The following is a 144,179-nucleotide window of genomic DNA, read 5'->3' as shown; positions in this document are numbered from 1 at the left end:
TTTTACCTTTATTTTACTAGGCAAGTCAGTTAAGAACAAATTCTTATTTTCAATGACGGCCTAGGAACAGTGGGTTAACTGCCTGTTCAGGGGCAGAACGACAGATTTGTACCTTGTCAGCTCGGGGGTTTGAACTTGCAACCTTTCGGTTACTAGTCCAATGCTCTAACCACTAGGCTACCCTGCCGCCCCATCCACATGTATTTCGATATAAACACAAACGCTATTAAGTGACAAACTATTAATATACCAGATTCACAATGGAAGCATTACAGAGAAAACCCAGTTCACAAAGCTGCTGTTGCTTTGATTATTAGATGGGTTTTGCAGCCTTGTCCAGGGATCCATCACTGAGCTTACTCTCAGGTGCTCAATTTGGCCTCTCACATTCAACAAGCCTCAGTAAATACACTAAATCCTCAACCATAGCAGCCAATGTTTTCGCACATCAAATTGCAAAACAAGGATAAAACCCATATGGAACCGTTTTGAGCAACTTTGAACTTCCAGGCCGAGGTTATTGTTCATAAACATTTTCCAGCATGTTCCAGAACAGTCTTCAGACACCTGTACAGTACATTTCAAAGAGCTATTGGCTTGTGCTAAGGACACATTTTTTCAGATCTTTGAATATTTAAGAAAATATTTGCCTTTTAGTTGAAACTCTATACAAACTATATTCAACTACCTCTAGTATTTGAAAAGTTCGTACAAAATACAACTATTTTCTTCCCAGGTCTGCAAATGTTTTGCTTGTAGCTTATCTTGTTTTGTGTGCTTGGTGGTGTTGAGTACTGGTGTGAGTTGCCTGGGTTCAAGTGTGTTGGGAGCAGTGGTCCAGATTCCTTCACACCATCATCTTCCATCCAAATCACTTATTTTGAAGCCTGTGACATTGGTCGAATTAATGGTCATTTGGTCATTTCCTTTGGTTTTTGGCTATCTACCTGCTGTAATTGCCAGTGTTACAGTAAAATAAAATTAGTCCTTTCAAGGTGAAAAATACTCATAATTAAAGGCATCACAAACTCAGCATGAGGTTAATTATAGCAAAATTACTTCTTTTTATGTTTACCATGGGTTGAGATTATCAATCTGGCATAAATTACATAATTAATTTATAGATACAAATTCAAGTAACAAAATGCAACCAAACTACTTTTCAAATTAAACATGTTGTCTATATTTCAGAAGTGACCAAGATGTAATTGACGCCAATTCAATTTAATCAACTGGTGTTTTAACATCCATGTGTTCCTACTTTCTTCTAGGAGGGTTTGGGGGGTTTGGACGCTCCTAAAAACACAAGCCTTTGATGACTGTAGAGTCCATGTTGACCCATATGCATCAGATGTTATGTGGACCCAGTCAGAGAGGATTTCATTGAAGACGTAGGGTCTGGAAGGAAACAGAACATTGGAGTGGAGTGGAGCAGAGTGGCAGGATGGGTTGTGGGTATACAGTACCGTACACCAGCCTGTGTCCTGACAGCTGCGCTCCAGTCTCTCTAATACGTGCTAATTGCATTCCCTCCTCGTCAGTAGATGAGAGGAATGTGGGTGTTATTTCTGTGTCCCTGGCTCATCAACACATTCCCCTGGATAAAAGTCAAAACACGCCTACAGAAATCAGAAAGGTGTGAAGCATGCGCTTAAACAAACAGCCAGGCCAGGGGGATTTTGGGTTATAATTTGTCTTTGTTAAAGTTTCGCTGCATGGCTGGGTGCTTAGAGCATGCTTAGATCTCAAGGGGCAATACTTGCAAATATAAGAAAAAGTTTAAATTCAAGGTTAAGTTTAAGCACCCAATTAAAATAGTTGACGTGGTTGCACGTGATCAAAGGCTACATTTTAGCTGATCCCATTACATAAGCTTGTACATTTAGCCCTATGCTAACCTCACCAGGTGGCCGTGATTATTTCCTGTAACAAATTCCGCATCAGTCTTTCAAAGATCTTAAACTTTTTCTACCCAAACCAATGGCATTTTTTTTTTAAATGTCAACTTGGCCACCAGAGAGATGCATTTCAACCTCCAAATACACGGTTTGCTTCTGTTCCTCTTCACTTGGTCTGTCTGAAGTGTAGAGTGCCAATTCTGCTTGATTATCGCATCCTTGACTAGGATACTTACTAACGTTATGTTTTCGCATATATGACAAATTCACACATTTTTACTTATCCGTTTCACATACAGGTAACTGCCAAAATAATGGAAACTCTTGTGTAAATGAGGAATACAAAGTATTTTGAAAGCAGGTGCTTCCACACAGGTGTGGTTCCTGAGTTAATTAAGGTTCCGCCCCCTTTTTTCTTTTTAATTTCACCGAAAAAGACATACTCAAATCTAACTGCCTGTAGCTCAGGACCTGAAGCAAGGATATACATATTCTTCATACCATTTGAAACTAAACACTTTGAAGTTTGTGGAAATTTGAAATTAATGTAGGAGAATATAACACATTAGATCTGGTAAAACATTTTTCTTTTACTGTACCATCATCTTTGAAATGCAAGAGAAAGGCCATAATGTATTATTCCAGCCCAGGCGCAATTTAGATGTTGGCCACTAGATGGCAGTAGTGTATGTACAACGTTTTAAACTGATCCACTGAACCATTGCATTTCTGTTCCAAATGTTGAATCAAGACTGCCCAAATGTACGTAATTTGTTTATTAATAACTTTTCATGTTCACAATTGTGCAGTCTCCTCAAACAATAGAATGTTATACTTTCACTGTTATATCTACTGTAAATTGGACAGTGCAGTTAGATTAACAAGAATTGAAGCCTTTCGGCCATTATCTGATATGTCTATGTCCTGGGAAATGTTCTTGTTACTTACAACCTCATGCTAATTGCATTAGCCTACATTAGCTCAACCGTCCCAAGGAAGGGACACCGATCCTGAAGAAGTTGTTTAACATTGGCCTGAATGTCAAGTGCAATTTAAACAACTTGATATGACATATCAAAACTAAGAAAGACAAGATACTGTTATCTGGGAGTTAATCACATTCAATATCTTTTGACTTTTGAATCTCCTTTTGTGAATTTATTGGACAGGGATATCTGATTTGACTGACCCTTTGACAGAACTAACGTTAGCTACCTTGTGCAATGCATTCCCTTTTACCAAACATTCCTCCATCTTGTTTCCTGGATCTTTCCAGGTGTTCCAAGAATGGCGCTCAGGCTTTTCTAATGGGTCAGACTTTTATCCACAATGATGATTAAGAGACAAAAGCGCTGGGTCTGTTGTTAATCACGCCGTCTTATTCCTGATAACAGCTTATTAGCTGGTTTAGCTTTGCTCTGAAAAGAGATTCCATAGGGAACCCCTGCTTAGGAAAAAGCCTTTGAAAGAGCTCTGGTGTTACAGTAAACGGTAAAGGTCCAGATCGATCACCATGGCAACTGAGAGAGATATAACGGGCATAATAACAGTCTCGCAATTGCAGTTACCTGAAATCATGCCCTACTGGTTCAGGCAACCTTATCTTAGAGAAAGACAGCGTGATCACAAGACTTTGGAGTCTTGCAGCATTTCAAAGCATGTCATCAAAGGACCAGTAAACTGGCTGTAACACCGCATTGAGACGATAAGATGGGACATGCATGACTGAACATTATGATGTAAAGGGAAACAGACAAGCATTTATTTGCAGCCTTTAGTTTCCCAATTATGAGTCCTTTGGGAAATATATTTATCTGATTCTGCGCCCGTTGGTTAAACCCAGCAACAAATGAAAATGGCATCACAGTACCAGCATGAAGTCATGAATGAGAATGCTGTTTCCCTGAGATTGCAGCACCACATGTTGACCCTCCTTTCTATCCTCGAACACTACATTGGAGCTCGTGGAACTGGTGTACAGGGTGTACTGAAAGGCTTTTATACTACACCATGCAACACACAAACTGTCCCCAATAGCAATTTGTCCAAATGAAATGCAAGTGGGATTGCTTAATATTTATTTTGAGCATGACACAAAATTAGAGGCTGGGCTCTGGTGCTGCAACAAAAAATGCTTATCCTTTTTGTAGCAGGCATTCCACTTGAGCCACTGCTCAATATTGCTCTTGTTCCCCCATGCAGTTTTCTCAAACTGACAGGACGATTGATCTCGCTGCAGCAGATGAAACCTGTCAAATGGAGGTTTTTGTACCCAATTCCCCCAGTTCAATTTCCCATGAAAATATTAGCTGAGTCATTTCTAAAGATTGTGAACAATCCAGGTCATCAAATACGGCCCCCTCAAACCTGAACATGACAAAATCTGTTACATTTCTATAGTGTATCGAGGTTTGTTCATATCAGGCCATTTAAATGGAAAATATTACAACATATGATGAATGTGAATCAATTATAACTCCGAGATGTCTGTTTTAAGTTGAGGTTAATGTAGCTATTTAAGTGCCTAAAACTCCCATGAACATGAAGACTGTTCAGAGTTTATGGGGTGGCTTTCCTGCTGCGACCTGAGAGTCAGCCAATGTGAAGGTTTGAGCTGCTCCAACTAGACAGGTGATGCGATCAGCGAGCAGTGAACCTCTCAGAGTCCCAGCCTACCTCACACAACATTGACTCCCTCCTCAACGTATCATTAGAAAGTCTCCAGGACCCCCCCCCCCCCCCCTGGGGTGTGGATAGTCAGGGTGAAAAAAGGTTGTTCCTGTCCTCTCTCTGTACTTTAAACATGATTTACACTGAATCAGAATGAAATGCTGAGGGAGAGAAAGGGGAGTAAGAAGTGCTCAATGGCATGCAGAACCCGGAGGGGCTGTGTGTATTTGGATTCATATTGGCTTTTGTGCCAGCATGGTCCCCCCCCCACCACCACCATTGTGAGCAGCTTTTCCCTGGACCTATGCCTGCTGAACAGAAGATAAAAATGGTTCTGTAAATTGAGCCGCCTCGCATAGTAAGGAGAAAGAAAGACAATCATACACAGCTGAGTTCAACAGAGTGAGGTGTGGATTCCTCTCTTCGACCTTTTGTCCTAACAGAATTTTAAAAAAGTGCCTCTCATGGTCAGTACCTGGGGGCCCGTGGGGTTGAGGGAGGGACGTAGATCAGTGTCTTTCCCGAAGAGACAATAATAGGAGCCCACTGTGCTTGTCCCTGTCCGTGCTCTTTGTGAAGGCTAACAACAGACGAAGCAAATTCACTTTCTTATCCTTCCTGCCAGTTCGTTCTCAGAGGCCTCATGTTGATTTCTTTAGGACATATGTGGCCGTAACAGAGATAAGTAATAACCTACGGAGTACATAGAAACCATTTAAATAGCGTGTGAAAATATGCATTTTCTAGAGAGGTAACCTACAAATATGCCATATAAGGGTTACATAATGTAAGCTCTAGAAAATAATGGAATTACATAACACCTTATATAAGGTGATCTTCTGTACATCTCTTAATGTGGTATCATCAACACAGGAACCCAATAGCTTGTATATATTATGTTTGATTCTCTCTGACTGTGAGAACTGGATATTTCATCAGCTGCCCCTCTTCCATAAGGGTCCACATGCTGTGTGGCCAGATCAAGTGCAGATTGTTCAGCATGATGAACTGCAGGGGCAAAGCTGGATCACACAAATGTGTTTTACAAGTCACTTCAAGTATTCACCTTTCTGTTTTTATTGTCATATTATAAATTCTTTCAACATTGCTTGAGAGATACATTCAGCTTCTTGGCCAGCATGGGTGTATCTTTATATCAATAAACCTTTGGAACTTGTTTAACCAGATGGGTAAAATAAACAAGCATGTCCATTATACCCATATTTTTATAGAGCATTTGTAATTATAACAGAAAACGATGAATAAGAAATGAGTCATTATTACAACACTGCTGTTACATAGTTACTACCATGTTATAAACATCACTGGTCCATTACCCATCAGCATTACCCATCAGCATTATCACCGTGGGCACATTTAGCTTTTTCTAAGTCTCCAGTCCACTAGGTGCCTGTGTCAGGGAGGCATGCAGACTTCCCTGGTAGTTTATAAAGTGATCCCAGTGCTCAGGGGAGTGGCAGTGTGGTCATGCCTCCCTCACTTCCCCCGGCTCAGTCAGCAGTTTCCAGGCCTGTGTATGTTTAGCTTCCACCAGAGGTGTCCCGATTGTTTACTCACAACCATGTGCTGACAAATAGACGTGGCTCTGGACACAATTATGGGCGATTTGTTGCATTTTATTGTGAACAGATTGGATTTTTGTCAACGGATCAACCCCCGGAACAATGTATACTGTATATCTTGGGGAGAAAGCCCTGTGCACTTCAGAAAATAAAGGAGTGAAAAAGTCTCCATATGAAATGACCCAATAAGTAATATCCTATTTGAGTGTTTATTACCTGTTTGAGGGATTGCCAGATGTACTCATTATGATAAGTACCTACAGTACACGCTCAGAAGAAAGTGTACAGTTAGGGTAGAGTATTGTACCCTGGGGTACATTAATCTCAAATGGTACTGTTCGGTACCTTTTAGGCTACTTGTGAGGTTAATCTAGTATAACGGTACATTTTCGTACCCAATATTTTGAATGTAAAAGTATAATCATCACACACTCTCAAAACCCAAGTCCATCATTATAATATTTCCCAGCATGCTCTTTTGCAGGTAGAGTTTTAGAATGGTTTGTTTCATTATGTGTGTTTTTGAGTGCACATTGATTGATGACACAAATATAAATAACTTATATAAATTTTCTGAACTAATCCAATGTGTTAGTAATTAGACTTATTGCACCTGTTACTGAGATAGTTTCTTCCCATTTAGTAGTCTCATTTATACATTTTCCCTAGTTTGGCAGTCATTCTAAATACAGGCTGTGGGTGATTAAAAACTCACATTTTTGGATATCCTAACTCTGGCTGGATTCCAATAGAAATTACATATCACTTTGCAAGCCAGCATAATGTGACTTGCCCGATGTGGCCTGCAAACCAGGAGTTGCTTACCGTTGTGTTGGGGTAAAACTAGGCTGTTAAAGGATGGCCTTATGATATATGTAATGTATTGCATTAAATAGTTTACTTTCAATGATAAAATATTCACTTAGGTTCCCACTTGGTGAAGGTTACAGGACTGAAAGCAACTGAACCATGTCTCCATCACTAACAAACACAATCATGGGTGGTACTGGTAACTCTAAAAGTCACTTGAACGGCATCCTGGGAAATATGCAAATACAACTTTACACCTGACAGTGTTAAAACTACACCCCAAAAACCTTTTTAGAGGTAAATTTTTCCACTTAAAAGGAACAAACGGTACCCTAAAAAGTCAAATTTGTACATTTTCTAAAGTATTATTTTGTACCTGTGGACTACATGTAAGAAAGGTATTATCTCATCCCCTAAGGTACACTATTGGCTATTTTAAGGTACGAACTGCAAGGGTACAACTAAAGGTACAATGGGTGTACCTTACAGGGTACCACTACATTGATAAGCATTTGTACAGTACCATTTTAAGTACAATTCTGAAGTTTTTTTTGAGAGTGTACTTGTCATAGGGATACAGACAATCTGCCTTGCAGTGGACCTACTGTAAGCCACACTGACTTTGATATTTTGTCTGTTCTACCAGCCACGACTCTCATTTTTCCCACTCTTCAAGTTCTCTTCAAGCGGGCGGAATTGAGTGTGTGGCACGCTGTTTGATGGGATTTACTGTGAAGTGCAGGTGTCATTGCGCTGGGAACTGAGTGGTACCATTGTGAGATAAACAATGGCGTGGAAAGCTTGGGAACTGCTGCTCTGCTTTTTTCTCCACTATTGTTCCTCCTCAGGATGTCCTTCAGGAAAATTACAGAGGTCAAACAAATGACTGTATTACTGGCTGCAAGAAATGTGAATGGGGGGACAAGGGCGGGTGGGGAGGAAGTACTCAACTTCAGAATCTGATGTTCCTGGAAGACTCCAGGACGACATGCCTTTCCAATGTATGTGTCTCTACACTCTTAGAAAAAAAGGGTATATCTATAAACTAAAATGGTTCTTCAGCTGTCCCTATAGGAGAAACATTTAAAGAACCCTTTTTGGTTCCAGGTAGAACTCTTTTGGGTTCCATGAAGAACCCTTTCCACAGAGGGTTCTACATGGAGCCCAAAAGGGTTCTACCTGAAACCAAAAAGGGTTCTGATATGGGGACAGCCGAAGAACCCTTTTGGAACCCTTTTTCTACGTGTTGATGTGTCCATGCGTATATGCGTGTGTGACTGAACTTTCAGTACATTATATTAGGACAAAACACACAACACAAACTTATGTCAGGTTTAAATCCCACATCACAAAACAAACACAAAACAAATACATTAATTGGCTCAATACTTTCTTGGTAATTCTGTGCATAGTGTGACTTACTTAATGTAGCCAAATTTGCTGTACACAATGTGGCCCAACTTTACTGTATCCACAGGGCATACACAGCAGAGCTAGGGTAGAATAACAAAGCCTCCACACAGTAATCAATGCAGTCACTGGGCTGGAAGATGTGATGTCCACTGTCTGGAGCCAGCCACAAATTACCCAGTCTACATTAAGCTTCTGTGAGTCCTTATGAGCCATGTTATTCCTACACTGTTAATATACAGCCAGACGCTGAGTACACACATTGTTTGTTTAGCCACCTTGAATAAAATCCTAGCAGAGTAAATCTCCTCTCTGTCTTTACAGACATTGGAATCCACCCAGCACAGACTAGGCCTGATGGAATACCAACTCCAGGCAAGACAGTACAGCACAACACACAGATATAAATGACTGTGAAGGGCACAATAAACTTTTTCTTTACACTGAACATGGAGTCTCTAAATATGGACAAGGTCTAATCTCAAGATCTTATTTTCCCACACTGATCACCTCTTTACAATGAAAGCCCCCTGTGGCGTCTGCCACTCAGCATATCAGCAACAATCTCATTGCTGAAAAGAAAACATCTGCCCACTGTGCTGTTCGTTCCCTATTTGTTCTTAGTAGTTATGCCTTTCAACAGTCACAGCTATTAATAATCAGGAATTGGATGTGCCTGATGCAAGGAGTATGGAAGGCAATTGCAGGAATTGACCCGTGTCTGTGTTTACAGTTCTTAAAGCAAGGCAAGGGGGAGCTCATGCAGCAAATAAGGCCAAACAATCCCCCCCAGCAACAAGTCCTCCATGTCTCATTGACAAAGACTTGAAAGGTCAAAGTTCAAATGCTCCATCTACCCGAGTCCAAAATTGTAATTAAGAAAAGCTAGCTAAAACAACATCTGTTTCAGATAATGGCTGATACTCCAGACTGTAGAACATCATGGTCTCATCAATTGTTTGTCCTGCAGTTTGTTAAAGTAGGTGTGTTTGTAGTGTTACACAAATATTACTTTTTTGATTCGATTTATATAAAAAGTGACGCTAACCCCCTGAATTCTGACATATTTGGCTGTGAGTAATAGTTATCTAAATTGTACTCACATGAAGTCATATTAGTTTGTTTTCACTTGGGGTGGAGATGGCTTGAAACGTTAACACTCATAGCTTTAGGCCAAGTCTGAAATAGCCATAAATGAATCAACAATCTGTCCATAATAAAGTGTTGCTCTGCCTTCTTGACAACACCGTCAACAAGGTAGGTTCTACAGGCCCTAGTTTTGTCGCACCTGGACTACTGTTCAGTCGTGTGGTCAGGTGCCACAAAGAAGGACTTAGGAAAATTGCAACTGGCTCCGAATAGGGCAGCACGGCCAGCCCTTAAATGTACACGGAGAGCTAGCATTAATGATATGCATGTCAATCTCTCATGGCTCAAAGTAGAGGAGAGATTGACTTCATCACTACTTGTTTTTGTAAGAGCTGAATGCACCAAGTTGTCTGTTTAACACACAGCTCGGACACCCATGCATACCTCACAAGACATGCCACATTCCCATTCCCCAAGTTACTACATGGAACTCTACTCCACATCAGATAACTGATGCAAGCAGTAGAATCAGATTTTAAAAAATGGATAAAAATATACCTTATGGAACTGAGGGGACTGTTAAGAGACACACACAGGTACAGACACATGCATACGCACATGGTGCTAGCACACGCACTCTACACACACATACAGTGCATTTGGAAAGTATTCAGACCAGTTGACTTTTTACACATTTTTTCCCTCATCAATCAACACACGATACCCCATTTGACCCCCAAAAATTGCTACTTAATTTGGAAAAAAATGGATAAAGACATTTACATAAGTGTTCAGACCCTTAATTAGGGATAGCCCCCATTATTTAAATTTTCACCTAAATTACATACCCAAATCTAACTGCCTGTAGCTCAGGCCCTGAAACAAGGATATTCATATTCTTGGTACCATTTGAAAGGAAACACTTTGAACTTTGTGGAAATGTGAATTGAATGTAGGAGAATATAATTTCAATAGATCTGGTAGAAGAAAATACAAAGAAAAAAAACACCGTTTTTTTTCTAGCACCATCTTTGAAATGCCACAGAAAGGTCCCAGTTCCAGCCATCATCTTGTTGTAATTCCGATGGCAGTAGTGTATGTGCAAGGTTTCAGACGGGTAACTTGAAGTACGAGCGAACTAAATGACATTTAGTACAAATCGTGAAGGAGACATTTGCATTCATATTACATTTTTCTGCAAGAATATTGTAAAATCTGTATACTTGGACTTTGATTTAGCTTTTCCAGTATTAGTAGCCATATTATAAGTTCAACATTTGCAAAACAACCAGTTTTCATAACTTCATAACTCTGAATATTCGTATAATATTTGTCCAAAAGGAAAAGGCATGCTGTCGTACAAGGTTAGTAGTTACATTTTACACCAGATACAGGGTTTACGGACAAGCCCAGCTTATTGGCTATCTAGCTAGCTTTGTTTGACCCCAATTGGTGCTTATTTGACAAAGTTAGAGTAGTTCAAGTGAAGACCTCCCTCGTCATCGGTGTGCCATGAAGACGTCACTCTCTGATCAAATATGGTGTCCTAAAAGGATATACTACACCCCTAATGATATAGTGAAGTCTGGTTACATTCTAGGATCTCTAAGGAATACATATGAACATGATTTGACTGGTTGAAACAACGTTTGGGTTAGATTTTCACAGATTCCTATCTTTGCAAATACAAAATCAATCGTGCATGCTATATGGAGCTTTTAAGGATCCGAAAAATGATTTTTATCTAACGAAATGACACTTCATGTTATCTCTGTGACCCTTTGGATGATAAATCAGAGAAAGATTTCAGAATGTAAGTACATATTTCAACTTCATAGATGAATTTATCAAACCTATCGCGGTGAAAAAAAGTGTTTTGTTGTTAGGAGCTCTCCTCAAACAATAGCATGGCATTTTTTTCTGCAGTATTAGCTACTGTAAATTGGACAATGCAGTTATATTAACAAGAATTTAAGCTTTTAGCTGATATAAGATACTTATATGTACCGACATTTGTTGTTTCTCTAAAATCTGCGATCGTGACACAAGGCGCTGCATGATTTACAACTGTCTCTTTGACGGGATGCCTATCCCTAAGGTTATTAACAATTGTTAACTCAGTACTTTGTTGAGGCACCTTTGGTAGCGATTACAGCCTCAACTTTTCTTGGGGATGACGCTACAAGCTTGGCACACCTATATTTGGGGAGCTTCTCCCATTTTTCTCTGCAGATCCTCTGAAGCTCTGTCAGGTTTGATGGGGAGCGTCGCCGCACAACTATTTTCAGATCTCGCCAGAGATGTTAGATCGGGTTCAAGTCTGGGCTCAGGCTGGGCCACTCAAGGACATTCAGAGACCTTTTCCGAAGCCACTCCTGCATTGTCTTGGCAGTGTGCTTAGGGTCATTGTCCTGTTGGAAGGTGAGCCATTGTCCCGGTCCGAGGTCCTGAGCACTCTGGAGCAGATTTTCATCAAGGATCTCTCTGTACTTTGCTATGTTCATCTTTCCCTCGATCCTGAGTAGTCTCCCAGTCCCGGATGCTGAAAAACATCCGGGATAGTAGGGATAGTGCCAGGTTTCCTCCAGATGTGATGCTTGACATTCAGGCCAAAGACTTCAATCTCAAGTTTCATCAGACCAGAGAATCTTTTGTTTCTCATGGTCTGAGAGTATTTAGGTGCCTTTTGGCAAACTCCAAGCGGGCTGTCCTGTGCCTTTTACTGAGGAGTGGCTTCCGTCTGGTCACTCAACCATAAATCCCTGATTGGTGGAGTGATACAGAGAAGGTTGTCGTTTTGGAAGGTTCTCCCATCTCCACAGAGGAACTCTGGAGCTCTATCAGAGTGACCATTGGGTTCTTGGTCACGTCCCTGACCAATGCCCTTCTCCCCCGATTGCTCTGTGTCGAGGCCAGCTCTTGGAAGAGTCTTGGTGGATCCAAACTTCTTCCATTTAAGAGTGATGGAGGCCACTGTGGGGACCTTCAATGCTGTAGCAATCTTTTAGTATCCTTCCCCAGATACAGTGAAGGAAAAAAGTATTTGATCCCCTACTGATTTTGTGCGTTTTCCCACTGACAAAGAAATGATCAGTCTATAATTTTAATGGTAGGTTTATTTGAACAGTGAGAGACAGAATAACAACAAAAAATGCAGAAAAACGCATGTCAAAAATGTTATAAATTGATTTGCATTTTTAATGAGGGAAATAAGTATTTGACCCCCTCTCAATCACAAAGATTTCTGGCTACCAGTTGTCTTTTATACAGGTAACGAGCTGAGATTAGGAGCACACTCTTAAAGGGAGTGCTCCTAATCTCAGTTTGTTTACCTGTATAAAAGACACCTGTCCACAGAATCAATCAGATTCCAAACTCTCCACCATGGCCAAGACCAAAGAGTTCTCCAAGGATGTCAGGGACAAGATTGTAGACCTACACAAGGCTGGAATGGGCTACAAGACCATGGCCAAGCAGCTTGGTGAGAAGGTGACAACAGTTGGTGTGATTATTCGCAAATGGAAGAAACACAAAAGAACTGTCAATCTACCTTGGCCTGGGTCTCCATGCAAGATCTCACCTCGTGTAGTTGCAATTATCATGAGAACGGTGAGGAATCAGCCCAGAACTACACGGGAGGATATTGTCAATGATCTCAAGGCTGCTGGGACCATAGTCAACAAGAAAACAATTGGTAACACACTACGCCATGAAGGACTGAAATCCTGCAGCGCCCGCAAGGTCCCCCTGCTCAAGAAAGCACATACACATGCCTGTCTGAAGTTTGCCAATGAACATCTGAATGATTCAGAGGACAACTGGGTGAAAGTGTTGTGGTCAGATGAGACCAAAATGGAGCTCTTTGGCATCAACTCATGTTTGGAAGAGGAGGAATGCTGCCTATGACCCCAAGAACACCATCCCCACCGTGAAACATGGAGGGGGAAACATTATGCTTTGGGGGGGGGTTTCTGCTAAGGGGACAGGGCAACTTCACCGCATCAAAGGGACGATGGACGGGGCCATGTACCATCAAATCTTGGGTGAAAACCTCCTTCCCTCAGCCAGGGCATTGAAAATGGGTCGTGGATCGGTATTCCAGCATGACAATGACCCAAAACACACGACCAAGGCAAGAAAGTAGTGGCACAAGAAGAAGCACATTAAGGTCCTGGAGTGGCCTAGCCAGTCTCCAGACCTTAATCCCATAGAAAATCTGTGGAGGGAGCTGAAGGTTCGAGTTGCCAAACGTCAGCCTCGAAACCTTAATGACTTGGAGAATATCTGCAAAGAGGAGTGGGACAAAATTCCTCCTGAGATGTGTGCAAACCTGGTGGCCAACTACAAGAAACGTCTGACCTCTGTGATTGCCAACAAGGGTTTTGCCACCAAGTACTAAGTCATGTTTTGCAGAGGGGTCAAATACTTATTTCCCTCATTAAAATGCAAATCAATTTATAACATTTTTGACATGTGTTTTTCTGGATTTTTGTTGTTGTTATTCTGTCTCCCACTGTTCAAATAAACATACCATTAAAATGATAGACTGATCATTTCTTTGTCAGTGGGCAAACGTACAAAATCAGCAGGGGATCAAATACTTTTTTCCCTCACTGTACATGCCTCGACACAATCCTGTCTCTGAGCTCTACAGACAATTCATTCCACCTCATGGCTTGGTTTTTGCTCTGACATGCACTGTCAACTGTGGGACCTTATATTGACAGCTGTGTGCTTTTCCAAATCATGTCCAATGAGTTTAATTTACCACAGCTAGACTCCAATCAAGTTGTAGAAAGATTTCAAAAATGATCAATGGAAACAGGATACACCTGATCTCAATGTTTAGTCTCATAGCAAAGAGTCTGAATACTTATGTAAATAAGGTATTTCTGTTTTAATGTTGTATACATTCTCAAAAATGTCTAAGAAACTGTTTTCACTTTGTCATTATGTGGTATTGTGTGTAGATTGATGAGGAAAAACATTAATTTAATCAATTTTACAGTACGGCTGTAACGTAACACAGTGTTGATTTTTTGAGGGGTATTTTATTAGGATCCCCATTAGCTGTTGCAAAAGCAGCAGCTTCTCTTCCTGGGGTTCCACACAAAACATGAAACATGACATAATATAGAACATTAATAGACAAGAACAGCTCAAGGACAGAACTACATAAAAATGTTTTTGCCTACATATCAATAAATACACACAAACTCTCTACTGTAGGCGTTGGGCAGTGAGGTGTTGCTTTATCTGTTTTTTTAAACCAGGTTTGCTCTCTATTTGAGCAACATGAAGTTCCATGCAATAATGGCTCTATATAATACTGTATGCTTTCATGGATTTATTCTGGATATGGGGACTGTGAAAAGACCTCTGTCGGCATGTGTCTTGGGGTAAGTGTGTGTGTCAGAGCTGTATGTAAGTTGACTATGTAAACAATTTGGGATTTTCAACACATTGTTTCTTATAAAGAGAAGTGATGCAGTCAGTCTCTCCTCTACTCTTAGCCAAGAGAGACTGGCATGCATAGTATATATCAGCCCTTTGATTAAAATGAAGAGCGAGATGTGTCTGGGCCAGCTGCAGCTTAACTAGGTCTTTCCTTGCAGCACTGGACCACACGACTGGATAATAATCAAAATTAGACAAACTAGTCGCTGCAGAACTTGATTTATGGAGTGCGGAATCAAAAAAGCAGAGCATCTCTTTACTACGGAGAGACCTCTCTCAGCTTTACAACGGCTGAATATATATGTTTGACCATGACCCGACTGAGTCCGAACGCTCCTCAGGGACAACAACACCAGGCGCCAGAACATCGAAGCTGTAAAACATGAAATAACCAAATAAAAATGGAAGACTTTGCACAACATCAATTCACCTCCGAAGTTTGTAGAACATATACAGTGGGGCTAAAAAGTATTTAGTCAGCCACCAATTGTGCAAGTTCTCCCACTTAAAAAGATGAGAGAGGCCTGTAATTTTCATCATAGGTACACTTCAACTATGACAGACAAAATGAGAAAAAAAAATCCAGAAAATCACATTGTAGGATTTTTTATGAATTTATTTGCAAATTATGGTGGAAAATAAGTATTTGGTCACCTACAAACAAGCAAGAATTCTGGCTCTCACAGACCTGCAACTTCTTCTTTAAGAGGCTCCTCTGTCCTCCACTCGTTACCTGTATTAATGGCACCAGTTTGAACTTGTTATCAATATAAAAGACACCTGTCCACAACCTCAAACAGTCACACTCCAAACTCCACTATGGCCAAGACCAAAGAGCTGTCAAAGGGCACCAGAAACAAAATTGTAGACCTGCACCAGGCTGGGAAGACTGAATCTGCAATAGGTAAGCAGCTTGGTTTGAAGAAATCAACTGTGGGAGCAATTATTAGGAAATGGAAGACATACAAGACCACTCATAATCTCCCTTGATCTGGGGCTCCACACAAGATCTCACACCGTGGGGTCAAAATGATCACAAGAACGGTGAGCAAAAATCCCAGAACCACACGGGGGGACCTAGTGAATGACCTGCAGAGAGCTGGGACCAAAGTAACAAAGCCTACCATCAGTAACACACTACGCCGACAGGGACTCAAATCCTGCAGTGCCAGACGTGTCCCCCTGCTTATGCCAGTACATGTCCAGGACCGTCTGAAGTTTGAGAGCATTTGGATGATCCAGAAGAAGATTGGGAGAATGTCATATGGTCAGATGAAACCAAAATATAACTTTTTGGTAAAAACTCAACTGGTCGTGTTTGGAGGACAAAGAATGCTGAGTTGCATCCAAAGAACACCATACCTACTGTGAAGCATGGGGGTGGAAACATCATACTTTGGGGCTGTTTTTCTGCAAAGGGACCAGGATGACTGATCCGTGTAAAGGAAAGAATGAATGGGGCCATGTATCGTGAGACTTTGAGTCAAAGCCTCCTTCCATCAGCAAGGACATTGAAGATGAAACGTGGCTGGGTCTTTCAGCATGACAATGATCCCAAACACACCGCCCGGGCAACGAAGGAGTGGCTTCGTAAGAAGCATTTCAAGGTCCTGGAGTGGCCTAGCCAGTCTCCAGAACTCAACCCCATAGAAAATCTTTGGAGGGAGTTGAAAGTGCGTGTTGCCCAGCAACAGCCCCAAAACATCACTGATCTGGAGAAGATCTGCATGGAGGAATGGGGCAAAATACCAGCAACTGTGTGTGAAAACCTTGTGAAGACTTACAGAAAACGTTTGACCTCTGTCATTGCCAGTATTGAGATAAACTTTTGTTATTGACCAAATACTTATTTTCCACCATAATTTGCAAATAAATTCATTAAAAATCCTAAAATTTGATTTTCTGGATTTTTTTCCCTAGTTTTGTCTGTCATAGTTGAAGTGTACCTATGATGAAAATTACAGGCCTCTCTCATCTTGTTAAGTGGGAGAACTTGCACAATTGGTGGCTGACTAAATACTTTTTTGCCCCACTGTATATATATATATATATATATATATATATATATATATATATATATATACAGTTGAAGTCGGAAGTTTACAAAAACTTAGGTTGGAGTCATTAAAACTTGTTTTTCAACCACTCCACAAATGTCTTGTTAACAAACTATAGTTTTAGCAAGTCGGTTAGGACATCTACTGTCTGCATGACACAAGCCATTTTTCCAACAATTGTTTACAGACAGATTATTTCACTTATAATTCACTGTATCACAGTTCCCGTGGGTCAGAATTTTACATACACCAAGTTGACTGTGTTCCAGAAAAGAATGTCATGGCTTTAGAAGCTTCTGATAGGCTAATTGACATCATTTGAGTCAATTGGAGGTGTACCTGTGGATGTATTTCAAGGCCTACCTTCAAACTCAGTGCCTCTTTGCTTGACATCATGGGGAAATCAAAAGAAATCAGCCAAGACCTCAGAAAACAATTGTAGACCTCCACAAGTCTGGTTCATCGTTGGGAGCAATTTCCAAATGCCTGAAGGTACCATGTTCACCTGTACGAACAATAGTACGCAAGTATAAACACCATGGGACCACGCAGCCGTCATACCGCTCAGGAAGGAGACGCATCCTGTCTCCTAGAGATGAACGTACTTTGGTGCTAATAGTGAAAATCAATCCCAGAACAACAGCAAAGGACCTTGTGAAGATGCTGGAGGAAACAGGTACACAAGTATCTATATCCACAGTAAAACGAGTCCTATTGTTACGGTAAATTAGTGATGAGGTGTGGAGTCAGGCGCAGAGAGCAAAAGATGTGGGAAAAATCACGCTTTAATGTCCCGGAAACATAACATGAACACAAGTAGGAAAACAAATGATCAGAAATATAAACGGACAGCGTGAAACCCAAAATCAAACAAAAAACACTCAAACAACAAAACAGACTAACAAGCCCGCACGAAACAGAAGCGGGCTGAACAAGCTATATATAACCCCACCCTAACAACCAAACAAGAAACAGGTGATACCAATTAGACAAAACCAAAGGAACACAGAACAACGGATCGATGATAGCTAGTAGACCGGCGACGACGACCGCCGAGCGCCACCCGAACAAGAAGTCGAGTCACCCTCGGTAATATTCGTGACAGTACCCCCCCCCCCCCCCTGACGCGCAGCTCTCGCAGCGTGCCGACGCTGGCCTCGGGGACAACCCGGGGGCCGAGGTGCCGGGCGATCCGGACGGAGGCGATGAAACTCTCTCAACATAGATGGATCTAGAATATCCCTCACCGGAACCCAGCACCTCTCCTCCGGACCGTACCCCTCCCAGTCAACGAGGTACTGCAAGCCCCTCACCCGGCGTCTCGAGTCCAGAATAGCTCGTATCGTGTATGCCGGGGACCTCTCGATGTCCAGAGGGGGCGGAGGAACCTCCGGCACCTCACCTTCCTGCATGGGACCAGCTACCACCGGCCTGAGAAGAGACACATGAAACGAGGGGGTTAATACGATAATACGAAGGAAGTAATAATCGATAACAAACCTCGTTTATTCTCCTCAGGACTTTAAATGGCCCTATACACTGCGGACCCAGCTTCCGGCAGGGCAAGCGGAGGGGCAGGTTTCGGGTCGAGAGCCAGACCCTGTCCCCAGGTGCAAACACGGGGGGCCTCACTGCGGTGACGGTCAGCGTTCTTCTTCTGCCTTACACTCGCTTGGCGTAATGACTCTTGGACAGCCCTCCAGGTCTCCTTAGAGCGCTGCACCCACTCCTCCACCGCAGGAGCCTCAGTCTGGCTCTGATGCCACGGTGCCAGGACTGGCTGGTACCCCAACACGCACTCAAATGGTGACATGTTGGTAGAGGAGTGGCTTAGTGAGTTCTGGGCTATTTCTGCCCAGGGAATATATCTCGCCCACTCCCCTGGCCGGTCCTGGCAATACGACTGCAGAAACCTACCCACCTCCTGGTTCGCCCTCCAAACACGGGAGATAAACTGGGGGCCCCGATCAGAAACTATATCCTCGGGCACCCCGTAGTGCCGGAAGACATGGGTGAAAAGAGCTTCCGCAGTCTGTAGGGCCGTAGGGAGACCGGGCAATGGGATAAGACGGCAGGACTTAGAGAACCGATCCACAACGACCAGGATCATTGTGTTACCCTGAGAGGGGGGAAGGTCAGTAAGAAAATCCACCGATAGATGGGTCCACGGCCGTTGTGGAACGGGAAGAGGTTGTAATTTACCTCTTGGCAGGTGTCTGAGCGCACACCGAACAGGAGGAGACATAGAATCGCACATCCCTCATCAAAGTGGGCCACCAGTACTTCCTCTGAAGACCTCGCGCTGTCCTAAAAATACCTGGGTGACCCGACGAGGGTAGACAATGAGCCCATCGAATCAATTTATCACGAACAGCAAGCGGCACGTACCTACGACCCTCCGGACACTGTGGAGGCGCAGGTTCCTCCCTTAGCGCCCGCTCGATGTCCTCGTCCACATCCCATACTACTGGTGCCACCAGCTTAGCTGCCGGAATGATGGGAGTAGGATCGATGGACCTGTCCTCAGTGTCATAGAGTCTGGACAGCGCGTCGGCCTTAGTGTTGAGGGAACCTGGTATATACGAGATAGTGAAACGAAATCTGGTGAAAAACATGGCCCACCATGCCTGACGAGGATTCAGTCTCTTCGCTGATCGGATATACTCCAGGTTACGGTGGTCAGTCCAGATAAGGAAAGGGTGCTTAGCCCCCTCAAGCCAGTGTCTCCACACCTTCAGGGCCTTAACCATAGCCAACAACTCCTTATCCCCCACATCATAATTCCGCTCCGCTGGCCCGAGTTTCTTCGAAAAAAAAGCACAGGGGCGGAGCTTCGGTGGCGCACCCGAACGCTGTGAGAGCACCGCTCCAACCCCAGCCTCGGATGCGTCCACCTCTACTATAAACGCCAAAGAAGGGTCCGGATGCGCCAACACCGGCGCCTCAGTAAACATCGCCTTCAACTTTTGAAAAGCTCCGTTCGCCTCTGCTGACCACTGTAAACGCACCGGCCCCCCCTTCAGCAGTGAGGTAATAGGGGCAGCTACCTGACCAAAACCCCGGATAAGCCTCCGGTAGTAATTGGCAAACCCCAAGAACCGCTGCACCTCCTTTACCGTGGTCGGAGTCGGCCAATTACGCACGGCCACCCTCCATTACCAACCCAGAGCTGGAAAACTCACATTTCTCCGCCTTCACATACAGGTCATGCTCCAGCAGTCGTCTAAGAACCTTGCGCACCAGAGAAACTTGTGCAGTGCGTGTAGCGGAGTAGATCAAAATATCGTCAATATACACCACTACACCCTGTCCGTGCAGGTCTCTGAGAATCTCATCCACGAAGGATTGAAATATAGCTGGAGCATTCTTTAAACCGTATGGCATGACGAGGTACTCATAATGGCCAGAAGTAGTGCTAAATGCAGTTTTCCACTCATCTCCATCCCGAATACGCACCAGATTATAAGCACTCCTGAGATCCAGTTTAGTGAAGAACTGCGCTCCGTGAAATGATTCCACTGCCGTAGCAATGGAATTTAGACCTCTATAATCAATACACGGACGTAAACCACCATCTTTTTTCTTCACAAAAAAGAAACTCGAAGAGACAGGTGACATGGAGGGCCGAATGTACCCCTGTCCCAGAGCCTCTGTGATATAATTTTCCATAGCCACCGTCTCCTCCTGGGACAAAGGATACACATGACTCCTGGGGAGTGCAGCGTTACCCGGGAGGTTTATCACGCAATCCCCCTGCCTATGGGGTGGTAATTGGGTCGCCTTCTTTTTACTGAAAACGATAGCCAAATCGTTATACTCAGCTGGAATGCGCACGGTGGAAACCTGGTCTGGACTCTCCATCGTTGTCGCACCGATGGAAACCCCTACACACCTGCCTGAACACTCATCAGACCACCCCTGTAGAGTTTCCTGTTTCCACGAAATCGTAGGATTATGAATAGCTAGCCAGGGAATACCCAGTACTACTGGAAACGCAGGTGAATCGATAAGGAACAAACTAATTCGCTCCTTGTGATTCCCCTGCGTAATCATCTCCAACGAAATTGTGGCTTTCCTCACCAGCCCTGACCCTAATGGTCGACTATCTAAAGAGTGCACGGCAAAAGGGGGGTCTACTTTTACTAACGGAATCCTCAACCTCTGAGCGAGTCCGCAATCTATAAAGTTTCCAGCTGCGCCTGAATCTACCAGTGCCTTATGCTGGAGAGAAGGAGAATAATTAAGGAAACAAATTAATAGGAACATGTGACCAACAGGAAACTCTGGGAGAGTGTGGTGCTTACTCACCTGGGGTGACCGAGGAGTGTTCTGCCTGCCTTCTCGATTCCCAGATTAATTCCTCCAGCACCGACCAGACGTGTGCCCTCTCCGGCCACAACTGGTACAGGAGGAGCTTCCTCCTCCGATCTCCCTAGACGCGGTCCCTCCTAGCTCCATCGGGATAGGAGCAGGAGGGTCAGGAGGTAGAACTGACAGGACCCTTTCAGAACGTCCGCGAGCAGCTAGCAGATGGTCCAACCGGATCGACAGGTCTATCAGTCCATCCAGGCTAAGTGTAGTATCCCTACAGGCCAGCTCCCTATGGACGTCCTCTCTCAGGCTACATCTGTAATGGTCTATCAGGGCCCTGTCGTTCCACCCTGCTCCAGCGGCCAAGGTCCGGAACTCCAGCGCGAAGTCCTGCGCGCTCCTCATCCCCTGTCTGAGATGGAACAATCTCTCACCCGCCGCTCGACCTTCTGGAGGGTGATCGAACACGGCCCTGAAACGGTGGGTGAACTCCGGGTAATTGTCCTTCGCTGAGTCGGGCCCGTTCCAGACCGCATTAGCCCACTCCAGGGCTCTACCGGTAAGGCATGTGATGAGAACCCACACTCTTTCCTCCTCCGAGGGAGCCGGCCGAACGGTGGCCAGGTAGAGGTCTAGTTGAAGCAGGAATCCCTGGCACCCCGTCGCTGCTCCATCGTACTCCCTCGGAGGCGTAATGCGCAGAGCGCTGGAACCGGATCCAGATGGGGGAGATGGTAGAGTTGCTGGTGGGAGGGTCGGTGGGGTAGTAGGGAGACCATTCCTCTCCCAACGATCCATCCTCTCCATCATCTGATCCATCGCTGATCCTAGGCGATGGAGGATAGACGTGTGATGAAGGACTCTTTCCTCCATATTGGGAAGAGGAGTGGTCGCTGCTCCTGCTGACTCCATATCGTGGTGCGGGCTTCTGTTACGGTAAATGAGTGATGAGGTGTGGAGTCAGGTGCAGAGAGCATAAGATGTGGGAAAAAACACGCTTTAATGTCCCGGAAACATAACATGAACATAAGTAGGAAAACAAATGATCAGAAATATAAACGGACAGCGTGAAACCCAAAATCAAACAAAAAACACTCAAACAACAAAACAGACTAACAAGCCCGCACGAAACAGAAGCGGGCTGAACAAGCTATATATAACCCCACCCTAACAACCAAACAAGAAACAGGTGATACCAATCAGACAAAACCAAAGGAACACAGAACAACGGATCGATGATAGCTAGTAGACCGGCGACGACGACCGCCGAGCGCCACCCGAACAAGAAGGGGAGTCATCCTCGGTAATATTCGTGACACCTATATTGACATGACCTGAAATGCCACTCAGCAAGGAAGAAGCCACTGCTCCAAAACCGCCATAAAAAAGACAGACTACGGTTTGCAACTGCACATGGGACAAAGATTGTACTTTTTGGAGTAAGGTCCTCTGGTCTGAACAAAAATATAACTATTCGGCCATAATGACCATTGTTATGTTTGGAGGAAAAAGAGAGAGGAGGCTTGCAAGCCGAAGAACACCATCCCAACCGTGAAGCACGGGGGTGGCATCATCATGTTGTGGGGCTGCTTTGCTGCAGGAGGGAATGATGCACTTTACGTGGATATATTGAAGCAACATCTCAAGACATCAGTCAGGAAGTTAAAGCTTGGTCGCAAATGGGTCTTCCAAATGGACAATGACCCGCAAACACACTTCCAAAGTTGTGGCAAAATGGCTTAAGGACAACAAAGTCAAGGTATTGGAGTGGCCATCACAAAGCCCTGACCTCAAACCTATAGAAAATGTGTGGGCAGAACTGAAAATGCATGTGTGAGCAAGGAGGCCTACAAACCAGACTCAGTTACACCAGCTCTGTCACCCAACTCATTGTGGGAAGCTTGTGGAAGGCTTCCTGAAACATTTGACCCAAGTTAAACAATAAAAGGCAATGCTACCAAATACGAATTGAGTGTATGTAAACTTCTGACCCACTGGGAATGTGATGAAAGAAATAAAAGCTGAAATAAATCATTCCCTCTACTATTATTCTGACATTTCACATTCTTAAAATAAAGTGGTGATCCTAACTGACATAAAACAGGGAATTTTTACTTGGATTAAATGTCAGGAATTGTGAAAAACTGGGTTTAAATGTATTTGGCTAAGGTGTATGTAAACTTCCAATTTCAACTGTATATCTATCTATCTATCTATCTATCTATCTATCTATCTATCTATCTATCTATCTATCTATATATGGTGGAAATCTATCTATGTCCTTAATCGGTGTAAAGGAGGAAATGTAGCTTACTTGTTGAGCAAAATCAAAGCTGTAGTAAATCCTGACATCTTTGCTTGCTGGTTCAGTAGGGCCCCCCAGAGACAACTGCAGGGTCTTGACAGGTGGTCTTGCAGTCAGAGACCGTCTTCTGGTTGACAGACCGCTCACTCTGAACAAACAGGACATGCTGCTCTTGCTTCTTCAGCTTGGCTGACTTAACAACTTCTAGCAGATAGGCAGATCTGAAGACCTGATAGTTGTTCCTCTGGCACTGCCAGCACAGGTCTGTCCTGGGCTTAGTTCTTGAGGTGTGGGGCAGCATTTTTCTCCACAGATGCCTGAATGAAGACAGCCAAACTACACGTAACTCTGGAAAATACAGAAATAATGTGAGATCAATTAAAGTAGGACCAATCATGTTGGAGATAAATTAAATAATCAAAACATGTATTATGTATTTAACCTTCATTTAACTAGGCAAGTCAGTTAAGAACAAATTCTTATTTACAATGACAGCCTACCAAAAGGCAAAAGGCCTCCTGTGGGGACAGGGGACTGTGATTACAAATTAAAAACAAAACAAAGGTGTAGGACAAAACACACATCACAACAAGAAAGACACCACAACACTACATAACGAGAGCATAGCTTGGCAGCAACACATGAAAACACAGCATGGTAGCAACATAGTAGCAAAACAATATTGCAGCAGCACAACATGGTACTGTAACAGCACAAAACAAGGTTCAAACATTATTGGGCACAGATAACAACACAAAGAGCAAGAAGGTAGAGACAAAAATACATACATAGCGCGAAGCAGCTACAACTGTCAGTAAGCGTGTCCATGATTGAGTCTTTGAATGAAGAGATGGAGATAAAATGGTACAGTTTGAGTGTTTTTTGCAGCTCATTCCAGTTGCTCGCTGCAGTGAACTGAAAAGAGGAGCGACCCAGGGATGTGTGTGCTTTGAGAACCTTTAACAGAATGTGACTGGCAGAACAGGTGTTGTATGTGGAGGATGAGGGCTGCAGTAGATATCTCAGATAAGCGAGAGTGAGGCCCAAGATGGTTTTATAAATAAGTATCAACCAGTGGGTCTTGCGACGATTATACAGCAATGTCCAGTTTACAGAGTAGTATAGAGTCCAGTGATGTGTCCTATAAGAAGTATTGGTGGAAAACCCGATTGGTGAATGGTAAAGAACATGGGGCGACAGGTAGCCTAGTGGTTAGAGGGTTGAACAGAGTATATTTAATGCCAGTGACAGGTCATTGGTACAAAATGGTAAAGAGTAGAGGGCTTAGAGAGCTGCCCTGCGGTACACCACACTTTACATGTTTGACATTAGAGAAGCTGCCACTAAAGAAAACCCTTTGAGTTCTATTAGATAGATGGCTCTGAATCCACGATATAGGAAGAGGTTGAAAAGCCATAAAACACATGTTTTCAACAACAGGTTATGGTTAAAAGCGTCAAAGGCTGCACTGAAATGTAACAGTACAGCTCCCACAATTGTATTATTATCCATTTCTTTCATCAGCCATTTGTGTCATTACAATACATGTTGAGTGCCCTTCTAAAAAAGCATGCTGAAAGTCTGTTGTTAATTTGTTAACAGAGAAATAGCATTGTATTTGGACAAACACAATTCTTTCCAACAGTTTGCTAAGAGCTGGAAGCAAGCTTATACTGTAGGTTTGTTGTTAGAACCAGTAAATGCTCCTTTAACACTCTTTGGTACCGGAATTACTTTGGCTTCCCTCCAAGCCTGAGGACAAAGACTTTCCTCTAGGCTCAGATTAAAGATATGACAGATATGCCTATAGACTCAGCTACCATCCTCAGTAGCGTTCCATCTAAGTTGTCAATGCCTGGAGGTTTGTCATTATTGATCGTTAACAATCATTTTTCCACCTCTCCCACACTAACTTTACAAAATTCAAACTTGCAATGCTTTTCTTTCATTATTTGTTTTTCATGCATGAATAAGATGGCTCACTGTTCATTGTTGGCATTTCCTACCTAAGTTTGCACACTTAGGGGATCCCTACAAAATACAAATCCTACATACCTCTGCAAACCTGTGAACTTTCCTCCACATCTAAATGTGATGAGTTTGAGGCATATTTCAGAGACAAGATAACCAACATTAGGCTGGGTATCAATCAAGCAAGACCTTGATGATATGTGCCTTATCCTACCATGCAAAGGCACTATGGATTTATTTTCCCTGTTTGACAAAGACATGCTCAGGAACCGTATATCACAACTTAAACCTTCTACCTGCCTTCTCGATCCTATCCCCACCACCTTTTTCAAAACAGTTTTTAATTGCATATCTGTAACGGCTGTTGGTGGAAGAAGGTGAGGACCAAGGTGCAGCGTGGTACGTGTTCATCTTTATTAACAGTTCTGTCTGGTGCAGAAAGACAAAAAACAGAAAACAACTACCCACAAAACTCATGTGGGAAAAAGTTACCTAAGTATGGTTCTCAATCAGAGACAACGATAGACAGCTGCCTCTGATTGAGAACCACAAGGCCAAACAACAAAGAAATACAAAACATAGAAAATGAACATAGAATGCCCACCCTAGTCACACCCTGGCCTAACCAAAATAGAGAATAAAAGCCTCTCTATGGCCAGGGCGTGACAATATCTGCAAGCTCTTGTCAAACACTCTCTGTTCACATGTACTTTTACTAAAAACTGATATGGTGAAACCCCTTCTGAACAAAAGTCATCTAGATTTTTCAGCTTTTAGCCATTTTTGGCATATCTCCAACCTTCCATTCTTAAGGAAAATTCTGGAGAAATTGGTGTTCAAACAGCGAAATTATTTTTTAAGTGCCAACTGTATTTTTTTTCCTTTCCAGTCTGGTTTTCATGCCCACCACAGCACAGAGATAGCCTTAGTTAAAGTGGTAAATGAGAGCCAACACAGCTGCCAAACAGATCTTAGATTTAAGTGCTGCATTTGACACTGTTGACTGTGATGTCCTTCAGGACAGACTGGAGAGGTAGGTTGGCCTCTCTGGTCCAGTTCTAATTTGGTTTAGGACCTATTTAAATGGTTGAAGGTTTTTTGTCAGCCTTGGTGAACATAACTCAGAGATCAGAGAAAACACACATTATATGTGGCATTCATCAAGGTTCAATTTTGGGTCTGGTACTGTTCAGTTTATATAGGTTACCCCCTGGCAGCGTTATCAGAAAGCACAGCATTGATTTTCACTGCTCCGCAGACGATACACACCTTTGCATTTCTGTGTCACCAGGGGATTTTAGCTCCACATATAAATGAATAGACTGTATTAGTGATTTAAATACTTGGATGGCTCATAACTACCTCCAGCTAAATCAAGACAAGAACGAGGTACTTTTTGTTCGAACCAAAGCACACAGAAAGAATCTAGCCACACATTTTAATTCACAGCAATAAAGATTTTAAATTCTGGCCTAAATTTTGAATCACACATTAGGAATGTGACCAAAATAGTTTTTTTTTACACCTGAGGAGCATTGCCAAGGTACGGCCCTTTCTCTCTCAGGCTGATATAGAGAGACTTATCCAAGCTTTATTACATGCAGGCTTTGAATACTGTAATGCTCTCCTGTCTGGTCTACCCAAGAAAGCCATTGGTCAACTGCAAAACATACAGAATGCCTCTCAGTTCCTCTGGCACTATCCTTCTTCAGGATTGGTGGGTCCCCTACGGGACGGTTGAGCTAATGTAGGCTAATGCGATTAGCATGAGGTTGTAACAAGAACATTTCCCAGGGCATAGACATATCTGATATTGGCAGAAAGCTTAAATTCTTGTTAATCTAACTAACCAATTTACAGTCGCTATTTCAGTGAAAGAATAACATGCTATTGTTTGAGGAGAGTGCACAGTTTTGAATATGAACAGTTATTAATAAACAAATTAAGCACATTTGGGCAGTCTTTATAGAAAGGTTTGAACAGAAATGCAATGGTTCCTTGGATCAGACTGAAACTTTGCACACACACTGCTGCTATCTAGTGGCCAAAATCTAAAATGCACCTGGGCTGGAATAATACATTATGGCCTTTCTCTTGCATTTTAAAGATGATGGTACAAAAAAACAGTTGTTTATCTTTTACTAGATCTAATGTGTTATATTCTCCTACATTCCTTTAACATTTCCACAAACTTCAAAGTGTTTCATTTCAAATGGTACCAAGAATATGCATATCCTTGCTTCAGGGCCTGAGCTACAGGCAGTTTGATTTGGGTATGTCATTTTAGGCAAAAATTGAAAAAAAAGCATAGGACCAAGAGGCATGGAGAGGCAGCCTTTAGTTATTATGCCCCCAGCCTCTGGATTAGCCTGCCAGAGAACCTGAGGGTTGAAACTGTGGACATATTTAAGAAATGTATTTTTAGATGTTATTTTCCTTAGAGTGCTTTTTAGTTGTTCCGATTGTGTCATTCTTTTGTTTTTTATCTAATGATTGTGATTGTTGTGTTATTTCAGTTTTTTTTAAATTGCATTGCATTCCATGTCTGAAATGTGCTGTATAAATAAAGTGTGATTTGATTTGATTAATGACATGCTATACTTAGTGTGTTGATGCTCAGAAAATCTCAAGTCAAAGGTCATGCAAACAAACACAGTAACTTGCAGTGAGTGGTCAAATGAAAATACAGCCAAACTCCAAAGAGACAGGCAACATTTTCCCAACATTTTCCCATTTCAGTTAGAAAATACCCAGCTAAAAACATTAAAAAGCTAAATAGACATGACAATTAGTTAAGTCCCATATACCGCCTCTGTCCATACAGCCAGCTGAGTTCTCAGTACATCGCGCAGACAGGAATAAAGACCTCTCCGGGAAGAAGAAAGGCGGGGGTGTATGTTTCATGATTAACTATTCGTGGTGTAATTGTGATAACATACAGAAACTCAAGCCCTTTTGTTCACCCAACCTAAAATACCTCACAATCAAATGCAGACCATATTATCTCCCAAGATATTTTTCTTCAGTTATAGTCATACCACGACGACCCTCATGGAACTACACTGGACATTTTGCAAACTGGAAACCACATATCCTGAAGCCACATTTATTGTAGTAGGGGATTTCATTTTTAAATATTTTTTATATAACCTTTATTTAACTAGGCAAGTCAGTTAAGAACAAATTCTTATTTACAATGAAGGCCTACCCCGGCCAAACCCTAACCCGGGACGACTCTGGGCCGTCTTGCACCCGGACAAGCTAAACAAGAAAGCAAAGGTAACTGAACTAAATGACTATCGCTCCGTAGCACTCACTTCTGTATCATTAGGTGCTTTGAGAGGCTATTTAAGGATCATATCACCTCTACCTTACCTTACCTGACACCCTAGACCCACTTCAATTTGCATAGCGCCCCAATAGATCTACAGACGATGGCAATTGCCATCGCACTGCACACTGCCCTATCCCATCTGGACAAGAGGAATACCTATAGTATGTAAGAATGTTGTTCATTGACTATAGTTCAGCCTTCAACACCATAGTACCCTCCAAGATCATCATTAGGCTCGGGGCCCTGGGTCTGAACCCCGCCCTGTGCAACTATGTCCTGGACTTCCTGACGTGCCGCCCCCAGGTGGTGAAGGTAGCAAACAACACCTCCACTTCTCTGATCCTCAACACAGGGTCCCCACAAGGGTGCATGCTCAGCCCCCTCCTGTACTCCCTGTTCACCCATGTCTGCGTGGCCACGCATGCCTCCAACTCAATCATCAAGTTTGCAAAGAATACAACAGTTGTAGGCCTGATAACCAACAATGACGAGACCGCCTACAGGGAGGAGGTGAGGGCCCTGGCGGAGTGGTGCCAGGAAAATAACCTCTCCCTCAATGTCAACAAAACGAAGGAACTGATCGTGGACTTTAGGAAATAGCAGAGAGAGAGCATGCCCCTATCCACATTGATGGGACCCCAGTGGAGAAAGTGAAATGCTTCAAGTTCCTCGCCATACACATCAACAACGATCTGAAATGGTCCACCCACACAGACAGTGTGGTGAAGAAGGCACAACAGTGTGGCTTCAACCTCAGGAGGCTGAAGAAATCCAGCTTAGTCCCTAAGACCCTCAAAAACCTTTACAGATGTATAATTGAGAGCACTGCCCGCAACCGCAGGGCTCTCCAGGAGGTGGTGCGGTCTTCCCAATGCATCACTGGGGCCACACTGCCTGCCCTCCAGGACAGCACCCGATGTCACAGGAAAGCCAAAAAGATCATCAAGGACATCAATCACCCGAGCCACTGCCTTTTCACCCCGCTACCATCCAGAAGGCGAGGTCAGTACATGTGCATCAAAGTTGGGACCGAGAGACTGAAAAACAGCTTCTGTCTCATGGCCAGACTGTTAAATAGCCATCACTAGCCAGCTACCACCCGGTTACACATCCCTGCACCTTAGAGGCTGCTGCCCTATGTACATAGACATGGAATCACTGGTCACTTTAATAATGGAACACTAGTGACTTTAATAATGTTTACATGGTGCTTTACTAATTTCATATGTATATACTGGGTTCTATTCTACTGTATTTTAGCCAATGCCACTCCGACATTACTCGTCCTAATATTTATATATTTCTTAACTCCCTTCTTTTACTTTATATGAATTGTTAGATATTACTGCACTGTTGGAGCTAGGAACACAAGCATTTTGCTACACCCGCAATAACGTCTGCTAAATATATGTATGTGACCATTTGATTTGATAACGCCAACCTTTTCCTGTAAATTGTCACAACACAAGTCACTGAAAATTGCCATTCAGAAGGATGATGAGAGCACTTGTTGACATCTCCCATCCTCAGGGTATGTTTAAGCTGAGCTCTGTGACTCTGTTTGTGTCTGCTAGCTGTCAGTAATAACACAGCGAAATCAGCTGTGGGTGGCCATGATACTCTCCAGAGAACTAGTTTGATGTGAATCACCCTCCTCAGACTCAAACCAACAATTACCACAATACCTGCACATGACACGTCATTTGAAATGTTAGTACAAAACACTTATTACTGTCATGATGAGGATCATTATTCTCTGGCCCTCTAAGTAAGGTCTGAGAGTCAGGAAAGCAAAGTGTATGGTATTTACCAAATCACTGAGACAAAACCCAGTTCACAAATCGTATAAATAGCTAATCTAAAGCATATGGATAATCTAGGGCCTTTATCATAAGATACAATTATGCTGCAGAAGATATAAATGCCACAAATAATAGACCAGGAGACATTAAGAGAAGGGGGGCGGATTATAAAGTATTCTCATTTGAATGCAGAAGTGGACATAGCAAACCAAAAACCTCACAGAAGATCAACGACAACCAGAAAAGAACACGTTCAGCCAATGCCACTAATTGTCACTTTATAGCATCAAGAAGTGAAGGGCACTTTCAAAGAGGTCAAAAATTATCTCTCATGATTAGGGGCAGACGTTCTGGAGTTCTTCCTGACTATATGAGCTGACCAGGATGGGCCTAAGCTATTGGCTATGTGCTCAGGTTACATGTTTTGTGGACAGGCCAAACTCCTGTCCCTACTCATGATAGAACAATAGATGGTGTTCAAAATAAGTATGTGGTTGCGTAATGTCGTTTCATATTACTGGGAATGGCAGATCTGTTCCTCGGTATCCCCCCCCCCCCGGTGATGTGGCCAACAGGCATCAAGGATATGAGATAACAAGGAGAAAGGTGAATCAACATGATTAACACTGACCTCAGTCATTCTGTTACGACCTGATAGGGTGGGATCCGCCCGTCTGCTGTTTTATCACTGTGAAAACAGGTATCCTACCGCTGCGCGGTCTGTTTAATAAACATAGACGGATATTGCACCCTTTTACTTTGAGTGTTACGTCTCTCCATCAGTCTCTATCAGTCCAAAGCAGCTCAGAATGAGATGAAATGCACTAATAGCTTATTTGGGCTGTAAATCAACCGGTTATCCAACCTAACAATGTAGCATAACCAGATCAAATCACTTCAGATGTGTTTACTAGGCCTGTAAAACCACTTTTGGCAGCCAGCGATGTGTTTTGTAGCAATTTTCTCACTTAATGTCATCTTATGATTGCGAAAACAATTGGACTTTATGCGTAATTGTGTGGACTGGTGACAACATTGTGCTTTTAGGTAATTGCATTACTATCTAGCACAATACATGTCACCACCATTGCAGTAACTCTATGAGGGCTGAGACATTCTGTCCATTACTAAATTGGACAATGTCATTTTTCTGTTGAAAGTGAACACTAATAGTAACTAATTTCCTTTAGATATTATCAGGAGGGGAGAGCAATGTTGCTCTCTCTGGGTCACAACTCTCCCAACATTCCTGGCTATTACATACATCCCTGGGAGGCCACTCACAAGGACACCTCTATGGAATATGACCACTGTTACAGCATACGGATGTATATTTAAAACAAATGAAATATGAATGGGATTTGGGATGTTTCATAGTTCCACTGTGGGTCAACATAGTCCAGAGCTGATGCTTAGGACTCTGAAGTGGTTACAGTAGCGCACAGAGACTATTCCTGTCTGATACACAGACTGTGAATGTACTTATACAATGTATCATCTCATGAAATCCTTTGCCAGATTTCATATTTTTTTCTGTCCAAGAAAAGAAAGAGAAGAGTGGTAGCTATGAAAAGAGCAAAGTGGGGTGGTAGTTCTGAAAAGAGCAAAGTGAGGTGGTAGCTCCGCAGCCTGTAAACATACTAGACATGACAGTCATTTGTCTATTTCCTGCAGCTCTGGTCGTGACTGAGTGGTGACGTACGTGACATATGTCTGTGAAAGCCTCTAGCGAGTGTGCAGAGTCCGTCAGCAGCCTTACAGCTGTGTGCTTCAGCACCGTCTTCTTCCCTTTGCAAGTTTAAATTCCAAGTGGACGTTTGGAATCGGAATGATCTGTCTCCCTCACAGAGCCTTGAGTACTAAGACAGAGCTTTGGTGTGTGTGTGTCTGTGTGTGTGAGCGCTTCTGCATGTCTGCGTGTGTGTGTGTAACTCCCTGAATCTCTGCACGTTGCTCCTTTGTCCCCAATGTGCCTCAGCATTCAGGGTTTTATTCAAGTAGCCCCACTTCCGCCAGTGACATGGCTGTGGGAAGAAAAATAACCGTGGGCCTAGCTAAGGCCATGTGATAAGCTCCCTGTCATTGAGGAATTGGAGAGGTCAGGACAGCTTTTTCTGGGGGGGAAAAAATGTTTGTTTACTGTTTTAAAGCCATCAAGGCCAAGCGAAGCACTTTTTACACATTCTGTTTCCCCACCCGAAAAGGTTTCTGTTTTTGGCTTCTTTTAATAAGTCGTGGAAATGTAATTAAAATATTTGTTTGGCCGCTCCAGATTTAAATGAAAGCGACCAGTGTTTTTTATGACAACTTTTTCTCACCATAAAGTTTGGGAGTCATGACTAATTACTTGTTGAGTTCTTGAAAACAAAAATACAGGCCTACTGTACATGTCCTCAGTAGTCTCTTTCCTTCTATGTCACACAGGTCAGTTACCAAGTAACAGAGGTGTTACTTTATCATACATGTTAGTGATTTGATTAACTGAAGAAAGCGTAAGAATACTAATCCTAATAATAATATATACTGAGCGTACAAAACATTAAGAACACCTTCCTAATATTGAGTCCAAAGGCACTTAAATCTTTTGTTTCGTGACGTTTGTACGTCCCACAACAACCCAGTCATACTGTAGGATCGCACAACATTTGGTTAGGGTGAGTCAGTTTATAAACAACTACATTTAACTGTGTGGGTGAATGGGCAGTTCAGCACAAAATATTTAATGACTGGTTTTCTGCAACGTAAGTACATGGAAACCACACTGAATGGGGCCAGAAAAAAACTAAAACACGCTAGGGAGAGGGGAACATCTCTTTTCAGACACAACGACAACAGGCACCCATTGCTTTTCTATTCCTCACAGTCTCTCTTATTAAATAAAACTAAATACGTTAGTTCTACCAACTTATTGCTGCATCCATTCACAATCGTACCCCTTAGTAACTGTTGTCAACACCTTAATGTAAATCATGTGTTGCCCCTATGATCTCGCTAGAGGTGGCCGCTGCTATGCTCAAAGACGTCACAGCGGGAATGTCACAAGCTGAAGCCAAGCAGGGCCAGGCAGGGGAGAGGCCAGTACCCTCAGCCAACAGTCAAGTGTTAGTGCATTGAAGGGATGTGTGTAGTAGTCCCCCTTCCAGTGCCTGGCTGACTTTTATAATGGTTGTGAAATGGGCTCTTACGTACAGTATGTGTTGACAAGCTGTAAACTGAAATCATTCCCCCTTTCCAGGTCCAGTCGGACTCAAACTCTGTCTCAGTGTGACTGTGGCTTTATTAACATTCCACTTAAGTTCTGTGACAGCGGTTTTATTAAACTGCCACCCATTACTGCCGGAGGCGGCAGCTAAGCAGACTGAGCAATAGAGTTGCAGAGTCACTCACTATGCATGCAACATGGCTAAGTCTTGTTGTGTAGCAACAGCTACTTTAGTGTCCGATGGGAACGAACAATGACTTACAGTCACAGCCACATATTGGTGAGCCCGACCCCATCTCCACCAGTGGGAATGGGGACATACAGTACATGCTGCTACAGTACGGGGTCACAGACACACATCAGGGTGAGCCCCGGTCCCTGCTCCTCTTCCTGTTGATGCGCTGCTGCGCTCGCCGAACCCTCTGCTTCCCACGTTGACACAAATACACAAGGCCCACATGACATCCTGTGTGGAAGCGCCAAACAACAATGGACACTTACATCAAGTCATAGGCCTCTGTCCCTCATTAACAGTGACATGAAATTGTACACCAAGGTTCAAGCCGAACGTCTTGAAACCATTTTACCCAAACTAGTTCATCCTCATCAAACAGGCTTTGTCCAACAGAGATTGGAGTCAGACATTTGGAAACCCAAATAAAATTATTTTAAACAATGAATTCATCAACTTTCTGACATAATTTATTTATTTATTTATTTTACCTTTATTTAACCAGGCAAGTCAGTTAAGAACAAATTCTTATTTTCAATGATGGCCTGGGAACAGTGGGTTAACTGCCTGTTCAGGGGCAGAACGACAGATTTGTACCTTGTCAGCTCGGGGGTTTGAACTCACAACCTTCCGGTTACTGTTCCAACGCTCTAACCACTAGGCTACCCTGCCGCCCCAATTAAAAGGGGCGGCATTAAAATTCAATTCAATTGAATTATGAAGGTTTATTATCCTTTCATGACCTTAAACTATATGTATAATTCACCTGGTTCGTCATTAATTTTTTAAAATTAAGTTAAGAACCACTCTGTCCAGTAATGGAGTCCCATGGAGCCAACCACTCCCATTCCATTCAGTCATTGAGTTTTTAAGGAGCCAGAACACAAGTGGAGGCTTTGTATCCAATCTATGTCAAAAACTACTAGAAGCCCACCTTAAAGACTACAAACAAAATACTGATTGGAAAAGAGTCTGAAACACTGTCCAAATGTCCTCCAAAATCTGAATAATCAATTAATACACTACAAATGTGTGGAAACGCTTCCAATTTAAACTAGCTTCTATTCCAAATTGTCTGTTGTGTTCTCAAGGAAATATTGGAAGCTTCATGCACATGATGTGGGACTGCCCCAGTGTGAAGACCTCCTGGTCACATGATGTGGGACTGCCCCAGTGTGAAGACCTCCTGGTCACATGTTGTGGGACTGCCCCAGTGTGAAGACCTCCTGGTCACATGATGTGGGACTGCCCCAGTGTGAAGACCTCCTGGTCACATGATGTGGGACTGCCCCAGTGTGAAGACCTCCTGGTCACATGATGTGGGACTGCCCCAGTGTGAAGACCTCCTGGTCACATGATGTGGGACTGCCCCAGTGTGAAGACCTTTTTGTCACAGGTTGCCAGGTCTGTGTCGAGCACAGTTGGTGCTGCCATTTCCTACCGCCCCAATATTATTGTTGAACGATGACTCTTCACTGACTCACAGTACCTCCGAAATGAGTGTAGTTGCCTGGACTGACTTCGGTAAAACAAATGTCAGTGACCAGATGGAAGCCTTCACATAAGCTTAGCATTACTCAATGGCTACAAAAAGTCCTTGTTGTTCTTTCACTAGAGCCCATAGCTCATGTGAACAGCGCCAAGGAAACAACATTAGATGCATAGAGCAGTCGAAAAGATTGAACGCTTATTGTGAGTTATTCTAATGTAATCATGTTTGAATTCATCAATTGTATTTTAAATATCTGTATTGAATATCGATGTATGCAGGCTGATTCTATTCATGTGTGCCTCGGTCCCACAAACAATTTAACAAACATAAGGGGGGGGGGGAGTGGGAGAGGTGGGGAGCGACAGAGGGGGGAATAGGAATGGGTTTCACCTACTGAGAAGGGGGAGGGGAAGGGGAGATGGGACAGAGAGGAGAAATACGTTTTTTAAAATTGAATTTCCTTTTTTTTTTACTGTTTTTCTTTACTTTATATACATGTACTTTTTAAATATTATTGCCTGTCTGTGACGTGGTCACAAAAAAAGACGGGAACTGATTCCAATAACACTTCTGACATTGCTGACCGGGTTTACTCTCTAGTACTGTAGCTCTATGCATTATATGGAGAGTTATTGCAGACTGGGGTGTGGAATCTGGATGTATATAATCACATAACTTCAACTCATAAAAATACACATGGCTTCCAGTACCTGAATTGTAAAGCAGTTGATTCACTATGACAACATTTAATGACTCATTGAATAGTATTGCATGTATGCCATATCTGAGAATCCTATGCAATACATGGCACCATTGGAGCTATTTTCATACCTCCATGAAATGCATCATGGACTAGATGATCTAACAGTGTTTGGAAAACAGGCTACATCCTGGTAATCATAACCCCCTCAAAGCTTCACAGTTACCACATTGCACAATCATCCAACAGTGTTTTAAATAACAGTGTTGGAACCTGAACAGTTATGGTTCGGCAGGCATTAGACTTTCTCCGAAGCAATTAAATATTTCTCCCAGACTTGCCAAGATTAACAGACTTGTACTTCATTAGTTTATGGTGGCTGACTTTTTTTCTCTCAGCTCTGCAGATGTAGTGTCTCGGCAGTACGTATGAAACTCTTAATGGTGCGGATGATGGTCTCAAGACAGGAACTGATGAGACTTGGAAACGAAATAGTTGTTTATTTGAAAATACCAATTTTTCAAAATACTTGAGGTAGTCGAATATAGTTTATATAGTTTCAACTAAAAGGCAACTATTTAAACTAAAAGGCAACTAATTTGAATACCTCAGAAAACCAAATACTGTTTGACGGTATTTGAATATATGCATTCTTGAAGAAAAAAAAATGTATTTGATTGCTGCTAAACATTTAATGAAGAACCAGAAACTACAACAGTTAGTTGAATTAGTCTAAATATATGATCATAAGCACATGGTTTGGAGGGCTCTTGAGTTTATTTAATTTTTTACAGGGACAGTGCACATTAATCAACGTTTCAGTAAAAGTGCCGGTTTTAGCCAGCCGGCTAATTTTCAACCGCAGTCACTGGGCAGGTTATCTTAGATATGAATGTTAATATAGATTTTAGTCTATAATTAAATACATGAGGGACATGGAATCACCTCAAAATTAGAATAGACCTTAGGGCCTCCCAAGTGGCGTGTTCTAAGGTACTGCATCACATTGCTAGCTGTGCCACTAGAGCTTCTGGGTTCGAGTCCAAGCTCTGTCGCAGTCGGCCGCAACTGGGAGACCCATGGGGTGGTGCACAACTGGTCCGGCTTAGGGGAGGGTTTGGCCGGCAGGGATGTCCTTAACACATCGCGCACTAGCAACTGCTGTGGCGTGCCGGGCGCAGTGCACACTGAGACGGTCGCCATGTGTACGGTGTTTCCTCTGACACATTGCTTCTGGGTTAAGTGGGCATTGTGTCAAGAAGCAGTGCGGCTTGGCTTGGCTTGGTTGGGTTGGGTTATGTTTTGGAGGACGCACGGCTCTCGACCTTCGCCTCTCCCGAATCCATATGGGAGTTGCAGCGATGAGACAAGACTGTAACTACCAATTGGGGAGAAAAAGTCTGTAAAAAATTCCAATAGACCACTGTTGCAGCTTCAAAATTACTAACAAATATATTTTCATAATGAGTGAGACATAAGGTAATCCAGTAACAGCTGGCATCATGTGTAGTAACTTTGATTATTACAACATTATTACAACGGCAACATTGTTGTTACATAGGATTTTGTATTTTTTTTATCGAATTGCATAATAATGGAGTTATTACATAAGTGGAATAGGAACAGTCACTATTCCTCTTGTGTATAGTAGTTACAAAAAAACACAGCTCATTGCTATGCAATTAAAATGAAATTGTCAAGGTATTATGTAACAACATGCTAATAAAATGTTGCTCCAAAAGTAATTACAGTTTTATTACACAGGAACAAGAACAGTTTAATGGTAAGTGTTGGTTAATTGGTTTGACTTGATTATGTACCCCTGCACAATGGATATTCAGGAGAATGGACATTTAAAACATGTTCAGATAGAAATGTATTGTGGAGATCCAATGTGGCTGTCAGATAGATTGGAATATTATAGGAGATTGTGTGTGCTCTATTCGTTATATTTATATCTTCAAAATGCAGTTCCAGATACAGCCCTGCCATTAGTTGAAGGCAGCCAATCCAATAGTTTCAGAAAAGTAGTCACTTCCTGAGATTGGTATTCAAATATTCTTTTGAGTAGTTGCCTTAGATCTGTATTCAAATAGTTTTAAAAAGTAGTTACTTTCTGAGATCTGTACTCAAATAGTTGTAGTCACCTCCAACGTAACTATTTGTTCCTCCCAAAAGAATGCTACCTTCCACAAAAAGACAAGCAAAAAGACAAGCAAACAGCAGACTCGTGCTTATTGGTCAAGGCTCAGCACGTTTGCGGAAGATCTTTTCTTCAACTATTTCCATTCAGCATCTTGTTTGTTGACAGTGTGTTGTTTTTCTAATTAAGGTCACAGTCAAAGGAACATGGATAGGTGTGGTGGGGAGTTGGAGGGGGATTGGGTACTGTACCTAATTTCTTCTGACTGGTCAAGCAGGGGGACTGTACAGCTACTGTCTGCTGCCGGCCCTGTTCCTCCTTCACTACACTGGGTCAGCACTCAGCATCTGTAACCATACATTCCCTTTCAAATTAGACAGGACACCACCAGTATGGGAACAATGTGCCCGAGCCATCAGCAGAAAGGCCTTTGTGGTAATAACTGTTGAAGGCCCCGATCCAGCAAGAAGCGTGGTTATGAGAGGGCTTAGCCCTGAGACCCCTGTGGAAAAAACAGCTGTTTTCGCTGATCTACCCTCTCTTCCGACTCTCTTCTCCCTCTCTTCTTCCCTCTCTTCTCTATCAGACCAGTCAGCTGTTGCTGCTGCTGCATGTGGTGACCACACAATGTCAACAGAGCCAACTTTGTCAAGAAGAATCCCAATTCAAGCGTTCTAGGATAGTATGCTTGTAGAGATGGAGCTCAGTTAGTTTGAATTTGTCCTAGTTTTCAACTTCCTATCACTGTATAGTTTACTCTGAGTTTCCGTAATCATTCCTACATGTATTAGATTGATGAATAGCCACAAACAGTAGTACATCACTTCAACAGTCCTGAATAGGATTACAACTCAACAGACAAACATCTTAACTTATTTACATGCAGCACAGGTCTATGTTTAACTTTCTGTCTTCTTTCTACTATCAAATATTTTCCCAAAGGACATTTGACTCCTTAGAATTGCCTGTCGGACGAGGGACTTTTTTCTCCAATTAAAATGGATGTGACACTTTTCGGTGTGAAGTCAACCATTTCTCCTCTTTACAAAGGAGCTTTTAAAAAGACATTAATACAGTCAGCAGCTCAGGAAGCGTCTATTATAACACAGGAGAGTTATGCCAGTTTGTTTTAAAGAGGGATGAAGCTCCTTCACCCTCACTACCCATATCCCCCTCTTCCTCCCACCACTCGCTTTCAGAATTGCTTAGTGTCTACCAAGCTGTTTCTTTTAAAAGAGCGGCAGAGGCCTCTTTTGTTTTCATGAAAAACTTCAGCATGACTGGGCCATTTATTGTGTTAAACTAATAAAGTTTTATGGGAGTGAAATAACAATGTGTAATCTCAGTGTTGTGAGTTATATCCTCTGGTTAATAATGCAGTCACTGAGCTCTATTGTGTTCTGTGGCTAATTGTTTTGACTCCTGGTATCTATTTGGAATGCTGTATAGTTTCTGATACATAACTGAATCAGTTGCTTGTCCTGAGACGCTGCCTGTTTTATATAACATAGTGTCTGCTAGCTAGCCTCTCATAGAAGTATGACAAATGATATCTTCAAGGATGACACTTTTTACATCCTGATGACAAATCATTTATTGTTAATTCATGTGGTAAATGTATTCTTATCGAGAACCTCTTGTTCTCCAGTGTGTCTCTTTCTCCAGTGTGTGTGTGAGTCAATGAGAGCAGGTGCGTGCATGTGTGTGCTATCCACCTCTCAGCTCCCAGCAGAGAGAGAGAAGGGGGGTGGTGAGCGTGGTCTCTGCAGCTCTCCGAATCTCTCGGGTTTGAACCGGAGCCTCCTATTAAAGTGACCAATTACAGAGGAGAGCTAACACCATGCTGTCTATACTCAGGCTAGCAGCCTTTTATGGGTTCCTCTCTTCAGGCCGCCAGCTTGGCCCTGCTTGTGAGGAGCAATCGAACAAACACCCCACTATGTAGCGTTATAAAAGCTGCACTATTGGACGGCGCTTCTAAGCAATAAAAAGAACAAGGTGCTTTGCTTTCTGAAATCCTACACATCTTCTGAAGTCCATGCCAAAACGAGAACAGCGTCATGTGGAGTTGAAAAACACCTTAGCTGCTGCAGCAGGACACTTATGAAGTAAAACAATTAACAGTACCCGCTTGAGCCATACTTGTTCTCTCAGAGGAATTAAACTATAGCTGTTCTTATCATCTCGAAGACGAATCCTTCCTTTCTCTATGTCTTGGGTGACAACATCTTCATTTGGCATGTCAGCGTAAGCCTGTGTTGTCCCTCCATTCTCCCGGAGTGATTAGCTGCATGACGTTTATGATGCTCAGCCAGGCCCTACATAAGCTGTGCCTCTATATTTCTCACGTAAAACAACGGCATTGTGTACGCCCTATCAAGTTTTCTGCAGTGTCCGTTTTTGTCTCAGCACGTTATTGATTGTCCTGCAGCCACGCTAGCCGAAGGTAGTTAAAAATACCCCAGTGAACCAAATGAGGTGCAATTTGTTTGTTACTCTTCAAGCTTGTAAAGTGGAACCATGTGAAGCAGACTTATATCTCAAAAGACCTTGCAAGTAATTGGAAATCTCAATTTCTAGTTACCACATTTCAAACATAATTACAAGTTGCAGGAATAGTTTATTTTGTCTGATGTGGTCTCTGCCTTTTCTTTCCTCTGTTTAAGGCTTTTAAACCAGCATCAATAACTTTGTTTTTTCTTGGCTTTTTTAGGCCAAACAATGCCCTGATATAAAATGAAGCCAGAGAGAGCCAAACTTAATACTACATGTAACCTTAATTTCTTGATTGTGGATATTACATTCAATCTCCTCCAGAGGACTTGTGGGCCTTAAGTTATTTTATTCTAAGGTTACAACGGGTAAAGTACTTTATCTTGTATTAATTCTCAGAATCACAAGAACGCAGCCAAGTTGGAATCCATTCAACATCAAAGCTTTTCTCTTTCCCCCTGGACAGGCGCAGGTGCCTTCTGGGAATAATTAAGTGCTTCACAATAAAAGTCTTAAAGGGGTATTGTCAGTAATAATGAGGATATCATTTCAGAATGATAACCTAGGCTACATGCAGTGGTGGAAAAAGTACTCAATTCTCATACTTTAGTAAAAGTGAAAGTCACCCAGTAAAATACTACTTGAGTAAAAGTCTAAAAGTATTTGGTTTTAAATGTACTTAAGTATCAAAAGTAAATTAAACTTCTAAAGTGTACTTACCGTAATAAGTATCAAAAGTAAAAGTAAAAGTATTAACCATTTCAAATTCCATATATAAAGCAAACCAGACGGGACAATTTTCTTGTTTTTTTTATTGACGGAGAGCCAGGGACACAGTCCAACACTCAGGCATTTACAAAGGAAGCATTTGTGTTTAGTGAGTCCGCCAGATCAGAGGCAGTAGAAATGACCAGGGATGTTCTCTTGATAAGTGTGTGATTTTGACCATTTTCATGTCAATATGTAACGAGTACTTTTGGGTGTCAGGGAAAATGTATGGAGTAAAAAGTACATTATTTTCTTTGGGAATGTAGTGAAGTAAAAGTAATAGTTGGCAAAAATATAAATAGTGAAGTAAAGAACAGATACCAAAAAAACTGCTTGAGTAGTACTTTAAAGTATTTTTACTTAAGTACTTTACACCGCTGGCTACACGTTTCAATGTAGGTTTCCCCTCAACTTCCGCAGATAAGATTATTTTTTAGGAATATACAAATGTTTTCTGAGATGAATCCATTGCATTATCTAGTTTACTGTTAACGTATTCTACACAAATCCTCAGTAAGTGCGAAAGCTAGGTGATAATAACATATTTTGAACATAAACCATTCACTTTCTCTCTCAGAGAGGTCACAGAGGTCTGATGTTATCTTAGCTAAAATTGCATGGGAGTGTGGTCAGGTGGTCAGCTGTGGAGAAAGCCTAGTTCCATGCTATAATTACAAGTTGGCGGGATGGAGGGATGAGTTATCTTCCCTGATTTGCCTCTTCTTCAACCTCAGACTCTTTTTTTTCCTCCACAAGGAAGATTTGACATAATTAGGATAACACCTTCTGGTTCAAGCTCTTTTAATGGTTGCGACATAACATTTTACAAGACCCTGGGACGACTTGTTTAAGGTCTGTGTGAGGCAAAGGGCGATAGAGTGTACTAGGTGGGGCTCTCTTGGAGCCATACAGGGACATACTTATGTCAAGTGGGCTCTCTGCTCCTGACTTGAAAAAAATGACCTTAATCCTCTTTTCTGCTTTTTTAAAAACGTGTGTAAAAACACTGTGACCATTCCTCAACTCACGATGTTTGGCGAAGTTAAGTCACATACTCTCCTCAAATCTTCATTTGCATGTTATTCCATAATGCTTCTCAGTGAACACTATCCAAATAGGACCTGTTGTGTCGTTGCACGTAGAAGAGCTCCCTGTGTATTTTAGCTTTCAAAATCTTTCCAGCATCAATTACGAAAGGTTCCATAATGCCTGTGGTCTGTTTCCAAATTACCTTTTAACTAATTATAAAATATCTCTTTGCACTGGCAAGTGTGATGCCAGTCTAAATATTACTATTAAAAATGGAAAACACTCAAGGTCATCCTTGAAATTAATGGTAGATTAGAGATCTCTTTCAGTAGGAATGCAGGTGGTATGGTAGAGCTCCATAGTACAGTATGCACCTACCAAGTAAGGGAGATGGAAGTTCCATACTTGGCCATACTTGGCCAGCCTCCAGGCTAAGGTGAACACGTTAGTTCCATGCAGGAGATATTTCAGTTTTCTCCTCTTTAGAACAGTTATTATTTTATGATCTGTTCTTATGAGTCCACAATACAAATATCACAGAATGCCTCCACGTGTTTTTCCAGGCTGCAATTACAGTCTGGCGTTCCAGCATGTTCATTTGAGTCATCATGAATGACAATGAAGGGTTACATCTGTTAGCTAATCATTTGCATGAATCTGAAATCAGACAGCTCTGTCTTGGCCAAACTTGATCAGAAATTGCAATGAGCATCCATTTACAGTGTCTTCGAAACGTGTTTTCCCATCAAAAAAGTTGTATGTCCCTCTATTCTGAGCAAAGCAACGTTGCTAATGTAGCACTCTTCAGATGGGTCTCCTTTTTTTTTACGTGTGGAAATAAACCCATCTGACAGACTGATGGATAGCTTGTATGTCTTTAGAGGAAGCTCTTTGAAAAACCAGTAACATTGGGAGAGAGCTTCATGGACACAATAGCCAAGAGCAATTAGTGTTGACGGGATCATTTCTTTGTTTCTGCGTCATGCTGACAGCACCCAGTGGAAACAAAAAAACAACTATTTTAAACATGATTCTGAACTCTTAAGAGAGACTGAAGATGTGTACCTCACATAACCAGCGAGCATGAGGTATTGTGGGACAGAGATAGGCATCACCCCAGTGAAAGGAACAAACTGCCACGGTAAGTGTTATTCTCTCACAGCCGTGCAGTTGGCAGGCTGAGTCTGATTTCTCAGAAGCATTCCCATTTTTAGAGTCCCAGCACCACGCTCAAGTATTCAAATGAGCTCAAATACAACAGACGCCTTATAACAAGAATATGTTTAGTGTAGAAACAGTATGACCACTTTTTACTTGGCGAGGCAGTATTCTAGTTTGCATTAATGGGTCTTTACCTCACCCTTCTTAATACCAGGTTGGCAGGGACAAAATGAGGACGTCAGATCTATTGGTTGTCTGCAACATTACCAAAGATTACACATAATAAGAGCTTGGATGGATTAGGCAATCAGGGCCTGATTGCTTTGACCAATCATGAGAGTTACTGTGCTGTTTGATGTGCTGACCAAAAAGCCTGCCTTCTCATGATAGTGGTGTTAAACAATGTTCAACTGATGCAGTAGTCCCAAAATCAGCTGATGCATAAGTGGCTCGGACAAATTATATGTAAGAACAAAAGATAAATATCTCACAAGGCATACAGGTTGAATTACAGAGTTATTTAAGACCTCTGTAGTGTTTTTGTGATGTGGCCCGAACACCTTTTTTTTTTTTTTTTTCAGTCAGCAAATAGTTTAGAATGTTTAAGCCATCGCTTGTGGAAGTAATGTATGAGATATGCAGTTTCTCAACTCTAACCAGCTAATTAAAAGTGTCACATTATAAAGCTGTGGGTTTCTGTCCGCAACAGAAAAACACCAGAGGAACACAGCCAAAACGCACTGCCACACAAAGTGCTATGGATTCAATAAAGACAATGTGACTGGAAACAGACATCTGGGCCCGTATCCACAAAGTCTCTCAGAAAAGGTCCTAGAAATCCTGATAAAACTTGTTTTAAGACAACAACACCACCAAAAAACAGCTCAGAGAAGTTTTAGGAAGTCACTCCTCTAACAAACTCTGAGCGAGGAGTAAAATCAACTCCTAAATGTTTATCTCAGCTGGTAATCATGGCAGTTTGAGGTACCGTATTGCTGTCTGTCTCTCCGACATTTGCAATATTTTTCAATATTCAAATTCTATCTCCAGCTGTCCCATAGTAATAAATGTGTTGGGAGTCGGGACAAGACAGACAGGCAGGCAGCGTTTCTCAGACAGTCTAAATCATGAATCAGCTGGCATCATGTTTATGGATATATACAAAGAAATGTAAATTAAAAGGAAACTAAGTGCAGATAGTTTGCAGTCTTTCCAGCTTCAGTTTGAGGTGATTGTGTTAGCTGTGCTGTTGGCTAGCAACTCTGAACAACAGTGTCCTGAAGAGAGCACATGTTCTATCCAAGCAAAATCGCACCTCATTAGCTCATTGTTATGGATGTGCGCAAATAAATCTCACTAGAAAACAGCTTAAACAAACGCAGCTACTGTTGTTATTCTGGCTGCACTATTTGACTTGATTGTAAGTTAGCCACAGTTGGCTAGCTAGCAAGCAAGGGATAAGAGCGTCCATAGATACAGAACAAAAAGACTGAACGACTGGGTCGCGTCTCTGGCAACCGAACCGACAGAACGAACGACCAACCAGTTTGGGTAACTACCCTAGATTTGTGTTGGAACTATATCTTGTGGAAGGATGAAATAGTATGAATATATTCATCAAAATAAAGTTTTTAATGAAAATATGTCAATATGTTGGTAACCCGTTGCATAAAAGTGATAATACCCTCAGAGCCTGTGTTTGGCAGATATATTGGCACAGTGAGACTTCGTCTCGGGCATTATCACTTAATTAGGCATATCATGTGAAGTAGCCTTCACGTAAAATAATTGTCAAAAGTACAAAAGATACTGTTGCATGTGGGTCTAAATTATTTATGAATGAATCATACAGAAATATCAAAATATTTTTTCAACAATTCAAAAGCAATTGCCTGTCTATTATGAGGGAACCTCTGATTCGCTGCATTTTTTCTATTAGCGAGACATGAGGTGTCCAAAATACCTGGTGACTAGGTGTTACTCTTATGAGTAAAGAGGCTTCATGCATAGCTTTTAATTTTTCACATAAGAGTAGGTGTAAAATGTCTCTATTCTCAGGATTTATGGCCAATTTTCGATACTGCCCCTGGTTAAAATCTTTAAGAGTCTATTGATGCACCCATAAGTCAATCTAAGTAACATAATAAAAAAATCCCCATCAAAATCTGTCAATTTAAGCTATAGATATAATCTGTTTTTTTTGCATGGGCTGAGTCTCAATCCAGCACATATGTCTGTGTTGGTCTTTTGCATCTGCGGTGGAAGGTGGAAGGTGTTTGTTCGAACATGTGACATCCCAAAAATAGGTCTTCTCACAAAAATGTCTGTAGCATCCAAACGATGACCACTCTATGGGAAAGGGGAGACTCAAACATGATGGTGTTCTCCATTCTGCTCCACAACCCCCACAAGTGTCACGGGACTCGCCTGAAGTCAGTAACGCAGATGTGCCAACTTCTGTTTCTAGCATCCGACCCGTTTGAGCAAGTGTCATGGGACTCGTCTAAAGGGACTCGTCTAAAGGTAGCCCATCCCAGAGTAAGTGAACAAAGTTGAATGCTTGCGCACCGCTCCTGCGCTCCTCACTTGCTAAAAAACGCATCCTCGCTCACAAAAAAAAAAAAAAAAAAAAAAAATGCAGCTCCAAATTCACTCCATTCATTAAAATCACAACACCCGTCTATTTTTGTCACGACCTGGACCTACCATTTGGTTTTGAAGTATTGAAACCAAACTATATCATTTGAGTGAAATGTATTTTAATAAACATGAAAAGGTGAACATAAGTGCTCATCATTTCAAATAGGCTACATGTCATATTAAACAGCATATAAACACTCTAAATGTCACGTTAGTTAGAATAAATATCGGACCAGGCTGCAGCACGATATGGTTTGCACATAATTTGTTAAAGTGAAAACTTAGAACAAAACAAATAAACAAACAAACAAACAACGACGACCCGTGCCAACAGAGATGCTACGTGCACTAACTCAAAACAATATCCCATAAACACAGGTGAGAAAAACAGCTACTTAAATATGATCCCCAATTAGAGACAACGATTACCAGCTGCCTCTAATTGGGAATCATACTCAAACAGCAACGTAGAAAAACAAACCTAGAACCCCACATAGAAATAATAAACTAGACTAACCCCTAGTCACGTCCTGACCTACTCTACCATAGAAAATAAAGTCTCTCTATGGTCAGGACGTGACACTAAATAGGTCAGGAGCCAAACAGGGAGCCTAAGAAGAAACTCAAATTAATTATTTAGGCTGTATTATTTAAATTATTTCAAGGCTATAGTCTACAAAGAAAGACATTGTGAAGCATTTGCAAGTGTGACACACAAGGCTGGTAGGGAGTCAGGAGCATTAAACGCTCAGGATTTAAACAACATTTCGTTGTATTAAGTTATTGTAGTCTATAAATTGTGCATATAGGCTGTGACTTACTTAGAATTAAATTTAAATTAAACAAAAAATGCTTTTTAGGCTCAGTCTATAGTGCCTTTGAATTCATTTTTAGAAACACGAGTTTGGCCAGTCTGTGGCTGAAGGCTCATGAGATGGTCCCTGGAGAGCACCATTTTGGCCACTCTTGCTTGGCTGGGCAGGGATGCAGAGTTTTATATATGTAGGTAGGCCTAAAGGTTTTTAGACAAAATAACCCAATCAAAACGGAAAGCTCCTTGAATGCTGGAATATGCCATGACTATTGGGGCAAAATCAATCATTATATAGATAATATAACATAAATGAATGAAACTTTTAAGAGATCAGATTTTTTGTTCATAAATACCTTGCAACAATGACACACATAATTAGCTACCCACCTCATTCCTTTCTTTTAGCATGTGCATGTACACTGAACAAAAATATGAATGCAACATGCAACAATTTCAAAGATTTTATTGAGTTACAGTTCATATAAGGAAATCAGTCAATTGAATAAATTCATTAGGCCCTAATCTATGGATTTCACATAACTGGGAATACAGATATGCATCTGTTGGTCACAGATACCTTAAAAAAGTTGCTGGATATTGGCGGGAACTGCAACACACTGTCATAAAGCAGACATGTCACTCACACAACGGCATACACGTTGTCTGCTATCTGCCCGGTACAGTTGAAAGCGGGATTCATTCGTGAAGAACACACTTCTTCAGTGTGCCAGTTGGCCATGGAAGGTGAGCATTTACCCACTGAAATTGGTTACGACGCCGAACTGGAGTCAGGTCAAGACCCTAGTAAGATCGATGAGCGTACAGATAAGCCTCCCTAAGATGGTTTCTAACAGCTTGCGCAGAAAATATTTGGTTGAGCAAACCCAGAGTTTGCTGTTCAGGTAGTTGGTTTCAGACGATCCAGCAGGTGAAGAAGTTGGATGTGGAGGTCCTGGGCTGGCGTGGTTACATGTGGTCTGAGATTGTGAGCCCCGTTGTACCTACTGCCAAGTTCTCTAAAACAATGTTTTGGTAAATAAATTGAATGTTAATTTTGATAAATTAACATTCAATGCTCTGGTAACAGCTCTGGTGGACATTATTGCAGTCTGTGGCATTGTGTGTGACAAAGCTGCACATTTTAGAGTGTCCTTTAATTCTCCCCAGTACAAGGTGCACCTGTGTAATGATCATACTGTTTAATCGGCTTCTTGATATGCCACACCTGTCACGTTTTCTTGGCAAAGAAAAAATGGTCATTAACAGGGATGTTAACAAATTTATGCACAAACTTCGAGAGAAATAAGCGTTTAATGCGTATGGAAAATGTCTGGGATCTCATGAAACACGGACCAACACTTTACGTGTTGTGTTCATATTTTTGTTTTAGTGTAGTAATAAGTACACCATCATGCTTTTGGGACGTGCGTCTTTTCAGATTCCACAATGATTCTTTGGTGGTGGACACAACATCATCGCACTCCCTCTCGTGCTCTTGGTCCACATCTTTGTAAGTTACCTTGATTTTGCACCTGTGTGTATTATCAGTTTCTTAATGAAAATATTTAGCGAACTCCATGACAGTAGCTAAAGCAAGGGACTATTAGCAGCACACAAATAGACTACAAATTCATGCCCGGAGCTCGTGAAGTGAGCACTACTGGAGCAAAATTGGAGCGGGCCAGAAGGCAGACGCGCCAGCCTTTGGGAATCTAGCTCCACGCTCCAGTCAAATTGGGCACGATAAGCTCCTCGCTCCTCTCTGCTCACATATGCTGGCCCATACAAACCAATGGAAGTATGGAGGTCATTTTGTGACAAACAAAAATAAGGTGTTACATACATGTAAAAAAAAATATATATAAAAAAATACAGTACCAGTTAAAAGTTTGGACACACCTACTCATTCAAGGGTGTCTATTTGAAGAATTTGTTTAAAACTTTTTTGGTTACTACATGATTCCATATGTGTTATTTCACAGTATTAATGTCTTCACTATTATTCTACAATGTAGAAAATATTTTAAAAAATAAAGAAAAACCCTGGAATGAGTAGGTGTGTCCAAACTTGAGACTGGTACTGTATACATATATACAGTGCATTCAGAAAGTATTCAGACCTCTTCACTTTTTTCACATTTTATTACGTTACGGCCTGATTCTCTGGTCTGATGAAACCAAGATTAAACTCTTTAGCCTGAATGCTAAGCGTCACGGCCTGAAGAAACCTTTCCCTACGGTAAAGCATGTTGGTGGCAGCATCATGCTATGAGGATGTTTTTCAGCAACTGGAACTGGGAGACTTGTCAGGATTGAGGGAAAGATGAATAGAGCAAAGTACAGCTAGATCCATGATGAAAACCTGCTCCAAAGTGCTCAGGACCTCAGACTGGGGTGAACGTTCATTTCCCAACAGGACAACAACCCTAAGCACACAGCCTTGACAACGCAGGAGTGGCTTCGGGACAAGTCTCTGAATGTCCTTGAGTGGCCCAGCCAGAGCCCGGACTTGAACCCGATCGAACATCTCTGGAGAGACCTGAAAGAAGCTGTGCAGCGACGTTCCCCATCCAATCTGACAGAGTTATTGAGTATCTGCAGAGAATAATGGGAGAAACTCCCCAAATACAGGTGTGACAAACTTGTAGTGTCATCCCCGAGAAGACAAGAGGCTGTAATCGCTGCCAAAGGTGCTTCAACAAAGTACTGAGTAAGGGTCTGAATACTTATGTAAATGTGATATTTCCATTTTTTGTTTTTATACAGTTGCAAAAGAAAAACTTAAGCAATTTTAGAATAAGGCTTTAAAGTAACAAAATATGGAAAAATGAAGGGGTCTGAATACTCTCCCAGCATCCCGGAGTCGCCTCTTCACTGTTGACATTGAGACTGGTGTTTTGCGGGTACTATTTAATAAAGCTGCTAGTTGAGGACTTGTGAGGCATCTGTTTCTCAAACTAGACACTCCAATGTACTTGTCCTCTTGCTCAGTTGTGCACCGGGGAATCCCACTCCTCTTTCTATTCTGGTTAGAGCCAGGTTGCGCTGTTCTGTGAAGGGAGTAGCACACAGCGCTGTACGAGATCTTCAGTTTCTTGGCAATTTCTCGCATAAAATAGCCTTCATTTCTCAGAACAAGAATAGACTGACGAGTTTCAGAAGAAAGGGCTTTGTTTCTGGCCATTTTGAGCCTGTAATCGAACCCACAAGTGCTGATGCTCTAGACACTCAACTAGTCTTCAGAAGGCCAGTTTTATTGCTTCTTTAATCAGGACAACAGTTTTCAGCTCTGTGCTAACATAATTGCAAAAGGGTTTTCTAATGATCAATTAGCCTTTTAAAATGATAAACTTGGATTAGCTAACACAACGTACAATTGGAACACAGGAGTAATAGTTGCTGATATTGGGCCTCTGTATACCTACGTAGATATTCCATTAAAAAATCAGCCGTTTCCAGCTACAATAGTCATTTACAACATTATCAATGCCTACACTGTATTTCTGATCAATTTGATGTTACTTTAATGAACAAAAAATGTGCTTTTCTTTCAAACCCAGGATTTTCTTAATGGTGTTGTTGGGTCCATGGGCCACTGCCGAAGCAACCGGGGATGCCTCAGCTGCCTCATCAGGCTTCCATGCCTCAGCTGGCTCGAGAACCTAGGTTTGGCTCGTCAGGCTTCCATTGCCAAAGCTACCGGAGATGCTTCAGCTAGCTCGTCAGGCTTTCAAGCCTCAGCTGGCTCGACAGGTTCTCAAGCCTCTGTTGGCTCATCAGGCTTCCATTGGTGAAGCTCCTAGGGATGTCTCAGCCGATTAGTCAGGTTCTCAAGCCTCGGTTGGCTCATCAGGCTTCCAGTGGTGAAGCTCCTAGGGATGTCTCAGCCGATTAGTCAGGTTCTCAAGCCTCGGTTGGCTCATCAGGCTTCCATTGGTGAAGCTCCTAGGGATGTCTCAGCCGATTAGTCAGGTTCTCAAGCCTCAGTCGGCTCGTCAGGCTCCCGTGCCTCAGCCGGCTCGACAGTTTCCCGTGCCTCAGCAGAGCAACCGGCACGCTCCTGGGCCCCAGGACCATCCCTCTGGTCGGCGTCCTGCGGCTTGAGCAGCATGTCAGGGAGGGGGTACTGTCACGCCTACTCCCGCTCCCCCTCTCTGGCGCTCATTGTCGCCAGTTTTCTCATTATTACGCACACCTATCACCATCGTTATGCGCACCTGCTCCTCATGAGACTCACCTGGACTCAATCACCTTCCTGATTACCTCCCCTAAATCTGTCACTCCTTTTGGTTCTTTCCTCAGGCGTAATTGATTCTGTTTCAGTTCCTGTGTTTGTCTGTATGTTGGCCGATTAGGCCTGGCTCGCAGTCGGCGTTCCAATTAATCCCAAAGGTATTGGATGGTGTTGAGGTCAGGGCTCTGTGCAGGCCAGTCAAGTTCTTCCGCACCAATCTCGACGAAGCATTTCTGTATCGACCTTACTTTGTGCACGGGGGCATTGGCTCGGAAGAAATTCATTTGACTAGAAAATGACGTTCACCGGCACACAGCCACAAACACAACACTCCAGACTTTTGAACAGGTGGAAACAAATACCCTCCTGTTGGAATTACATGGTAAAAAAGAATTTGATGATAGAAACAGATGCTTGATAGCTGAAATATTTTCAGTCAGGGAAAATTGTCCTGTAAATGACATAAAGTAGTTATTCTCAACAGATTACTGTCACAACTGTTCCTAAAAAAAGGGATTTCAATCAACAAAGCTCACAATCCAGGATCTCTTGGCTGAGAGTTGAGGAAAGACTGACTGCATCGCTTCTTGTTTTAATAACAAACAATCATGTGTTTTATTTGCATAGTCAACTTACACACAGCACTGACACACACGCCACCAGACGTCTTTTCACAGTCCCCAGGTCCAGAACAAATTCAAGGAAACGTACAGTATTATACAGAGCTGTGATTGCATGTAACTCCCTTCCATCTCATATAGCACTAGTTAACAGCAAACCTGGTTTAATAAAACAAATATAGCAACACCTCACAATGCCTTTCCCCATGTGACCTACTTTTTGTGCGTATGTACTGACATGTATGTGTAACTGATAGATACACACACTACATGTTCATGTTCTTAAATGTATGTAAATTGTAAAGTCTTTGGCCTATAATGCCTTTTTCGTTGTGTCAGACTCCGGTAAGATTTGCTGTTGCCATTGGCTTTGGCTAATGAATCTCCAATCCCTTTCCATTCCTAATGGGGATCCATTATATATTTATTTTCCAAGTTAATCACCAACCATCTATCTCCACCATACTGTGGGAGATCAAATCAAATGGATACCAAATGCTGTCACGACTGCAGTTTGGTAAAAGCCAGACAATTGCCTTTTACTAAACTCCATTAAGCTCTTATTTTCCCATTGTAATCTTCTGAAAAGGACACATCAGTTTGACAGCCTTCATCATAGTTAAATGAAGAGACCTTTTTTTCTGCTGTGTGATGCTGCAACAGTCCTAGCTGCTCTTTAGCTTTAGTCCTGCTAAACACAACAGCTGTCCTCTGGAGCCCCAATCCCCAAGCCTGCACATTGAGCCTGGGCTTGGATCCATGTGACCCACTAAGAACTTAACACCAGCCAGCCTGCAGGCCCAGGCCCTCAGCTGAGGCTTCAGGGGGAGAAGAGAGGACAGGGAGGCGGAGAGGACAGAAATCTGCATCCAGATGCACCTCGACCTGGGCCAAGACAAGTTCACAACTTTGGATGCACTTTGTGTCATGAAAGAGCTGCCAGCTGAGGTAAAAGAGGCAGTCTATCACTACTTTGAGGACAATACAGTGCCACTGACACGGCCTGCAACGAAAACATGCGGTCTCTCCTTCACTGCAGCCGAGGTGAGTAAGACATTTAAACGTGTTAACCCTCGCAAGGCTGCAGGCCCAGACGGCATCCCCAGCCGCGCCCTCAGAGCATGCGCAGACCAGCTGGCCGGTGTGTTTACGGACATATTCAATCAATCCCTATACCAGTCTGCTGTTCCCACATGCTTCAAGAGGGCCACCATTGTTCCTGTTCCCAAGAAAGCTAAGGTAACTGAGCTAAACGACTACCGCCCCGTAGCACTCACTTCCGTCATCATGAAGTGCTTTGAGAGACTAGTCAAAGACCATATCACCTCCACCCTACCTGACACCCTAGACCCACTCCAATTTGCTTACCGCCCAAATAGGTCCACAGACGATGCAATCTCAACCACACTGCACACTGCCCTAACCCACCTGGACAAGAGGAATACCTATGTGAGAATGCTGTTCATCGACTACAGCTCGGCATTCAACACCATAGTACCCTCCAAGCTAGTCATCAAGCTCGAGACCCTGGGTCTCGACCCCGCCCTGTGCAACTGGGTACTGGACTTCCTGACGGGCCGCCCCAGGTGGTGAGGGTAGGCAACAACATCTCCTCCCCGCTGATCCTCAACACGGGGCCCCACAAGGGTGCGTTCTGAGCCCTCTCCTGTACTCCCTGTTCACCCACGACTGCGTGGCCACGCACGCCCAACTCAATCATCAAGTTTGCGGACGACACAACAGTGGTAGGCTTGATTACCAACAACGACGAGACGGCCTACAGGGAGGAGGTGAGGGCCCTCGGAGTGTGGTGTCAGGAAAATAACCTCACACTCAACGTCAACAAAACTAAGGAGATGATTGTGGACTTCAGGAAACAGCAGAGGGAACACCCCCTATCCACATCGATGGAACAGTAGTGGAGAGGGTAGCAAGTTTTAAGTTCCTCGGCATACACATCACAGACAAACTGAATTGGTCCACTCACACTGACAGCGTCGTGAAGAAGGCGCAGCAGCGCCTCTTCAACCTCAGGAGGCTGAAGAAATTCGGCTTGTCACCAAAAGCACTCACAAACTTCTACAGGTGCACAATCGAGAGCATCCTGGCGGGCTGTATCACCGCCTGGTACGGCAACTGCTCCGCCCTCAACCGTAAGGCTCTCCAGAGGGTAGTGAGGTCTGCACAACGCATCACCGGGGGCAAACTACCTGCCCTCCAGGACACCTACACCACCCGATGTTACAGGAAGGCCATAAAGATCATCAAGGACATCAACCACCCGAACCACTGCCTGTTCACCCCGCTATCATCCAGAAGGCGAGGTCAGTACAGGTGCATCAAAGCTGGGACTGAGAGACTGAAAAACAGCTTCTATCTCAAGGCTATCAGACTGTTAAACAGCCACCATTGAGTGGCTGCTGCCAACACACTGTCATTGACACTGACCCAACTCCAGCCACTTTAATAATGGGAATTGATGGGAAATGATGTAAATATATCACTAGCCACTTTAAACAATGCTACCTTATATAATGTTACTTACCCTACATTATTCATCTCATATGCATACGTATATACTGTACTCTACATCATCGACTGCATCCTTATGTAATACATGTATCACTAGCCACTTTAACTATGCCACTTTGTTTACTTTGTCTACATACTCATCTCATATGTATATACTGTACTCGATACCATCTACTGTATGCTGCTCTGTACCATCACTCACTCATATATCCTTATGTACATATTCTTTATCCCCTTACACTGTGTATAAGACAGTAGTTTTTAGAATTGTTAGTTAGATTACTTGTTGGTTATCACTGCATTGTCGGAACTAGAAGCACAAGCATTTCGCTACACTCGCATTAACATCTGCTAACCATGTGTATGTGACAAATAAAATTTGATTTGATTTGATTTGATTTGATGATTTTATTAGAGGCGATTTGGTTCCAGAGGCATTTTGGAACTTGGTAGTGAGTGTTGCAACCGAGGACCGTTGATTTTTACACGTTACGCGCTTCAGCACTCGGCAGTCTCGTTCTGGGAGCTTGTGTGGCCTACCACTTCACGGCTGAGCCGTTGTTGTTCCTAGATATTTCCGCTTCACAATAACAGCACTTGCAGTTGAGCTCTAGCAGGGCAGAAATTTGATGAACTGACTTGTTGGAAAGGGGACATCCTATGACAGTGCCACGTTGAAAGACATTGAGCTCTTCTGTGAGGACATTCTACTGCCAATGTTTGTCTATGGAGATTTCATGGCTGTGTTCTTCATTTTATGTGTTCTTCATTTCACGATGAAGAATACAAACAGCGCAAGAGCTGTTACTTACAGTAGGCAGTGCTATGCAGGGGCCCTTTTAAAAGACTCCTTTAGAGCTCTATTCTTCTGGTGATGGATGATGCAATCTCAGACACTCTTGCTGGGTTTTCTTCCTCTCACGGAGACTTGGTAACTCAATTGACGAGGAGCCGACATGCCTTCACATAGGCTGGCCACTAATTTAAAGCCACATAAACTTTCCACCAGACTTAATAAACTGAGCTCACTTACACACTCCTCAGTAGCAGACGGGAGGTGAACCAGTCTGACACAGCACTATGTCACCATTCCTACAGCAGATGGGTCTATACGGAGGGTACAAAACATTAGGAGCACCTGCTCTTTCCATGGCGGATTTAGACTGTTCTGAACGCAAAACGGGCTGCAACTAAATATTAGGCATGGTGTCCTTAGTGTTTTGTACACACAGTGTATATCATACAGTCATGTTTTGGATGGGCCCGAGCCCTTTTTGGTATGGTGAAAATGTCTTTACACATTACACCCTGATAAAATGTCCACTCAACCCTCCTAAAATGTTGACTTACCTGAGAAAGCGAAAAGGTTAGGGATTGGTGTATGCTCTACCTTACTCTACCTTGAAATGTGAAACTCAGCTAGGGCCTGTGGTGAGGGAGACAGGGGTGCTGGAGGGTATCCTCTTGTGGCATAGCCACACTGTCCCTGGCTGGCCCACTGTCCACGGGCCAAGCACACCCAGCAGGTGATACTGGTAGCTACTGTTTATGAAGCTGTTTTGTGGGCAGTAAAACCCAAGAAGAGGGTTATTAAGCCCTGTCTTATGTCTGAGAGTAATTACAGCATATAAATGTTCAACTGCTTTCATTTTCATTACTTATTGCTGAGCCCAGCAAAAAAATATATATTGTTGGACAAACATACCTGGTATGTAAATTACTGAATGGCTGTCCTCCATCTATATTGACTCAACTGACTGTCTGATACAGTTCCAATGTGGGAGATTGCTAGAGGTTCAATAAGGTTTTCCAAACGAATAATGAATGGTACTGAACCAGGATACTGTGACTGGGTGACACTGTTGCCCCCCAAAAAAACATGAAAGAATTTGTTTGGAAGAGACTTGGCCAAGCCCGCCTGACTGACTTCCTCTGAAATACCGTGGGAACATAATGGTGGGAACGTTCAAACTGAAAAGGTGAAAATAATCATTTCCTCAATAATTATGTTTAGGCAAAACAAACCCAATACATAGAATGACATGATGCTTTGGCAGCATAACATACGATTTTATAATCATGGAGTAAGCTATGTCTGGGTTCAAGTTCATGAACATAACATCATTTTATTGAAAACTAATGTTGTGGGCAAAGAATGGGCTTTAGTCTTCTTGAAAATCAAAAGAACGCCACATTTCAAGGTTTCATGTGAGATTTGAATTTCAGGTCTTTAAGAGAAGTGTACGTGGTTGGTAGTGTCATCCTATTTTCCACAGACACAGTGTTTCTGTTCTGATTAAGTCCAGATCAGTCTATGTACTCATTTTTGCTGTATTGCTCTGGTAATGAATTATCATAATGCTCTCTTCTAATAATTATTATTATTATTTATTTTGTGTCACTTTCAGGAAAGTTGTCTTGCATCTCAACAAACAACAGCACAGCATCACCAACAGGGTCATAAATACAGACATACATCACAAGTAATATCTACAACAGACAACACAGACGACGGCAAGAACAATTCAGTTCGTAAAATCTAGGAAGTACAAATCTGAAGTTAATAATGAAAAGATGTGCAGGTCTTTCCTCTAGACTAGACCTAAAGGCTATCAGAACATTGTGAGAAGAGTGTTTGCGCATACAGGAAGGAAGGATATAACATTTGATGAAAGGGACAGCGAGCCAAATGAAACACTTGTCTGATTTGCTATGGTTACCGTTCTTCACACTTTTCTATTGCCTGTGGACTATATTGGTACAAAGGGTTGCAGACATCAAGAGCTTAGTGCACTCACCTCTAGTACGAGAAGGGATGAACTCAGTCTCCTGGAGTGCACTTGGAGTGCACTTTCTGTCCATTAGCTTAGTTAAATGGTACTTAATCTTACTCTCACATTACTACCATAACTCATTTTCCAAACTATTTCAAAGTATACATGCATGTATGTACTACAGCTGAAGTAATTGTTGACCATAACAATGACTGTAGCTTAAAAGATGTGGTCATGCCCTAATTTATATCCACTTCTCTAGATGAGATGAGCTCATTGCTTCTGCTCTGCATTTTTTAAATCAACCCATAGAAATGATAATTGCTGGTTAAATACATACGGTACTTTTGGACTCAAAGGTGTTTCTTTTAAAACCTTCATAAAAGCATACAGAGCTTGGCAGTGCATTTAAGTATGTGTCCAACTCTTTGTTGCCAACATCCCAAAGACTGACAGCAAGGCATTCGGAGGCGTGCGAAGCAGAGGTGGGGTTGCGTAGGGAAAAAATTCCTGATCTGGGCTCATGCGGGGAAAATTTGAAAAAGCAAAACACGTTTAGTTGCGCATGTGGGAGGGTGTCTCTGCAGTTGTGCGCCATTTTGTCTTTCCATTAAACACATTGAGACTAAATACTTGCATTCCTTAGGTCTGTCACTTTACATGCTACTGTCAAGGGCAATGAGAGCTCATGTCCGTGAAGTACAAATCCTGAATGTGTGCCTGGGTACACAGCTCCCTTGTTAGTAAATAGACTTTGAATGGGCCTTCCCTTGAGTAAGGGCTTGGTTTTATTTGTCAGCATCATTTTGAATCAGCATTTTCAGATGATTAGTTCTGGCAGTGGGATTGGGTTGGAACGTTAGACATTTGCCAATATACTTTGGGTGAGGAAGGATCTCTCTCTCTCTCTGGCTGTACTCAGTCAAAGTGAAGGATTTGAAGTCTCTGCTGAATCCTGGAGTTAGGTGCATTGCTTGCAGTGGTACCTACTCCTCTGTCCCCAATCCCTGTAAATATTAGCCATTACATCCAGGTCTAATCCAGTGCATATGCTTGGAGATAATGGGGGTCGCCAAGGTAACACCTCATTAGCTTCACTTCAAAATAACAGAATAATTAACAGATTAGACCTACACTACCGGTCAAAAGTTTTAGAACACCTCCTCATTCAATTGTTTTTCTTTATTTTTACTATTTTCTACATTGGAGAATAATAGTGAAGACAGCAAAACTATGAAATAACACAGATGGAATAATGTAGTAACCAAAAAAGTAATTTGACCATGAAGGCCTGGTTCACACAGTCTCCCCTGAACAGTTGACGTTGAGATGTGTCTGTTACTTGAACTCTGTAAAGCATTTGTTTGGGCTGCAATTTCTGAGGCTGGTAACTCTAATGAACTTATCCTCTGCAGAAGAGGTAATTCTAGGTCTTTCATTCCTGTGGCAGTCCTCATGAGAGCCAATTTCATCATAGCGATGATTATTGCGACTGCACTTGAAGAAACTTTAAAAGTTCTTAAAATGTTCCGTATTGACTGACCTTCATGTCAGTAATGATGGACTGTTGTTTTTCTTTGCTTATTTGAGCTGTTCTTGCCATAATATGGACATGGCCTTTAACCAAAATGGTGCTATCTTCTGTATACCCCCCTACCTTGTCACAACACAACTGATTGGCTCAAACGCATTAAGATGGAAAACAAATCCACAAATTAACTTTTAAGAAGGTACACCTGTTAATTGAAATGCATTCCAGGTGACTACCTCATGAAGCTGGTTGAGAGAATGCCAAGCGTGTACAAAGCTGTCATCAAGGCAAAGGGTGTTTACTTTAAAGAATCTCAAATATAAAATAATATTTTGATTTGTTTGACACCTTTTTGGTTACTACATGATTCCATATGTGTTATTTCATAGTTTTGATGTCTTCATTATTATTCTACGATGTCGAAAATAGTAAAAATAAAGAAAAACCCTTGAAGGATTAGGTGTTCTAAAACTTTTGACCGGTAATGTATCTAAACTTTTATTGTTATGGCAGGACACAAATCCTCAATTATTTTCACTGTGTGATTGACCTGATTGAGATTAGATTTGGGAAGATGGCTGGCCAAGAGAAAGCAATGTCTTGGATATGGCTACCAGACTACCATGGGTAGTAATAGGGTGGCAAAGTCCATTCTGCAAGAGGTTGTGCCATTTCCAAGCCTCTTCAAAGGGTTCTCTGTGAGTTGATTACTAATTAGCGTCTTGTCGGTTGAACATGTTTGTTGTTTTTGTTGTTGTTTGTGCCTGGCTCGGTTGCTGAAGGCATTTGCCTTGCTTGGCCTTCTCATCGTGCAGTACGTGTTTAGCTCTAGTTCATCCAGTACCTTCATACATTTCTAGAACTCTCTTTCCATATCTCTCGACCCAACCCACTTGGCACAGACGTCCATTCAACGTCTATTCCACTTTGGTCCAACGTCATTTCACTGATATTACATGGAAACAACGTTGATTCAACCAACTTGTACCATGTGGCAAGTTTTTTGTTGTACTTCCATTTAGTAATTCCACTGCAAGATGCTGTGGAAAACATGACAAGTTATTGTCTAACAATCCTTCATAAAACATTTGATATTTGTTGATGTTTTAGTACACAAAACATGCCATAAGGTCATTGTATGTGCAGTGTTTTGGAAAATAGCTATGAGTTCATTTAAGAACATAAACCAAACGGATTATCACATTAGTCCTGAGTACAATTACCATTTGTCTAGGATGATGGAGAGGGAATATGTCGGTATCTCTGATGTTTGGAGATCTCATCACTAGAACTGCCCCAAGGTAGTGGCACTAGCATCTTACATTTTTTAGTCCTCTGTTTTCAATGCCATTTAATCCTGTTCATTTGTGCTGCGTCCTCCTTCCTTCCCTCTTGAACATAATAGTTTGTTCCACATTTGGGCCTTTTGTGTTCTGTCCAAAACCACTTGGGATTGGCTCCTTTCTATCAGAGCGTGAACATTTTGAGAGTCTCTTTTTTTATTGAACAAAGGATGTTGAGGGTTCCAAAAAAACTGTCTGGATGGTGTGCAGGAACTAGCAGGATCAACATCCTCTGTCTTCTTTCATGTTGCTTTGCAAAACCTGTCCAGTCCCCATTGTTGGAAAGCACACATACCCTCCACTTCCTGTTCAATTTCCACAGTGGCCTGTCTCCTCCTTTTCTACATGAGTTGCTTACGCTCTTTCCCTCTCTTTTCATTCTGCTTCATCCAGCTAAATACCCACGTCCCCAGTTGTGCAGGCTTGTATGCTAATAGAAAAGCAGTATGCTCTGCGTGACTCATTATTAGTTGCAAAGATATTGCCCCGGTAAATCTACTACAACTACAATCGCTTGAGAGGCAAGACAGTAGCCTCTCATCTTTACATTTCATCTTCATTACATCTTCAACATAACCAACACCTCATGTACATAGCCTTATATTGCGTAATAGCTTGCCAATGAAAACAAGTTCAGTGTTGACATTGGTGGATGTGTTCTTCAACTTGTTTGTTGATTGCATCCACAGCTTTAAAGTGGTGCTATGTTATACTCAGCATGTTGTATTGGCCTCTGAAAGTCATTTGTAGCCTACAGTCCTCACTAATCTACTGAATCTAGTTAGCCCTTTCCTGCAGTCAATGACCAAAAGCGCTATATTTGGCCTCATGGATGGAATGTTATTCATATTTTTAATAATTTCATAGTTAATACATCATTTTTTTTAAATGTTCGACAAAAATCCAGTGTTTCTATGTTAAACAGTTTTGTTATATTTCAGTCTTCAGTGATGTATGTAAAGTGTAATATTGGGATGCAAACTCAAAATGTAATACATTTCAAGTCTATATCTGACATTGTACGGGTGTCTTCTTTTTTTAAAGCCCATAACCATGTGTGCGTGGTGTATACTTTTGTTTCAAAGTAGATTTTACCTAATTTTACCTAAGTATCCTTTTTCCCTAATTCTCCTTTTTCATTTTAGTTCTCCTAACCTTTTACGTAAGTTATCCTAACCTTTGTTGTTAGTTCTCCCAACCACCAACCTAAATTGTCCCCATTTTTCTTCTTTGTTGTTATGATGCAACAAGAAACCTGGTCTCAGAGAAATATGTACAATACTATACGTCCTCCAAGATGTATGATAAATCACTTCATCCAATTCATATGCTATTCTCGAACGGGTAAGACGTATGATAATATAGGTTTTCTAATTATTGGGATATTATATGACCGCTATTACCTTCATAATGTAACTTAACGTAACATAATACAGTATTACATACTAACTGGAGGTAGCAAATTTACAGACCAAATCCTACAAATTTGCCCTGAGACCAAGTTGATCTACCATGTTATGGAAAACTCCAAAGAGTAATATGAAAACAAATATACATGTCAGAGGGTTTAAGGGTTTGCATTCTTGGTGTGATTGCAAAGTGTCTATGAATTGTATCTTGTGATATAGGCTACTGTGGCGATGAATACTTGGGCAAACTAAGGACTGTAGTCATTTGGGTGAAGGTAAGCTTTAGCTATTGCTAAGCGCTAGGGCAAATCCAGATTTAGCTTAAACACCGGACTTAACTGGTTCTGATTATCAATCATAACAGAATAATAATCAGAAGAAGAAAAAAATTCCTAAAGGAGATTTGGATCCGTTTACAGTGAGTAACAGTTTCCACTGGGCAGTCTGTTCTGCTCTGTACTCCTCCTACTGTCTAAAGCCATCTCACTTGCTTTGGGATTAAGAATTATATGTTACTACCAACTGGTCTTGTTTCATTTCATTTGCATGAGAGGCCAGGTGGTATACAGTATGTACTGTAGGGTCTTAATTTTGTTACGCAAGTGAGAGGTTGACTTTGGGCCTGACCCAGTGACTCTCCAAGCCATTAATCACACATTACCTCTGGTTATTTCACTCTGTTCCCTCAGCGAGAGCAAGCGTATAACTGCTTACAGACCTCTCCCGGTGAAATTATTGCTATGGCGAATATGTACAGCATTGCCAAAAGAATCTTGTGCTTCAATGTGAAAGTGATTCAATCTCAAGCATATTAGGTATGTGAAATATAATGTAGAACACGCCATTCCTGGCTTGATTTTGGAGATTTGGATCTTTCCATGGAAAACCAGGACCCAACTGGCTAAATATAGACTAACCAGCATTGCCTATGTACCAACCATGCTACATTGTTAGCGACTGCTGATGTGGAAGTGTTAAGAAAATGTGCAGAACAGTATTTAGTGAGATGTGGAAATACTTTGTGTGTGCCAGGAAAATTAGCTATGGTCTTTTTATGCATGCTACATACTGTACTTTATCATGACCTTTCAAAGAACAAAAAGCTGTCAAATGGTAAAATGTTTACGATATCCCATCCATCTAAATCCAAATACAGTATCTTGATTCATGGGCAGTGGCTTGAACTGGCTTCTAATACTTAGGTTAACTTGGACACCTTTCATGTTACCCTTAGCCACTGTACTGGCGCCGCGGTGAATAGCAGTTGTTTTACATGTGTTTTTTTTTACGCTGACCTTAACTTTTTTTGTACATAACGTCTCCGCCATAAATTCCTACGACCGAAAACAGCTTCTGGACATCAGAACAGCGATCTCTAACCTCAATTTGGATTACAGTTTCTACTTCAACAAGGCGTCAGCTCTGGACGATCTGCTTACTCTGGACCAGGCCCTAATCCCCGGGACTCGAAAGAGAAAGCGACAGCGGAAGAGAGGCAGGCGAGCAGGCATCCTGACTTGACTACGCTGGTGAGCAAAGAAGACGCTTCTACCCTCCGTTCTATTGGCAAACGTACAGTCACTAGAGAACAAACTGGACGCGCTCCGTTCAAGACTATCCTATCAACGGAACCTGAAGAACTGTAATATTCGATGTTTCTCAGAGTCGTGGCTGAACAAGGACATGGATAATATACATCTCGCTGGTTTTTCCATGCATCGTCGAGACCGGTCGGCAATGTTCCCTCTAAACTGCACACGGGCGCACAGCTCCCCCGGGACTGCCATGCAGAAGAAATATAAGCCAGTGCAGGGAAGCACGAGATAGAACTTCACTCAAATGTATAGTTTTCCCCTTTAGCTAACACTATCAACATTTCCCTTTACTGTGGGAATTGTGATCAAATCAACACAATATTAGCCACTTTCAATGGATCATACTGAAACAAAACGAACTCTGCAACACTTAGTATGCAAACTAACTATGCAAGAGGTTTTGTAGAAGGCCGAGCGCATCGGAATAGGATTCTATTGCATTGACAGGTACGACTCAGGCCTTTAGTCAACACAGACCGGTGCGCTATAACCAATCAGAGACGGATATGTAAATAGACCATTGCCATATATGGATTTGTGCCATTCACTTTGACCTGGACTGTTTTACAGCATGACCTGTTGTGATTAGATGCATTTGTTTTGAGATCAAAGGGAGAGCTACACGTAGCCACATGTGCACATTTGTTCATATCCTTTGCTAGTTAGTGAGTTATTAGCCCAGTTATAGCAAATTTGTAGTCAGCAATGTGGGAGTGATTGCTTCCTACAAAACCACAAAACATACATTTCTAGCCATCTTTTTAAAGTGAGTCAGGTAAAGATGATTTTTTTCTTAAAAGGGCAGTGGTGTATTTTGAGACAGGTTTGAATAAGCTAAGTAGCAAATAGGCAGAGGGAAGCATAATTTGTCCGATTTTCTGTAATAATGGCATTGGAATAATAATGAATTGTATTTTGTAAAGTGGTTTCTTGCATCAAACAACACAACAAAATGTTCAGTCACCTCATTGTCGGAAGGACAAGTGGATAAACAAGTTCATGTCAAGACCTGCATTTTTTTTTTTTATCTAAAGTAATTAGACTTACATTGAACACCACACATGGTAGGCCTACATTATGATCAAATAGCCACAGTAGCCTTCTTAGCCACAGTTAAAACACAAAATAAAAAATGATAACGCACGCTGGAAGTTGCACAGACCTGAATTCAGCTGACCTGAAATGTTCTCAGTGCCCGAAAACCTTTTAGGTGAACATTACGGGTCAGTAGGCTTTGGTAAGATGGAGTGGGGAGAGGTGGGTCTCTCTGTTAAAAAAAAGCTGGTGCACGATCTATAATGTTAAGTCTCAAGTTTTTGCTTGCCTGAGTTAGAATACCTCATGATACAATGCAGACCATACTATTTACCAAGAGAGTTTTCCTCTATATTTTCCATAGCTGTCTATCACAAACTGATGCTGGCACTAAGACTGCACTTAATGAGCTGCATAGAGCCATAAGCAAACAGGAACACGCACGTCCAGAGGCGGCGCTTTCGGTGATCAATGATTCATACAAGGCTTGTTCTCACCCTTCCTGACGGGCAACCCCCAGGTGGTAAGGGTAGGCAACAACACATCTGCCACACTGACCCTCAACACTTTGTCCCCTCCTGTACTCCCTGTTCACCCACGACTGTGTGGCCGTGCACGACTCCAACACCATCGTTAAGTTTGCCGATAACACAACGGTGGTATACCTGATCACCGACGACGATGTGACAGACTAAAGGAAAGATGTCAGTGACCAGGCAGCGTGGTGCCAGGACAACACCCTCTCCCTCAACGTCAGCAAGAGAAAGCTGATCGTGGACTACAGGAACAGGATGGCGGAGCATGCCCCATCCACATCAACAGGGCTGCAGTGGAGTGGGTAGAGAGCTTCAAGTTCCTCGGGTTCTACATCACTAAGGAATGAACATGGTCCACACACACCAACACAGTTGTGAAGGCACAACAATGTTGTTTCCCCCTCAGGAGGCTGAACAGATTTGGAATGGGCCCTCAGATCCCCAAAATGTTCTACAGCTGCACCATTGAGAGCATCCTGGCTGGCTGCATCACCACTTGGTATGGCAACTGCTTGGCCTCCGACCGCAAGGCGCTACAGAGGGTAGTGCGAACGGCCCAGTACATCACTGGAGCCGAGCTTCTTGCCATCCTGGACCTCTATACCAGGCGGTGTCAGAGGAAGGCCTTAAAAACGGTCAAAGACAACAGCCACCCAAGTTATAGACTGTTCTCTCAGCTACCACACTGCGAGCGGTACCGATGCACTAAGTCTGTAACCAACAGGACCCTGACCAGCTTCTACACCCAAGCCATAAGACTGCTAAACAGTTAACCAAATAGCTACCTGGACCATCTGCATTGACCCTTTTGGCACACTTTTGTGTAAGGACAGACGCTAGGAGATGAGAAGCAAGTACAGGGACTGAACATTTCATAAACAAAGGACATGAAACAGAACACGGACAGTGTCTGGACAGGGGAAACAAAACAACATTAATGCAGACACGGGAAGAAACTGAGGAAGTGACAGATATAGGGGAGGCAATCAGTAAAGTAATAAAGTCCAGGTGAGTCCCATGAAGCGCTGATGCGATGGTGACAAGTATGCGTAATGATGGGCCTCCTGGCGCCCTCGAGCGCCAGGGAGGGGGAGCGGGAGCAGGCGTGACACTTTTGACTTATCACATAAGCTGCTGTTACTGTTTATTATCTATCCTGTTGTCTAGCAATTTTACCCCTACTTATATGTACATGTCTATCTCAATTACCTTGTACCCCTGCACATCGACTTGGTACTGGTACCCTGTGTATATAACTAAGTTATCGTTACTCATTGTGTATTTATTTCTCATGTTATTACTTTTCTTTTCTTCTCTATGCATTGTTTGGAAGGGCCTGTAAGCATTTCACGGATAGTCCACACTTCTTGTTTACCAAGCATGTGACAAATAAAATTAGATTAGATTTGATTTTGATTTGATTCCAGCTACCTGAGAGACCCTGTTTTTGTGCTCAGTGCTTCTTCTCTGCATCTCTCTCTGCCTTAGGCTCAAGTTGTGTGGGACAAGGAAGCTCATTAACCATGTACCTCATATGCTGCTCACAGACTTCAAAAGCAAAAATGTCTGGGACACAGCTTAGCTTTCTGCAATCTGTGGTTTAATGTGCCTTGAAATAAAGGCATAATAAAAATATGAATGTGTTGTTCTCTCTCTGTGTGTGTGTGTGTGTGTGTGTGTGTGTGTGTGTGTGTGTGTGTGTGTGTGTGTGTGTGTGTGTGTGTGTGTGTGTGTGTGTGTGTGTGTGTGTGTGTGTGTGTGTGTGTGTGTGTGAAAATGTTAATAAAAAAAGAATGCATTAAGTTTAATGAAGTGATGTCTTATGGCTGATATTGTGGTAAGAACCCCTAAGAATGCTTTTAGCTTTCAGTGTCTGGTAACTTTTCAACAATTATTCAACTCTTCTATTTAAGTCACTTCATAAAAAAATGAACTAATAAAAACACATAGTTCAGATACAGAACTGTTTAACTTTGTGTGTCCTTTTCCGTGGGAGGAAACCCTGGGGGCACATGCTCCTATGCTCTGGGACACCACATTTCAGCACATACATCCTGCTATGGCTCCGCTTATGCTGGACGCTTCCAGGGCAGATCCCCAATAGAATGGGCATGGTGTTGTGTGCTTGTCTAACTGACAGTAAAAGTGCATTAGCACAAACCTACTTTGACTCAGTGCATTTCCCCGTGTTCATTAGACATGATTGGAGCAGCTTTCCCGTGTTTAATAAAACCACAGTGCTCTGTTTGGGGGCCTCCGTCCGGCAGAGGAAAGATTTGAAGAAAATGTATTGGGTATGAATCCAATTTGTAACCACAAAGAAAGCTGAGACCATTTGAGATCTGCTACTCTTGCCATTTAAAATTGAAAGCATCCTATTGTTTTCCTTTCCTTATGCTTATATAAACACACATCACTCACTGTGGATCTACCAATTAAAGAAGATCTGCGATTACAGTACACAGGTAGCACATACAGTGACTATGATATCTCCCACATTTTCTCACATACATGTGGAATGGTTGGGTTTTATCCAGCCTGGGTTTATGCTCTCCGTGCTCGGTTTGAGTCTGATGAAAGACCTGCTTGAAGGGATGAAACATGATGTTCTGTTTCACCTATAATCCCTGCAACTGCCAGTCAGCAGCAGGTGGGATGTTTCCACGCTGTGATTTTGAAAGAGTTGCATGTCGAAGTTTGTTAGCTGACCCAATAATGGTGACTGTAAAGTAAATAGGGTCAAGTCTGTGTTGTGTCCACAGCTTTGTCCTAACAAGAGATGGGAAACTGAAGGCATGTAAAAAATAAAATAAAAATACAAACATAGGTCAGTTAAAAAATGAATGCTATACTGTCTAGTCGGTCCATAATTATTGGCACCATTGATAAAGATGAGCAAAAATATTGATACAAATAATGAGCTGTATTGTGCGCAACCATTTTAAAAATTATTTTACACTAATACAATTGCTCAGAGAAAGAGATTTTGTTGAACAAATAATGCAACATCTTAAAAAAGAAAGGGGTCACAATTATTGGCACACCGTTTTCTATACTCCAGAACCCTCTCCTTTGCCTTTTTCGAAGGGATCTTAAAACCATAACCCGACAGTATCGGTCCCGAGACCCCAGCAAAAATTGTATTTTCATTTATCTGACTTTCATTTATCTGCATGTCCAGCTCTTCTATTTAGCCTCACAATGAAGTGTTTTACCATTTTCTTTTCAGGACAACCAGGGCTACAAGTAGAATATGAAACAACTTGACATAAACAATCAAATAATGTCTGCCAAAGCAAAAACCTGATAAAAAAAGGAATTTCTAGGTCTGCTGTAAGTACAGAAATGGTTTGATCAGTGGGTAAATTAATATACAACTAGTCAATGACAACTGTGTGGAGTTTGTAGTTTGTGACAACAACTATGTGAGATTAATACAGTATTATAGGGATTTCATATGACGATCTTCGATGTAGAATAATCATTTATCTTCTAACGACTCTTGTGTAGCTTGGAAACAGAGGAAAACATACAGTACGTGTATTCGTGGGATTCTCAGCTTTTCATAGATAGCTTTTAATAGTTTGTAGCTCAAACCATTCAAACTGTACAGATGATTTTGTAAAAAGACCCTGCCACAGGCCCCTTTGGGATACGTCCTTATCTCGCAAACACCGCTTTAGTTATGCCCCCATTAATCACACAGACTAAGGCAGAGGCAACCAGGTTTTTGGCAAAAAAATGTCCTAGCACTGGGTAGAGTTCATGATGCCCTTGACCTTAACAAGGGCCCCAGGACCAGTGGAAGCAAAATATCCCCATAACGTCAAAGATTCATCACCGTATTTTACCGTAGGAATGGGGTACTTTTCTACATATGCTTCTGTTTGTTAACGTCACCGGTGTGTGTGGCCAAAGAGCTCTATTTTCATGTCATCTGATCATAGCACAGGTTCCGATCTAAGTGGTGGATTTGGCATAGAAAAACAGAAGCATATGCAGAAAAGTACCTCATACCCAGGGTAAAAAATGGTGGTGGATCTTTGATGTTATGGGCATATTTTGCTTGCAATATGCAACATAGCTCAGTATTTGTATTATATATTTCATACAGGTTTTTTGGGACATTTTTATCAAAGGTTGCCAATAATTATAGACCTGGCTATATCTACCATATACAGTACAGTAGATAGTTTATCTCACTTTTGATGTGTTGTGCTACCCATTCATCTGTAGTTTTGCAAGCTGTCTTTCCTTTAGAGGACAAGGGAATGGCTAATCTGTCAAAGATGCCTAATAAAACTCATTTCCACCCTACTGACATGATAAAAGGAACAAATAACTTTTAAAAGCTTATTTTGTGACGTGAAATATCACGTGAGGTCTACACCAGGCACCAGCTGTTTCTACTAGCTTTACTACAAGTATGTATTGGTAGCACCGCCCTGGCCTTGTGGTCTGAACGGTTGAACAGGCGGTGGAAATGTAACTCAGACATTGAGGTTTACAGTAGTCTGTGAAGAAAATAAAGCTTAAAGCGCTGTAAAGCGCTCTAAAGTGCTGTAAAGCTGTTCTCATTTGAATCCTTGTTGTCTAAAAAGAAGCAATGAAACATACATAAACACAGTCAAATGTTGTGCAGTTACAATCCCAGGACTTTATTTGACATTAGTCAAGTATGCATGTGGTTAGCATCTGCACCAGAGAGTCAGAAGTTGTCGTACTATAGTTTTCCATCACCTTCTGAATGCTTTCAAATGTGCTAGGACTACTGTTTGAAATGTGAAAATGCTGTGATTTAGTTTTGCTAATTTTGTTTTACGTTTGAACTATTTCTGCCATTTAGTACTCAACAGTAATGTTTTTGCTTTTAAACAGAGAATACAGATGGTTGAAACACATTTAAGATAATTTTATCTTAATTGAGTAAACTGCTGCTCTGTTACTTTTCAAACTCTGGCAACAGTTCTTAATTGGTATCTACTGTTATGTAAATACGTTATGTAATAAATATTTTTCTTTTAAATGGTGTGTTTCAACTGTTTTTGTGTCTTACAGTGACATCTTGTTTAAAAGTCCTGATAAAAAGTCATTGTTAAATTAAAAATGTAGATTAATTAGCATTGGATCAAAGTTGAGCTTTTCTATTCGGCTCCAGCCACATGTGGTCTGCAGACTGGATCCAAACATGTGGTTTTATTTAGCTTTGTGGAAAGGTTAAATAGGAAACTTGGATAACAGAAAAAAGTGCTGAGTCTTTGCATATTATGAAGTTTTCAAAGTCTCCAAGGCATTCTCACTACATATACTATATAGTACTTATCATTCTCTTAATATCGAGCAGGAGATCATATATGATTATTTGGGGGGGGGGGGGGGTTGTTACCTATGATAGAAGAAAGGCTACTGTTGTCTCAACAAATGTATCTTTTAACCATGATATCTATTTAATACCTATTTTTAAGGCACTTAGGTTCTGGTGGCCCAATGAGTCTGGACTATAGACATTGACTGAATCAAGAAGAGGAAAGGCAGAATGAGGTGCATATGATGACAGACTTGTAAAGAAAGAAAAAATCTTTATTGGTTAAAATTGCCTTTCACAGATATAATTAATGAGTTTTTTGTTTCTTGCTCTCATGCACTTACACACTGTACAACAGTGGATTTCCATGGAATGACATTATCTGACCCCATTATTAAACAAATGTACACCGAAGTGTGTCTTGTATTCTGAATGGAGGCCCTTTGCTTTAGCCTTTTGAGATTATTGAAACCAGCGGTCACAAAAACAAGCCCTGTCTGAATGTATGTACTGTAGTGATTTCTGCCTGGTGTAGTAACATGAATTAGTAACTTACATATCAGAAAACACTTGCCCCTTTTTTTGCCTCATATTACACCGTAGTCAAGATCTCAGTGCAAACACCATCGCAGCTGAATAACCCATGAAACTCTCTGTTGACGTACCGAAATACCATGATGCAGAATTGGGAGAGAAGAAAAAAACACAGAAAACATGAAAATGTCCAATTGAAATCCCATCTACAAGTGTTTGGTAGTTGTGGAGCTACATTGGCATATACCTTTTAATATATTTGACTAAATATTAGTCTAGCTCTATAAGCAGTCTTCTAAAAACTCACATTGGTGAAACAGTTAGCTTGAATTACAGTACTAAAAATCTATCTCTCAAGCAGCAATGATTACATTGAGTTAAAAAAAAAAGGTAAAAGACAAATGATCATTCTACTGCCCTCCTCTACCATCCTACAGGAAAGAAAAGAAAAAGCAGACGTACACTTTAAAATGAGAACAAAAATAAAGGCTTTCTTTCAAAGATGCTTCGAGACCCAAATGTAGCAATAAGAAACTGTTGCTCTGTATTTCTCTTACAACAACTTGAGTCCACAGTCTGAAAGCAACCTCTTACCCACAAAACCCAAAACAACAAGTATCAAATAAAACAACCGACACCACATAAATTCAAAGTTTATCAGGAAATGACAGTCCACGATAATAAAAGCAACCTCTTATTTGTTGAGAAAATTGTAATCTATTAATCATTTTTTATTATTATCAATAAATATGCAGGTGGGTGTAGTGACTTTATATCATTTATATGGATATGACCTTGGATAGTAGTACATTTTTATCTAGTGGTGGATGTACTGTTACTAATAAATAAATATGAATTCATGAAACTGAGCATCCTTCTTACAATCCTGTTTCACAAGACCGACTTGGAAGTCATACAGAAGACGAGTGTGACGGAGACATACAAGCCAAATGTTTTCAAACTACTTGCAAAGCATGGAAAAAGACACATTGCTATTATATTGAAGTGCAATCTTTCTAAACGGAATGTAACTGTGTGAGGCCATATAATGATAAGTAATACATCGCCAAGGCATATTCTTCTAAAGTGAAACATTGGCACAGTTATCAGAACAGGGTCACATGCCCACTAGATGTTTTTGTTGTTAAAGCTTGTTAGCTCCACTAGTTTCAAAGTCATCAATAAATGTATAGTACCTCCAACAGTGTAAGTATTTTAATGTCTCTTTATTGACTCTCTAGTTAGGACAGTGAATGGGCTATGCCCCACCCTGCCCCGCCCCGCCCCCCTTGTACTCTCTGTTCTCTGGCACCAAGGCCACCGACAGGGGGGGCTGGGGAGGGGCTAGACATCTAGATCGTCTGGCCTTGGCCGACTGCTCATGCGACTGCTGGCTCGACTGCAGGGCCTGGGGTCCATCAGGGCCAACGGCTGCAGCTCGTGCCCTGGGGTCAGTTTCTTACTCTCCTGGGTGTCGTCAGGGAAGTCAAAGGCCTGTGCATGGGAGTTGGAGATGGTGCTGCCATTATGGCCCAGGCGGTTCTGCTCCGTGCTGTAGTTGGCCCAGTTTTGCTCGTTGGCTTGCTTGTTGTAGTTGCGAACAGAGTTGGTTCTCTCCCCAGTGGCCAGCTTGTACCCCGGGGGTGACATGGGTGACAAGGGGGCAGTGGGAGAAGAACAGCCATTATAGTAGGCATACTTAGTGGTGGACAGATCCTTGGGAGTGGGGCTTAATGTCCCAGTGCCAGGGTAGTGGACGGGCGGTTGTTTCCCCTTCACGCGGTCTTTGATCCTCTTGAACGTCACGTAGAAGAGCTCAATGACATTCAGAACCAGGGAGACCAGAGAGACCACCAGCATGAAGATGATGAAGACGGTTTTCTCAGTGGGTCGGGAGAGGAAACAGTCTACTCTGTGGGGGCAGGGGGACCTCTCACAGGTGTAGACAGCAGCCAAGCTGAAGCCGTAAATGTACCACTGTATGACCAGGAAGCCCACCTCAAAGATGGACTTAAAGAAAATGCTGACGATGTAGGTTCTCAAGAGGGCTCCCTTCATCTTAACCTTCCCATGCTCCTCCAGCCCATGCTTGAGCTTTTTTAACTCAATCTTCTTCAGAGGTACGTCCACATCGCCTCCGTCGTTCTGGATGGTTTTCAGCCCTTCCTCTTTGCGGTTAATCTTCTGCTCTATTCGCAACAGGTAGAACACATGGGCAAGGTAGAGAAGAGTCGGCGTCGAGACAAAGATAATCTGTAGCACCCAGAACCGTACATGTGATATAGGAAAGGATTTGTCGTAACACACATTCTCACAACCAGGTTGCTGGGTGTTGCACTTGAAGGCGGACTGCTCGTCCCCCCAGGCAGACTCCACAGCGGTTCCCAGCACCAGGATCCTGAAGATGAAGAGGACAGAGAGCCACACCTTCCCTCCAGCCGTGGAGTAAGCCTGAACCTTGTCCAGTAGCCTCCCCAAAGCACTCCAGTCACCCATGATGGAGTTTTAGCTGCAATTAGACAGAAAATAATGAATATATTGTGTTCAAACATATTCCTATATACAGTAAACATGGTTATATAGCACTATATCTCAAGTTACATTTGTGAATCGGATCAAATCAAATTGTGTTTGTCACATGCGCCGAATACAGTGAAATGCTTACTTACAAGCCCTGAACCAATGATGCAGTTTTAAGAAAATACAACAACAACAACAAACAGTTTTTTAAAAAGTAAGAGGCAAGAAAAACAAATCATTAAAAAGCAGCAGTAAATAACAACAGCGGGGCTATATACAGGGGGTACCGGTACAGAGTCAATGTGTCAAATAAATCTCAATGCTTGAGGAAAATGTGTCTTGCGAGTCTTGCGATGGCTGTAGTGACGCACAGAACAAATCCAATTGCCGGAAAAGACCTGAACAAGACCAATGTCAACGACCACATTTCACTATGCTTAATGAATCGTCAATCCAGAAAGCCAATTTAAAGGCTATTGTCTTCCTATTGGAAGTCATGCGAGGAGAATCCCATTGTGTGTTCCTACCAGTGTTGATGGAACTTCTTAAAATACTGAGTAAGTGAACAGTGTAATCGTAGATGATTAGGGCCCAGATTGGTGAAACACAAGCGCAGACACTGGTTTCCCCTTCATCCGGAGGGTATGAAAACATGCGCTGGGGACCTGTTTCTCAGCAAACCATCGTTTGTTAACAACTGTAATAAACATGAAACAACGTCGAAATAAGAGACGCCGACCAAATTAAAAGATGTCAAATAGCATGTATGTCAGCATTTGCCCATGTTAAATTGTGCCGTACTGTGTAATCTAAGGATTGCTATGCAAATTACCCCCCAGTCTCAAAGAAATGTATGGCAGTTTTAGACACAGTTACTGTTCCGCACCTAACACATGTAATTTACTAGTCAGCGGAGAAAATAACTACACGATCTTCATAATAGATGTGTCATTTTTATCCTCATTAACTATCATCCTCAGTAGATATCATTCCCAAAATCTGGTAGAAACTCTACCTGTGCAGCCTATGAAGAAAGTGGACAGTGTACTAAGGCACGATACTGTAGCTCTCTGCTCTCAGTGCAAGCCTAAGACTGGGGACCAACAGCTCTCCTGCTGGGGAGTGTCTGGAACACGCTCTCTCTGAGCCTCGGAGTCTAGAGCACAGGGCCCAGGTTCATTGTATGCATATTTAGTGACCTGCCTAGCTCGGCTACAAAGACCCAATTCTTAATGATACTAATGACACTGCACGTCAGATGGGAATCACGTTCGTAAACGTGAGTACCATCCGAATAAAGATTCTGAAAGATGTCAGTAAACAAATAAAGTCCCTGGAATGACTGCACAATAAACAACCATGGATGAGGAGAAGCCATCTGTTGAAGGGTGTACCAACAGCATGTTTTCACTTAGCTAATACTGTACTGCATACTGTGCAGGATGCCTACAGTATCTATAGTGGAAAATAACCAAGGACTGCTTCTTACTCAACAATGATGGTACCATGATAAAAATTTAAAAAACATTTAAAAAATGTTTCACTGAGTCGTTTATAGGCCTATTTAATATCACAGTACCATTTGGAAACTTGAATAATAATTTTAAAAAACAGGTCCATGTAGACATTGCTGGTCTACAGTAAGAACCCCACTGATGCCATCATCCCCCCGAGATCTCTGATCTTGAATTTATGTTATTACGGCAATGTAACGAGAAGTTGGGCGAATAAAGAAATGTGTAAGGTTGTAAGCACATCAGCTCAACTTCAAGATTCCCTTAGATTGGAACTGTGCTCTCGAGATGCAAGGAAGACCTTTAAAGATCTGAGTTGTCCAACTTGATCACACTTCACGAGGATATTCTATAAGGCCAAGGGGAAAATATCAATGAAGCATGTCAATATGCTTGGTTACGATGTAGCTGGTTTTAAAACAAATCAATCCCCAGTTTACAGTTTATAAGCTGTTCAGTTAAAGTCCTCTATAAAGCTTGTAAAAAAATATATATCATTCCATGCTGCTTTGAGTAATTTGCCTCGGGTTACTCGTTTATCTTAAAAGCACTAAACAGACGAAATTGGTAGAAAATAAAACAGCAAAAGAAATAGATGGATCATTTAAACTTTTCATTGTTAAACACAGAAAAAACGAAATGTTTTATAAAGGATATATTATGGACCATACTATAGCAGATAGCCTATAGAAATACAATGCGTCTGAATTGGCACAGTGTGTCTGGATTCTGAGCGCAAATTAGTTTCTCCGCATAACTTCTGACAGTGACAAAAATATATATAGATACTCATTTTTACCTCTTCATGTCAATAATAGCAGTTGATATACCGCAAAGCTTACCTGGAAAGTTACTGAGAAGTCAGAAGAGAGCCCTTAGGGACTTTCTCCGTCACTTCTTGAAAACAGTCACCGCTATCTTGAAATCCAAGTTTGGGACCACGGAGAATCTGAGACTGACTTGTCAAACTTTCCTTGCTTATAACAGTCCACATACGGGCTGGGGGAGAGAGAAAAAAAATAAACGATGGAGAGAAAAGTTTGGAGTCAGTCACCTGACCCCTACGTCAAGACTTAGACATCCCTATGCTCGGTTTCTGTACTTTTCTTCTACTGAAATGTAATTGTGCAATAGAAAAATGAACCTTTTTTTTTAACAAAGATTAATAGCACCTTTTTCAGACCAGTATGAGTTTACCAAGATCAAGTCTACAGCCTATACTAAAGCGTTCTATATTAGGTCATGTGGGCAAACCTGTAAACGAGTAGCCTAGTTGTGGAATAGGCTATGTTTTAATGGGTTAAAATAATTCATATTAATCGCATGTAGATCAAAACATGTTTGATAATCTTGTTTTTCATAATTTCTTAAGCCATGCTATGTTGTTGTCCTAGGTCTCCCTTTACGTAGTGTTGTGTTGTCTCTCTTGCGTTTTGTGCTATATTTATATGTAATGTATTTCTAATCCCAGCCCCCCATTCTGGCAGGAGGCCTTTTGGTAGGCCTTAATTGTAAATAATAATTTGTTCTTAACTGACTTGTCTTGTTAAATAAAGGTTCAATAAAAATGACGGACCGAAAGTGTCATGAAAGGTAACTTGTGTTGCGTGTGCTTATGTACAAAGATCTAGACCTATAGATAAGACTATAACAGATAGCCTATACTGCAGATCAGCAGTGCTGTTCACGTCATCTCAATCACCAAGTTTATGCTGCCATCTAGTGTATGCTCTGGGAATGAGCGGCTGTGTGGTGTTTTTCTCATTTCCGTTTACAGTATACATAGCTTGCCAAACATTTGTCATCACACTGTCAGCATAGAAATGAACTGTAATATGAACAAACACATACTCAATTCACTGGAATGTAACTTTACACTTTTTATATTTCTTGTAGGCCACTCATTACAGTATGCCACTTCACAGAGCAGAACGCCATCAAGTGAAATCTATTGGAAGCCTAACAACTGTTTTTCTCTTCCTCCAACAGTTGAGCTTCGCTCTGGACTCTGTGTAGTAATGAGTGAGTGATCTTTATGTCCATCCATGTTACCGTGCCATGCTGATTCTGGATTGTAGAGGGTGGCTGTGTTCTCAGATGAGTTGATATGCAGTGGGCACTGTTTCTTGGCTCCACATTTTACTCTGGTGAAAATCAAATAAAACACCTCGACCACATTCAAAAGCAGAGACACACTGGCCACAACAAGCATGACTATTATGAAAATGGTCTTCTCTGTAGGACGGCACATGAAGCATTCAGCATCCAGTTTGGAACAGGGCTCTTGTTGACATTGGAAGAAGGATTTCCTGACAAACCCGTATAAGTAGTACTGTCCCGCAATAAAAGCGAGCTCTAACACTATCTTAAAGAGCAATTGGGTCATGTAGCTACGCAGCAGTATTCCCTTGATTTTGATTTCCCCCCTGTCATCTGTGTATTTGGGCTTCTTCAACGTGCCATTATCTTCTTTGGCTGTGCAGTATGGCTCTCAGCTTGTTCTCCTGGCTGATGACATGCATGGCATGGCCCAGGTACAGAAGAGTTGGAGTGGAGATGAAGATGATCTGCATGACCCAGAAACGGATGTGTGATATGGGGAAGATCCAGTCGTAGCAGACATTTTCACAACCAGGTTCTTCGTTGTTGCAGTAGAAATCAGACTGTTCATCGCCCCACACACTGTCGGCTCCAGCACCCAGCACCCAGAACCAGGATCCTGAAGCTAAACAGGACACTTATCCATATCTTCCCAATCACTGTTGAGTGGGACTGCACCTTGTCCAGTAATTTAAAAGATATGACCAGTCCCCCATTGCGGCTTATTAGTATCTATGGAATAAGAAAAGGAGTAGTCTAATTACATTTTATTCAGGAATCCCTTCATAGAGAAATAGTGAAATCCTACTAAGATTATACTTCGACTTTGATCGTAGACTAGTGAGCTGTCAACCCGACTGGAGAAGTACAATAGTTTCATAGGACAATTTTAAAATTAAGTTAAAATAATTTCTAATCAAAATCTATGATAGTTTACTATATATTTCTATTGATATCTACATTTACATGAGATACTGTATTATCCTCAGTTTGTACAAAACTGATTTACTCACCAGTTTTGTTGCTCAGGTCAGAAATACATTTTCATCAACAAGCCGGAGGCGAGGAATAATGTTTGTGCCCATGGATTAGGATATTGAAAGACTGAAAGGGTAGTCCATTCTTATAAACCTGATGGGTTTGATCAGCCTGACTCACAGTCACACTGCATGCTTGTTGTCACACTTTGTCACGACTTCCGCCGAAGTCGGTCCCTCTCCTTGTTCGGGCGGCGTTCGGCGTTCGACGTCACCGGTCTTCTAGCCATAGCCGATCCACCTTTCATTTTCCTTTTGTTTTGTCTTGTTTTCCCACACACCTGGTATTCATTCCCTCATTACATGTCGTGTATTTAACCCTCTGTTCCCCCCATGTCTGTGTGTGTAATTGTTTATTGTCAGGTTGGCACTCTTCCAGCTGGTTTGCGCCAGGTTCTATTTTAAACCCGTGCTTTTGACAGCCTGTACTTTATACCTTGTTATTTTTGTACTCAGTGATGCCTCACCTGTTCTGAGGGCATTTGTTTTTGTGACCCGGTTGCCTTCTATTAATATATTGCCTCAGTAAAGTGCCTTGTCCACTCATCTCTGCTCTCCTGCGCCTGACTTCCAATGCACCAGCTACACCCACACCTTGACACACTTTTACACCAATCAGACTTCACTTATGGATTTGACCCATGCAACAATGGACACCTTGAAAAGTGGATGATGCTCCACCCTCACCTCATGTTAACTTCAGCACAAAGAAGATCTGAACATGTGAGATCCAAACACACTCTGTGGAGTCATTCAACCCTCTCTGACTGTGCTGTCTGCAGAAAGTTAATGATTCTTACCGGATGTTTGTCTTATCTGAATGTTTGTGTCAGTACTTGAAATGGGCTGTACACAGCTGAGATCCTCCATGAGCAAACGCATCTGTTGATGTTAGGCATCTTTGAAAAGTACAGTTGCCTACTCTCTACAGTAGGTAAGAACCAAATACCATGGATCGTGGTGGATAACATCCATGAATCCACCATGGCCTTTTGGATTTACAGACATTTGATTACTTCACAGGGATGAGACATTGGGAATTGACTGACCAATGATGACATATTTAGTTGAAAAGGCAGTTCAGAGGAAGAGCATGAGTTCCGCCTTCCTTGGTTGAAACATTTGTAAAGAGGAATGAAAGTCGTGCAGGGTGTCAGTGAGTATGGGGGTGGACGGTGTTGACATCATAATGATACAAACAGATGTCAAACTGTAAGAGGAGACAATCCAATTCATCTAGAGAGTTCAGTAGAAAATGACTGGTGTGAGGAGACGGTGCTCACCTCTGAGGTGAGAAAGCTGCTTTGGTTTAACAGTTGTATTCAGCGGGTACTGTATCCTTTAGTTTACACGGCAGCAAAACATGTACATTTGTAATAACACAATTATTATCACGTTTTCATGTTTTATTTCTAAATCTTCCCTTTGACCATTTAGCCAAACTTCAATCATGGAGGACTGGTCCTTTCTTGCCTCCCTGTTGGACAAAGTACAATCCCACTCTACGGTTCTCGGGAAAGTTTAACTGACTGTCCTGTTTGTGTTTAGACTGCTGGTATGGGTGGCAGTGATCGACAAAGTATGGGGAAATGAACTATCCTATATGGTCTGCAAAACACTTTCATCGGGCTGTAAGAGTTTGTGCTAAGACCGGGCTTTCCCCATCTCCCACATCTGCTTCTGGGTCCTTCAGATCGTCTTCATCTCCACCACCACTCGCGTTTACCTGGCTCATGTCAGACACGTCATCCGCATGGAGAGCAAACTAAGATACCAAGTCACCACGAATTACACTAACGACAAGGGGAAAGTTCACATAAAGGGGACCTTGCTTGTCAGTAACATGTCCCATGTGTTTTTTAAAGATTCTATTTGAGGTTGGATTCATAGTGGGTCAGTGTTCCCTGTATGGCTTCGTGTTGCCCAGATTAAATACAGTGGATACCTATGTAAGGGAGACCGTGTAGAGTGCTTCATGTCACGGCCAACTGAGAGCGCTGTCTTTATCATCTTACTGCAGGTGATAGCTTGGGTCTCTTTGCCCCTCAATGTGGTCGAGATGTTCTACCTGATTGGGTCAAAGGTTAGGCAGGGGCGTATTACAAACACAGTTTGATAAAGATGCATTTTGCTAGATGTCCGGTTGAATCACTGTCTGTCTTCGTAATTTGTTTTCTCATGTATAGATATCCATGCTGATGAAAGCCATGCAGTGTAGACCTCACAACTATAACAGTGATCTCTGACTCTGTTGTGTAACACTGATTGAATGTATTGCATAGATATCTGTGTTACATTTGTGTTACACCCTTTTATGCGTATGCAGGCAACACTGGGATGTTGTAATGAATAATGAGAAATTGCTGAGTTGTGACTTAAATATCTCATATGTCTAGGAATGTTAGAGGAGATTAGATGCATAGGCTACCGACATCTGGGTTAACAGCGGCAGGTAGCCTAGTGGTTAATAGCGTTGGGCAAGTAACTGAAAGGACGCTGGTTTGAATCCCTTAGTCGACTAGGTGAAAAATCTGCCTATGTGCATTTGAGCAAGGCACTTAACCCTAAATGTTCCTTTAATTCGCTTTGGATAAGACCGTCTGCTAAATTATTAAAATGTGACTGAATTCATTTTTTGTTGTTGTGCGTTTCTTGATTGTTCTGTGAATCATGAAATAGTGCTGTGCATTTTCAAATAAATACATCTGCCAACTTCTTTGGACCCATGTGTGGCAGTGCGCAAGGGGAGAGGTTACAGGTACCCTCGCGGGTACTAAGATGGCTGCGCATGATGCCAAACTTGAGCCTGCATGCAACAGAGAGGTATGGTTCTCGGAGGGAGTGAGCAGCAGGTTTGTTGAGAGGAGGTCGAGATATCCAGGGCAGCGGGGCTATTGAAAGTATGCATTCAGAGCCCAATCTACCGATCAAGAAAATGTTAACATGGGCTGATTGACTGACTCTCAGGGAGTGACATATAACAATGGGAAAACTGTTGATGCACTACCAAGTTTAGACATTGCACCGGTGTTCTACTGTTTTAACTCTCAACAGCAAGTTGAGACCGCGATTGATTTTTGTTGGAGGGGGATTGCAGAGATCCAGACATCGGTGTCCTCATATGTAGCTACGGCCCTGGCAGCAACTGAGGCCACAGCAAAGGTAAAAGGGATCTACCGTACAAAATCAAATGTTGGAAGATCTTTAGTGGGCCACCCTCTAGCAATGTAATAACTCATGAGTGGGTCGAGGATGTAAAAGGTGTTCGCGTTATATCACAGCTACCCAGTCGGTGGATTTATTTTTCTTTTTTTTATTTGGAAGGGTGACAGGTAGCCTAGTGGTTAGAGCATTGGTCCAGCAACTGAAAGGTTGCTGGATTAAATCCCTGAGCTGACAAGGTAAAAATATGTCATTCTGCCCCTGAACAAGGCTATTAAAACCCACTGTTCCCCGGTAGGCCGTCTTTGTGAAATAAGAATTTGTTCTTAACTGGCTTGCCTAGTTAAATAAACAAGAGATAAAATACAGACCTTCTAGTGTTTGTTCTAACCCAGAGAGTAGGTTGGAGGTTAGCTGTCTGTGATCCCAAGACCTTTGAAGATGAGTATAATACACTCAGAAATGTATTTCCTGAAAATGTTAAAGATAAAGCATTATGTAGAGACTTAAAGAAAATGATTAGACCAAGTCCTAACCCATCTTCTTCCTTAGATGTACAGCCCTTCACTGGGTTAACAAGGGAACTTCTCAGGGAAAATCTAAATCACATCATGAGGTGTAGGATCCAGTTGATTGTGAAACCACATTGGTTATGAATCAGACAGACCCAATACTAGTACAGCTACTTGAAGCTGTTCAAACTCATCATAAAAGACTTGTGGATGACGTGGCTAACCAACCAATTTGTTTAAAATGTTAATGTTCTAGCCACATAGCCAGGTGTTGTAACCAGAATGTGAACCCCAACCTAGCAAGGGGGCAGGAGCCAAACCATGCCAGCTCGGCCGAGGGCCACGTGTCGGTTGTGGAAAACCGACACGGTGTAAGATACAAACTGTTTGATTGATACAGGTTCCACGGGGTGCATGATCACAGAGAGTTTCTTTAAAGAAACCTACACCTTGAAGCTGACGGTGTAGGTCTGCTGTCAGATTGTGGTTGGCTTGTGCTGAAGCAGAAAAGGGTCTAGACATCCCTTATGTAGTCAACCTAGAGTTGGATGTAGTGGTAATGGGTAAAACCCTTTCAAAACACAAATAATTGTATTTGATATATTTTCTCCCCAATTTCGTGACATCCCCAATTGGTAGATACAATCTTGTCCCGTACGGACTCTGGAGAGGTGAAGGTCGAGAGCCATGCGTCCTCCGAAACATGACCCTGCCAAGCCGCACTGCTTCTTGACACACTGCTCACTTAACCCGGAAGCCAGCTGCACCAACGTGTCGGAAAAAAACTGTATACAACTGGCGACCATGTCAGCATACATGTGCCTGGCCCGCCACAAGGAGTTGCTAGAGCGCAATGGGACAAGGACATCCCAGGCGGCCAACCCCTCCCCTAAACCGGACGAAGCTGGGCCAATTGTGCGCCGCATTAAGGCTCTCCCGGTCGCGGCCGGCTGCAACATCGAACCCGGGTCTGTAGTGACGCCTCAAACACTGCAATACAATGCCTTAGACTGCTAGCCATTTCGGGGGGCCGAAACAGGGAATTCTGTCATGCCTGCTCCCACCTGCTTCATGTGTATTTTTTTCCCGGATGCCTGCGACACGGGACTAGGGGCCCAGGTACACAATAGAGAGGAGCAAAAAATAAAATAACAAAATAAATAAATAAAACATCAACAATATGACCATACATATTTGTGTGCGTCACATTAAGCTACTGAGCTTGAGCGGGAGGTTTGTTGAGAGGCAGCCTCATGTACAGGCCGGTGGGTTTATTTAAAGTGTGCATTCAGAGCCTCAGATCCTATCACAGTTTTAATTTATTCCCAGTATTTATTGAGATCTATTCCTGTATCGTGGTATGACCCAGTAGCTTATTTGCATCATAGTCTTATATCCTAGTAGCACCCTCAAGTTCAACACTATGTGCCCTGTCTTTGTATCGCTCGTTCTTTTTGTTAACAATTATGAATTATTGTGTAATTCAGAGTTTGAGTAGATTTACCCATGCAGCACGGCAGGTGTAAAAGATTCATCTGGAGTTCATTGTGCTTTATGCAACTAGCTCTCACAGTCTCACGTTAGAATTAAACGTTCGTCCATGTTTCTCAAATGTAAAATATTGAAGTTGTTGAAAATGTAACATTTCTAAGTGTTTAATGTTAAGTTTAGACATTAATTCCTAAAGGTTAGGCATTAAAGCCGAATGGTTAAGGTAAGGGTTAAGGTTTGGGATAGGCTTAAAACAAAAATCTCAAAAACATCTTTCTATCGCTGGCTTTCAACTTGCAACCTTTGGAATCAGAGGCAGATGTGTACACCGATCCACCATCCCCAATGCCCTTGCAAATCCGAAATCTACTTGAAGGTAACAGCGCTCACTGTTGCCCCTAGTGTTTCCACATCATCTCCCGACTCTCAAGCAAACTTTCACTGAATAGTACAGACAGAGGATTCACTTGTATTGAAAATCTAACAGATGACGTACTTATACTTGCGTCTTATAAAATTAAACCAAAATTGACTTGTAATATACTGTACATTCCTGCAGATATACATACAGCGTGTAGTCTACAGCCTCATTGCACACACATTTGCTATAGTCCATTATCACCATGAAGATTTTGTTGCACCTCTTGACCGAAAAAGACTATGCTATATTTACAGCTCATATTTTGGTCTGAGTCAATCAAATCAGTGATACAGTATACACATCATAGTCTAGTTTTGCTGCACAATTTACTTTTTTATATGCTGTGCCTACAGTATATTGACAGGAGAAAATATTATGTTATAAAACATCACACCAGTCACCTGTTTATAGTTATTTAAATGTTTTCCTCACCTTATAACGTAAAATACACTCTAGGCAAAGCTCACATTTTTTACATTTTATTTACAACCACATAAAATAAATACAAAAATCAAACTGACATATTTACAAATATTGAAAGTCACAAATATTTTCTGGATTTTGTTTTGGTCACTTCGGTCAGTGTGGTTTCAATAACCCAAACAATGTATGATGAATCACATTATATTAAGATGATCACATGATCACAAAAAGCCAATTCGAGGACCGTCTCACTGAGGAGCGACAAGACTGCATTGCATTTGATTTCCTTCTAGTGCTCACCATGAACAAATACAACATGTTGGCTTGGTTTACCAGAGGACAATAAATCAAGCTCAAAGTTTCAGTCCTGTTACACCTACTGCATCGTATTTACCCATACTTATAGAATCAAGCCAAGCCTAACAATATTTTTTAGACACTGCATTATTTTAGGACTGAACAGTTTCAGTGTCATCCTTTCTCTGCCACTGAATAGCTGAGTGGTGATCAATGATTTCAGGCAGTACTGCCCCCATCCAGACAGCTGTGCATTGCGATGGCTGGGACTTTTTGGGCTCGTCTTCTTGAGCCAGAGCCACACTTAGAGCATATCAAATAAAATATCTCCACCACATTCAGCAGCAGAGATACGCAAGCCACCACCAGCATGAAGATGATGAAGATGGTCTTCTCTGTTGGTCGTGACATGAAACATTCTACAGTGAACGGACAAGGAGCTCTGCTGCATTCAATTTTGGGGTCCAGAATAAACCCATACAAGTAATACTGACCCACTATAAACGCTATCTCAAGCAGAATCCTGAAGAATATATTGACTGTGTAACTAGCCAGCAATTCACCTTTGATTTTGACATGACCCTTCTCATCAGAATACTTAGGCATTTTCCCCATCTCATTGCCTGCCTGACTCAGCCATTGCCTCAGTTTGTTCTCCTTGTGGATGACGTGCATGACATGTCCCAGGTACACCAACGTTGGGGTGGAGACGAAGATGATCTGAAGGACCCAGAAGCGGATGTGGGAGATGGGGAAGGCGTGATCGTAGCACACGTTCTTACAGCCGGGCTGTTTGGTATTGCAAATCATATTGGACTGCTCATCGCCCCACACCTTCTCCGCCCCTGCTCCGAGGACCATGATCCTGAAGATAAACAGGACGGTCATCCAAACCTTTCCAATGACCGTGAAGTGCGACTGCACCTTGTCCAGCAGCGACGACAGGAATCCCCACTCTCCCATTTTTTTGCTGATAGCTCTGGCTAGAAAGACATAGAAAAAAACCCATAAATGTATACGTTTGGGAAAACAAAGCGAAAGGTTCAGTTACACTATTGGCAACATTCTGACAAATGATTGGAAATCTATGTTGAGAATGAATGGAAAAAAATACCAGAGTGGATGAACAGAGAGCAGTCTGTGTTACGGAGAGAAGAACACCAGCTGTTTATGGGATGGTAAGGCTATTTCTTTGAGTAAAGTAAGCTATAAAACACATTGCCTAAATGGAGAGATTCCACATGCTGTCTGTTATCAAGAGATTAAGTGTATTCTAAGTCAAAATCTGATGTATAATATTTGAGCATCAGACATTATAATTCAGTTTTTCAATAGGAAAATATATAATGTTTTTTTAAAAATATATATGCAGTACATTACAGTCAGACCCAACATTATTGGTACCCTTGATAAATGCACACTCTATAAAATGAATAATACAAATGCTAAGCTACAGTATATTGTAATATTATTTTTTTTATACTGAATTGCTCAGAGATTTTGTTTAAACAAGTCATTTAAAAAATCTAATAAAAGATACTGGTCAAAATGACTGGCAACCCTGTTTTCAATAGCTTTCAATACCTCACCTTGTGAGGATAATGGCACCAAACATGTCCTGGTACTTGGTAAAGGGCCCAAGGACCAGTGGGAGACAAAATAGCCCCATAACATCAAAGATCCACCACCAACATATTTGATGTTAGGGGGCTATTTCACTTCCACTGGTCCTGGGGCCATTGTTAATAAGGTCATACGCATCATGAACTTTACCCAGTACCAGGACATTTTAGACCTGGTTGCCTCTGCAAAGAGGCTAAAACGGACAAAGGTGCATCTTCCAGCAAGACAATAACCTCAAGCAAACATCAAAATCCACAAAGAAATGGTTCATTGACAACAAAATCATCTCAGCCTCCGGACTTGAACCCCGTTGAAAACCTGTGGTTTGAATTGAAGAGGGGATCCCAAAAGCACAGACGAAGGATATCAAGGATCTGGATTCTGTATGGAGGAATGGTCTAAGATACCTCCCAATGTGATCTCTAATTTAAATCTCTAAACTACTGTATATCTCTTTCTCTGAGCAATTGTCATAGAATAAAATCATTTCTATATTTGTTTGAGAATACAATATAGCTCAGTATTTCATACTCCCTTTTCTTGCTCATCTTTATCAAGGGTGCCAATAATGATGGGCCCGACTGTACATTCTGTTGTGAGTATCTTTTTTTTTTTACAAATTATTTCAATTTATTTGTATGATATGCGTGTAAAATGTCCCAAATACCACAAAATCAATATTTCAATAAAAACTCAAACTTTTGTTTCTAGGTTAATTAAAGATATGTTTAAGCCTAGGTTGTCCCTCTTACAATGGTTCAAGCGTATCCAGAAATCATTTTGTTTTTGGTGATATTAGATTAACAAAATAGTTCATTAAATATGTCTTACCTTTATACAGACACCTTCTGGGCAGAACACAATATCCACCAGTTGTAAGTGGTAAATGTTCAAATGCTACGCACTGCTACTAGTTTACCTTGAACTTCAGTTTTGTCGAATTACACAATTGTCTTGTCGTGCGAGCTGACACGTTGTGCATGGAAATGATACATCTTCTGTTTAGAATTATGTGTTCCTGGGAATGATTGTACAAGTTAATAATTGGCAAAACAATGATAAGGTACATTTTAATGTTGAGTCATTTTGTATTTCCAAAATGAGTCAGTAATAACCATGAAATGGCATTGTAATCTAAGCCATAGCCTTTGCTAATGATTCTCATTGACAATGTGGGTGGTCCAGGTCTAGGTAGGCAAAGGGTAATATAAGTTCATGAAATCTGACATCAATATTTTGGGGGAGGGGGAGAGGGGTTTCTTTGGATAGTTTTCAGAGTATACTGTATGAAATTGTATTTTTGTTGTTGACAATTCTCTCTCAGAATATGTGTCATGATTGACATTAATAGAGTTCTGGCAAAAAATAAGGATACTTATTTTATTATACTATAGCTATAAGCCCCTTTATTATGAGGGTTGGAGGATGTGCCATTCTTCATTTTCAAGTTGTGCCTATAGCAATATTTTCATATGCAGTCTTGCATTCCTAGAACATTTATCTGGATTGGTATTTTGGCAAAGTTCTGGTATAATAATAAGACACTTTATTTTGAGGGTTGGGAGACATACAGATGTAGGATCTTATTTTGAGCCAGTTTACTACAGCAGGAAAATAATCCTGCAGCAACAGGAAATGTGAATTATTAGGTGGATTATAATTAATGGATTTTTTGTAGGGGTTGATAAACCTTAAATACACTACAGCAAGTAAATAGTGATCAAATTAAGATCTTATTCTTCAGTGATGTTCATTTAAAAGCAATATTTCCATAAATGCTGTCCTAAGAGACTCAACTATTCATGTGTATTATTGTAACATGTTTCAGTGATTGTTTGATGAGTTTTCAGTCTCTAAGGTTCATGCAACCACCATTAATACAAACATTTAAAACATGTTTTTTTTTTACAATATATTTTATTTATTCCTTCAAAAAAATAAACACTGCATATCTAGATTGTATTGTAGGATAGACAATATCTCAGTTGTTAACATTCATCAGGCAATATACAAATAATTTCAAGACCCCAGGTGGTAGGGATTTTGGCAATGAGGCCCTTTATCAACTTCTCCATGCTAGCAGATACCCATAGACTTCCAGTCATTGTGCTAACGCTAGTTAGCATGGGCTCACTAAACCTCTAACTTCCTTCATACTGGACATGGAGACATAGAAATAGTATCCACAAATTAATCTGACTGGGGAAATAGATTTACAAAATCCCAAAGCTTCCTATGACAGAAAATGTTACATAGAACATACCATTGGGATATAATAACTGAATTGCATTTCTATTCAAGGTGTATTGGCATTGAACAGTAAACATTCAACATCAATACATAAAATACACTAACTACTAGTGCACTGCATTTAAATCAATAAACATAAGAAAGCAAAACAGGTAGTGTATTCATTCAGATTTTCAACAATACAAAAGATCAAGATACAATCATGGCTAATTAACTTTCAAGTGTCTTAGTGGTCACCTAGCAACCTTTTCTCTTGTGTGGCTCCATCCAGACTACCCCCTAAACTCTGCCCACTCTCAAACCCCAGGTTCATCTTGTTCTGTCTCAGTGGGTCCATCTCAGTATCCACGCGACCAGACCACCCAGAGGAGTGGAGGGTGGCGGGGTTCGCTGCTGACGTAGTGTGATGAGTGCGCCCCTTGGAGCCGCCACATCTCACTCTTGTGTAAAGCAGATAGAACACCTCAATCACATTCAGAGCCAGAGACACACAGGCCACCACCAGCATGAAGATGATGAAGATGGTCTTCTCTGTGGGACGAGACATGTAGCATTCTACAGTATAGGGACAGGGAGATTTGGAGCAAGGGAACATGGGAACCATGACAAACCCATACAGGTAGTACTGGCCAACAATAAAAGCGATCTCTAGAATGATCTTAAAGAATAGCTGGGTCATGTAACTGCCCAACAAATCTCCCCTAATTCTGACCTTCCCTGCTTCATCTGTGTATTTGGGCTTCTTCAACGTGCCATTATCTTCTTGGCTGTGCAGTATGGCTCTCAGCTTGTTCTCCTGGCTGATGACATGCATGGCATGGCCCAGGTACAGAAGAGTTGGAGTGGAGATGAAGATGATCTGCATGACCCAGAAACGGATGTGTGATATGGGGAAGATCCAGTCGTAGCAGACATTTTCACAACCAGGTTGTTGCGTATTGCATATGAAACCAGATTGTTCATCGCCCCACACGCTCTCCGCTCCAGCACCCAGAACCATGATTCTGAACAGGAACAGGACACTCATCCATATCTTTCCAATGACCGTTGAGTGGGACTGCACCTTGTCCAGTAACGTGGAAAGAAAACCCCAGTCTCCCATGTTTTCTGATGTTCAATGGCTTTCTGAAAAGGAGAAGAAAATAACCAGTTAATTAATTTGACAGGAGAAGGCCCATCTTATTAATGAGTCAGGTTGTCAATGTTTTCCACTTCTCTTGTTATCCTTAATCATTAATTTGATTTTTGGGGCACGCACACAATGGCATCAAGACCACGTTCCTAAAACTGATATCCCTCTATCATTAAGACAATACAATATATATATATATATATATTACAACATTGTATGTAATAACCCTTCTGTATTAAAAGATAACCCTCGTTCAAAAACAAACTTAAAATGTAAGCAGTTCGTCACATAATGAAAAGCAACAAAAACGCACATGACAGGCTAGATCATAGTTTATGTCTAGTATGTATTGATTATGAGGAAAAGTTGATGTATGCCTTATTTACTATTAATAATATGTTCATATTTTATGATATTGCATGGTAATCAGTACACCCCAAACACCTTACATACTGAACAGTCTACTACTATAATAACTTAAATAAAAATGAATTCGATCCAAAAGAATTACAGAACAAACTACTACTTGATTTTCTTTAAAAAATTACTCAAAGGATAGGAAAATGTGAAGTGAAAAAAGTTGCCTCCTACCTGGTTCTGACTCTATGGAGAATATACCTCTTAGACCAACTGATCACTAACATGAGTTGAACCTTGAGTTTTGGAGGATGGTGGTAAGGATTGCGTCAGGTTCCTTGTCAATTTTAAAAGTTAACCTGTAAAGGACTAACAGGAAGAGCCATATATAATGACTGACAGAAAGATACACACCCACAACAATAAGAAGCATGCACTCAACAGACTTAACAGGAACACATCTAAAGAAATAATATTGTATTGTAATGAATTGATAACACAGAGCCCGGAGTTGTTCCTAAAATAGGCATCATGGTGTCCAAAACATTCAAACCAAACACAATACGAGCCAGAATAATTTCCTCTTAAAATAATCATTTATTCAATCAAGATTATAGTGTTATATGAATGACATCTACATATACATGCAATGTCACAACCAATAATACAAATCCCAAAGAAATATTTAGAAAATTAAGAAATGCATCTAATATAAAGAAACATATTTATATTAGACAATATATTTCCTGTGGTACAAGCTCAAACATGAATCCTTTATCACATAAAAACACGATGAATTTGTTACTTAATGTTTAGGAGAAATATATATGGCTGTAGACTGGCATACGAATCATTGAGTCAACATTACAAGCAGGCTTTGTGAAAAAGAATGTGTACAAAAGCTGACACCTTAGATGTGGACTTCCCCCATGTTAGCAGTGTTTTCCTCAGAAGCCACACTTTTCGTCACCCCACTGCCCAGCTTCCTCCCCTGCAGCTCCAACTCCAGATTGACCCAGTTCTGGATCATCTGGTCTTTGTTCTCAAAGGCCTTCCTCTCCAGGACAGGGGTGACCGGGGTCACCGTGTAGTCCTGCCGCCTGTCCAGACACTCTTTGACCGATTTGACAAACAGGTAAAAGAGCTCAATGAGGTTGAGGAGTAGAGACACACAGGCTACCACCAGCATAAACCAGATGAAGACGGTTTTCTCTGTGGGTCTGGACAGGAAACAGTCCACCTTGTGAGGGCAGGGGAAGCGAGCACAGATAAAGCGGGCCTGGAGGGTGAAGCCATACAGGTAGTACTGTCCCACGATGAACCCCACCTCTAGAAGGATCTTCACCAGTACGTGCAGTACATAACTGCGTAACAGACGGCCACGCAGGTTAATCTTTCCATTGTCGTTGCTGTACTTGGGGACTTTGTAGCCCTTCTTCAGGAAGTTATTGGCCTGCTCATCCTGTGCTTGCTTCTTCATCTTCTCCCGGACTTTCTTCTCTACGTGGATGATGTGGAGGACATGGCCCAGGTACACCAGGGTTGGGGTGGAAACGGAGATGATCTGAAGCACCCAGAAGCGGACGTGTGAGATGGGGAAGGCGTGGTCATAACAGACGTTCTCACATCCCGGCTGGTCTGTGTTACAGACGAAGTCTGACTGCTCGTCCCCCCACACCTTCTCTGCCCCGGACCCAAGGACCAGGATCCTGAAGACAAACAGGACCGTTAGCCAGATCTTCCCTATGACCGTGGAGTGGGACTGCACTTTGTCCAGCAGCCGGCCCAGCAAGTCCCATTCACCCATTTCGATCAGTTAGACAGTTTGCTGTGGAAAAACATATCATTGATTTATCACATGGTGGATTACTGTTATGACTACAACTGTCAAATGTTTTTAATGTTTTAAGCAATGTTTTAGAGAATAAATAGATCTCATAACAGCATGAAGTAAACTGTACTAATTAAAATGTATCAATGATTTGTCAATCAAGGACCTTCTTTATCGGTTAATTTGAACCATTGAGTACATTGATAAGTGAAGGCCCTTGAGGCCCAGATATCAGGAGCCATTACAATAACAGACCTTTGCAATCTGGTGGGAACCAAGGACCTGACCTTGTTAAACCCCCAAACATTGATTGCTTTATTCAGGAGGCACAAGACATTACAATTATTTCCTGCCTTTCCATTGCAGTTTCCTGTGCCACAATTTAATTCAGGGTCATTTACTGAACGCATACTCAAAATGTAATCTTTGCCGATCAACATTTTCTGAGGAAAAACCTCTCACTGCAGATAGTTTTTCATCAAAGATGTACGCGTAGTCTAAGTATTGTTAAACAGATATGTCCACATGTTATAAATACTATAATTATAGGCTATGTCATTACTTTTTAGTCATGGTCAGCAAATCTCATCAACCCTTACAAAATATCCCTTTAATGTAAATTTCAATTGATTAACCTCACTGTCTATGCATTATGACTGTCTAGTATAGTATTACCAATCAGAGGCAATGCACTTTGAGACCTTTGCATTTTTGTAATAAAACAAGAGACCATTACATCTCACTTTCTAATGTCATGAATGCAATTTGCGTAATAATCATAAGTCAATTGCTTGTTTTTTCAACTTACCAACAGACAAGACTTGCAGAAAGTTTGGAGCTCTCAGTCTCTCAGGAGGGTGATGTCAGAGTGAAGCTGAGAATCCTCTCAACCTTCCCCTCTTATGGAGGCACCATCCAAACCACAACAAAGACTACATATCCCACCTCTTAGTCATGACACCATTCAATGACCTGTGGTAGTGTTGTTGCCCAAGGTGAAACCATAAAATGATCATTTAGGTTCATATGATATCTACCGTATGGCTATACCATACATAGAGGCAGGGTATGCCAATATCTGAGAAATTAAGCTTTAAAAAAAAAAGTGAGACAGTGCCAACCTGCAACAAGATTGAATTGACTACAGATCAAATATTGATTTTCATACACAATATGCATTTTGTGTGTCTAATAATTAGACATTTTGCCATTTCTTTGTCAGTTGTTACTTTCCAATTCTTCCATCAATTGTGTTTTGTTTTTAACAGCAGACTTTTCTTCACGTGTCCTTGTGAGGATTACAGACAATGACTGACCACATTTTTTCTAAATAATATTCCATATGTCAAGATGGTTGATCTTTCTAAATATAAATGATTTACAAAACTATCTTATCTTTGTTGTTAAAAACATAGATATGTTATGTTCAAAAATGAAACCCTGATCAAGTACATCAAAAAATAGTTATCTAGTAAGGACCATCTTTATTGAGATACATTTTTTTATTATGCTATGCATAACATATACATATTCACCAAGCATCGACTACATGAAAAGTAATTCACGAGCACACAAGTTGTTTCTGCAATCATATCACCAATAATTATAATCACAGCACATCACTAAATAAAAAAGAACCCATTTCAAAATCTATTCTCAAGTATACTGTCAGTTGTACCAAAACAACTCTTTACATAGGAATGCCAGTTAAACACCTCAGTGATCACAGTTGGTCAAATAAACCTCAAATCACTGCAAAAAAATATCTCCATCGCCTCCCATATCTGTGCATTTCACGGACGTCATCAACATCATTTGGGCACTACACTCCTGGAAATTCTTTAGTATTATTATAAACTATGAATAAATATCATTTTGTTATGCAATTCAAGATACAATCATTACACAAACTAATTCACTCACTAGTGTAATATCATCTGTATGATGACTGTATGACTACCAGCAAGGCATAACTTTGTTGTCATGAGTTCAGTGGCTGGAGTTCTGTTTCTGGAGAACTTTCAGCATGAGCTTGTGAGCATACGTGACCCCAAGACCCAAATCCATTCGGGCATTGACTGCACAAGTCGAAACTGGAAAAGAGAACACCAACAAGAGAGTCATGGTTAGTCGATAGTTTAAAATGGACTATGGCTACTAAATGTCTATCCCTCAACTCTACCAAGACCCATTTTAAAGCAGCACTGATCTGTGTACCTGCAGTGTATGAGGCCAATAGCCTGTGGTTCTGTGTGAGATGCCCAGGGTGGAGATGGCATGACGGGCATACACGTCTGACTGCGGTATTAGCCACCCGCCTGCTGATGCTCCATGGGGCGCCACTTGGAAAGGTACCAGACTTTGCACAAAGACTCCCTGACGACCATATTCATGGTGCAGAGCACGGGAAAAGTTGTCAAGGTAAGCCTGAGAGAAAAAAAGAGAATAATCACAGCCATTTCAGTACAACAAAACAGTAGGCCACAACACATTTAAAAACATCACACACACACACACCTAATATGGTGTATGTGTGTGTGTAGAATCTGACCGTAGACGCAGAGAGAGCAGCTTTGCTTGGAGAGGGTCTATAACATGCCCCAGAAGAGATGTTCACTACTGCTCCACGTCTCCTCTCTACCATGCCAGGTAGAACCAGGCGCGTCATCAGTGTGGTGGCAGCAATATTTCTGTTGATTACGTCCCATAACAGGTCTTCAGACAGGCCAGCAAAGTTTGGCGAGTTGCGAAGGGAGTCATCCACACAGTTAACTAGAAAGCCTATGTCTTTATCCCGCAATGCATCTTTGACAGGCTTGCAAGCTGCATGGCCCTGACTGAAGTCTGCCACAAGCACCATTGTATCCACTCTGTGAGTCTCAGATATGGCCTTGGCTGTGTCACTGACACTGGCACCCTCTTGGCTTATCAGGATGATGCAGATGCCCTGCCTGGCAAGCTCCTCTGCATAGGCTTTCCCTATGGCCTCTGAAGCACCTGCAATACATGGGCATAGAAGACATGATGAGAACCACAACATAAAAACCCTTTATGTGAACTGTGGAATTATTCTCTGTCTATTCTATTGCATTTACCGTACCATAAATGACAGCCCATTCACCAAAACGGCGGCCAAGGCGCGTGCTTGGCATCAGTCGAGGAAGGAAATGCACCCTGACAAAGCTGTAGCAGTCCCGCACGAGGATGACAGCTTTGCTGGCTGTATACAGAGCACCCACAACGGCTAGGGTTTCCACACATGAATTGCATGACCGAGCAATTTCTTTGTACAAAAGCTCAAAACTGTCAACAGCAGCCATAGCAGTCACGGGTTGATATTTAGCTAGCTAAACTAAAAAAAAACTACAGACAATGGTTTCCAATCCTAGCCAATCTGTACTACTTATGTACCTCAATAAGCCAGCTAACGCTTTTCTGATTATATACTTGACTTGATACTTAGTACAATTGTGTCTCGTATCTAGGTAAATAGCAGTTCTGACAGGTGCAAACTTGAGCTCGTTTGGCTTTTGACAGACGCTCCTTTCCCGGAAGGGTTTGTAAACATGGGGACCATGTGACACCTAACACAGGAACGGGATTTAAAGGCACAGTAACAAGCATAACGTCTGAAACCCTTTTACAAGTTGTAGCTGTAATTTATTGCATATTATCATTGTCAATATTAACTTCATAAATATTCAAACATCCTTAAACATCCTCCACCATTGGTGTTTGTTTTGCAACCCTTTTCTCAGCATCATCTTTGCCTGTGACCTTCATCTGCTTTGAATATCCCACAATGCACGAGTGTGAGCTAGCTACCTGTTTCCATAGAGACAGTGGTCGAGCCAAGCTGCAGCAGGTTCGAAATGTTTACAAACTATTCAACTAGCTAACGTTAGCTAGCTATAATGACTAAATACGCTGTACCATATGTAGCTAGTAAGTCTTACACCGTTTATTACAATGTGATACATTTGCAATGGTTTGGGGAAATGTTGAACGAAGTTAGGTCATGCAAAGGACTTTATCTCATTTCCTTCGTAGCTAGCAAGCTAACGTTAGCTACCGTCGTTAGCAAACTATGTTAGCGCCCTAATTGCAGAAATGTCAACAAACACCATCAACTAGCTACATAGCAATACAATGCGTGTACGGGTTTTTAATACAATTACATCGCTTGTCTAACTAGCTAGTTATCGCATTGAAGAAGTGCTGTAGTAGCTAGCTAGATAACAAAGTTGGCACATTCTAATCTGAATTCTGCAGATAACGTTACAGTATTTCTGCAGAGACGAGTGAATCCACATCAAGACCATGTCTCAGTTCTCAGCTGAGGCTGAGGCTGAACTTCAGTCTCTGTTGAGGCAACTTCTAAAAAGCATCAAAGACAGAATCTCTGGTGCACCATCCATTGAATGTGCAGAGGAAATCTTGCTTCATCTGGAGGAGACAGACAAGAACTTCCATAAGTATTCAGAAATAAATTGCTTTCTCGATTGTTCCCATCAAATCTGTAGTAATGTGTGTCCATTTTCATATCATTCTTGTTTATTATTGGTCTCTTTTTTTTAGTTATGAATTTGTTAAGTACCTGCGGCAGTATGTGGAAAGCTCTCTGGGAGCAGTCATCGAGGAGGAGACAGAGAGCTGTGCCCGAGGAGAGGGATATGCTGTTGGGTCTGTTCAGGACACCTTGGTCCATGCTGTTACAAGGAAGACTAGAGAATCTGGAGAGTATGTATGGTGTCTCTTTCCAGTGTCCATTAAGCATTCCCAGTGAAGACGAGATGACTAACATGACTCGCCACTTATTTCACAGAATATTCCACCGCTTACAGGGGGAGTCTGTATGTGCTTGTATGCTTCACAACGAATACAATCTTGAAGCAGGAGTGTAGACTAGATATGGCATTGCATTCACCCATCACATTTACTTTCTCATGTGTAGATACAAGCAAATGATGCAGACATTGAAGAACACGATGATGGTAGTCGTTGAATCCTTGATTAATAAATTTGAAGAGGACCAACTGAGAAAGGAGGAGATGCACAGGGAGAGCCAACATCAGCAGTCAAACAGCCATTACACAGACAACTGCTCTGACAGTGATTCATCCTTCAATCAGGTAATGGCATGTAAAATAAATAGCCTACAAGTCACTTTTGATGCCCTAATTGAATTTGGTCTGCAACTTTGTGGTCTGCTACTCAGCATTGCTATATAAACGCATGATGTGTTTTCGTTTGTGCTGGCAGAGTTCATATTGATTTATAGGGGGTTTAATCTAGGCCGGGACAAAGTGAGGATCCACCCAACTATCCACTGAATGGCTTTTTATACACTATCAGAACAGTATCATTATACCTTATTAACATATTTATTTTGGTTTGGATAAGTAATACTATTAAACGTGTAAATCATTACGTTATAGGCTACATTTGTTTGTGTTGCCTCTGAGTTGCGTTTGTAATCAGTGTAATTTATGCTGTCTAATTTTAGTTTACCAAGCTCAAAAAAGGGAATGTACAGTAATTACACATTAACTACAGTTGCAAATGCTTCCATGTTTCCATACAGAGTTATGCATTTATCAAACAAGAACAGCTGCAAGTTCTAGCTGAAAAGCTTGACCCTAGTAGGCCTAAAGAGGTAAAAGGATTTCAATATGATTTCTATCCTGTATAATTTGCTAGGTTATTACTAGCGGCAGAGATTTAATTGATTGGAGCCAATGTTGTGTGGTCCCTCAGAGTGAAAGTGATGTGTTGTGCAGGTGCGCTGGGAGGCCCTGCAGGCTCTGTGCTGTGCCCCGCCCTCGGATGTGCTAAGCTGTGAGAGTTGGAGTGGCCTGCGCAGGAACCTCTCTGCTGCCTTGGCTGACCCAGACCCTGACCTCAGTGTAAGTCACTGAATAATGCTCACAGAAAGGTTGGCTCCTATGAGTGCAGATAACATGTTCTCAGAGAGATGCCTGTCTTGTGACATTTTGAAAATCATATTAAAGAGCCAACAAAGGAGAATGAATACTGTCATCCTTGTTTTGCTTATACAAGGAAAAGAGCTGGCCAGCTTAGTTTGGCAACTGATGATTTCTAATATATTAACTCAAAGTAAAGTAAGCCTATAGTATAGTTACACATTGTCGGTATTTCTTGTAGGCATACTTAGAGTAGACATTTTAAACCTCAGATGAATACAAGGTCCATAAATAGAAAAGGATACTCTGATATGGGAATTCACCCCCTAGGGAACTTGTGGTCAACTTTCGTTGTTTTCAGTCTGATGAACATTTGTCACAGTGAAATTGCAACAATTCACATTTGTATGAGTCCTATTTCCCAAAGGTTGTCTGTTTCTCTCCTCAGATTTCTCAGTATTATTTTGTTTACTCTCTACTCAGGATAAGGTCCTGCGCTTTTTTGCAAAAACATTCTCCTGTTCGCCACTGAATGTAACAAGGGAGATCTACACCAGTTTAGGTAATTAATTTGTTTTTTCCCATATATGTTTCTGAAATGTATTGTTTAAAAAAAAATCAAAGTCTGATGTGGATAATACATATTTTGCCTTCTGATAAATAGCCAAAAGTCTGGAGTCTGACTTCCTGTACCATAAATTGAGCCTCCCTACTGGATCAGCGGGGATTGATGTAAACAGACAGGACATTACCCGTCTCCTAAAACAAGTATGCACCCTCTCTAATGGGATACTTTCATGGCAGTTATACCTATATGAAAATTATGTCATTATTATACTTTTTTTTTGTTTTTTTGCTAGATGCGATTAATGAATGATTTTCAGAAGGAAGTAACAACCTTTTGGATTCGGCACCCAGAGAAGTGAGATGTTTGTTCTATTTTATGAAGTGATCCAAATGAATAGTTTAATCTAGAATTAGATTTAGTGTCTTCTTTCTGTCACTAGGTACATGGAGGAGATAATAGAGAGTACTTTCTCCCTCCTGTCCATAAACCCTGAACACGGGTTAGAGACACAAGGGTCAGAGAAAGCCTTGAAGCCCATGCACCTCATTGCCTTACTGGATATCAAAGCCACCTGGTTTAAGAAGTGGATGGTGAGCACAATATTAACCTTCTTTAAACACCACAAAAAAAAACAATCCCCCCCCCATAAGTAGTCAAACCAATTGTCAGTGCTGAGTGAATATGATGTCATTCCTGTCTCTTCCAGCATGGTTACTACAGCAGGACCGTGGTCTTTAGGCTCCTGGAGAGGAAGTACAAGTCTCTGGTGAGTGAGTGATGACTCATCTTTATGGTTCTGTGACAGTGAGGGTGGTGGTGACGCGATTGATGACGAGCTGATGATTGTCTCTGATTGTCCTCCTTCGTGATGATATATTTGTTTCTAGTTTTATTAAGATTAAAGTCTAGATTGCCTTTATAGCTATTGTCTTGCAGTATACAGTTGATGAATGTTGAAGACATTAAACTTTCTATATATCTAGTTATATTGTATTCGCAGGTAGAGTGCTGGAAAATGTATTACCCTCAAACAAATGATTTACTTTACAGGTCTTCAGTTGTATTTTTTCAGTGTTTTCAACATTCCTTTGATGATTGTAATGAGCGCTGTTCTATCCCAGATTGTGGCAGCTCTTCAGCAGTGCATTCATTATTATGACTCCTGTGACCCAGTCAGAGATGAGACGGCTGAGGTCATCCACTCTATGGAGCACCAGCACATCGGTAAATTAAACTTTCATCTACACTGGTATTTCTCCATTCTATTCAAATTATATTGTAACCAAGATCTACTGTAGCACAACACCAATAACCAACATGTAGACCTATTTTGTACACTGCTCAAAAAAAGAAAGGGAACACTAAAATAACACATCCTAGATCTGAATGAATGAAATATTCTTATAAAAAAAAAAAACTTTACATAGTTGAATGTGCTGACAACAAAATCACACAAAAACGATCAATGGAAAACAAATGTATCAACCCATGGAGGTCTGGATTTGGAGTCACACTCAAAATTAAAGTGGAAAACCACACTACAGGCTGATCCAACTTTGATGTAATGTCCTTAAAACAAGTCAAAATTAGGCTCAGTAGTGTGTGTGGCCTCCACGTGACTGTATGACCTCCCTACAACGCCTGGGCATGCTCCTGATGAGGTGACGGATGATCTCCTGAGGGATCTCCTCCCAGACCTGGACTAAAGCATCCGCCAACTCCTGGACAGTCTGTGGTGGATGGAGTGAGACATGATGTCCCAGATGTGCTCAATTGGATTCAGGTCTGGGGAACGGGCGGGCCAGTCCATAGCATCAATGCCTTCCTCTTGCAGGAACTGCTGACACACTCCAGCCACATGAGGTCTAGCATTGTCTTGCATTAGGAGGAACCCAGGGCCAACCACACCAGCATATGGTCTCACAAGGGGTCCGAGGATCTCATCTCGGTACCTAATAGCAGTCAGTCTACCTCTGGCGAGCACATGGAGGGCTGTGCGGCTCCCCAAAGAAATGCCACCCCACACCATGACTGACCCACCGCCAAACCGGTCATGCTGGAGGATGTTGCAGGCAGCAGAACGTTCTCCACGGCATCACCTGACTGTCACGTCTGTCACATGTGCTCAGTGTGAACCTGCTTTCATCTGTGAAGAGCACAGGGCGCCAGTGGCGAAATTGCCAATCTTGGTGTTCTCTGGCAAATGAAAAACGTCCTGCACGGTGTTGGGCTGTAAGCACCTGTGGACGTCGGGCCCTCATACCACCCTCATGGAGTCTGTTTCTGACCGTTTGAGCAGACACATGCACATTTGTGGCCTGCTGGAGGTCATTTTGCAGGGCTCTGGCAGTGCTCCTCCTGCTCCTCCTTGCACAAAGGCGGAGGTAGCGGTACTGCTGCTGGGTTGTTGCCCTCCTACGGCCTCCTCCACGTCTCCTGATGTACTGTTCCCTTTATTTTTTTGAGCAGTGTATTTGGTTGTTGGAGAACATTTCTAATTATTACACAGGACATTTTAATCATTAGAGGCTAATAGCTTTTTTCTGTGGCTTTTCACCTGCTGTACATCCCTTGAGAACTCAATGCAGGCGCCAGGCCCTCCCTCCCAGCTCGCCTCCACCTCTCCCTATTCACCTGGTTCACACGCCTCCTTATCCCACTGAGTGTGGGGTGTTTAGATGCTGAATAAGTCAAGTCTTGTTGAGGCGGCCCGTATCTGCAGTTATCAGACACCCGGTGGTTTGTTTTCCTCTGTCTGTGGTCTTACAGTCTGTCCTCCTCCTCTCCAGGCCCGATGGCTCTGCTGCTATCTATCTATCGCCAGGGCCGAGGAGGGCTCCCATGCTTTGAAAGAGATTACCACTGTGTATACTGTGTAGTCTGGGGAAGAGCAGAGGAGTTGCATAGTGAAATACTGTTAGGGATGGTGGGGATGGAGGAAATCACTGACTGGCCAAGCTCAGGGAGTAGAATAGCAAATTGTCTATAACATCAGCCAGAGTATATTCAAGTCTGGTCTTTTGAGTCTTGAGAAGCCCAGATTATGTATGACCATGTGAAATGTATTCATCATTTGGTCCATGATACAAAGAATGACTTGTGTGAACTGGAGCTCACCTGTAATGAATATGTAGGGAGTCAGTAAGCAGGTGTAGAAAGAGAGTTTAATAATAAGACAAGGCAGGTGAACAAACCAGGAGTAGTGTACTGAACGTGAAAACAAACCAATTCTGCCTGATGACTGAGGCTACTGAAAGCTAAATAAAGGGAAGGTAATCAAGGTGATGAAGAAGTCCAGGTGTGGGTAATGATGGGGAGGTGGGGGTAATGATCGGGAGTAGGTGTGGGTAATGATGGGGAGCAGGTGTGGGTAATGATGGGGTGCAGGTGTGGGTAGTGATGGGGAGTGGGTGTGGGTAATGATGGGGAGCGGGTGTGGGTGATAATGGGGAGGGTGTGTAATGTTGGGGAGCAGGTGTGGGTAATGATGGGGTGCGGGTGTGGGTAATATTGGGGAGCGGGTGTGGATAATGATGGGGATCGGGTGTGGATAATGATGGGGAGTGGGTGTGGGTAATGATGGGGAGCGGGTGTGGGTAATGATGGGGAGCGGGTGTGGGTAATGATGGAGAGCGGGTGTGGGTAATGATGGAGAGCAGGTGTGGAAATGATGGAGAGCGGGTGTGGGTAATGATGGAGAGCGGGTGTGGGTAATGATGGGGTGCGGGTGTGGGTAATATTGGGGAGCGGGTGTGGGTAATGATGGGGAGCATGTGGGTAATGATGGGGAGCATGTGGTAATGATGGAGCGGGTGTGGGTAATGATGGGGAGCGGGTGTGGGTAATGATGAGGAGCGGGTGTGGGTAATGATGGAGAGCGGGTGTGGGTAATGATGGAGAGCGGGTGTGGAAATGATGGAGAGCGGGTGTGGGTAATGATGGAGAGCGGGTGTGGGTAATGATGGAGCGGGTGTGGGTAATGATGGAGAGCAGGTGTGGAAATGATGGAGAGCGGGTGTGGGTAATGATGGAGAGCGGGTGTGGGTAATGATGGAGAGCGGGTGTGGGTAATGATGGAGAGCGGTTGTGGGTAATGATGGAGAGCGGGTGTGGGTAATGATGGGGAGTGGGTGTAGGTAATGATGGGGAGTGGGTGTGGGTAATGATGGGGAGCGGGTGTGGGTAATGATCGGGAGCAGGTGTGGGTAATGATGGGGAGCGTGTGTGGGTAATGATGGGGAGCATGTGGGTAATGATGGAGAGCGGGTGTGGATAATGATGGGGAGCGGGTGTGGGTAATGATGAGGAGCGGGTGTGGGTAATGATGGAGAGCGGGTGTGGGTAATGATGGAGAGCGGGTGTGGAAATGATGGAGAGCGGGTGTGGGTAATGATGGAGAGCGGGTGTGGGTAATGATGGGGTGCGGGTGTGGGTAATATTGGGGAGTGGGTGTGGATAATGATGGAGCGGGTGTGGGTAATGATGGGGAGCATGTGGGTAATGATGGAGAGCGGGTGTGGATAATGATGGAGCGGGTGTGGGTAATGATGGGGAGCGGGTGTGGGTAATGATGGAGAGCGGGTGTGGGTAATGATGGAGAGCGGGTGTGGAAATGATGGAGAGCGGGTGTGGGTAATGATGGAGAGCGGGTGTGGATAATGATGGAGCGGGTGTGGGTAATGATGGGGAGCGGGTGTGGGTAATGATGAGGAGCGGGTGTGGGTAATGATGGAGAGCGGGTGTGGCTAATGATGGAGAGCGGGTGTGGAAATGATGGAGAGCGGGTGTGGGTAATGATGGAGAGCGGGTGTGGGTAATGATGGAGAGCGGGTGTGGGTAATGATGGAGAGCAGGTGTGGAAATGATGGAGAGCGGGTGTGGGTAATGATGGAGAGCGGGTGTGGGTAATGATGGAGAGCGGGTGTGGGTAATGATGGAGAGCGGTTGTGGGTAATGATGGAGAGCGGGTGTGGGTAATGATGGGGAGTGGGTGTAGGTAATGATGGGGAGTGGGTGTGGGTAATGATGGGGAGCGGGTGTGGGTAATGATGGGGAATGATCAGGTGTGGTAATGATCGGGAGCAGGTGTGGGTAATGATGGGGAGCGTGTGTGGGTAATGATGGGGAGCATGTGGGTAATGATGGAGAGCGGGTGTGGATAATGATGGAGCGGGTGTGGGTAATGATGGGGAGCGGGTGTGGGTAATGATGAGGAGCGGGTGTGGGTAATGATGGAGAGCGGGTGTGGGTAATGATGGAGAGCGGGTGTGGGTAATGATGGATGGCGGGTGTGGGTAATATGATGGATAATGATGGAGCGGGTGTGGGTAATGATGGGGAGCGGGTGTGGGTAATGATGGAGAGCGGTGTGGGTATTGATGGAGAGCGGGTGTGGGTAATGATGGAGAGCGGGTGTGGAAAGGATGGAGAGCGGGTGTGGGTAATGATGGAGAGCGGGTGTGAGTAATGATGGAGAGCGGGTGTGGGTAATGATGGAGAGCGGGTGTGGAAAGGATGGAGAGCGGGTGTGGGTAATGATGGAGAGCGGGTGTGGGTAATGATGGAGAGCGGGTGTGGGTAATGATGGAGAGCGGGTGTGGGTAATGATGGAGAGCGGGTGTGGGTAATGATGGTTGCCAGGACCGGTGATTAGTAGACCTGCGACGTCAAGCCCTGGAGATGGGGAGCGGGTGTAGGCGGGACAACACCATGATTGTGCTAAACAACTAATTGTAAGCTATGTAGGAGGTAATTAGGTAAGGGAGACTGTGGTTATGGAAGTGCAGAAATGATTTAAGCATCCCTTAGGCTTTTTGAAAAAAACTTTTCCTAAGCCTGTATTCTATTTCAGACTAGCTTCTCTCTCCTCTCCCAATGCTATATCCACGGAGACCTAAGAATGGCCCACTATTTCTCTCCTGAATACAGTGCCGTTGATATTTCCTACAGCCTCATGTATAGAATGGAAGGCCTAATAAAAAAGATGCCTAATGTCTCTCTCCCTTATAGTTCTCCTTAAAACAGAGCGTGCCTCGTGTTGTCTTCTGTGGGGCAGCTCTGCCATAGAGTGAGGCTGCGTTCTTGACCTTGCATTGGATGAACACAGATAAACTGACCCTGTTGTCAGTGATTGTACAAAAGGCTTTTTTTGTCCCTTGTTTGAACCTGTATTATCAGCACTGCCCGTAAGTGTTTTTTTGTTTCAGCATATGCTAAAAGATAGGTTAGGTTGGTGAAGAAATTGTATTATGTTTCATATCAAATTACATCAGCATGCTATTTGTTACATGTCGTGAATGGAGTTTCACCTGAATAAATGTTAAAGGAGTTTAGACAGCATGTTATCTCTTTTGTTCCCACTGTTGAAGCATAATCTTGTTTCTGTCCAGGCACTGCTCAAAGGACTCTCTACACTACCAAGGAGCTGGAATATATGTATTTCGTTCACTCATTATGTGTGCTTGGAAGGCTTCTCATGTACACTAATGGGAGAAAGCTCTTTCCCGTCACAGTGTGGAAACGCAAAGGTATGAACAGAAGTGAATACTTTTTTTTAAACTGGAAAAAAAAGCGTAGTTTGACAGTTTTTTCACAGAAGTTGCATTGACCCCCATCCTGGAGGAAGAGCTGTTGCATTACTCTCGGTTGCCACCCTAACTGTCTGATACATGTGTCATTTTCTTACAGATCCAGTCAGTCTGACAGACTTGGTTGTCATTCTGATTAGCATCATGTACCAACACCCCAAGCCTCCTCACAGTGACTCATCACATGCAGGTGTGGTTCACGTTGCCTCTCCCATCCCTTGACTCACTATCCAGCCTTCTTTTACACATGCTTCTCACCCTCTCATTAAGATGATGACTTAACTATGCAATAAGGTGCAACAACAGATGAGTTGTTCCACGGAATCAAATCAAATTTATTTATATAGCCCTTCGTACATCAGCTGATATCTCAAAGTGCTGTACAGAAACCCAGCCTTAAACCCCAAACAGCAAGCAATGCAGGTGTAGAAGCACCTTTTTGAATGAGTGCCTTTTGCATCCCTATGATATTTTAAGTAGAAATATTGCATTTAAAAGATAGTTATATTAATGGACGTGCCCTTTAATATAGACCACATGGAAAATTCAATACATCAGATTTTTATAATGACTGAAGTCTGGTTAAAGTCCCAAAATGCAGCATTTTGATATGTCCCCCGGTGCACCCTTTGTGACTTCTAGGAATACTTTTTTCCCCCCACCTTCATCGGCCCTAGTTCTTTTGCTGCTTTGACAGAGTCATTTCTGAGTAGTATTATTTATTTCGTCGTTCACGTCTGTCTGTCCCTCATTTTAAGGTCAACCCTGTTACGTGAACTGAACTTTTTCTATGATACAGACTGACCGGGTGAATCCAGGTGAAAGCTACGATCCCTTTTTGATGTCACCTGTTAAATCCACTACAATCAATGTAGATGAAGTGGAGGAGACGGGATATAGAATCATTTTTAAGCATTGAGACATGGATTGTGTATGAGTGCCATTCGGAGGGTGAATGGGCAAGACAAAATATTTAAGTGCCTTTGAACAGGGTATGGTAGTAGGTGCCAGGCACAACTCAATATTAGGAAGGTGTCCTTAATGTTTTGTACACTCATTGTATATTATCTGTCGGTGACACCAACACCCATTTTATTGCCCCTTCACTTTCATGAGTAACACTACAATACCTTTACCCCAGTTAAATGATCAATAGTAATGTACCTTCCCTGTCTAACAGCATGTCCTTTGCCAGTGCTCCACAGCTAAAGCCACAAACTATAGCTTAAAATAAACATATCTTTCATGGTCTTTGTTCAAATAATGATTACTCATACTTAGGAATTTTCGTTCCTGTGTCGTAAAATCTTAAACTGAGCTGTCCCGTGTGTTTGTGTGGGTGGGTGTATGTGCATGTCTGCATGTGTGTCGTTGCAATTGTGTTTCTAGACACTCTCTCTCCCACCACTCTTGTAATGGAGTTGCTGAGGACCCTGGGTGACCGCACAGAGTGTGCAGTAGAGTGCCTTTACCAAACCCCTGTCATAGAGACACTGCTGGCACCCATCATCACCCTGCTCAAAGGAAAACAGGTCAGTATAAAGCAGGTCAGCATAAAACAGGTCAGTATAAAGCAGGTCAGCATAAAACAGGTCAGTATAAAGCAGGTCAGCATAAAGCAGGTCAGTATAAAGCAGGTCAGCATAAAACAGGTCAGTATAAAGAAGGTCAGCATAAAGCAGGTCAGTATAAAGCAGGTCAGCATAAAGCAGGTCAGTATAAAACAGGTCAGTATAAAGCAGGTCAGCATAAAACAGGTCAGTATAAAGCAGGTTAGTATAAAGCAGGTCAGTATAAAGCAGGTCAGTATAAAGCAGATCAGCATAAAGCAGGTCAGTATAAAACAGGTCAGCATTATACAGGTCAGTATAAAGCAGATCAGCATAAAACAGGTCAGTATAAAACAGGTCGGCATAAAGCATGTCAGTATAAAGCAGGTCAGCATAAAACAGGTCAGTATAAAGCAGGTCAGTATAAAGCAGATCAGCATAAAGCAGGTCAGTATAAAACAGGTCAGTATAAAGCAGGTCAGTATAAAACAGGTCAGCTTAAAGCAGGTCAGTATAAAGCAGGTCAGTATAAAGCAGATCAGCATAAAGCAGGTCAGTATAAAACAGGTCAGCATTATACAGGTCAGTATAAAGCAGATCAGCATAAAACAGGTCAGTATAAAACAGGTCGGCATAAAGCAGGTCAGTATAAACAGGTCAGTATAAAACAGGTCAGCGTAAAGCAGGTCAGTATAAAACGGGTCAGCGTAAAGCTGGTCAGCGTAAAGCAGGTCAGCATAAAGCAGATCAGCATAAAACAGGTCAGTATAAAACGGGTCAGCGTAAAGCAGGTCAGCGTAAAGCAGGTCAGTATAAAGCAGATCAGCATAAAACAGGTCAGTATAAAACAGGTCGGCATAAAGCAGGTCAGTATAAACAGGTCAGTATAAAACAGGTCAGCGTAAAGCAGGTCAGTATAAAACGGGTCAGCTTAAAGCAGGTCAGCATAAAGCAAGTCAGCGTAAAGCTGGTCAGCGTAAAGCAGGTCAGCATAAAGCATCTGTTGCATTTTAGGTTACTTGGTACAGTATCACTAAATAACTACACTAAAATAATACAATCTCTCAGCTCTAATGGTTATAAACCTGTATTTATTCAATATATGTAATGCAGTGTAAGCTGGGGTAAATCCAAGTGTTTATTTATACAATATTTCAGTTCTATATACAAATGAATGAACCAACATCCCCAGCATGATGTTTATTAGTATTGTAGAAATGTGTTGATGGTATGTGGTAAGTTAGTTACATTTGCACTGTATGAGTTGTCTGTGTTATTTTGTATTAATTCCGCAATGTGCCCAAAGCCATTTCAATTAAGTGTTTTGTGTCACAGGCTAAATTAAACTCCCCAGAAACTACATTGATTCATATAGCAGACACTCTCGCAAGAATTGCCACCACTGAGCGAGGATTATCACTTTTCTTATATGAAAGAAATCTAGTTTCTGGTGAGGGGGAAGGGTAAGTAAAAACTTATTTTATACACAGGGTACTTATTCATTCTTTATTATTATGAATATTGAACTTTCAGCATCTTAAGTGTACTAAAAAAGTACAACGTTTTTTCTCGTGTACTTACAGAGCACAACAATTTATGTTGGATTGTTAATCCTTATACATCAAACATTTGAATGGTATACCAGTATGAGTGACGGCTCATGTAATCGATCAGGGTGTTTTATTTGTGGTCTAGTATTTCAGCTGCCCATGTAATCGTTCAGTTCACCCAGAGGCTCCTGGCTAAAGAGCTGCCATTGTTACGGAATGCAGAGACATCCTATGGCGTGAGCGGGGCCTTCATCTTCGTGTGTCGGCAGATGTACAACACATGTGAAGGACTGCAGGTGCTCAGGCCCTATGGCCTGCATGAGTGCATCGCTGCAGCTTGGAAAAAGGTATGTTTTTACTCTACCGAAAAGGAAGCAATTTTCCATCATACTAATCAATTCTAAATGTATTGGTCGCGTACACAGTTTGGCAGATGTTATAGTTGGTGCAGCGAAATGCTTATGTTACTAGCTCCTAACAATGCAGTAAAATGTCAAACAGGTACACAAATAATCAATTAAAAATGGAAAGAACAAGAAATCAAGAAATAATGGAACAAATCCAATTAACAACCCAAATAGCACTTTAACAGTAATCCTGATGCAATCTATACGTATCTATCTGTACTCCATCTGTACTCCAGCACAGGATTTGAAATGATACAATGACTATGAGGTTAAAGTGCAGACTGTCAGCTTTAGTTACTGCACTTTTTGTACATACAGTGGTTCTTCCTTTAAAAGTTGCTGCATACTGCAGCACAGCTTGCGGGGTGCCGCAGAATTCTATGGCACGTTATTTAAATGTCAGCCGTTGTTGCCAGAATGATGCAATTTACCACAATCTGCCACCATCTACCACAAATGGTCACGGCATAAGCTCAAAAGGGAGAACCACTGTAGTAGTCCCACCGTTTTAGGGGACCAAAAGTATTGGGACAAAAGTACTTCCACTGAGATGTAACATCACTGAGACTCAACTTGTGTTGAGCCATTAAACACTGAGTGTACAAAACATTAAGGACATCTGCTCTTTCCATGCCATAGACTGACCAGGTGAATTCAGGTGAAAGATATGATCCCTTATTGATGTCACCTGTTAAATCCACTTCAATCAGTGTAGATGAAGGGGAGAAGGCAGGTTAAAGAAGGATTGTTAAGCCTTGAGACAATTGAGACATGGATTGTGTATATGTGTCATTCAGAGGGTGAATTGTCAAGACTAAATATTTAAGTGCCATAGAATGGGTTATGGTAGTAGGTGCCTGGCGCACACATTTGAGTGAGTCAAGAACTGCCGCGCTGCTGGGATTTTGACACTCAAAAGTGTCCCATGTGTTTCACGAATGGTCCAACACCCGAAAGACATCCAGCCAACTTGACACAACGGTGTGAAGCATTGTAGTCAACATGGGCTAACATCCCTGTGGAACGCTTTCGACAGCTTGTAGAGTCCATGACCCAGACGAATTGAGGCTGTTTTGAGTGCAACTCAATATTAGGAAGTTGTTCCTAATGTTTTGTACACTCAATGTATACTATATATATATCTTATATATATATATATATATATATATATATATATATATATATATATATATAAGATTACATAAGCAAGATCTTTAACTTATCCTAAGACACTCCCAGTGTATCAGCAGTTTTACTAGTTTGATTACTCATTTGCCAGCAAGCAGGTATGATATGCTGTTTGCTTTTATGAGCCATTGTCTACGCCTTTATCAATAGGAATTCTAAGTAATCCTTATCCCACATTCATATACCAAACTCCACCCTCCTAAAATGTTCTCATAAACATAACATGTGAAATACAGTATTAACTGTTGTACTTGGTGGGGGGGAAGACATCAGAAAAATACTCTTTTACCAGTTGAGTCAAATGTCAGAAAGTTAAAGTACCTGCAGCCCTATAAAATATTTGGAGTCATTAAATGACCAAGGATGTTGGAGGTTACCGAAAACCATACTTTATGATGGACTTATTTTGTATTTTGTTGATCTGTAAACCTCCAGCATCCGTGGTGTCTTAAAAATCTAACAAAATTGTATTTGTCACATGCTCCGAATACAACAGGTGTAGGCTTGACCATGAAATGCTTTCTTACGAGCCCTTCCAATGATGCAGAGATTTGTAATAAAAAGACAAATAGTAATACAAGAGGAATAAAATACACAAGAATGGAGCAATATACAGGGAGTACAATTACCAGATCAATGTGCAGAGAGATGTATGAGGTAGATACTGTACTTTATCTATATGAAGGCAGGGTAAAGAGACTAGGCATCAGGATAGATAATAATAAGAGTAAACTAAATAACAGAGTAGCGTCAGTATATGATGAGAGTAAAAGTGTGTGTGAATGTGTGTTGATGTTGTGTCCATATGTGTGTGTGTATGTGTGTCGAAGGTAAGCGTGTGTTTGCGTATGTTGGGTATGTGTGTGGGTTTTCTGTGAGTGTAGTTGTGTGTGTGTGTGTGTGTGTGTGTGTATATGTGTGTGTAGTCTTGTGAGTGCGCATAGAGTCAGTGCAAGAGAGGGTCAGTGCCTATAGTCCAGGTAACCATTAGGTAACTATTTAGCTGTCTTATGGCTTGGGGGTAGAAATGGTCTCGGAGCTTGTTGGTCCGAGAGCTAATGCTCCAGTACCGTTTGCCGGACGGTAGCTGAGTGAACAGTCTGTGGCTGGAGACTTCAGCAATTTTAATGGCCTTCCTCTGACACGTCCTGAATGGCAGCTGTCCGCAACACCCTCTGTAGCGCTTTGCGGTCGAGGGTGGTGCATTTGCCAAACCAAGCGGTGATGCAACCAGTCAAGATGCTCTCCATGGTGCGACTTTTTGAGGATCTTTGGGCCCATGACATATCTGACCCCTCCTTGTAGGCTGTCTCATCGTCGTCGGTGATCAGGCCTACCACCGGAGTGTCGTCAGCATACTTGATGATGGTGTTGGAGTCGTGGGTGGCTACACAGTCGAGGGTGAACAGGGAGTACAGGAGGGGACACCCTTGAGGGTCCCCCATGTTGAGGGTCAGCGTGGCGGAGGTGTTGTTGCCTACCCTCACCACCGAACAGTTACAGAGGGTGGTGTTCAGTCCCAGGGTCCACAGCTTGGTGATGGACAATGATGTTGAACGCTGAGCTGTAGTTTATGAACAGCATTTTCAAATAGTTATTTCCCCTTTTGTCCAGGTGGGAGAGGGCAGTGTGAAGTGCAACTGAGATTGTGTCATCTGTGGATCTGCTGGGCGGTATGCTAATTGGAGTGGGTCCAAGGTGCCTGGGATGATGGTGTGATGTGTCTCATGACCAGCCTTTCAAAGCACTTCATAATGACAGCTGTGAGAGCTACGGGGCGATAGTCATTTAGGCAGGTTACCTTGGAATTCTTGGGAACAGAGACAATGGTGGTCAGCTTGAAACATGTTGGGATTACACACTTGCCAGCTGGTCTGTGCATGCTTTGAGAACGCGTCCTGGTGTTCCGTCTGGCGGCCTTGCGAGTGTTAACCAATTCTCAATTAGAGCTTGTCAACTACCCTCACAAACCCCAGAACAAAACTTTGCCTTCACAATAGCACCTCCACAAACCAAATTTCATGAAAGTTTAAACAAAACCATATTGTCTAAGGCCATTGTTTTGTGATGGGTGTTGCGTATCAGGCAGGCAGCTACAGGAGACAGAGAACTTTCTACACTGCTAATAATGGATCCCTGTGAGCCCTGTGCCTCTATGGAGGAAGGTATAAAGACTGGAGGAATGAGATGCAGAGCCTCTAACATGACTGCTGAACTCCTCATTATTGAAGTTCAGGAGAGAAAAACAAAGGCTCAAGCTGAAGGTTTCTTTTCTCTCTCACAGACAAGCTCCCTGTCAGAAAGAGTTCCCACCCCGGTTCCCGGAGCCATCCCCGGCACGTCCTCTCAGGAGCTGCAGAATGTGTAAGTTTCTTTGTGTCTCCCCCTGCAGGCAAACAGCATCTATTATAATTATGTTGTGATTTTATTTTCAGTCACCCCTCTAGCATGTTGTTAGGAAGGATAAATAAGATGGAAAATAATGAGTCTTCCCATCAATCATTCCTTCTGCTGTCTGTTCACACAGAGTGGTTTGGGAGGAGACTTTGCTGGACAACCTGCTGAACTTCGCTGCCACACCGAAAGGCCTGCTGCTCCTCCAGCAGACTGGAGCCATCAATGAGTGTGTCACCTACATGTTCTCCAGGTTTACCAAGAAACTACAGGTATGGAGAGAAAACACCATGGTAGGGATGAATAGGCTAAATTGAGTCCACTACCCTACTTAGTATTTATAACGCCCAGCTATATACAGTATACAGTTGAAGTCGGAAGTTTACATACACCTTAGCCAACTTTATTTCAACTCAGTTTTTCACAATTCCTGACATTTAATCCTAGTAAAAATTCCCTGTGTTAGGTCAGTTATGATGACCACTTTATTTTAAGATTGTGAAATGTCAGAATAAGAGTAGGGAGAATTATTTATTTCAGCATTTATTTCCACATTCACAGTGGGTCAGAAGTATACATACACTCAATTAGTATTTGGTAGTATTGCCTTTAAATTGTTTAACTTGGGTCAAACATTTCAGGTAGCCTTCCACAAACTTCCCACAATAAGTTGGGTAATTTTCCTGTCTCATGATGCATATTTTGTGAAGTGAACCAGTCCCTCCTGCAGCAATGCACCCCCACAACATGATGCTGCCACCCCCGTGCTTCACGGTTGGGATGGTGTTCTTCGGCTTGCAAGCCTCCCCCTTTTTCCTCCAAACATAACGATGGTCATTATGGCCAAACAGTTCTATTTTTGTTTCATCAAACCAGAGGACATTTCTCCAAAAAGTACGATCTTTGTCCTCATGTGCAGTTGCAAACCGTAGTTTGGCTTTTTTATGGCAGTTTTGGAGCAGTGGCTTCTTCCTTGCTGAGTGGCCTTTCAGGTAATGTCGATATAGGACTCGTTTTACTGTGGATATAGATACTTTTGTACCTGTTTCCTCCCGCATCTTCACAAGGTCCTTTGCTGTTGTTCTGGGATTGATTTGCAGTTTTCGCACCGAATTACGTTCATCTCTAGGAGACATAACGCGTCTCCTTCCTGAGCGGTATGACGGCTGCGTGGTCCCATGGAGTTTATACTTGCATACTATTGTTTGTACAGATGAACGTGGTACCTTCAGGCATTTGTAAATTGCTCCCAAGGATGATTTCTTTAGATTTTTCCATGTCAAGCAAAGAGGCTCTGAGTTTGAAGGTAGGCCTTGAAATACATCCACTGGTACTCCTCCAATTGACTCAAATGATGTCAGTTAGCCTATCAGAAGCTTCTAAAGCCATGACATCATTTTCTGGAATTTTCCAAGCTGTTTAAAGGCACAATCAACTTAGTGTGTTCTGACCCACTGGAATTGTGATACAGTGAATTATAAGTGAAATAATCTGTCTGTAAACAATTGTTGGAAAAATGACTTGTGTCATGCACAAAGTAGATCTCCTAACCGACTTGCCAAAACTAGTTTGTTAACAAGAAATTTGTGGAGTGGTTGAAAAACGAGTTTTAATGACTCCAACCTAAGTGTATGTAAACTTCTGACTTCAACTGTACATATGCTGGTACCGACACTGAATTTGAAGTATTAATGTCTTTTTATGTAGCCTTACTGCCCAATGTATACATCATGTACTGCAAACGTGGGCACAAGTCCCTGCTGATTTAATTGACTAGAATTGTTAACATGCACTTCCTAATTACCTTCCTTGTTTTGCGTACATTTTGCTCCAGATTGTAATTAAGCTAATCTATTTTTAATTTGCGCCATTGTTTTGTAATTAGTTAAGAATCTTTACACATGAAATCACTTTGTATTTACATTTATAAATGTTTTAAATCTTGCATTTCAGATTTGAGTCCTATCTGTAGTTAATGCTCATTACTTTGATTCATCATTCAATTCTGTAGGTCTTTCTTGCGTTTTCCACTTGTTGTTTTACTTTCATCTTTATTTTCGATCAATTGTTTGAGCTAGTGATTTACATCAAATCAATTAACAGAAATACGGTGTATTTATTTCGATAACCCAGAGGATAGAACCATGCCTCTGGCCTAACTAATGTGTTCCCATTTTCAGAATAAACTAATATTCTTCACACAAAGACATGCACACACATACACTTTTTTGATTATGCAAGATAGTAAATAGCTTTTGGCTAATAGCAATCATGGGCTATTCTCAAATCTGTGAAAACGCTTTCCTCCAGGTCAGCCGATGTGAGAAGTTTGGCTACGGTGTGATGGTAACACAGGTAGCAGCAACAGCCCCCGGTGTGGTGGCTTTACACAGTTCTGGTACAGTAATACTACTAGTAAAACAGAGCATGTTGTTATACAGTGTTAACACATGAGTTACCCCTCAGTATGTCCTGGCAGGTTTTGTGCAGGCCTTAGTGTTGGAGATATGGTCGGTTCTGGAGTGTGGGAGAGAGGATGTGAGGGTCGTTCACCCCAAGTCCACCCCCATGGACCCCATTGACAGGAGCTGTCTGAAGGTAAATTATTTTGCTCAGATCTTTACAGTGCCGTGTGCTTCAACGTCCATGGTTTCCTCATGCAGCCTCCTGAGGATAATCAGTAGGACAACTCAGCCTTGGTATTCACAGTCAGCCTTTCTTGGTCATCAGGTCAGAGAGAGGACTTACTACAGAGAGTGCTCATGAACAGGATGGATGGTTTATTTTAGTGAGCAGTGCTCTGATTGACATTGGTGTTATGACTGTGGGCCCTGTTCTGTTAGCTATTCATGGTGGGTGGGTCAAAGGTTGAGTGGTAGGTCTATACCATATTCAGACAGGATAGGAACCAGAATGACAAGAAAGACAATTATGTTTTTGTTTTGCTGCCATTTATCCCCTAAATTAAATAACGGGATCTAACAGATAATAGCCTAGCTCTTGTTTTCGGGTGTTTTATTTCAATACGGTCTTTTATATTCACCAATCTACAGGAAGTAATCTACTCAGGTATTCACAGTTGGTGTTCATCAGTTTGAGATGATCTAGCAATATGTCAGTCCTCTGATACACCTCCGCAATACACACTGTCTGGAGCACATGTGAATGTAATTGTCATCCCTTTGATCCTTTTTTATTGAAATGCAGTATAGATCTTTAGACTTACAACGTTCCAAGTTCCATTTTCAGCAACAACAAAAAAGCTCTTAGAATAAATGGAATGTAGGAAAGAAACAACAAAAATTGCTGCACCCCAACCTTGTCATAAACCCAAACTCATTTCATCTTGACCTTAGCTTTTCAGAACAACCAAATGATGTATGACTGTATGACTGTTTGATGTATGATGTATGACTGTTTTGACCCCACCCCTTCCCTTCCCCCCCAGTCGTTCCTGTCCTTGGTCAACCTGCTGTCCTCCCCCATGCAGTGTGGGAGCTCCTGGGACAGCAGCCTCTGCCCAACAAGGCTGAGTACAACCTAAGGGAGATGCCCACATCCATTACAGTCAGTCCCGACCCACACCCTACCAGGAGAATGCTGGACTTGACATACACTTGTATCTGTTTCCTATGTTGGATATGGTTTTAACATCAGTTTGTTCGGATTATGCTACCCATAAATAAAATGTATTTGCTTCAGATATTTGAAAATGTGAAATATAACAATATACAGACAATGTCAAAGATAAGGTAGTACCAAAAGGTGAATAAATGAAGATTGTTCACTCGGGCCATTTAAAACATTGGAAAACAATGGTCAGTTCCGGTCTGCTTAACGGGGTGGTTCTCTCATAGACACCAATGCAGTAGCAGCTGGGTCTGGTCTGCTTAGTTTATTGAATGTAATGTAACCAGAAAAAAATGAGGGAGTGGGGTGTGTCGCTTTCTCTTCTGTCTCTGGTAGAACTTTTTCATGTGGTTGCAGTTCCAGGTTTTGCCATAGGAGGCCACACTTACATAGGTTGTGTGCAAACGCGGCTATTGTAACATAGTCCTACATGTGTACTTCTACAGACATAGCCCAATCAATAACTACTGCACACGACCAGGATGTAGGTAGAAATGTAATTATCAACCTTTCACATCATCACAATCTTTTCAGCATTTTCACTCTGTGTTGTACCTCTTTGCCACAGGATTTGATTGATAGGCTGATTGCTGTGAACTCAGATGTGAAAATTCATTCACTGTTCAACTACGAGCAATCTCACACGTTTGGCCTGAGGTAAGATCAATACTGTTCTCTGATCTTTCTTTCAGAATGAATGGGTGGTGGGAGCACAAAGGCACAGCAGTGCATGCATTGTGTGGTTTATCATCTGATTGGCCTGATTAGGCTGATCAATATGAGATTGACTCTTTGCTTTATGCTATTTTTATGCGACATCGACTGTCTGAATAATTCCATTGTATAAAAAGAGCTTTTCTCAGAATTGACTCGTATGTTTTCTTAGTTGAATTAAGGCTGTGTTACTGAGTCACTATTTTAGACACAGAGAAAGCAAATTAATATAACACTAAATCATTTGCTACAGATTAGACCCCACGACTGTTAAAGCTACCACAAAGGATATTCCTATTTTTGATAAGTCATTTTTTTCATTCTAAACATGATTTGATGTGAGTGTTTTGTTTTGTTTATATCGCTCACATCTTTTGTGAACTCTTCGGGAAAATAATCTTCCATCAACCTAGTGATGTATATGGATTGGAAAGGGCAATGTATTCCACGTTGACTTCAAACAAACACCAGGCTGCCTCAGTGTTATCACGGCTGGCTGGTTCTTTCACTTTTACACACTTCTAGTGGTTATAGACTTGTCACTGGATGACCTCTGCCTCACTATCTGTCTCTCTGAGGAGAGGTCATCATTACTGAGCCACTGTCCCTCCTCACATCCTCATTTCACCCAACAACTGTCACAGCCGCCTGTGTGTCACTGGACTGGCTGGCAGGATATCACAGGGAGGACCTGTCAGAGTGACGTGTACGGTGTCCATAGGACAGTCTAGACATGTCTAGTCTCTGACAGCACAGCACAGTGTAGATGTAGCAGCTGCTATGTGTTTATGGGTGAGTAAACCAGTTTTCTAGTGGAGGAAGAGTGGATAAATAATGCACAGCACTGTGAGTACAGACCACCTGATAACCATTTCTCAATGCCGAGGGGCTGTATTTATTCTCTGGCATGGAAGTAGCTCTTGGAAATGAGGAAAGTATTTTTTGTTCCACTTCCAAGCTGCCTTACTCACTCAGGCTTGACTGGGTGTTAGCTCACCCACTGTTTTTTAGGGTTTCTCCACGTTAATTGTCCTTGGAACTGAACACAACATCCTCATCTTGGAAAGAACTGTAGATATAGGTTAGATGTTGACCTGCATGCTAAACAATGAAGGATGACTTGGGAAACGGACAGCCTTCAGGACCAAAGTCATTCTGTCTTCCAATGGACGTCAAACTGAATGACTGAAGGTGCCCATCAAACTGAGGGCATGATGACAGTTGACAGCAGCACAGAAATGAATCATCTTGCTTTGACAGAATGCTCTATCACAGCCACAACTCACACCTCTCCTTGCTTAACCAGATCACATCCCTGTGTACCTCATCTCAAAGGGTTGTCTCTAGATTGTTCTCTTACAAACACCTTATTGTTTTTTAACACATTGCCCCTGAATTTTTCACTACTTTAGACTTATTTTCTCTCTGCTGTTTTGAATGTTCTGTATTTTTCTGCCAGGGGGACACACACTGGTTTTGAAGTTAAAGTGAATCCTTAGCGATGGCCGCCCCAGTCAAAAGGAGGGCAAGTCAGTGTTGGTGTTTCAGGGAGCTTGGCGGAAACTGCAGATGAAAGAGCCTGAGCTACATTCTCTTAGGAGGGCCCCACTCAGCTCCACCAAATATGCAAAATGGATCAATTAGGAGACTCTTGTTTTTGAAGAGGATGGCTTCCTGTTGACAAAACGCTGTGGCTGTGTAATTTGCTTGAACGGTTTTATTCAGTGTTCATTTCACAAGTGTCTCAGTAACACGTTGGCTCCCATTTTTCATGCTTAAAATAATGATAATGAATTGCCCTCACGCTGCACTCCTTATCAGAGCCTGTAATGATATGAACAAAGATGGAGCTCCTTACTCCCTGAATGCAGAACAAGCATTTATAATGTTTACTGCCTCCTGGCTGGCTTCTACACAATCTTTCACTTGTAGTTAATGATTTGACTGGTGGGATTATTTCTGCTCAAGGACTGGATCTTTTTTCCTGTTTACAAGAACTTGCATTCCTGCAGTTTGGTGTCTGTGTTGAAAGAATTATATCTAGAATTGCTCTGAGGGTCCCAAGATTGTTTTGGTCTTGAGTTAAAGAGCAGGCTGCAATGGAAGAACCATTTTGGTTGAGTGCAGCTTCCGTACAGTATGTTGTGTTTGCTGCCCAAATTCTGTTCAGTAGGATTGTGTCACTGTCACTGTAAAAGGACCAGGCTGATATGAACTGACTGCTAGGTAGGAAATCCCTTCATTATAGCCATTAGAGAGGGACATCTCTGTCACTTAACAATATAACCCAAGGTTGTCATATTTTACTGCTCACTTCCACCTGCCTGTTTTATTTCCCAGCTATGTTCTCCAAAAGTACACAATGTCTCCATCACATCGCTCCTGCATCCGCTTTCATGATTTATTACTCTCACAACTGCTGCATTAATGTTGAAATCTATTTCCACAACTCAGTTAGGGATTCTTTCTCCCTATTATGCAAAGCCCTCTGGCTTGGTCCTCTGCGGAGTCTGTTAATATACAAGGCAATAAGGCAGGCTAGCAGAAACAAATGATAGCTTTCATAAGACCTGGGAAAAAGACAACATGCTGTCCGTTGTAGGTGTGTAAGCAGTAGGCAGCTAGACCCAATGGGTTGTCAGAGCAAGCACCCAATGGGTTGTCAGAGCAACATTTGGTTGTGGCTGAGTCATTTTAAAACAATTACGTCTGTACGATCTGTAATTCTATGTCCTTGAGAAGTAAAAATGTGTTTATCTATGTATTTTGGTGTACTTTCAGATTACTTAGTGTGATGTGCTGCAACCTAGACTCCCTCCTTCTTCTGGAGTCACAGTACAACATTTCCGACATGTTGCTGCAATGTCAGAAGGACAACATCACCGATCCATCGTCCGGTGAAGGGTATTTGAAAAGGGTTTTGTTTTCCTGTGCCTCATAGTGGTATGGCAGGCTTTGGTTCCACCGTTAGAGGTTAATCACAACAAAATAAGAAATGGATCATTTGCCTTGTCATGGAAATAAAGTGTAAACAAAAGGCAATTTCCAGAAGGGTGTTTTGAATGCCTCCTTAATGGATATTGCAACTGTTCATGAATTGAAATGCTCCATATTGTCCGGTCACAAAATAAATATATCTGCATGATACGCAAGTTTTATTTGTGAAGTGGAGATTTCTCCTCCCATCTTCCCTTCCCCCCTCTCCTCTCTCAGAGATTTCATCATTGATGGTCTATCTGTGGAGAGGAACCACATCCTGGTGCGTATGAGTGTGATTGGAGGACCATCGGAGAGGAGACTTCCCCTTAGGGTCCTCCAGAAGGTCAGTGCCCTTCTACTCACACCCCTTGGCCTTACATCAAGTCGAGGAAGTCCTGATGACTGAAGGAATGGTTTTCCAGAACTGTGTGTTACACTTAAGTGCTATCATCTGCATATACAAAAGGTTCATCATGGTAACCTGTTCCAGGGATGCTGTGATCTTCCGTGACCTGGAAAGACATGCTTTCAATAGCACCATGTCTTCAATGAATGTAAATAGCACAGACAAGATGATAAGGATTAGCAAACAAAACTCCATTAACATTTAGAGTACACTGAATCTGAAAAGTAAACCATGGTTCATATGTGATTTATATTCTAAATCTTTACATGTGGAATAGCTCAGATTTCACTTATTACATAGCATCTACAGACAATCAGTAATACACCATATTTGTATTAGGCGTGTCAATAATATGAGATACATAAGCTTGTAGGAGTTTGTAAACAGAGAGATCACATATATTTTAACATAATGATTATTTATCTTTTTTAGGGCACTGACCCTTATCCATGGCCGATGTTTTCATCATACCCTCTGCCCAAGTATTACATATTGAATCTTCCAGAGACAACCCGGTGTAAACAGGGTAAGAATTACATACTGAATCTTCCAAAGACAACCCGGTGTAAACAGGGTAAGAATTACATACTGAATCTTCCAAAGACAACCCGGTGTAAACAGGGTAAGAATTACATACTGCATCTTCCAAAGACAACCCGGGGTAAACAGGGTAAGAATTACATACTGCATCTTCCAAAGACAACCCGGGGTAAACAGGGTAAGCATTACATACTGAATCTTCCAAAGACAACCCGGGGTAAACAGAGTAAGAATTACATACTGAATCTTCCAAAGACAACCTGGTGTAAACAGGGTAAGCATTACATACTGAATCTTTCAAAGACAACCCGGGGTAAACAGGGTAAGAATTACATACTGAATCTTCCAAAGACAACCCGGTGTAAACAGGGTAAGAATTACATACTGAATCTTCCAAAGACTACCCGGGGTAAATAGGGTAAGAATTACATACTGCATCTTCCAAAGATAACCCGGTGTAAACAGGGTAAGCATTACATACTGAATCTTCCAAAGACAACCCGGGGTAAACAGGGTAAGCATTACATACTGAATCTTCCAAAGATAACCCGGGGTAAACAGGGTAAGCATTACATACTGAATCTTCCAAAGACAACCCGGGGTAAACAGGGTAAGAATTACATACTGAATCTTCCAAAGACAACCCGGTGTAAACAGGGTAAGAATTACATACTGCATCTTCCAAAGACAACCCGGGGTAAACAGGGTAAGAATTACATACTGCATCTTCCAAAGATAACCCGGTGTAAACAGGGTAAACAGGGTAATTACATACTGCATCTTCCAAAGACAACCCGGTGTAAACAGGGTAATACTGCATCTTCCAAAGACAACCCGGTGTAAACAGGGTAAGAATTACATACTGCATCTTCCAAAGACAACCCGGGGTAAACAGGGTAAGCATTACATACTGAATCTTCCAAAGATAACCCGGGGTAAACAGGGTAAGCATTACATACTGAATCTTCCAAAGACTACCCGGGGTAAATAGGGTAAGAATTACATACTGAATCTTCCAAATATAACCCAGGGTAAACAGGGTAAATATTACATTATACATTGTCAGGGATTGTGAAAAACTGAGTTTAAATGTATTTGGCTAAGGTGTATGTAAACTTCCGACTTCAACTGTATGTCAGTGTTGTTTGAAAGGTCAGGGTCAAGAAAGAAAAGATATCTCTGATTGCATAATGGAGGCAAAAGTCTCCTGGAAGTTAATAAGAATGTGAATAAATGCATTTGGTAGTCGGAGTGAGCAATGTCTTTTTGTTTTGTCTGTAGACTGTGAGATAAGTGCCTTCCTGTCCTCCACCAAGAACACGGAGAGGGATGGGAGCTGGATGGATACCTGTAGGAGACAGTACTGCAAAGTCATGACCACCAAGTCCAACATTGTCTCAGGGAACGGTGGGTGATATACTGATAATGATGTTATGTGTAGGGCAATACGTTTTTCTAGACAACATGGTCTAACCAGGAACACCTCTGGGCCCGAGATACGATACAGAGATATTCCTGGTCAGGTCACATGGTCAGAAGGGAAAAAACCCAGACCTAGACTTCTGACCCTGAATAGTTGATCAATAAAAACCCTGAATCAATATTTCAAAGTTCTTGCCATTACATGATATGCTACAATCAATACGTTACACACTGTATTTGAGAACGATAGTTCTGTTGGGTTATAAGTCATCTGTTTTATATTCAAACCACAGACGGAAGACACAGTATGTTAACATTTGATAGTCCGTTAAGTTCCCATGAATAAATGGATGATCAGTTTGTCAGTGGATGATCAATTTGTCAGTGGATGAAATGATAGACCCATATTGAGTGTTCTGACAACTAGATAATGAAGAACCAATAGCTCTCTGCATATAACTGCAAGTGTATCAATGACCAATTTGTTAAGATTACTATCTTTCCCACATAAGATTTTCATTTACTGTACTTGTAATTGACCATACTTGTCATGTGTCAACTGTTGCGGTCTCTGAGGGTGTTCGTGTCATTCATTGGTTGCTAATCATTGAAACCGTCATGATTCATTGTGTGTTCAATTGCTTCCTCTGAATGTCAATCTAAAGTAGTTACATTTGGAATTATTTCTTGTGAAGGGATCACGGAGTGCAGAGTAAGAGACTTCATGATTTCTTATTTAATTCAGAGACAAAGAAGCGCCCAGGACGAGGGCATTTGATGTAGCTTAAATTATAAAAATGGTCTACATAGAGCTTCCTCTCTTCATATATTAGATAAACAAGATGTTTGATTACCTTCGTATTTTCCCGGCTGTGTGTACAGTAAAAGCAGCTCAATTTGTACTTGCATGATGTATCATTGAAGAGATGGCTTTTTCAAAGGCATCTGTGATGTTCCTAAAACCCACTATGTGTTTCCTGTATCCGCCCCCAGTCCTGGCTGATCTACTGGAGAAGGCTGTGTCGTACCTTTCTGCTTTGCCATCAGAACGTTTCTTCCCACCTGCGGACTACATAGGTCAGTGTGGCATAGTGAGTGAGTGATTCATCTTGCATTTTTGTGGAATTTGCCTTGAAGCTTTCCCAGTGGTGACACATTTATCAATCAAAAGTAAAGAGCAAATGATAAAATGCTGCTATCGGTGTCACATTCGCAGTTTTGTTATCTATAATTAACTGTTTTAATTAGTGATAGGTCCCTCATTTACAGTTGTAGTCGGAAGTTTACATACACTGAGGTTGGAGTCATTAAAACTCGTTTTTCAACCACTCCACAAATTTCATGTTAACAAACTATGGTTTTGCCAAGTCGGTTAGGACATCCACTTTGTGCACGACACAAGTCATTTTTACAACAATTGTTTACAGACAGATTATTTCACTTTTCACTAATTCACTGTATCATAATTCCAGTGGGTTAGAAGGATGATAGGCTAATTGATAGGCTAATTGACATAATTTGAGTCAATTGGAGGTGTACCTGTGGATGTATTTCAAGGCCTACCTTCAAACTCAGTGCTTCTTTGCTTGACATCATGGGAAAATCAAAATAAATCAGCCAAGACCTCAGAAAAACAAATGTAGACCTCCACAATTCTGGTTCATCCTTGGGAGCAATTTCCAAACGCCTGAAGGTACCACGTTCATCTGTACAAACAATAGTACGCAAGTATAAACACCATGGGACCACGCAGCCGTCATACCGCTCAGAAAGGAGACACCTTCTGTCTCCTAGAGGTGAATGTACTTTGATGCGAAAAGTGCAAATCAATCCCAGAACAACAGCAAGGGACCTTGTGAAGATGTGGGAGTAAACAGGTACAAATGTATCTATATCCACAGTAAAACGAGTCCTATATCGACATAACCTGAAAGGCCTCTCAGCAAGGAAGAGGTCACTGCTCCAAAACTGCCATAAAAAAAGCCAGACTACGGTTTGCAACTGCACATAGGGACAAAGATCGTACTTTTTGAAGAAATGTCCTCTGGTCTGATGAAACAAAAATAGAACTGTTTGGCCATAATATGTTTGGAGGAAAAAGGGGGAGGCTTGCAAGCCGAAGAACACCATCCCAACCGTGAAGCACGGGGGTGGCAGCATCATGTTGTGGGGGTGCTTTGCTGCAGGAGGGACTGGTGCACTTCACAAAATAGATGGCATAATGAGGTAGGAAAATTACGTGGATATATTGAAGCAACATCTCATGACATTAGTCAGGAAGTTAAAGCTTGGTCGCAAATGGGTCTTCCAAAGGGACAATGACCCCAAGCATACTTCCAAAGTTCTGGCAAAATGGCTTAAGGACAACAAAGTCAAGGTATTGGTGTGGCCATCACAAAGTCCTGACCTCAATCCCATAGAACATTTGTGGGAAGAACTGAAAAGGCGTGTGCGAGCAAGGAGGCCTACAAACCTGACTCAGTTACACCAGCTCTGTCAGGAGGAATGGGCCAAAATTCACCAAACTTATTGTGGGAAGCTTGTGGAAGACTACCCAAAATGTTTGACCCAAGTTAAACAATTTAAAGGCAATGCTACCAAATACTAATTGAGTGTATGTAAACTTCTGACCCACTGGGAATGTGATGAAAGAAATAAAAGCTGAAATTAATCATTCTCTCTACTATTATTCTGACATTTCACATTCTTAAAATAAAGTGGTGATCCTAACTGACCTAAAACAGGGAATTCTTATTAGGATTAAATGTCAGGAATTGTGAAAAACTGAATTTAAATGAATTTGGCTAAGGTGTTTGTAAACTTCCGACTTCAAATGTATGTGGATATCTAATGTCAGGACAAATCAGCATCCATCCGCCACTCATATAGAATGGAACATTTTAAATCCAACTCAAATATCGTTTTTTTCCCTCGTGTTATAATCATTTCCCATGTATTATTTATCTCATGCAATGTGCTCCATCATGACATCTGGCTCTTTGTCCAGAAATCCAAAGGCAGGTTATTTACTGTTCAGTGAGCACATTCTCTCCATCTCATCACTAGTTATTTAACTAACTTTCCCTTGAAGCTCAAAGGATCCTCAGTGCTTTGGTGTTCTTTTAGCCTCATTATGCTATCAACACACATCAACATTTTCAGGGTCCAATGAGACCTCACTGCCCATTATCTATTAATGGGAGCTAGCTAATAACTTTAGACCAGTCAATGATGGTCTGTCATTTCTAAAGCTTTGGTGCTGATTTGAAATCTTTATTTTCATGTTTTCTTGGAGCTTAGTTTTAGTGTTTCCTCAAACCTGGGCTAACATACCTTTATCATTGTTTGAGACCCCTTCCCTTATATATGTTCCGTTATGTGTTCCTGTAGAATTCTGTTAATAAATGTCTAATAGTATATGGCTGACTTGGTAACATGCAGAGGTGCGTCAGTGTTTCTCATTGAGCCCTCTGAGTTTTAGTCCTGATCAATACCATGAATGTGGCAGGGCTTGTAAACTATCACAGATTACAAAGGGAAACCCAGCTGAGAGTTGGTTGCCCAGTGATGTGAGCCTTACCAGATAAGCTAAATTCCCTCTATGCTCACTTCAAGGCAAGAAACACTGAACCATGCTGTCCCCTGACGACTGTATGATCACACTCTCCGTAGCCGATGTGAGAGAATTTTAAGTGCTTTCAACAGGTTAACATTCACAAGGCCGCAGGCCCAGAGGGATTACCAGGGCGAGTACTCAAAGCATGCGCACCTGCTGGCAAGTGTCTTCACTGACATTTTCAACATCTCCCTGACCCCGTCTGTAATACCTACATCAGGACTGCCCAACCCCCTTCCTGGAGATCTACCGTCCTGTGGGTTTTCAGTCCAACCCTAAATTAACACACCGGATTCTAATTAGCTGTTCAACATGACCTTAACTAGCTGAATCAGATATGCTAAATTAGGGTTGGACTGAAAACCTACAGGACAGTAGATCTCCAGGAAGAGGGTTGGACTGAAAACCTACAGGACAGTAGATCTCCAGGAAGAGTGTTGGACTGAAAACCTACAGGGCAGTAGATCTCCAGGAAGAGGGTTGGACTGAAAACCTACAGGACAGTAGATCTCCAGGAAGAGGGTTGGACTGAAAACCTACAGGACAGTTGATCTCCAGGAAGAGGTTTGGACTGAAAACCTACAGGACAGTAGATCTCCAGGAAGAGGGTTGGACTGAAAACCTACAGGACAGTAGATCTCCAGGAAGAGGGTTGGGCAGCCCTGACCTACATGTTTCAAGCAAACCACCATAGTCCCTGTGCCTAAGAATGCCAAGGTAACCTGTCTAAATGACTACCACCTCATAGCACTCACATCTGTAGCCATGAAATGCTTTGAAAGGCTGGTCATGGTTCACATCAACACCATCATTGCAGACCTGCTCCAATTCGCATACTGCCCCAACAGATCCACAGATGACACAATCTCTATTGCACTCCACACTCCCCTTCCCACCTGTTTTAAAGGAACACCTATGTGAGAATGCTGTTCATTGACTACAGCTCAGTGTTCAACACCATAGTGTCCTCCAAGCTCATCACTAAGCTCAGGAACCTAGGACTGAACACCTCCCTCTGCAACTGGATCCTGGACTTCCTGACGGGCCGCCACCAGATGGTTAGGGTAGGCAACAACAATATCTGCCACGCTGACCCTCAACACAGGGGCCCCCAATGGGTGCGTGCTCAGTTCCCTCCTGTAATCCCTGTATACCCAGGACTGCGTGGCCGCACACGACTCCAACACCATCATTAAGTTTGCCAACAACGCGACGGTGGTATGCTTGATCACCGACGACAATGAGACGGCCTATAGGGAGGAGGTCAGAGACATGGCAGTGTAGTGCCAGGACAACAACCTCTCCCTCAACGTCAGCAAGATAAAGGAGCTTATGGGTCCTTTCCAGAATGGCCAAACACACCAAATTCACCCCTCCCCTGAGAAGATTTGCATGTCCCTCAGAAGGTTCTACAGGGTCACCGTTAAGTCACCACTGAAAAAAAAAATATATATATATATATTTTTGGAAAATGGTTAAAATTTATTTTCGGGGTCCTTTCCAGAATGGCGCAAATTCGGCATGTCCGCTACCACATGGGGTCACTCGTTAAAAGTCCCGAAAAAAACAGTATATATATATATATATTTTTTATCTTAGGAAAATGGCTTAAAATTTCTTTTCTGCAGATGACTTCCTTTCCAGAATGGCGCAAATTTCTGGCCCTACCCTGTGCCTGACCTCTTTCTCCCCTCTCTCTCCAGATGAAATCGCTGGGGCTGTAGTAGAGTGGGTCGAGAAGTTCCTCAGTGTCCACATCACTAAGGACCTATTATGGTCCAAACACACCAACACAATCGTGAAGAGGGCACAACATCACCCCTCCCCCTGAGAAGATTTGGCATGGGCCCACAGATCCTCAGAAGGTTCTACAGCTGCACCACTGAGAGCATCTTGACTGGCTGCATTACCGCTTGGTATGGCAACTGCTCGGCATCTGACCGCAAGGGGCTACAGAGGGTAGTGAGTACGGCCTAGTACATCACTGGGGCCAAACTCCCTGCTATTCAGGACTTTTATACCAGGCAGTGTCAGAGGAAGGCCCTAAAAATACTCAAGCCACCCAAGTCATAGACTCTTCTCTCTGCTACCACATGGCAAGCGGTACCAGAGCTCCAAGTCTGTGACCAAAAGGCACCTGAACAGCTCCTAGCCATAAGACTGATGAACAGTTAATCAAATGGCTACCAGGACTATTTACATTGACCCTTTATTATCATGTATTTATCTTAGTTATTTTGCACTGACTCCATTGCACTGGCTGTATGCACACTCACTAAACTATACTCACACTACATACGCTCACACACACAAAACACACATACACACATGCATATTGATGCCATAAACACACACTCACAGATAGACACTTTCACACACTCTGCTGCTACTCTGTTTATGATATATCCTGATTGCCCTGTCACTTTTACCCCTACTCACATGTACATACTGCATTACCTCAACTACCTCGTACCCCTGCACATTGACTCGGTACTGGTACTCCTTGTATACAGCCTCGTTATTGTTTTTATTTCGTTACTATTTCCTTTTTTATTTAGCAAATATGTGTCTTACTTTTTAACTCTACACTGTAAAGTAAGCATTTCACTGTAAAGTCTACTCCTGTTGTATTTGGCGCATGTGACAAATTACATTTGATTTTGATTTGAAGTGTTCTTTCTCCGCTTCGCTTGCTTAACTCAAACACACACTGGAGTCTCTTTGTGCGAGACATTCTCATTAGAGCTGAGCTGTAACTCTTGGGCTGTACTGTAGCTCACAAAGGAGGGTGAATTGTAGAAAAAGTCTAAAGAAACTTGAAAAGTCAAGAAAACCATTTCTCTCTCACACTCTCCATCTCCCCCTCAGACACACATGCACACACACACTCCAATGCCCTGTTTTCCCCTTTTGTCCTTTCCTCCGTGAAGTTATTCCTTTCACCAAATGGTCCATCAGGGGAGCAGTTGTCATAGCCTGTGCGGTTTAGCTCTCTTCCCCTCTCCTGTCATGGCTTGTGATTGACATTAACAACAGGCTCGCAGATTTGCTCATGTCGAGGGGCTGCCATTATGTGGTGGAGAATCATTTGCTGGAGTTCCTTCACCTCACTCCCAGGCCTTTCTCAGGGGCTCATCTATCAAGAAGAAACAATGGCAGACGGGAGAGAGAAGCCATTCATCTCCATTAGATAGTAATTTCAATCAGGGAGTGGCACTGATATTAATAAAGAGGGAAGAGTAGTTTCCACAGAGCTGCAGGTTTACTTCACTCTCATCAAGGCCATTTTCTCAATTAAAGCATGCGTTGGTTTTTATGATGAATACAGAACGCTCGTCTGATCATCTCTGCAATGTATCACTTGATGCGAGATTAGGGTTTGAGTCATTTCGCCAAATGAGCAAGCATTGTCAAAGGCACAGTCGCTTTGCTTTGCCACAGTCATTGAATTGACATTTTTATTGATGGCTGGGGAGCGCTAGTGAGTAAACCCCTGGTAATTTCCAGTTCCTTTATTGCCTGTTTTATAGCGTCGGGGAGCGGCATAAAGACTGGCAGCCTGTCGTCTGTGGACCAGCTGGGGATTCGGGCCTCTCTCAGGTAACGCCATCTGCATCCTCAAAGTCTGAACCTCCCAGCTTTGTTCCAATCTCCCCAGTAAGCACCAGCCATTTTCTCAGAGAGGGCAGGTACTCAACGGCCAATAAAGATAACAAAAAAACGATTATTACAGAATGATGTGGTGATCAGCACTATTGCAGAGACATTCTAGAACAATAGGTCAATGTTCTATGAACTCAAATGAGATATTGCATACTCTTTGGGCAATATGCTAATGAGAGATGAGCGTTAAGACAAGGCTAATTTAGGCTAATTATATCCTTCTATTAACCCTAATTGTTCTGATTGAACACCACATAATTTGTTAAATAGATGAGTCAAAGTGCGATCTACAGTAGGATCCTGAATGTTTGAATTTGTGTCTGTTTGTTTGTAGGTATGGGAGACATCTGAACTTACTGAGGGATAACTCTGAGCATGACCTCTGTCTTTTGATGAAGCATTGCCAAGAGCTCCTATCTCAACAGAGAGCCAAACTCACGTCGGAGCTTTGTATCCTTATCAGCTATGTTGACAACCATACGAATCACAATGGGACTGACTAAGCATCCGCTGACTATTCCAGAGTCAGTAAAGTGATATCTATTGTTTTCTCTCAGAAGGAAGAAAATATATTTTACACCTGCTTTTTTCAAGGACACAACATGAACCCTCAAGAGGCTTTCAGAAACGTACATTTTTCTCAATTGAATGATACTTGAAGTTCTGCTGAGATTCCTCTCTTTATTCCGTGATAAGAGCCTCTCATATGACTATGCTCTGTTTTAAATTCAGATTCATACGTCTATGTTTATCATCAACATCGTCCACTCCCCTACAGTATGTGTCTGTCAATCACATTGAGGAGGCCCACTGCATCCAGCCTCGGGCCCCTCAATCTTTAACCCCTCTCCTGCCTGCTGAGACTGACCTGTGGTGCTCTAGGTGTGGTTTTTATAGTGGCCCTGGTGATGTCCAGTCAGACAGGCCCAGATGTTGCACTCTGTCAGAGCCTCTCCATAACTCCCCTCCACCAGACACTCTGCAGGGAGCCTACCCCGGTCATGACTGGTTCGCCTCCACCGTGTTCCTCATCATGGCTGGAGACATGGAGAGAGCACTCCGCCTCCTCCTCCACCTCTCCACCCTGCTCACATCAGCCTTCCTCTGGCCCGCCAGGCTCCACGGATCGGTGAGTCCAGCAGCCCACCCCTCGTTCTTCCAGGAAGGGACTGAATACTAAGTTGCCTCCAGTCTGACAGATAGAGCGTAGCTCTTTTCTCCCCCTGCTCTCTCCCTCTGTTTCTCCCTGCCTTCTATTTTCAGGCAGCTCTGGAAGTAGTCAAGGAAGAGGACGGTTAAAAGTATGTAAGGAGATAAACACGTCTTTCATTTGGTGGGAGAGTGTAATGAATCCTGCTGCAAAGTTGGATTCTTATGAAATACTGTCATTTGTATGGCCATACATTGGAAAGATGCATTTTAGAGTTGCATTTTAATGCTAAATATTCTCACCCAATTTATGCACCACAAGCCAAATCATACACGTTTGAGTTATGTTATCGTTTGTATCTGTGTAGACTAGGGATTCTTAATACTGCGTGTTTTCTTGATGGAAATGGTGGATAAGATTATGCTGGAATAGTCATTATCAATGTCCCCACTTACATTTGGAAACAGCCATCTCTGGCTGCTGATGACGTTGAATACTCAGCTGTTAATAGTGCTTCAGCAGTAAGAATATGTCTCGGAAATGGTGGAAGCGTTTGTACAACTGATTACAAATCTTCATGGCTCTGCCATCCGAACAGCAGTGCATGCAAATCAGGATGTATGCAGACAGATGGGAGTAAGCACACCATGTCGCAGATGAGGGAGAATTACTAAACAGTGGCGGCACAATCCTCTGTACATTTTATGCGGCCGATGCTGTCAATACCTAGAAGAACAGAGGGACAAGTGATTAAGTGATAGTAGCAAATTCACACAGTGTACCCAGTGAAACACATACACACACGCACGCACACTGCGTTCTCCGAAAGCATTGGGCTCTGACAATTCTGTTTGGAGGAAATTGAGGAGTGAAAATCAGACCTGTCTGCTGTTTGTGTGGCATTTGGCGTTCACATTTGGCAAGTTTAGCTATTAACCTACAGAGCTTGGCTTTTGTAGTTAGTTACTATGCATTGTAAATCTGAACTTCTCTTCGCCTTTTAGGTTCACCTGCCCATGGAGATTGCTCAGTCTAGCATCCATCCGGTCTACTCATGCACAGCACACTATGTCGAGATGCTGCTGAAGACTGAAGTGCCTCTAGTTTTCTCTGCCTTCAGGATGTCCGGTTTTACCCCCTCCCAGGTATAATATCACCTTCCGTCCTTTCACTCGTCCAAATGTTTCACTCGTCAGGGTGGTATTATAATGAAATGGACACCCTAAGGGACTATTTTGACCATGTTTATGACCATTAAAATGGGATAGAAAATGAGTTTTCATGAACCGGCATAATACGTTTTCCTCAAGGTGACAGTAGTACTTATTCTCCATATAAAAGTTCAGAACTGAGGCTGCGGAATCCCTCTGTTGTTCGGCTTGCCACAGTTGATTCCCTTGACGTCAACTTTCATCCTCAAACAAAGAGTTCACCTTGAAAAATCTTCCTTTTGATCTCATCTCCTTTTGGCTCAGTGTTTCAGGCGGACTGTCATCTCAGACGTAATGTGTGTCAACAGGGACTATAAGCCAAAGAGTCTCTCACAATAAAAAAAAGTTTATAATATAGCTTTTAAGTCAAAGTCATTGGGTGCAAACTATTGAACGCACTTCCTCCCAGTTTCCCAATCACAGGTCTATATATAAATCCAGTATATTCTTTGCCATAAATGAAAATATACCCTCATACGTTGAGTTTTGAAAACATGACAAATCAGGAATCACGTCATGAATCTGACCATCGGATGAAGGTCAGATTCATTCCTCCATCAGGAATGGCAAGATATTATTGTGCTCCTGGGTGCCTCGTTAAAATTCCAGCTGCAGCTACGCCACATTTGAAGTTGCTAGGAAAGATATTCAGAGAATGTAAACATACAGAGTAAATTGCAGTGTGGAGTTGGTGGGCAGAGGTGGAGGGCCTAGCAGAACAGGCTGGGACTTGAGTTAGCTCTGTCTGACGGAATAGTTCAAGTTGAATTCACTTCTTTCCCTTCAAAATACTGTCATTGAAAATAACTTGAGAAGACAATGCATTCTCAACATGCTCTTAGAGGCCCAGTTAGAAAGAACTGTAAAGGGTGTCCAGTGTACTGGTAATTCTGACAGGAAAACCAATTAGGATTTGTCATTGTTTTTATTGGTGCATTATATGAGCTTGATAGTAATCCATTATGCATTGAAAATAAACTCAGCGAAAAACAAAACGTCCTCTCACTGTCAACTGCGTTTATTTTCAGCAAACTTAACGTGTGTAAATATTTGTATGAACATAAGATTCAACAACTAAGACATAAACTGAACAAGTTCCACAGACATGTGACTAACAGAAATGGAATAATGTGTCCTTGATCAAAGGGGGGGTCAAAATCAAAGTAACAGCCAGTATCTGGTGTGACCACCAGCTGCACCAGATTTGCCAGTTCTTGCTGTGAGATGTTACCCCAGTCTTCCACCAAGGCACCTGCAAGTTCCTGGACATTTCTGGGGGGATTGGCCCTAGCCCTCACCCTCCGATCCAACAGGTCCTAGACGTGCTCAATGGGATTGAGATCCGGGCTCTTCGCTGGCCATGGCAGAACACTGACATTCCTGTCTTGCAGGAAATCCCGCACAGAACGAGCAGTATGGCTGGTGGCATTGTCATGCTGGAGGGTCATGTCAGGATGAGCCTGCAGGAAGAGTACCACATGATGGAGGAGGATGTCTTCCCTGTAACCCACAGTGTTGAGATTGCCTGCAATGACAACAAGCTCAGTCCAATGATGCTGTGACACACCGCCCCAGACCATGACGGAACCTCCAGCGCTGTCTTATGCGTCTCCCAGTACGGACATCTGCACTCCTCATACCTCCTTGCAGCATGCCTAAGGCACGTTCACACAGATGAGCAGGGACCCTGGGCATCTTTCTTTTGGTGTTTTTCAGAGTCAGTAGAAAGGCCTCTTTAGTGTCCCAAGTTTTCATAACTGTGACCTTAATTGCCTACCGTCTGTAAGCTGTTAGTGTCTTAACGACTGTTCCACAGGTACATGTTCTTTAATGGTTTATGGTTCATTGAACAAGCATGGGAAACAGTGTTTAAACCCTTTACAATGAAGACCTGTGAAGTTATTTGAATTTTAGAAATTATCTTTGAAAGACAGGGTCCTGAAAAAGGGAGGTTTCTTTTTTAAAACTTTTTTTTAACCCCTTGTCCTCTGTGTGCTTCAGTATCCTAGGTAGAGTGTTAAGTCAGTTTATTATGGTCAGTCAGACTGTCCAGTTATTTTTCATGTAACCCCAGTTATTAAAGCACATGGTAGACTTACAACCACTCTGCATGCTCCACAAAGCTATTGCCTCAAAGCCTTAATACTCTTTTCATTAGATTTTTTTTAAAGCATAACCCTTTATTTTCATCACTTCAACCATCTAATTTTATGGTTTACATTCTTTATATAATTGATTTAATGTGTGGGCGGATGTTTTTCCAGATGTGTGTGCAGTGGCTAGGCCAGTGTTTCTGGAACTACCTGGACTGGTCTGAGATCTGCCACTACGTGTCCACCTGTGTGGTGATGGGGCCGGACTACCAGGTGTACATGTGTGTGGCTGTGCTGAAACACCTGCAGCAGGACATCCTGCAGCACACACAGACCCAGGACCTGCAGGTCTTCCTCAAGGTGAGTCTGTTTGTTTACCTGGGGTTAGTGAATCGGATCTTCAGCAGATAACAGCAGAGTCCACGCTCCATCAACAGCCTCTGACAGTAGTTTGAATAAAAGATCATGTTATGGCTGTATCTGGAGATATGCTTGTGGTGAATTGTGGCATGCATTTTTGTAGCAAATACAGCTTGACAGAAGCCCACTTACACAGTCTCTTCACTGTCCTCGGTTCAACTTGGAAAGTTTGAAACATGCCATCTTGTATATGCTCATTGAGGTTCACAGTAATAGGAGAAGGGTTTAAGCCGGACTTCGGATGGGTTTGTTGAGTTTTCACGTATCTACACCTTCTGAGTCTATATTTCATGTCAATAAAACATTGAAATGGAAATGACTTGTTACAATTGTTCTTGATGTCAGTCTGCAGCTTGATGCGGTGGAGGACACGAAGTGAAAAAGCATCGTCAGTGACTCAGATGTTACATGGAAAAACTGAAAATAAAGCCTTTCTTTGTGAAAATTCTAAAGAAGATGCCTGTCATTACACAATGCTGCCATAGGTTTTATCACCCAAAAAAACTGCTCCGAAACATTTTCTAAAGTGCCTTCCAACATGTCCACTTCTTCCCCTACTTACTTCTCTCTCACGGTAACAATAAGATCAAGGCTACGGTATACCTTCTTGCTGTATGAATTCTTATCTGTTCACTATTTCCACATGTTTGACGGTGTTTACAGCTCTTTTCTGGGTGACAAGTGATAAAGGGAAATTGCATTGGTCATTTTGATGGATTTTCATACAAAGATTGGCGTCTACAGAGAAAGAAACAGGATGTAGGATGTTCTTCATGCTAATCTCACATTTATCATGACGGCACTTTTGACAGGGTGATTAAGTGAATGTACTCCTGAACATACTACAGATAACAGGTCTATCTTATGTCTGGCAATGTACTCAGACACAAAGACCTCGTACCTGTACCTCTCTACATCATTTAAAGCATGAATTTAAGAATGTGAAATTAGCTTTGCACTTGTTTGATCAGGGTTGTTCATGAAAAAGTAAATGAAAATAAAATGTGCTTTTTGATCTTAATTGAAGGTTAGGGTTAGACATTCAGATTAGGCTTAGCAGTATGGTTAAGGTTCGGTTTAAATCAGATTTTAAGATTTTGTGACTGTGCTAGCTAGTGACCACTCTACATTGCCTCCAGGTTAAGATTCATGACAATAAATGTGAACCTGCCCTTTGGGTGCTGTGTTCTGTAGGTAGCAAACAGAATACACTTGCACTGTACACCGAGTGTTTTTCATTTTCATTGTCTGTGAACTTGAGAATCACCATAAAGGATGTGTCACTCAGAGTAATTATAATACCTTAAAGTAAATTGCCGACAGTACAAATGACCAAATTAAATGTTATCTTCTTGTCCCTAGCATTTTGGCCTTGATCCAATTGGGGTTGTTAAGTTGTCCTTGCAAATTAGGTCATACCACATACTGGCTGCACTTTTACAGGTTGTTAAGTCCACGTTGTTGTTGGTTGTATATTGCTATGCCACCCTCCTTACCACACACACACACACAGCTCATAAAGCTTTGGACTAGGAGCCTAACCAGAGTTGTTGTGTTCTCTTCTCTCCCCTTGATTTCCATCAGGAGGAACCCATCCAAGGCTTCAGAGTGAGTAATTACCTTGAGTACATGGAGGGTCTGGAGCGCAGTTACAGAACAATGGTACTGACAGACATGAACAATATCTCCCAGAGAGTCAGCTAGCAGTGATAAGACACACAATAGTCTCCACTCATCAGGCTGCACTGGGACTGGTTATAACAAGGTAAAGGATTCTCAAGAAGGGTTTAACATTTGATATTGTGTATGCTCTCTGTAAATGTTTTTATTTTTTAACCTCTAAGATCTGATATTTCTCGCCGTATTTAAAGATGTACAGTGGCATATAATGTATGTATGCCATATTATTTAACAGAGTGTACAGTGGCATATAATGTATGTATGCCATATTATTTAACAGATTGTACAGTGGCATATAATGTATGTATGCCATATTATTTAACAGATTGTACAGTGGCATATAATGTATGTATGCCATATTATTTAACAGATTGAGAATGTTATGAAATACATGGTAATTAACTTCTTGCTTGACGTACTTTCTTGTCTATTTACATCTTCATGGATCTTCTTGAAATGTTATGATCATTCTCTATATTAATCCAACCTTAAGGGCATAATGATATTTACCTGTAAACCTACTGACCTCTCCTATCCGATGCAGCCCCTACTAATACCTCCACTAGACAATATGATGACTGTTTGTTCACACCTTTTAATTCCACTTCTACTCGTCAATGCATTACAGATCATAAGCTCCTAACCGTAATGGGAGGTATATGGTCTGTGTACGTGCCACAAGTGTCGCTCACCAAGTGTATCTATGTTGTGGGTCCAATCTCCTCATTGAGAGGCAGCGTGTTGTTGTCACAAGTCTTAGTAAACAGCCCATCTCTCTCTCTTTCAGCTGAACCATCTGATACGAACGCCTCTGAATAATGAATGAGATCGTTAAAGCCTTTAGTAGCTCCAACACGACTGTTAAATATTATATACTGTTTACCATCTACGTAGGGCAGAGGTCGATAGAAGAGATAGAAATCAGTGCCACAAAATGTTTACCCGATAAGCACTTGAAGTGAGGTTTTAAAATGAGTTTGACTTTTATTCATTTATCTTTGATCTCCATGTGTTAAATAAAATTGAACATTCAGTCTAGGTTTGATTGTCTGTCAGTGTCCTTTGTCCCCTGTTGGTACGTCCCATAATTCCGTTGTGCTAAATCAATTAGTTTCAGTGTAATGAGCTGTTTATTTAAATGATGTGAAAAATCTCATCGGCCAACACTGCTGCATCTGCTAGAGATGGCGCTTAGATTACATTTTAGAAATGACAACAGCAACCTTTACAGTAATGATGACTCTAATAGTTAATCTCAATGATAGACTTTAAATTACAGGAACTCATTTGAATTGGCTAATTAGTTATCATTACACTGATTGTGGTAATTAAGGCACACCCTCAGCTGCTGTGCGACACTACCATACCAAGCCTTTTCATAGCACATTCACGATTTTATGATTTGTACTTGTATTTCAATGTTTGCTAATGCCTATGTTGGTGCGGTATACTGTTCACCTTGCATGCGTGTTGCGCAGGTTAGTTTGGGAATAACAACTCAATACCGCACACCATTACATCAGACATATTGATGGGCAACCAACTCACAGAATAGTATAGGTCATTGGATGCCATCTTAAACTTAGTATTTTACAACCACGTCTTTGCTGACTATAACAATTTGCAATTGTTTATTGATCCAAAAGTGCATTAAACAGCGGTAGAAACTCCATAACTTGAGTCTCCATTCAATTGCTGCCTCCCCTTTAATTTGAAATGGGCTGGCGTTTATTAAAATGTAAGAGGTAGACTCTCGTAGTCCCTCTGCCTAAACCCTGCTTACGTCAACCCCTAGATTGACAGTTTGTCCCGTCTGAGAGAGAACAGAACGACGGAGAGAAAATAATACATTCCGTTCTCTTCGTTGGATAGAGGTGGAAGAAGGAATTGGATGGAAAGGACAAGATAATAGGGAGACCAATCAGGAAACTTGAAACAACTCTTGAAGAAAGATTCTTTGTCATGGGCACAGGTTCTGAATTGGTAGATATTCACGAGGCAACATTTTGCTTGGTCTTTTAAGATTGTAATGGCATTGCTGTCCCCAACATAGTGGCTAAGTGGTTGGCTATATATGCCCTATCCATTTCTCCACATCTAATCTAATGCCTCCATGATCTAACATTTCATAATTGTATTAGTCCACAGTCACACTTCGACTTCATCACTGTTGATCCGCATTATTGTTTGTTGCCGTTTGAAAAGCAGTTGTAGGCGTTTGTACAGAGATTTGTATAGAGCCCATGAGAGAGTAGAATGGTAGAATGAGAACCAAAGGCAATGAGTGAACTGTAAATGATAACCCGGCCGAACAAACTCCCTCTAAGTGTCTATCAGTTGTAATCGCTGCATTGGCCACACTCCCAAAGTGTTTATTCCACTCACTGGTCCCAGGTCAGTGGAGGAGGACTGAACTAGAAAGGTGCAGAGGCACGACTGTGGCACCTGGCTGGCAAAGAAATCAGCTTTGCATGTTTTCATTCTGTGTCATCCAAGCCGTTTCACTCTGACCCTTTGGGAGACCTTGTGAAGGAGAACTGTAAATTGACCTGTAGATTGCTTGGAGACTCCTCGCTTTAGAGAGGAGAGGTGAGTGGATCGATAGCGCATTAATCACCCTGGTCAACTTGCTCTTATTACTCTCCTTTCACACAAATAACACTCTGCCACAGCACCCTCATATTCTTTACCTCTTTACAAAAGATTCCAGATTCCACACCTCCTTGTTCGGCTGTCTGTTGTATCTGTCAGGGTTTGTTGACACAGGCAGAAGTGTAGTAATGAAGAGCTTCCAACAAGACATGTTTGGTGGTGTACAACTGAGGTGAGTGATAAAGGTTAACACTCATTTAACACTCGTTTAATTAGTCAAAACTCTGGTCTCTTTTGCTTTCTATTTATACAAAATATATGGTTTTTAACTTCTGCTTTTGCAGTTGAAGGACATCTTTCCAAAGAGCACACAACATGCACTGGTCCATGTGTCCTGTTAGAATACTGAACAAGAGCCCTGAAAGAAAAAATAAATGAGAAATGGCAAAGAAACCCAGACTTGGACTGCAATACAGAGAGGAACACACACCGATAACAGCGCGCACACTCTCATGCACGCACACATTAGGTTTCCAACCAACACTCAAGTATCCATCCAAAACAATGAAACAGGAAATCATGCTGCAAACCAGTCATAATTAATAGGCTGGCACTTGCAGAATAAGAGATGCTAGAGAGCCCGGATTGTACCAGTGTCACTCGGATACATCCGTTAAATGAAGGAGCAGTACCTGACTAACAGGCACTGTGTAACGCGCGTGAAGGGCAATAAGTCAGAGCAGCTCCTCACCATACAATCACAGCAACATGATAGCAGGGACACTTCCTCACGTCTCAGACACCCGCGGAGAAAGGTCACTAGCTGGAGACATCATTAGAAGGGCCTGACCGCTGCGCAAATAATGGATAGATCCTCTCATTCTGACTCGAGTGCTCTCATCACCTCAGCCCTCGTAATGGTCAGCATTGAAACATGATTTAGTCGTGTTGTGTTCGTCTCAGCTGTGCTTCATTGGGATTCACATGTTGCGCAGGCTGAAATGAATGACAGATGATTATGGCTAACCAATAACAGTCATGTTTTTAGACCATGCTCCGTACTAGCAACAAAGCTGTTTTTTTATTTTTTTATTTCACCTTTATTTAAACAGGTAGGCTAGTTGAGAACAAGTTCTCATTTACAACTGCGACCTGGCCAAGATAAAGCACAGCAGTTCGACACATACAACAACACAGAGTTACACATGGAATAAACAAACATACAGTCAATAATACAGTAGAAAAAAGGTACATATACAGTGTGTGCAAATGAGGTAAGATAAGGGAGGTAAGGCAATCAAATAGGCCATAGTGGCGAGGTAATTACGATATAGCAATTAAACACTGGAGTGAAAGATGTGCGGAGATGAATGTGCAAGTAGAGATACTGGGGTGCAAAGGAGCAAAATAAATACAGTATGGGAATGAGGTAGTTGGATGAGCTATTTACAGATGGGCTATGTACAGGTGCAATGATCTGTGAGCTGCTCTGACAGCTGGTGCTTGAAGTTAGTGAGGGAGATAAGTCTCCATTTTCAGTGATTTTTGCAGTTCGTTCCAGTCATTGGCAGCAGAGAACTGGAAGGAAAGGCGGCCAAACGAGGAATTGACTTTGGAGGTGACCAGTGAAATATACCTGCTGGAGCTCGTGCTGCAGGTGGGTGCTGCTATGGTGACCAGTGAACTGAGATAAGGCGGGGCTTTACCTAGCAAAGAGTTGTAGATGACCTGGAGCCAGTGGGTTTGGCGATGAGTATGAAGCGAGGGCCAGGCAACTAGAGCGTACAGGTCGCAGTGGTGGGTAGTATATTGGGCTTTGGTGACAAAAAGGATGGCACTGTGATAGACTGCATCCAATTTGTTGAGTAGAGTGTTATTTTGTAAATGACATCGCCGAAGTCGAGGATTGGTAGAATAGTCCGTTTTATGAGGGTATGTTTGGCAACGTTTGGCAATTCTAGATTTAATTTTGGATTGGAGATGCTTAATGTGGGTCTGGAAGGAGAGTTTACAGTCTAACCAGACACCTAGGTATTTGTAGTTGTCCACATATTCTAGGTCAGAACTACTCTGGACGGGCAGGCAGGTGCGGGCAGCGATCGGTTGAAGAGCATGCATTTAGTTTTACTTGCATTTAAGAGCAGTTGGAGGCCACGGAAGGAGAGTTGTAATGGCATTGAAGCTCGTCTGGAGGTTAGTTAGCACAGTGTCCAAAGAAAGGCCAGGGAAAACAGAATGGTGTCGTCTGCGTAGAGGTGGATCAGAGAATCACCAGCAGCAAGAGCGACATCATTGATGTATACAGAGAAGAGAGTTGGCCTGAGAATTGAACCCTGTGGCACACCCATAGAGTCTGCCAGAGGTCCGGACAACAGGCCCTCCGATTTGACACACTGAACTCTATCAGAGAAGTAGTTGGTGGACCAGGCGAGTTAGTCATTTGAGAAACCAAGGCTGCTGAGTCTGCCGATAAGAATGTGGTGATTGACAGAGTCGAAAGCCTTGGCCAGGTCAATGAATACGGCTGCACAGTATTGTCTCTTATCGATGGCAGTTATGATATCGTTTTGGACCTTGAGCGTGGCTGAGGCGCACCCATGACCATCTTGGAAGCCAGATTGCATAGCGGAAAAGGTACGGTGGGATTCGAAATGGTCGGTGATTTGTTTGTTAACTTGGCGTTCGAAGACCTTAGAAAGGCAGGGTAGGATAGATATAGGTCTGTAGCAGTTTGGGTCTAGAGTGTCACCCCCTTTAAAGAGGGGACCGCTGCAGCTTTCCAATCTTTGGGGATCTCAGATGATATGAAAGAGAGGTTGAACAGGATAGTAATAGGGGTTGCAGCAATTTCGGCAGATCATTTTAGAAAGAGAGGGTCCAGATTGGGGGGGTCCGGCTGATTTGTAGAGAGGGTCAGGCTGATTTGTACGGGTCCAGACTTTGCAGCTCTTTCAGAACATCAGCTATCTGGATATGGATGAAGGAGAAATGGGGAGGCTTGGGCGAGTTGCTGTGGGGGGTGCAGGGCAGTTGACCGGGGTAGGGGTAGCCAGGTGGAAAGCATGGCCATTTGTAGAAAAATGCTTATTGAAATTCTCAATTATCGTGGATTTATTGGTGGTGACAGTGTTTCCTAGCCTCAGTGCAGTGGGCAGCTGGGAGGAGGTGCTCTTATTCTCCATGGACTTTACAGTGTCCCAGAACGTTTTGGAGTTTGTGCTACAGGATGCAAATTTCTGTTTGAAAAAGCTAGCCTTAGCTTTCCTAACTGCTTGTGTATATTGGTTTTTAACTTCCCTGAAAAGTTGCATAACACGGGGGGCTATTTGATGCTAACTCAGTACGCCACAGGATATTTTTGTGCTGGTCAAGGGCAGACAGGTCTGGAGTGAACCAAGGGCTATATCTGTTCCTGGTTCTACATTTTTTGAATGGGGCATGCTTATTTAAGATGGTGAGGGAGGCACTTTTAAAGAATAACCAGTCATCCTTTTAGGGAGCGTTTGACAGTTTGACAGTGATGAGGGGTAGTCATTTGACCGCAGACCCATTATGGATGCAGGCAATGAGGCAGTAATCGCTGAGATCTTGGTTGAAGACAGCAGAGGTGTATTTTGAGGACAAGTTGGTTAGGATGATATCTATGAGGGTGACTGTGTTTACGGATTTGGGGTTGTACCTGGTAGGTTCATTGATCATTTGTGTGAGATTGAGGGCATCAAGTTTAGATTGTAGGATGGCCGGGGTGTTAATTCTGGAAGGGTGAATTTTTAGAAGTAGAAGCTCAAATTGTTTGGGCACAGACCTGGATAGTATGACAGAACTCTGCAGGCTATCTCTGCAGTAGATTGCCACTCTGCCCCCTTTGGCAGTTCAATCTTGTCGTAAAATGCTATAGTTAGGGATGGAAATTTCAGGGGTTTTGGTGGTCTTCCTAAGCTAGGATTCAGACATGGCTAGGACATCTGGGTTGGCAGAGTGTGCTAAGGCAGTGAATAAAACAAACTCGGGGAGGAGGCTTCTAATATTAATATGCATGAAACCAAGGCTTTTACGATTACAGAAGTCAACAAATGAGAGCGCCTGGAGAATGGGAGTGGAGCTAGTCACTGCTGGGCCTGGATTAACCTCTACATCACCAGAGGAATAGAGGAGGAGTAGGATAAGGGTATGGCTAAAGGCTATAAGAACTGGTCGTCTAGTACGTTCGGAACAGAGAGTAAAAGGAGCAGGTTTCTGGGCGCGATAGAATAGATTCAAGGCATAATGTACAGACAAAGGTATGGTAGGATGTGAATACAGTGGAGGTAAACCTAGGCAAATAGTGACGATGAGAGAGACATTGGCTCTAGAAACATAATTTAAACCAGGTGATGTAACAGTATGTGTGGGAGGTGGAACTTAGCTAAGGCATATTGAGCAGGGCTAGAGGCTCTACAGTGAAATAAGACAATAATCACCAACCAGAACAGCAATGGACAAGGCATATTGACATTAGGGAGTGGCATGCGTAGCTGACTGATCATAGGGGTCCAGTGAGTAGTTAAGCTGGCTGGAGAACGGCAATTCAGACAGCTAGCGGGCCGGGGCTAGCAAGCTAGCGTTAGGGCCTTTGAAGGACGTAGTGACGGAAGAAGTTTGTTGTCGCCTCTTCGTGCGGTTCCGTCGGCAGACTCGCCGTGATGGATTAATAAGGTTCTGTGTAGTAAAGCTGCCCAGTCCAATTGGCAAAATAGGTATAGTGGCCCAGGAAATTGGCCGATGGACCTATTCAGCTAACAGTCTGATATGCTCTAGACAGCTAGTGGGCCGTGGCTAGCAGGCCACGGCCACGGAGGGTCCTGTTGGAAAAAGAACCCTCGAGCAGATTACGTCGGTAGTCCAGTCGTGATGGATTAGTGTAGGCCTTACAGGTAGTTAATATCTTTAACTCTTCACAATGCATGCGTTTAACTCTCTGTCGTAGTATTATGCACCTGCGGCTCAAGCGTTTTGAGTTCAAATGCTGTCCATGGGCATCAGTGTGCAGACGAGGGCTATTTCTGACAGCTTGTATTGGTGTGAGGAAATGTCAGGCTAGTGTCAGAGTGTTCATAGCTGCGTTAGCTGCTCTGTACTGTTGAATGTCACAACTCCAGAGACATTGTTTGGAGCGGAGCACGCCCGGTCAACAGCTGATGCTAAACTTTACGGTAACAATGGCTCCCTTTAAAGGTCAGAGCTGAATGTCACTCATTTTTTACAGGGGTTTAGTAGTGTATGTAGAGAAAGAAACCTGTCGGTCTGAAAGTGACATTATTTGTTGAGTGTACCACTCTAACATGCTTAAAACCTATTTTATCCAGGGTTGGCGATGCCAGTGATAAGGTGCTTTATTTATTGACATGAATACAGTTTGTGTATACAGTGCATAGTGATACCCTTATAAAAGGTGTCCATACAAAAGCAATGTGATTACAGAGACACTTTTTCTTACTGCTCACCATGATTTATTACAGTGACATAAGGCAATAAAAATAATCACTGGCCTGCTTTGCTGGGGATGTGACAAACAACATTGTGTGAAAGATAGATGAGACCGGTGAATTGGGATGCAACTGTTCTCTATTGTATAGCCTTGACTGGGCAGATCAAACAAGCTGAACTTAGTGCTCTTCATGCATCAATACAGGCCCCTCTGGGGGAAGGAGAGACAAGAGTCCAGGGACAATTCCAGTCAAATATTAATCATAATGTCACAGAGTATGAGTGCACTCTGCAAGCTCCCAGTCATGGAAAAGTGGTCCACTCTGCAAGTCATGCAAAGAGATTAGATTGATAATGACAAGGCTTTGCAGACTCACTAAAAGTCTGAATCTAGCTCTTAGCCAGGCAATCTGTAAAGCTAAACAAAAGCTAATAATAATGTATTATTATGAATAGCTACGATGACTAACCGAGGGCGTTTTCCCATGGCGTCTTGTCGGCTGTCTTGATATTCCCCTTTGGATATGAGCAGCAGAGCAGTTTGGCAGTTTGAGAGAGAGTGGGATAAAAGTGCAACAGTAAATGAGTTTGGCCTGGTGAGGTGCAGGAGTTCTCCCTGTACCGAGGAGATGAAAGGTCAGTAAGCGAGATGGGCTGAGTAATCAGATCGGATGGGCCGGTGAGCTCAGCCATGCAATAAACATGTATATTGTTTTCACCAGCGACGGACGGCCAACAGCATCTCATCTGCTGATTACAAAAAAGAGATAACAAAATCAGATCACACTGCACCTGTAAAAGCAAGTCCTGGATTCACCCCCTAGCACCATACTGCAGGCAATGCATTTGAACTAATATTTAAATACAATAATATGACATAACTAAAAAAGTCCAATGCTGTTGTGTGCAGAGGTGTCCCAGTCAGGATGGAGTGAGGTGA

The 144,179-nt window shown here is 42.2% G+C and overlaps 6 protein-coding genes and 2 pseudogenes across 6 annotated transcripts; 2 read left to right on the top strand and 6 right to left on the bottom strand.

Moving 5' to 3' along the window:
- Positions 1–70,539: 70,539 nt before the first annotated feature.
- Positions 70,540–75,850, bottom strand: LOC115139447 (gap junction alpha-1 protein-like). The gene is made up of 2 exons (XM_029676823.2): positions 75,696–75,850; positions 70,540–73,328 (listed from the first exon to the last, which is right to left on the bottom strand). Exon 2 carries the CDS (start codon positions 73,313–73,315, stop codon positions 72,164–72,166), a length of 1,152 nt encoding a protein of 383 aa, XP_029532683.1. The 5' UTR covers positions 73,316–73,328; positions 75,696–75,850; the 3' UTR covers positions 70,540–72,163.
- A 926-nt stretch (positions 75,851–76,776) lies between these two features.
- On the bottom strand, positions 76,777–77,669 carry LOC115140495 (gap junction Cx32.2 protein-like; annotated as a pseudogene).
- Positions 77,670–79,440: 1,771 nt separating this feature from the next.
- Positions 79,441–80,410, top strand: LOC115140494 (gap junction Cx32.2 protein-like; annotated as a pseudogene).
- Positions 80,411–84,039: 3,629 nt separating this feature from the next.
- Positions 84,040–86,890, bottom strand: gja12.1 (gap junction protein, alpha 12.1). The gene is made up of 2 exons (XM_029678834.2): positions 86,751–86,890; positions 84,040–85,279 (listed from the first exon to the last, which is right to left on the bottom strand). The coding sequence occupies exon 2, from the start codon at positions 85,257–85,259 to the stop codon at positions 84,516–84,518; it is 744 nt and encodes a 247-aa protein (XP_029534694.1). The 5' UTR covers positions 85,260–85,279; positions 86,751–86,890; the 3' UTR covers positions 84,040–84,515.
- Positions 86,891–87,809: 919 nt separating this feature from the next.
- Positions 87,810–89,999, bottom strand: gja13.1 (gap junction protein alpha 13.1). The gene is made up of 2 exons (XM_029678833.2): positions 89,893–89,999; positions 87,810–89,294 (listed from the first exon to the last, which is right to left on the bottom strand). Exon 2 carries the CDS (start codon positions 89,269–89,271, stop codon positions 88,396–88,398), a length of 876 nt encoding a protein of 291 aa, XP_029534693.1. The 5' UTR covers positions 89,272–89,294; positions 89,893–89,999; the 3' UTR covers positions 87,810–88,395.
- A 315-nt stretch (positions 90,000–90,314) lies between these two features.
- Positions 90,315–92,358, bottom strand: gja11 (gap junction protein, alpha 11). The gene is made up of 2 exons (XM_029678832.2): positions 92,298–92,358; positions 90,315–91,486 (listed from the first exon to the last, which is right to left on the bottom strand). Exon 2 carries the CDS (start codon positions 91,463–91,465, stop codon positions 90,569–90,571), a length of 897 nt encoding a protein of 298 aa, XP_029534692.1. The 5' UTR covers positions 91,466–91,486; positions 92,298–92,358; the 3' UTR covers positions 90,315–90,568.
- A 595-nt stretch (positions 92,359–92,953) lies between these two features.
- Positions 92,954–95,049, bottom strand: hsdl1 (hydroxysteroid dehydrogenase like 1). The gene is made up of 4 exons (XM_029678831.2): positions 94,590–95,049; positions 94,041–94,486; positions 93,707–93,916; positions 92,954–93,582 (listed from the first exon to the last, which is right to left on the bottom strand). Exons 1-4 carry the CDS (start codon positions 94,807–94,809, stop codon positions 93,511–93,513), a joined length of 948 nt encoding a protein of 315 aa, XP_029534691.1. The 5' UTR covers positions 94,810–95,049; the 3' UTR covers positions 92,954–93,510.
- A 268-nt stretch (positions 95,050–95,317) lies between these two features.
- LOC115139445 (protein broad-minded-like) lies at positions 95,318–136,219 on the top strand. The gene is given in 35 exon segments (XM_029676822.2): positions 95,318–95,354; positions 95,785–95,964; positions 96,068–96,229; positions 96,444–96,621; positions 97,074–97,145; positions 97,270–97,395; positions 97,897–97,975; positions 98,078–98,181; positions 98,274–98,335; positions 98,421–98,571; positions 98,688–98,747; positions 99,103–99,205; positions 104,371–104,508; positions 104,669–104,758; positions 105,958–106,100; positions 107,454–107,581; positions 107,814–108,015; positions 111,548–111,627; positions 111,791–111,929; positions 113,968–114,055; positions 114,137–114,255; positions 115,106–115,139; positions 115,142–115,224; positions 115,856–115,944; positions 118,783–118,905; positions 119,215–119,323; positions 119,819–119,912; positions 121,208–121,333; positions 122,342–122,425; positions 128,495–128,564; positions 128,962–129,077; positions 129,602–129,756; positions 130,782–130,922; positions 133,253–133,441; positions 135,086–136,219. Coding segments are annotated over 34 exon segments (3,912 nt in total). The 5' UTR covers positions 95,318–95,354; positions 95,785–95,809; the 3' UTR covers positions 135,206–136,219.
- The last annotated feature ends 7,960 nt before the right edge of the window (positions 136,220–144,179 follow it).

The sequence above is a fragment of the Oncorhynchus nerka genome, linkage group LG13 (assembly GCF_034236695.1).
Source record: "Oncorhynchus nerka isolate Pitt River linkage group LG13, Oner_Uvic_2.0, whole genome shotgun sequence".
Lineage (NCBI taxonomy): Eukaryota > Metazoa > Chordata > Actinopteri > Salmoniformes > Salmonidae > Oncorhynchus > Oncorhynchus nerka.
Note: the sequence above shows the minus strand (reverse complement) of the source record. Positions and strands in the feature narration are given on the sequence as shown.

Coding starts and splice junctions, on each gene's coding strand:
- LOC115139447 (XM_029676823.2), bottom strand. CDS start 73,315: ATGGGTGACTGGAGTGCTTTGGGGAGGCTACTGGACAAGGTTCAGGCT.
- gja12.1 (XM_029678834.2), bottom strand. CDS start 85,259: ATGGGAGAGTGGGGATTCCTGTCGTCGCTGCTGGACAAGGTGCAGTCG.
- gja13.1 (XM_029678833.2), bottom strand. CDS start 89,271: ATGGGAGACTGGGGTTTTCTTTCCACGTTACTGGACAAGGTGCAGTCC.
- gja11 (XM_029678832.2), bottom strand. CDS start 91,465: ATGGGTGAATGGGACTTGCTGGGCCGGCTGCTGGACAAAGTGCAGTCC.
- hsdl1 (XM_029678831.2), bottom strand. CDS start 94,809: ATGGCTGCTGTTGACAGTTTTGAGCTTTTGTACAAAGAAATTGCTCGG. Junction 93,917..94,040: donor CTGCTCTCTCTGCGTCTACG/GTCAGATTCTAC, acceptor TTTTTCTCTCAG/GCTTACCTTGACAACTTTTC. Junction 93,583..93,706: donor ATTGGCCTCATACACTGCAG/GTACACAGATCA, acceptor TCTCTTTTCCAG/TTTCGACTTGTGCAGTCAAT.